The sequence below is a fragment of the Zonotrichia leucophrys genome, chromosome 1, assembly GCF_028769735.1.
Source record: "Zonotrichia leucophrys gambelii isolate GWCS_2022_RI chromosome 1, RI_Zleu_2.0, whole genome shotgun sequence".
Lineage (NCBI taxonomy): Eukaryota > Metazoa > Chordata > Aves > Passeriformes > Passerellidae > Zonotrichia > Zonotrichia leucophrys.
This window is the reverse complement of record NC_088169.1, coordinates 32245726-32365479: the sequence shown is the minus strand read 5'-3', so window position 1 is coordinate 32365479 and position 119754 is coordinate 32245726. Positions and strand designations below refer to the sequence as shown.

Sequence of the window (119754 nt, the reverse complement as noted above, 5' to 3'; positions counted from 1 at the left end):
CCTGTGATCTCAGAGGTGGCCCTCTTGTGTCCACCCTGTTGTATGTCCCAGAGGAGGAAAACACAAGATACCTCTCAGTGTAGAGTGACAACAGTGCCTGCTGAGCCCTTCAAGTTTGGAGCAACTCTTACTGTAGGTGGTAAGAACGTTTGCCAAGTGCCTTAAGGTTATTCACTGCAAGCATGAACACATCAGGACACTGCTGTGTGGTATGTACTGTGTTCACAGTCTGATGTGTTAAGCTCTATCCCTGTAACTCTTCTTACACTAATTTAGCTGTGGTTTGTAGTTGCACCCAGCTGGCAGATGTATGTGATTCATGTTGGGTTTTTTTTTAATATGGGTCTAAAAGCTGTGCAGACAGCATAACTGGATAGCAATACAAAGTTCTCTTAACTGTTGACATTGTAAATATGCTCTTTCTGTTTTCCTTTAGCATTAAGATTAAAATAATACATAATGGCATTGGCCTTCAAAAGCATAAGTTGTTTTTCAAGGAATCCTTTTCAGGTAAGATATAAGTACTTAATATTTGACTGATTTCTCATGTAAATATATACTGCCTCCCCAAATACCACTCCATTGAAACCTTATCTCCTTAGGACTGGTGTAAGTGCACGAGTTGTTCAGCAGCACCAGTTGATAAGGTTTAAAAGAAATAAATTTTGAAGTCTTATAGTTGCAGGCTGCATTCCTGTCCTGCAGAAGTTTCAGCCAGTGTTCTGTTTGAAGGGGAAAATGTCATTTTAAGTTGGGCTTGGTTTGGGGTTTTTTCTTGGGCTCCTGGCACACCTGGAATGTCTTTCACAGTGTCTAACAAAGTTTAGATCTACAAAACTTGGAGATTTAAGTTTACTTATGTGCCATGGAAATACCTCTCTTCAGTGAGATAGAAGATCCATCTTCCAAGGCAGTAGTCTGATGCCAGTGTGGTGGTGTTCTCTCCACAGGATGCCTTCAGGATATGTTGACAAGAAAATATTTCGGTCATCTCAACACTGCATCATTTGGCAAATGAAAAATACCTCTTCAAATATCTCCTTCTGCACCCTAACAGACTGCCTGAATGTTTACAACCTCAGTGCAAAGGGGCCATCAGGCTTCTGTGTATTGTACCATCACATGCTTCAAAAATGATAGTAGTGCAAGAGAAGTAATGCCCTGAAAAGAATCATCTTAATGTGGCACTGGTTCAGATTTAATTAGGAGTGAAGAAATGGTTTTGTTTAGCTCTGCAAGTATGTTAGCACATAATGCTGCATAAACAGAGCATCACCTTTTGAAAGATCAAAGCTTTTGCTTCTTGCTAGAGATTTCAGGAACAGCTGTCAGCAGTGAGATAGTTCAGTTAACTAAGGAATAGTTTTGTGAACTTCTCACTGGGCTTGTCTTCCATTTGGCAGGCAGCAGGCTGAGACAGGATGGTGGCAGCCAAGGGGACCCCCTCCAGCCCTGCATTCTGAGGAGAGCTGATGCTGAAATGGGCCCAGGGCTCCAAGGACCTCTGTGTTACAGTAGTCAGTCCATGCCTCTCATCCAACAGTGGCTTCACTGCTGAAGCAGGAGCTTCCTGTCCCATCTGACACCACACAGGTGTCATGGACCTGGTGGGCTCAGCCTCCAGGGGGTTGCACTGTGCGCTGCCCAGGTGCCTGCCTGGGCTTCTGCTCTGTGAAGCAGGGCATTGGACACAGGTTTCCATGCTGGTGTTCTGGAAGAGGACGTTCCCCATGTCATCAGCTTTAAGGTGTTTCCGTCGCACTGTCGTTGCCAGTTACCTCCAGGTAAATTTTCTCGCATGAAGATTAAGAATTTCCTGGTTGCCTCAAGAGTTTTTATGAATTAGGTGGAATGTTTGAGCTATGCTTTATTTATTATGCAGAAAAACTCCATCATTTCAGCTTGCAAGATGGAGCAGCAATACATCCCATTTCTTCCAAGTTAAGCTATTCAAAATCAAGCCTTTCCTAACAAGAGCTGAGTTTATTGTGCTTAGTCTGAGTCACAAGGGTTTGTAATAAGTTACTTATAGTTCTTGTTCATAGTTGAAAGTTTAATAAAAGTATCATAAAATTCATAAGACCATTGGGGACTTAATAAAATTAATTTTTAGAAATTCAGATTTGTACTGAATCATGGAAGGGATGCTGCTTTGGAAATAAGAGCTGATACTGGCCTTAGTCTTTAGGTCATTTCCTACCCAGATGAATTCATTTGGAAAACCATGAAATGTCAGTATTTTTCTCTAGTGCTCCATCTGAAGATGTCTTCAGCTGTTGGTTCTTATTGTTCTTCTTCATTAACCCAATTAAAAGTGTGTGGAAAGTTGGTTTTAATTACAAATATACAAGTATAGTCGTAGGATACATCAGAGTGATTCTGATAAATAGCTGAAGTTCCCTAGTGTGCTTGTGTTCTTGGATGTCTTGCTCAATATAGATCCTGTGTTGGGATTTGTGTGTGGGGAAATGTCTAAGAGACAAAGACATTGGAGATGCAAGTGGAGGGTGGGAATCATTATTCTATTTTAGGACAATGAGATTGCATTAGGAACTCCTACATTATTTTGCTGGGTGGGTCAGTGCATAGTTTTGAGACTTCAAAATTGAGACGAGAGTGTGGTGACTGTGAAAGTCAGCCAGCCAATTGCTGGAGTTCGACTTCTGCCCTTTGAAGGACAGGCAGCACAGCAACTGCACATATGGGATCCTGCTGCTCCTGCAGCCTTGGCTCACAGCTTGGACTGACCAATGTCAAGTGAAGATGAAAACTGCAGAGATTTGTGGCTCAACTGCTACATGCAAAGCTGACATGAAGCCTTTCTTAATATCACCAAAGGTTCTGGTCTATCTTCTGTACCACTGGGGTCATGTACAGAGAAATTCCTTTAGAGCTGTCTTTCCCACTGCAACCTCCTGCTTCCAGACCTGTATAGGACAGCAGAGGGAGTAACAGTGCTCAAAACTGAGTGGCCATGGAATGGCAACTAGCTGAACTTCCCTGTTGAGCTGCCACACATCCTGTGTTGCTACCTTTGATTTAATATTTCCCTTTTCAAGCATTCTGTGTTTGAGCAGCAAGGGATAAAGATCAGGTAAGCCAATATATTACTATTGAAGGGGTTTTGTTTCCTAATATAACTGATTTTAATAAAAATTGGAAATGCAGCACAAGAATGTTTTCTAGATGAAAGGGTGTTTCCAAAAGAAAAATCAGTGAGCCATGCACACAAAATTTTAATTTTTGTCATCTATGCATGAAGAATACTATGAAATTTTTAGCAAGGCACCTGAAATAAAACATGACATTTTGTTTCTCCAGTATGGGTGTTTCCTTCAAAAGCACAACACAGACCTCTTTGTCAGCATCTGATAAGGGTTGCTCTTGCACTGTTTGTTTTACACTCTCTCTGGAGAGTGTCTCATTCCCAAACTAAAATCCCCAAGAGGATATCCCTTCTAACAAAATTCTTGTCTGGCTCATGTGGTGTACGGGCTGGAGCCCTTACTGCTGCAAGCTTTCTGCCTGAGCTGTAGTAGCCAGGAGCCAGCCTGGGTGAGAGCATTGCTCCTGTGCCAGCAGTTGTTCCACACAACATCCTCAGGCCTTTCAGAAGCAATCCTGCTCCAGACTGCAGCACTTTGGACAAGAAGTTTTGTCATCCTAAACAGCTTGCGTGCTAGCCTTGATTTTGGAGGAGAGGATTTCTCAGTGTTTAAGCTTTAGGAAAAAATTCCTGGGTTTGGGACTCTCTATGGGACCTGCCCTCTGTTGCCACCTTCAGAGGATGGTTTAGTCCCTTCTTTCTCTTCTGCGCTCTTGGCTTCTCCAGAACAAGGGCTGGCCTGGAGCCAGTGCTTTTGGACACCATGTCCTGCTGCAGCCCAGCAGTGACCCTTGGGGCAGTTGGTGACAATGATTTGCCTGCTGCCTCCAAGCCACTGCTGCAGGGCTGTGGGTGGTAAAAACAGGCTCTTCCAGCAGTTTCTTCCCAGTGTCTGCAAGGTGGGGGCCTCCAGCAGCCATACTCTGCTGGTTTTTACCTTTCCTCTGGGAATCTTGGGTCCTGAGGATGATTGCAGCCTCTGGAGTCTCCTAGTGGCTGCTGGTAACATCAATTGGTCTCAGCACCTCCTGAGTTTGTTCTGAAATTTTCCCTTTGCCCTGCCTAAGTCAGAGTGAAGCTGTGTAGGACTGAAGCCTATATGGAGCAGGCAGCACTGCTATGCTGCACAGCAGGTTTACCCTCAGCAGTGGCAGTGGCTGGGGAGGGGGAACCTGCCCTTCTGGAGTCATTCCTGTCACCCACTGGTCTGGCTTGGGCCCCTTCTGGCCACCTAAGTGTAAATCAGTTTAGAAAACTCTGCAGGGGCTCCCCTGTCTGCTTTCTCTCTCTGGTTCCAGATTGCAGCATCCCTTCTGTACCAGCCTCCCTTCCCTGGTGGCAGGAAGCTGAGCAGCTTGGGGTGTCTCCCTTGTCCAGCACATCTGTCACCCTGCTCCGGGCTGTCTGCAGTTTTGGACTGCACAGCTGCCGGAGGTGCTGCATGGCTCTGCCCTTGCTCCTCTTCTTCCTCACCACACTTACCCTTCTTGGGCGGCCGGTGCTCACAGCTGGTGCTGCCAGGCTATGGCAATGAAACTGCCAGCCTTGAAGCCTTGAATTGAAAGTGTTTCTGCCTGGGACAGCTCCTTTGTCAATCTGCCTTGAGCCATGAGCCTTCCCTGTGCTGTCACTGCTCAGACTGAACCATGCATCTGTGAACCAAGCCTGGCTGTGGCTGACAGGCTAAATGAGCTGTGGAGGCAACCAATGTGTTTGGAAAGGCATGAGGTGCTTTGCTAGAAAAGCTCTGCAGCTTTGTGCTGCCAGACATAAGCTTTTTTCCTAACCTCGATGCAAGTGTGGTCAGAGGCAGCTTTTATTGCTAGGAGATGAGGCATTGGGTTTTCAGTAGTTAGAACTTAAAATTCACACCTCTGGATCATTTCCTTCACTGATAGTACCCAAAGCTGCTGCTGTAAGAGAAGGTTTCCTATGCCAAACATTGGCCCTGTAAACAAGCAGCCTAAGGACTTGCTTAAAACAGCCTAAATCTACAATAATCTGGTAACAGTGGGAATCCCACTGCAGGAAGCTGGGTTAATCATCTGCACTACTCTGCAAGTGAAATATTTGTACTTTGATGGCAATTGGCTCTCCTAAAAAGAGTAGATCTTTACAGCATGGTTGGATTGATTCATCAGACCTGGCGGCAGGCTACACAAAAAAAAAAAAAAGGTTTTGTGCTTCTCTGTCTCCTTCTCTGGAAAGGCAAGTAGTGCCCATGGGTTCTTGCCATGCTACTCACCTGAAGGGGCTGCTCCTGTGACCATGTGGAGGTGGTTCCCCTTCCAGGACAATGAGGGGCTGTTACTGTTGGCTGTAAGAACAGAATGGTGTGGGGTTTTTTACTTGTCAGAAAGCTAAAGAAATTACATATTAAAAAGCTGAGAAATTATAAGTTCTTTATCAAGCTGCCCATTGTTTTAGAATACAGCCATGATTTCCATGTTAGTGTTCTTTAGTTGCCCTCTTACACGAAGGCTGGTACCAGGCACCACAAATGCTAAGGAAAGAAAAATGGAATAGCATCCATTAGTAAATTCCTTCCATGTTTCTGCACTTCTGGTTTTAGTACTCTACCCCTGATTTACCTGTACAAATAAGAGAGGTCTCTGTTAGAGCTGGCCAGTGTCCTCAGCCTCTTGGGAAGACAGCCCATGGAAGCTGAGCCATTGGCACTGCAACCTGCACTCTCCCAGGAGGAGCCCAGGTGATCTCCCAGCTTCTGATGAAGGCAATCTGCGAGAACTGCTGCTGCTTCTGGAGTAAAGCTAATGTTTGTGTTCATCCTTAAATAACAGCTTAAAGAGTGCAAGCCTTTCCTCCTCCCTTTGCTCCTAGGGTGTGGAAGGGGGAGGATTGCCAACACAGACCAGCAGAACTGTATCTGCTGCAGTGAGGCTGCAAGAGCAGCTGGCAGCAGCAAGCCTCAGCCCTTGTGAGCTGGAAATGATTGCAAAATCTGAATTTCAGAAACAAAAGGCCTGACCATCTTCACCCTAGAGCTTGTTCCTCAGAGCTTGTGTGGTTTCCCCCCTCAGGCACCCTTCTCATGCTCTGGGCTATGAATGGGACTGGGGGAAGGAGGGGAGTCCCAGATTGATGGTTTCCCTCAGGAAAGCTGCCACAGCTGAAATCTTGTGCTTTAACTGCCTGTACAGTTGCCAGATCCATTTAGTGCATAATTCGTTTTGCTCTCAGGGAAACATGAGATGTTTTTGCAAATAATGAATTATGTAGAGAAGGGTTTGATTCATTCTGTTTGTTCCAGGTTGGAAACATTAATAGAAGAGCTGGGGGACCTTGAAGCCAAGAGCAAATGCTGTCATCTTGCAGGTCTTGAGGGTGAAGAGTAGCTCTCCTTTAGTCTGCCTGTGTCACCTCACTGGACAGCCTGGCCAGGTTTGGCCTGTGAATGTCTCATCCTTGGTGCCAGCAGTGATACAGACACAAGTGTGTCTTTCAAAGCCACCAACACACGGAGCAGCTCAGAGAAAGCACCAATGCTTTTGTGGGGGCAAGGACAACGAGCAGTTTGGTTTCTAATGTAAAGTAGAGCCCTTACTGTACATTAAAAAAGATCTGGCAGGAATGAAACTCTGAAGCCAATGCCTTGGAGAAAAGAGTTTTAAAAGCATGACTGTACTTTCCCTGAGCTGTTTTTGAAGAAAGAACTGCACTGTAAAGAAAACCCCAATCCTTGGCTGTACAAGTACATGAGGTGTTTTGCTGTTACTTCTGCTTCTGAAGTCCAGTTCATTGAATTTGCCAGGGCAGTTTTCTGCTGTAAAAACTGTAAATTAAAATAATAGGGGATGAGGGTAAAAGGATGGGGAAAGCCCTGAGAGAACTTCAGAGAGGAGCAAGGCTGAAATCATTTGCTGTCAGGGTACAGGGTCCACAGCTTCAGGCCCTTTCCCTGGAAAAGCTTGCTCCAAGCAGCAGCTGGAGCATGGTGTGCCACTCCACCACCTCTCCTCTCCTTTTGCATGTCCAGCAGATGTTCAAACCTCTCAGACTTTGCCCATCTGGTGTCTCACTCAGCACAGGCAGTTTGGAGCAGCAGTGCCACCCATGGCTACCTGCCTAGGCCCATGTGAAGTGAGTGCTGTGGCCATTAAAGCTATTTCTAGATTCAGGCCAATGTTCAAATGCTCTGTAAGCACTGCCCTGTGCCTTGCTTTCTCTTGTGGCAGGGTTAAAGAACCAGCCCAGCCCAGTCTGTGCCAGGCAGTTTTTGGTACCTGTGTGACCTGTGTGCAAGCAGCAGAAAGCTGCACACGCTTATTTCTGCTAGACAAGCCACTGTCCCTGCTGTGCCACCCTGCCTGGAGCTGGGAAGGGAAGGCAGGAGACAGGTGGCAGCAGCCTGGCAGGCTCTGTGCCCCATGGGACCTGGAACCCCTTGGGCAGTGGCATAATGGTCAGGCTCTTGTGCCTGTGTGGTACCTGCAAACACAGGGATGGTGTCAAAGCTGTGTGCCAGCTGCCCTGTAGTGAGGGGAGACACCATTCCCACACAGCTTTCTGTCACTTCAGATCTCAGTTCCAGCTAGCAATTTTCCAGGCCATGTAATGGTGATGTGATCAAAGTCTGTCTGAAACACTAAAATCTAGAGGGATATGGGTAAGAGAAAACAAAGATTTGCTTGAACATTACTCAAAATATTTTAATGTACATGCTTTAGCCACATTAAAGAAGAGGAAAAAAACATCTTACAGAGATGAAAGATGCCAAAGGATGTGATTTCATCATGCCAGAAGCTGTATGTTTCAGAGTGACTGAAGCCAATAGCATCAAAATGCTCTTTTTCTGGTGTATGAAAACCAGATCAAGAGGCACGGAAAGGGAAGAGCAAACATGTATTTAACTGATAGATGAGGCTGTTCTGATCCACCAGGTAAAGATGCAGTCCTGTGGTTTTTAGGGTTTTTAAACAGGTATAAATTTGGTATAAAGGGTACTTTGAACAGTTTTACTCATACATACCTAGTGGGCTGGAACAGCTGTGCTCTGTTGGGTATTTACAGAGAATGATGGAGAACATGTCAATATGCATGAAACCCCTACCACATACAGTGGGTTTGAGTCACACCAGTGAGTGTCAGCCAAGGCGAGTGTGGTACCCGGCTCTGTCACAAGGGGAAGTCGAGCAGCCTGTGACAGCCCTGGCTGCGCTCACAGGGGCTCCCTGCAGTGAGCCCAGCTCCATTGCCGCCCTGCCTGCCCCTGGGTGGGACCAAGGGCACTACACCCTGCCAAAACCAGCCTCTCAGAGCTCCCCCGTTTCTCTCAAGTCCTTAAAGAAGATAAGGCCAAGATTCAGCTGATGAACCAATACTCCTGAGTGCCACTGGCCACAAAGAGACACTGACTGTTTTCCAAACTACTTATTACAATCAGTGGATATATTGATAATAGAGGTTAAGCCCAATCTAGGGAAGATCCATAAGCATAGCTGGCTTCTAGGCTAACACTATCAGGAGTTTAGACAAGGGCCATGTGTGGACATTACCACCCAGTTGTCCCTTTGCCAGAGTTGCTGGCAAAGCTCCATTCTTTAATCACTGACAGATTTGTCTCCCTCACCAGGCTCAAAAGTGTCAATAGAAGGGAACAGCTGCTTGCCTGGAGACGAGGACTTACTCTAAGCAGTTGTACTCAGTTTAGCAATACTGTCACTTTTCATTCCGCTGTCACCCAGTTAAACCATCCTCTTCTCAGCGGGCTCCTCACCAATTTTCCAACCGGCCATTGATCCCAGATGCTGTCATAACTCAGGCCTGAGGACAACTAAAGTCAGAGCACTGCCCATAGTAATACCTAATGCCACTGGAGGATCCCACGCCATAAATGCTGAACAGCCTCTGCTATTCCACACTTTCCAAAAGCCAGTGAGATACAGGAGGATTAAAGTAAAATTGGGGAAGTTGCATGACAGCAAAATACTGTACAGCAAAAAATGAAAGCTAGTACCTTCTGCATTCTCCCCAACTAATAGAAACAAGGTAGTGTGACAACTACTTTGGAGAAAAGATGGCAGCAAACAGCACAGGGAGATGGAGTAGACATCCTCAGAAAAAATAAAAAGGAAAAAAACATAGGCCTAAGTGACCAGAATGACTTTGCAACACAGGGCTTGTTCTCCTTGCCTTGCAGAAAACCTGTTGTGGGAGCAAGCTGCCTGGCAGGCAAGTGACAGCCTGCCCTGCCAGTCCATGGGATTTCTCAGTAGCTCAGGCAGTCCCTCGGGACTGCCCACTTGCCAGGGAGTTCACTCAGCACCCTACACAGGGGAGCTGCAAACACCAGAGCCCTCTTTTCTCCTCCCAGGTTTGGTGAAACTGTATCACCCTTAGGGGGACTCCTTTCCAAGGAGGGTTTTAGCAGTGCTGATGGAACCGGGCTAAAAATCCACAAGGGAGCATTCCCCGCTCTCTCCCCTGGCGAAGCAGTTGCAGGGCAGCAAAGGCTGTCACAGACCCTGCCAGAAGGGACATGAATGAGCACTGCTACTCTGTCAGCATGGTCCTTTGTGCAGAGCCCAGCTCATCAGAGAGAATCACACTAAAGCATCGAGCACACGGCTGTTTCAGACACGTGCAGGGTGCACTGCAATGGCCAGGTACCTGGCACTGCTTAGCTGTTGTCCAACTGTCTGCACAGACTGTGAAAGAACAAAAATTTTGAGAAACCCAGACAACCATCCATGCATTTAATCAGCTACTAAAGTAGCAAGTTAGAGCAGGGTACCCTATGAACATTTTTTAAGCTCTTAAAAAGGAAAAATTTAATCTCTTCTACTTCAAATACAATGCCTTCTTAACGCATGATGTGCAGGAAGAGACAATGTGTCAAGACCTACAGGTACCAAACACAGCAGACATTCCGAGCATGACTTGTAAGAAGCCCACTCTCGGTACAAAAAAGTACCAAGTGCTGGACCAAATCTCCCCCCAAGAAGAAGGTGACAGTGTTCTGTTTACAAGAAAATACTGCTTCAGTTAAAAATGCTAAAAACCATTCTCTTGAGTTCATATAAAAATAATTATGTCTATGTATGCACACACATATTTACATACATTTATGGCTTTCAGTGCTTCAACCTTCTCCAATAAATGAGGAAATATAAATACTCCATTACTTTTTCTCCTCCTCAGGTTTTTCAGCCTCTGCTTCTGCAATTGATAAGCTGCCACTACCGTATTTTTTTACTCGGGTTTCTACTCTGGCAAGTCTCTGTTTCACCTTTTGTTGAGATGCAGTGTATTCTGCCATGAGCCTTGCAAACCTAGTCTGCAGCGTATCCAGAGCTACTTCAAGTCGTCCTATTTTTTCTTCCAAGTCTTTTGGGTCAGCTCCCGCTTTTGCTGCCTCCTCATCTATTAAATTGTCTTTCATCAGAATTTGACGTCCTTTCTCTTCCAGAGCCTTTTTGGCATCTGGATATTCTGTGAGGGCTTCCATTAAATCATCCTTAGACAAGCAGAACAAATCAGAATAACCAATACTCCTAATGTTGGCTGTCCTCCTGTTGCCAGATTTGCTACCTTTGATGTTTAGGATGCTGATTTCACCAAAGTAGCTGCCATCGCTTAGGACTACAAATTGGGTTATGCCATCATCCGCCACCACAGCCAATTTTCCCTCTTTAATAATGTACATTTCTCTTCCAATATCTCCTTTTTTGCAAATGTAGTCACCAGGACTGAAGACCGTAGGTTTCAGTTTCAGCACCAGCTCAATGAGAAGTCCAGCTTCACAATCCTGGAATATACGCACTTTCCTCAGCGTGTCCAAATGGACGTTGATGGCAATTTCAGCCTTCAACTTGTCAGGCAGATTTTTGAGAACTTCCTTCTCATCTACCGTTTTCTTGTTGGTCCAGAGGTAATCAAACCACTTAATAACCCTGGCTTCCAAATCCTTAGTCACCTTTCGGAACTGCATGTACTGTTTAATGGAATCCACTTTGGCCTGGAACTCTGCCCTGGAAGCATTCATGTTGGAAATCATAGAGCCGACGTTCCCGACAATGGTGGCGAAGATGAGCACGCCCACCAGGAAGTCGATGACCACGAAGAGATATTCCTCATCCTTCACCGGGGGCGGTGTCTCCCCGATGGTGGTCAGCGTCAGCGTCGACCAGTACAGACTGTAAATGTACTTCCGGGACAGGCGCGCGTACTCCGGCACGGACACGTTGGGATACACCCAGGTGTCGCTTCCGAACCCGATCACCTTCGATATCGCAAAGTAGATGCAGGCGTTCCAGTGGATGATGATGAGAATGTACAACACCAGATTGCCAATGCGGAACATGTTTGGATAATTTGTCCTGGTCTCAGTACGATCAAAAAACTCAAAGAGCCGAGCGATCCTCAGCAGGCGGTTAAACCGGAGCTCGGGGTAGTTCAAACCAAGCTTGATATATGCCAGGTCTGTTGGCACAAGAGACAGCACGTCCAGTTTGAACTGCACAGTTTTGGTATAATGTTCTCGTAACTTCTTCTCATCCTGAACTAGCAAGCCTTGTTCAAGGAAGCCTTCAGAGAATAAAAAGATTTTACATTAGAATAAAAATACCATCAACAGTAGTGAGTAACTTAACATTTCAGGCTTAAGAAAGTTAAAATTTTTACTGTTATGCCTACAGATACTGAGGTCATTTAATTGCATATTTAAATATTTCAATCAGCTTTCAAAGCTGATATATAATGACTAAGAACAATGATTCTATTATCACCACAGTGCTCCCTGATGCCTTCTACTCCTTCCTGCGACAGCTGTATCTTTTTAAGTATCTTTGCAAAAAAAAGAGGGATATTCAAGTGTCTAATTTTTCATGAATCATTGGCATGAGTCATAACTAAAGTTAAGCAAGTGTATATAAAATAGCAGTGGAATATTTTAAAATAAATACTAAGAATAAGTAGGCACAATAGATTGTTGGAAGCCTTTTTCAAACAATATAGATACCCTTGAGATAAAGAAATGCAGTCATCCCCCTCCCTAAATCATGCTTTTCTTCTTGTGTCCAGTGTTAAAGCTGACGTGATTTTCCTTGGTTTGCACTTTGTATTTCTAGTGAGAGAGCTACTAAGCAGACTTTCACACATCAAAATTTCTTCATTCCAAAGACTTTAAAAAGTATTAGATTTAAAAAAAATTACAAATAGATATAAACTGCAGTGACAGACAAGAACACAGCTCTTTTGTGCCTCTGAGGGCATTAAAAATGTTCTACAAGGAACAGCCTATATAATTAATAGATATCAAATACTTGCTGCAATTGAAGATATCCAACTGTCGGCCCACTGGGCCACTCCGGAGAAAATGTCCACTGAGGAAAAAACAAAACATTCCTGGTGTATCCTGGATTATCACATTTTACTAACCCCTTAGCAATCTACAAGGCACCTACAGCTTTCTCAGGGAAGCCTCTGCTGAGGAACACCAAGCTGCATTTCTTTGTGCCCTACACAGCACGGTATTTCTGGAATGTGTGGTTCATCTGAAAATGCCACATCTATTTGTGTGTATCTGGCTTTGGATCTGCAAACTAACAGCGATTACTAATGGAAGCAGTTCCTGTGCCATGCATGTGCTGACTCCCAGAACACTGCTGAAAAAGCAGGTCAAATATGCCCTTTGGTTGTACAACTAAACAGAAAAGCTGGCCAGACTGATCAATTTCTGATACACAGTTATGAAAAATAACTTTGAAAACACCTTCCTCCTGAAAGGAGATAAAATCTCTTGGCTTTTTGTTCTCTTATAGAACTGAAGTCTTACAGTAAAATCTTCTGAAAGCATTAGAACACAGGGTATGCTAAACACAACCAGCTGCTGAGACATGAATATTTTCTGTTTCACAATGCACAGTCACCAACCAGGTGAAATGCAGTCCAACTGGCTCTGCAGCTAGACAGAAATGCACCATGGAGAAGCTGCTGATCAGAGAAGTCGTGAGGCCACCTAGATCTCAGTTCCAAGGCAGACCCTGCCCTCAGACAGCAAAGTCTCACTCTTCCCCAAAGGCTCCCAGGACCTCCATCCCCAGGGAAGATGGGCCTTGTGGACTCACATGAAAAGGCAGCAGGCAAAGGCAGAGCCAGAAGGAACTGTTAAGAGAGCTGACAAAGATTTTGCCACCTAAAAGAAGCAACTTCTTTCTTGGAGTGCCTGGAACTACAGCTGATACCTGCACTGAAGCATTTGGTAGACAGCTCCAGTAATTCTGCAGTTGCAAGCCAGGCCTGAAAATTTGAATTCCAGTCAGGTTTTAACAGCCATATAATCATTATCAGGACAGCCCATGGAAATTTATAACTTGCTTTGCCTGGACATGCATAATTTCTGCTCTGTTCTTTCCTATTACATTAACAGACATAACTGCAGAAGGTAAATTTAGTTGGCATAGCTGACATTTTAACTGCATAAAGAAGATGAATACCCCTCCCCATCCTGCCCCAAATACAGCACTCTTGTGATTTTGGCTGGTACCTGAAACTGACTTTCCTGTTGAACAAAGTACTTGCTAAGTTTAAGAATTTGGCTTGCCATGGGTTGTGTGCTTCCCACATGAGAGCATTTTTAGCCCATCTTGTAATTATGTTTACAACTTCTCACAGGCCATAATTAACATCAAGCTGTCAGCACAACTTTAAATAAATAAATAGATAAAAATGGGTAAGATGTTAAAATGAAAGATCTAAAATAACTCTCACTTTTAAATTATCAGTTGTTTTGGACCCTTTGAAGGGACGTTTTGAAGCTGTGTCTGTACCAGTGAAGAGAATGAGACAGGAGATGTTTTCTGGCCCCAGACCAGCTACCATGACAGCTTCTATTCACATGTAAGTTTTCCCAGGCCCCTCCAAAAACACCCAACCTCTGCTGTCCTCCTCGCTGTCCCCAGACACTGGGTGCTCTCTGGCATGGACCAAAGTGCAAGCACCAAAGTGCACTGAGGACTATTCAGTAGCTTGGTGACATGGATCACTGTATGCCATTGCTTAGGCCTATATTATATTATATTATGACCTTGCTCATTTTAAAACAGATACCATTTTAAGGCTGGACTCTCAGCCTGCTGGATTACAGAAACACTACAAGAAGTTGACGAGAATCACTTCACACATAACATGGCACAGCCCTCACAAATCCTCTGGGCTCACACTTCCTCCAGGAAGGCAGGACCTAAGCACAGGTTCCTGGGTTAACCCTGTCCCATCACCAGGCAGTGGGAAACCCTGCCAGGACCTCGCAGAGCCTGCAGGAAGCACAGAGGGTGGCAGATGGTGGCAAAGGGATCACACTGCCTGTTCCAGGCATAGGAGCACAGACTGAAAGCTGGGACAGGTGCCAGGTCTTGCACTTGACCAACTCAATAACCACTTCTGAGCAGGATGCTGCACTGCTTAGTAAAGAAAACAGCATTTGTGGGGTGCAGTTGGTTTCCTGCCCCAGGTGCCCTATTGTCCCTTCCCCACACAGCTATGCACTCAGCATCTGGCATGCCTATTACTGACAGAACTGAACTCAGAGACAAGTGAAGAGCAAGTGTTGGAAAGTATGGCCTTAGAAAATCCAAGCTGATCAGACACTTCATCTTCCAAAAGCCTCCACTGTTGCACTCTGACAGGACATTACAGTGGAAACACCCCACAGGGGAATTTTGTTTCCAGCCTTTAAATACATGCAGTATTAGAAAACAAATCCCAGAAAGACTCACCTGTTCTGAACCTGACGAACATGTCAAAAACATAGATAATATCAGAGAGATAATCCAAGAACAGCCACATTTTAATATGGTCCATTTGTAGCTCATCAAAGCAGGCTCTAAAGAAACAAAAATTAAAAAAAATAATTACACCAACTGCATAAGCAGAGTACTTGCATTACATACCCTAGCAGCATGTTAGTGCACATTTCTGTTCCCAAAATATTACAGAATATCTTCCTGTGCAGACATCTGCACACTAGAGCTATGTCCAAACAGACACCAAGATCTTTCAGAATTCAAAGGTATTCTGGACAGGAATAAACTCAAACACATAAATGCCCCAGTTATGCAGGATTACACATATCCCTCCAATTAAAAGTGCACCAGATTTCATGGGATACATATCTCCATGAAGATAATTCCCAAATAAAAGATTTGTTTCTCAGTGGCAAGCCATCCTCATCTCTCCCTACCATCTTACACGGTGTAAGGAAACCCTTTCTTTCTTCAGCTCACCATCACTTTCACTGAAACTGATTTCTATATTCTACTATGGAAAACAAATACTTGAGTTACATCTTCCTGCCCTTCGAGCATCCAAAAGATGTATTATATGAATTTGAGAGGCCCCACCACTGCCCACATCCCTCCTTTCTGTTCTCTCCTGGGAGGTGGGAAGCCCTCATCCCTGGCAGTGCCCTGGGATGCAGTGGCCAGGACACAGCTCAGCCGGCAGGTGGCACACAAAGGCCACACCAGCGCTCGTGAGGACACTCACTGCAAGCTACACCCACCTGCTTTTAGACAAAAAGGAAAAAAAAACAAACACTGGCAATCTATTCCCAGTGGTAGGCATATCATACATCCCTAATGGGGTATGAACTGTAAATCTTCTAGGCAAATCACTCAAAAGATACTGCAGGGAGGTAAGAGGGTGATTTACATAGGAAAGATAATGATTGAAATGTAAAATTGTTATTAACTTCAATCCATACCTGCACACTAGCATACACCAGTTATAGAACACGGGTGCTGCAATTACAGTCAGCCAGTTGTAGTACAGATTGCTTGAAGGATCTATCACAAATACCTCCTTTTTCTGCCTGGAAAGTAAAACATGCAGATTTACTCTGGAAATTAAAGAAAGCAACCTGCTGGATTTCCCTCTTCTTGAGGCTGCTCATTTCACCATGAACTCACAGCTGCCCAAGAAGAGAATGTATCCATGCAGGCAGTGCAGATGAGATACCAGGCATCCCATCTGACAAGCTCTACTTTGTTTGACACAGCTTTGGAAAAAGTAAGAGTGGAAAGAAAACACAGACATTCATATCTCCCAGGCTGAAACCCACAGCCTTCTGTATTAAGCCCCACACTGAAAAAAACCCTTAATTGTTAAATATTTCTTATTGTCACTCAGATTAGAAGGTTACATTTCATTGCTAGAGAAAGAGCCTTCCTTTGCACGCTAATTATTGATTTTTAGCAAATTCTATTATGGAAATGACTGTGTAAGCACGCATTTGAACAAGTAAAACATGTATGTATTCAAATACACGTCTGTACAAGTAAGAAACTCTGTGTGCATATGCACATACAATGTGTGTGACTAGAGCTGAAATATGTCTGTCAAAGGCAAATTTCAAACATTCACAGTCCTGGCTCAGCCTCACAACAAGGAAGTGATGCTAAAGGAAGCATACAGGCCTGGAATGTAAAGATTTGAAGAACAGCATGGCTAATGCCACAGGATATGCTCAGAAGTGCCCACCTCCAGCATGAGAAAGGTTAATATGGAATAGAGAGCAATTAGGCTTGTAATCAGTGGATTTGAGGTCCACAGCTGCAAAATTAATTCAACTGTAAAACTGTGATATGTGGACTGTATAATAATGTGCAGAATATGTGGCAAGGCAATGCTTGAATACGTATTTGTGGGACTTTTCCTAATCTCCAAGAATGCAAATATATTAAAATATAATGGTAATTTATTTCAAATCTGTGTGTATTTCTGGCATTGCCATTGCTGTCAGCTGAATACCCAGAAATGTGAGTAAAAGAAGAAGCTTTAATCTAAAATGTATTTATTTTACTATCTTCACTACTGATTTTAAACCATTTCTTCTAGAAAACTGATCACCACCTCAAAACTGGTGACCATGAAATATGGCCATTATACATCAGAGTATACTACCTTGTACACATTAAAACATCAATTTTCTTTCAGAAAATGTATTAAAACACTCTTGGCTACTGCAAAGCTCACACTTTCACTACATAGTAATTAAAGACAAAAGAGACTGTTTAGAACAAAGGCTTTGCAATTGGAAAAAAAATTAAAAGCTTTGATTAATAAAGATCTTGGAATCCATCAGATTCCATTTGGAATACCCTCATGTCTATATAGCAGGTGCCACCACATACATACATATAAACCTAGAGTATATTCCTGTAACATACTCCTTAACTGTGAAATGTACTCAAATGCATTCTCTCTTTATCTGCCATCATTGTTACTTTTAATCACTGGTAATAGTAAATTGCACTGCATTTGGGTCAGCTTCAGGGGAACAACACGATCCATTTATGTCAAAAGCATTCAAATTACCTCATTTTGTTGCAGAAATACACCATCCCTTAACTAACAGAAACAAATTTAGTGATCACTAGCAATGAACTGCACTATATTAAGTAATTAAATAACTAGTCAGTGAAATAAGTAAACTTATTAGCAAACTTTTAATTTTCTTCATGTAAGATATTTCTACATGGTAAGATGAACCAGACTTTTGGTTCATCTGCTCTGAATCATTATGGAAATTCTGGAACAATGAAAAGTCTGCAGCTCTGCAAAGCAGGCAGCTGTCCTAAAGTGTTGTCATAATTGAAAAGTGATCGTCAGTTCAAAGTGACCAGAGGTAGCTCAATTCCCGTTTACTGACATAGGCAGCTGTTTCTCAAAGACCTAAATAGAGGTCTCTAAGATACAACTTTGCTGAGCAACTGAAACCTTCCCAAAGGGAAAAATGTATTAAAGATTTGACAGGCTAAGAATCTGCAGTGTACAGAACAATTGTAACATAATGAAATGCTATACCATGTTTTGTAGAGTAAGAGACGTGCTACAATCACACATTCATTCTTTATACTTACTCTTCCTTTTTTTTATCATCTTTTTTGTCATCTTTTTTGTCATCTTTCTTTTCCTCTTTTTTCTCCTCTTTTTTCTCCTCTTTCTTTTCCTCTTTTTTCTCCTCTTTAACCTCTTTCTTTTCTTCCTTTTTGCTGTACAACATAATGCAAGGCTTAGCAGTATTACCAATACTGAACAGTAAAGGGAGAGGGTGGAGGTTTGGGAACTATTCTAAACTCCAGACAGAATAGGACAGGGATCCAACTGGAAAAAAAGGGTTCTCAGGCTGAGACCTCTCAACCTGACACCACCACACCGTCACATCAGGTAACCAACTGGCTGATTCTCTGCATTAGTCACCCACAGCTTCTTGACCTTTTCAGACATCAGTGTACCAGGCTGATTTTAAGTAAATGCTTTCAGTTTCATTGACTCTTAAGAACCCAGGCTTCTTAAAAAGAAACCTAGCAAATGATGACAGAATGTGAAATGGTTTAACAAACTGTCAGCGTTCTTTGCACAGCTAAAACCTCAATGTGACTGTCTGAAGCTTTCATAGTAATTATAAAAAATCAGGATGAATCTCCTCTCATGGTTCTTTAAAACCAGAAAAATTTTAATTCATTAATTGCCTCTGGATCTCAATTGTCCCATTCTAAGGTTTGTCTGAACATAAGAGTCCTAAAATATGTTAACTTAGGCAGACAGGCCCACAAATACTTTTCAAACCTACAGGAAGTTAATCTTTCACAAGATTCTGACAATACCTAAAGCTAGATCTGCTACATGCCTTGGTCATCAATCATGCAATGTGTTGTGAAGATTGGTGCTCACTTGCACAAGCAGAAAATCCATGATCCGAGATCTCCTTCTTTTTTATTTGAACACTTCTAGTCCTTGAAGAAGAAAACATCCCTCCTCCGACAGAAAAGCCTAAGAGTGTTCCTCACACTACAGTGTATGTGGATCACAAAACTCTCCACACATAATGTCTGGTTTGATTGAAAGCCATGGATTCCTGCTCCCATGGGAGCCCTGTTTTCTCCTCTGAATTGCCAAGAGTGGGTCCGAGGCTCCCTTTGCACTGGTGTCAAGAAAGGATAAATTAGTTTAATAGGAGCAACACCCCACAGCAAGGACAGAGCGTGTGACAGTTCTGCTTGCAGGACATGTGCTTTCTGTGCACACCTGCTCATACTGCTCAGACAGAAAGCTCTGTGCTGTGAATGGCAGTCACATCTAGGAAAGTGCTTGATACAGGGAGAAAGAAGCGCTCCAAAGGAGATGACAGCCACCAATTTTAAGATAGCAGCGGCTTTCACCAATCAGCAATGAGCACCTGTTCCAGTCCTTGCACTTAAACATTTCCACAGTGATGCACCACCACAGTGTACTTTGGAAAAGCCAAGACTCATTTGCTAAAAAATGCCAAGATCCCACACTCTGCCACATCCAGGGAAATACCTACCAAGCTGACCAACACCACTGACACCTTCAAAATTACACAGTAAAAGGGAGCAGAACTGGAGGGGAAAAGAACCTTTGGCTTGACTGATCTTCTATTTCTACTTGCATCTCAAATCAAAGGAAGAGTTTGTCATTTACCAAAGATGATTCCTACACAGCAGTGGGAACTGCTTCTCAAGAATTTATTTCTCTGGACTGACTGTCGAGAACTTTACCTCTTCATTTTCCAATCTGCCCCCAAAACTCCTTCCTGTTTAAAAAACATGTAAGGATTTCACTTCAGATTACCATGCATGGTGTCTGATCTAAAGGGAAATGCTCAGTTGCTGTTGTTAGCATTAATGTAGATCCTCAATACTTCAAATGCCTGGCATTCTTACCAGAAAGGAAGAATTACCAATAAGTAGAATTTTCAAAGGGTAGGGCTGCCTGTACATTTCTGGATCCTGTTATGCAGGGAAAAGTAGGCTGAGATTGAGAATCAGCCAAAAAGTCTCAGTGGTGGTGAACTTTGGAGGGACAATTTCACAATTTTGACAATTCCAACTCCCTCCTATGTTTGTGTTTTATTTTTTAAAAATGAAAAAACTTTATTTCACAGAGTATCTAATTTTTCCCTATTTTTTAAAAATAGCACCTATTTATCCCTGGCCTGAGTTCTCCTACAAACTCATCTGTCAACTACAGGTACCTTTTGTAAATTAGTTTTTTCCATTCATGTTGCCTCTGTTTATTTTTCTGTTATGGTAACTCCCAATTTATCATACTCACATCTACTTGCAGTCTGACTGGAAATTGCTCAGAGGAAAAGGTTGGCCATAATCAAAGACTTGAAAGCATCATGTACAGCTCCCCAAGACATGGCACGCTTAGCTCTTTAACATAATGAAAACTCCACATTTCTTCTTCTTTACCAGTAACCCTGAGTAAACTGGAATCCAGTAACTAATAAAACAACTTGTCTGTCCTCTTTGACCACAACACAGCAGAATCCATGCTGTTTTTAAGCTGTGTGCAGCTTTAGACTTAGAAATCTACTTCATCAGCCCTTCTAAAAACACTGTCATAGTCTTTGAGTGACTCAAATATTTGCATTTCCCATCTGTCAAGTACTTTGCAAATCAAGTATGTTTCAGACTGTTGGGCAGGTAGACAGACAGGTCTTGTCTTCATTTAAAAATAATGAAACGGTGAAAGGATGAAAGTTCTGCCCAAGGTACCTGAGTCACTGTCAGAAACAGAGTAAGGCAGAAGTATTTCTGTCCTAACCAGTCCTCCGGGCTCCATCTAGCAGGCTTGGCTCCAAGCTTATAGCACTTCTTCTATATCAGTCTAAAGAAAAACCTGCATATTTCTGTCACTGTTCACTGCACACAGATTTTCCTTTTGAATAGAAGTTACGCAAACCAAACCAAAAAGTTGCTTTAGGAGAAGGAAGATCTCTTGCGCAGCTGTGTGCGAAAAGGTTTTGCAGCATCAGTTAAAATGTACAGTTTAAACTTGCCCGTGATGGAATTATTTGGAGAAAAAAAAAAACCAAGAGTTTTCTAGAAGGGTTTCTGACACAATCAAAAGATGTACTGGTTACTTTTATTTGTTTTGTTTTCATCTGGGAAGCAATGAAAAAAACCTACTATCATTATGCATGAGAACATATCTGCTGCTGGATACTAAAGAGCAGATATGTCTTCAGATTGCTGTGGTCTAAGACAAGCAAGAAAAATTGATGTTGGGTGATTTTAAATTACAGGAGCTCTACACATTGTTTAAAAAATTTCTCTTTGGTGTAACACTGTGAAATAGCTTGTCAATTATATGAAATAAACTCAAAAGGACAGCTTCTATCAGACACTCTGTGGCAATACCAGCCTTATTATGGTGTCTGTCACTCTCTCTAAGACAACAGTACCTGCTGAACTGAAACACACACTTTTAAAAGACAGACATATAAATGTGTTTTGGTGCCCTCATCAGTATCCACTTCTCATTTGACAACCTGAAACTTTTGGGACACTTGATTTGCAAAAAGGGACCAGTGTGTTAAAAGAGGGAAACCACTATTAGAAAATTTACACATGAATCTCACTTAAAAACTGAAAAATGAATGCATCAATTGGTAATGCAGTAAAATCAGCCAGCTGAACTACAGAAGGTAGGGACTAAATGCTTAGTCAAATTCACTCCTTGAGAGGAAGGGGTAGCTTCAGACAAAAAGAAGTTCACAGGGAGCACAAAGGATGCTTTTCATACTAAGAAAACTAGACCTTTCTCTATAATAAAACTATACTCTTAGGAAAGGCTTAGCAAGAAGTAAGGAGTTTATACTACAAATGTTACTAAGCTGGATAGGGAAAAAGAGAAGGTGTTGGTGGTAGAAAGGTCTTTGGAGTTAACAGTACTTACTCTTCATTAGTGTTGTTGCTGAAGTTGACATTGAACCTGGCCAAGGGCCAGTGACTGCAAGCAAGTTAAATAAAACACATTAAAGAGTGTCAGTACAGGCTGCTGGTGTTTCACACACGTGTTTGCCGACACGACAGACGGACTCACGAGCTTCTCACATAGGCACTGATAAGATTAGCAAGGTCAATTTTGACTGTTGTGATAAGCCCCTTTGCATAACTGCTTCAAGGCACCAGTTCCTTTCTGTCATGTGCCTGCCATACACATTTGTGACCACATCTGATGTCTGAAGCCTGTTCTTAGGCGTATTAGTGCATGGCAAGATGCACCTCACTATTTTTAGCCCTGTACTCATTGGGCTACTATTTCAAGCTTTCTTCAATCCTTCCAAGTCCTCTTCACAGATGCAGTGTCAAGGCTTGTGGATAAGTAATGAGCATACCTACCCATTGCTGCAGAATTAAGCCTTCATGATCCAACAACTGAGAATTCCTGTCCAACAGCATAAAACTGAGAAGGCAAGGATGGGTGCCCTCAAATTAATTTCAAATAGCCTTATGCAGAGGTTTGTTGGCCTATGATCAATGTTGTTCTCTCTAATTACTTCCCATCTGCAGATGTTACTGATCCAGACACCTGAGAAATCAGGCAACAGTCTGGCTAATTCAATAAAATGTGCTCTTGAGATGAATTTCAAAGAAGTAGATCAAGTGAAGATAATCAGGCTGTGCTGGACTACAACAAATCAAAGAAACCTGTGTAATGCACAGATATTCAAAGGTTGTTGCTTTAATCTGAATTGCTTACTGAGATTTTTGAAACTAATTATTTGCTTACCTACCAGTCTTTAATTATGCAAAAAAATATAGGAGTCTCTGTTTCAAAGCCTAACGCCAAACAGAAAGACAGCTTTTGTCTTGGGATTTCATTTTCCCATTTTAGCTGGAGTTAAATTTAAAACACTGTATTATACATTTATAGAGTAATAATAAGTCATCAAGTCAAAGAACTGTAAACACATAAAGGTTTCACTTTCATTTTACTGAAAAAAAATTAAGACTGAACCTGCCTTCCATACCAAAGACTGTGTATGTGCTAATAACTGAAGTCAGCATACAAATGATTTTGTCATTTCTGCATCAGAAGCTTTCTGTAATGTTATCAGATGGACTTCTGAGTAAATATAACAAAGCAATTACACATTTTGCACAACTGCTTCTTTGGAGTTTCCTAACACTTGCAGATAATGTACATTAAGATACTGAAAAGCCAAAAGTAGAAACATCTTAGAATCTTGAGATAGAAATTGCATTCTCCTCAGCAGAAAGCAGTTTAGCAATGTCAAGTTGCATATGGTAAAATTCCAGTTCTGAGAAATCACTCTGCATGATCAAAAATCCTTTACCTCAAGATTTTGGTCACAGCGTGTTTGAGGAAGAAAATCTGTTGAAAGTGCAATACTTTAGTTATGTGAAGATTCCTGGGCAGCATTAGATACTCTGTTCATCTTCCACGCTAAGCTCCTTACTGTCTACTTAAAATACAACTTACATCCTAATCACCAAGAAAACATGATAACCTCAGCCATTTCAAGTACAAACAAGTCCTCTTACCTGCTGGCTGCCCCGGGCCGCTCCCGGGCGCCCAGGAAGGAGCGGATGTTGCTCTGCCTGGTGGACACCTCCACGAGCTCTGGGCCCCGGATGCGCTCCAGGAAAGAGTCGGGCCTTTGGTCCTCACGGCGCGAGTGCCTCGTGGCCCAGGACCTCACGGACAGCACAAACCGGGACAGCCTGCACGGAGCACACACACAAAATGGACTGAACCAGGCAGAAACAGGAGGTACCTTAAAACATCCCCACAAACACCAGCCAGGATTCTTCTCCACATCTCTACCTGTGATGAAATTAAACTTGATGGAGTAACAGTATGAACCCAGTCACTTGCCACAGTTTTGTAGATCACCTTCTGCACTGGATCAGGAAAATACCTCACATATCAGTTCCTATTCTACTGTATCCCCACTGCAGGAGCAACAGAATATTCTTGCTGAGTGGGGGCCTTTGCATCTCAAAGTGAGATACTCAGTGAAGTCCATCAGATGCAGGTTTTTTAGATCCTTGAGAATTTCCATTCAAGAGTCATGCTGTGTTACCCTAATATTTAAATTGCTAGGCATTCATGGTTACATTACATCACAAACTTCCCTGTATATTCAGAGCATACATAACTGTAGCTACACACACATCATCCGATCTATCCTGAAAATAGGTAAAGAAATTATAAACAAAGATTAGAAAGGAAGCTCTCAGTATGAATTTATATATTCATGTGCATTATGTTTACACAAAACACACAACTATAATCTTTTCTCATCTAAACTCAAGTTCTTGAAGACTTTGTCATCTACATGTGGTGATGTCATTATCTGAAAACCAAGCAGGAAAATCCCAGTTTATTCTCCACTATCCAAAATGATGAAAATTGAACAATACTCTTTATTTTACCATAGTTTTACAGTAGTTTTTTTCTTTGCTCTTTGAAATACACTGTGCTTAAAGAAACTGTGGTCTGTGTTATGTGGAACAATGGTATCTGAAGGCAGAGCAAAGCTGTCTCAGACACAAAGCAGACACAATAAAGTTCTGAACCTCCACTTCAGGTTTTCACTTAAGTCCCAGTAATACAAACAACTTAAGACAATGTTCAGCTTCAATCTTGCTGACTAGGGCTCCAAATCCATTATAAACATAACTGGATTCTAAAAACTGAGAGAAATTCTTATGCTCAAAACACAAAGACTCCCTGTCTCCTCCCTTTCCAGAGCCATCTACCAAAAGGAGACAATCATTATGTTTTATTTGATAGGAAACAAACACTGCATCAGCTATCAGCCTGAACCAAACACTTACCCATTTATTTTACAGCCTAGCCTCACTTCATGCATTTCCCAGGCATTCAATGTATTTTCAGATACAGTTATGTAAAAATTATTTATTCTTTTATATTTGAAAAATTTCTTTGGGCTTAGTCAGCCTCTCTCAGATTCTAAGACTTCTATTAGTAAGTGATGAATCAAGGTCAAATGCAACTTCTGTTACTTCTTAGAGACATTCTTCAGCTGGACTCCATCCACTTTCTTTGGAAAGTGATGGCTCTTCTTTCTTTACTTCCAAATTGTGACCAGACTTTTCCAGCAAATTGAATTAATACTGGAAATTCTATTAGTTAGTTAACGTTCTATTAGTTATTATGTTACCTTGCCATTGCTCCCCTGCCAGTGAAGGAGCTCGCCTGGGACTCAGGTACATGTCCTCCCTCCACAGAAATGACTCCCTGCAGTTCTGAAGATGCATCCTCACGCAATGAATGGGCTCTGCAAAAACAATTTTTTTTTTTTTTTTTTAAGAATTCCATGCAGCCTTCAACAGACTTTCCCCCATCTGGTTCTCTCCACCACTGCATCAGGAAACAGTCCAGCACATTGCCCTCTCCCTAGTAATACAGCATTTGATAACCTTGTTGCTAAGCCTGGGCTCCTATTCTTCTGGGGCCATCCAATATGAACTGAAGTCAGTGGAGGCTCTGCCATACATTCCAGCAAGCTCAGAAACTAAAGACGACTTATTAGCACTTAAAAAATCAGCATTTCAGGAAAAAGAAGATTAAATTTTAGCCTCATCTTTCAGAAACAGAGTTTTGAAATTGACTTCACTGGAAGCTGGACTTTATGAGGGTTCACTCCAGATTTTTTTATAGTACTCCTTGGTTTTCTCTGTGTTTTTCAGTCTTTAGTATTCACTTTTACAAGACTTTTTTACATCCATTAAGAATCACTTTCTTCCCCCTTTGTAATGGAAACAAGAACTCTCACATGGGTCTGTTAATCTGTACTGCCAGGAAAACACTGACAAAAATGATACTTGCAGTATCTTCATAAGAGTTGGCAGCAGCATTGTGAATGTCCACAAAAGAATAATCAGCAGCTCAATTTTATGTACACTCACAGCTCAGAAACTAACAAACAAAGAATTAAAACATTATTATTTCTACCCAAAGAACAATGCAAAAATAGATCCTGACAGTCCCAGGATTCTCAACTTGTTAACTGTTTTCTACTTCTCCTCCATTAAAAAAACACCATTTAGTATTGAAAAACTTTTATACCCTAGTTTATGTTGCCAGTGCTGAGAATGTTGTGGTTGCCAAAGTTAACGTCCTTCTAAGGGACAATGAACAAACTCATGGAACAGGCATTCATCACAGATTACCAGATTCACAGAGCCCACACTCAGCCCAAGAACTCTCTTGAGCTGAATGCTGAGAGAGTAGTAGAGTTTGTCCACCTTTTTTAGTATTTCCTGGAGAAATTGCCTACAGACCTGCTGGAGAAAGGATACTGGACTAGTTAGTGTTTTAGACTGCACTACCATGGCTGGCTTTAAGTATTTTATTCCCGTCTACCGAATAATATACATTTTGTGTGATCTTAGCAATAAATTCTAATATTGTTAATGGCAGTGCCTAAGAAGTATCTAAGTTCCCATTACAACCAATGGCCATCTCAGGGCTTGATTCAGCTGCTTCAGAATAGAGTCTGGTACAATCTGTAACACCTCAGAATACTTTATTGGACATCTCCAGAGCACACAGCTCTCCCCTCACATCCACTAGTGCCAGCTAAAAGCTACAAATACTCTGTAGTATCTCAAATAGCATTAGATGCCTATTTCAGGCAACTAAATACCTCTCATAATCAAGAGAGCCAAAGGAGCCTGGAGAGTTTCTCAGTTTGAGGGTAAGCTGAGCAGCTCCCTGGGTGCTGCTGACCACCAGTACTGACTACATCTCCACTCAGGACAGCAGGAATGCAGGCACCTGCTCACATAAAGACACTGAAATCCAGATGTCTACAGAGCACAGCTGAATCCTACTTCCAACTTTAGACAGCCAACCTGTGTATATAAGCTGATGTGCTGCCTCTCCTATTTGAGCTGTTTCTATACAGAGGCTGGGTTTTAAAAATGGAGATTCATTTGTTACTTTTGGGGTTTTTTTATTTTTGTTTTAACAAAATGAACCAACTTTACAACACACTACAGAGTAAGACTATGGGAACATGAATCACTGCAGCAAAAACGAGCACAGCATTTTAAAGATCAGTAGCAGCTTTCTGTTAAGTGCTGCAGTGAATGCTTTGTCTTGGTGACACCTCATTCCACAGCAGAAAAGTGCTTAAGCACATCCTTAGCATTAAGCATAAATTTAACACCCACAGACTTTATTAAGAACTAAGTAATGTGTTTAATTGCTCTGTTGAACTACAGCAAATAGGAGCTGGAGGAAAGCAAAGGCAAAGAAGAAATGCTGCTACTCTAGCAAACGTGCTTTTCTTCCCAACATCTATAGTTGTGTATTTTGATGTAAGAGAGAGAAAACCTAAAATCATGGATGGCTTCTGTCTTTGGGTACAGACATATGCTAAAGCAAATCTGAATTTAAATTCATTTTCCAGTAATAGAGTTTAAAAAAAAAATTTTAAAAATTAAATAAAAAACCAACAACATTTTTAGTGGTATTATGAAGTTATTGTATATACTTAGCAGCACTCATTTCAAGAATCCAAAAATCTTAAATAGGAGATCTCTTTTACAGAGCAAGACTGTATCTTCTTACCCATCTATGAAGTCCTGCAATTAATGCTGGTAACATCAAATGTTCCTTTAAAAAAATTACTCTTCAAGACCATCACCATGATGATAAAGTGCAATTCATATTTCAGTCCCTCTATCTGTCAAAGTCATTGCCTCTGAAATTGCAGATGACCGTAGGGATTTAATTCTACACTTAAACCCTTATAACCCCCCCTCACATCCCAGCCAGTAATTCCCTTCTGTGAGCTGCCAATCACTGACATCCACTACAAATAGGACACTAAAAAAAGGAAAGGAAGAGGCTCATTTCAATCTGTGTTTTCACTTTTTCTAACACATCACTGTTAATGGAGGGAAAGGGACAGGGCTTTTTTAAATCTCCCTAAGGAGACCATGGAGTAGTGCAACAACAGCAAGCAAGCCTTACTGTGCAGAAAAAATCAGACCCATTTTTACTACTGTAGGTACATCTATGTGACAGAAGGTACCATGAAAGCAAAGCAAAAAGAAATAAAGGACCAATTCAAACAGAGCATCCATAGCAGCTGCTAGTGACATGCAATCCAAAAATCACCATAACAAAGGGAGTCCCATCAGCCCATCAGGATTCTGGGAGCTCTGGTCTGGGTGTGCATTTGAACAGCAAGAGACAGCCTGACAAGATCCACATAGAGGAGGTGATTGGCCATAACAAGCCAAAAGCAGAAAACTTTTTCCAGCCTTTAGAGATGCTATGGATCATCAGGCATCTTTCCACAGGCCCAGTAGGCTTTGCCCAGTCTAGAGGAATGACTCCTACTGTGCAACAGGTAAGTGCAAGCTCACTGGCATGTTTCGAACAGCCACTTTGAAACTATCAAAACTAGAGAAAGGTGAATGTAAAGAAACTATTACATTTCCTCTGTACAGTGGGACACTCCAAAAATCCAGCACAAAAATGATGATACTCTTTATACACTACAGATTTTCCCTATCACAGGAACTAGGCAATTTGCAGAGGCTGCTTTAAGAAAACCAAACGTTCCCAAGGCTTCTCACTGCATGGTGCTCAAAGGATCTTTTTCTTGCCCATATCCTACATACCTTGTTGAAAGCATAGACCCTGTGTGCTATCTGTGTGGTGACTTGAGAAATGAGTCACCACACAGATGAGTTAGTGCAACCTCCCTGTGTCTGTCTCTTCTATACTTTGGATAGATGTTGTCAAGTCTGTAAAGTGCACTGGGCCAACAATACCACAACACAATATTCCCATAATATTCCATGTCATTCCCAGAGCTACAGGAGTTCCACAAACTATGCAGCAACCTGTTCTCCTGACTGTGATGAAAGGAAAATACTACCTGATATAGCCATTTTCAATCCTTTCGATATCTTCATCAGCAGCTCTGACCGATAGGCTGTGTACACCAGGGTAGGAGTGCTGGGTGTTGATTTTTGCCATTTTGCTTTACATATCAACATCTAAATGACAGCTGAAACGGGAAAAAAAAAATGAAGTCTTCAAAAGGAATGTGCTCAGTACTCAAAAAGAGTTCTTTATTAAAACAGTGGAACAGCAAAAAGCAATTTCAACCATTTGAAGGACGGTGTGTGATATTTACACACACATATGACATGTGTTTCTCAATTTATTTGCAGTAGACAGAAGAAAAAGTGTTAGTAAAAATTCATCATGACCAAAGCAAAAGGGTTACATGACATCATATTCTTTTAGTCTCTGGGCTTTATGCACTACCTACACTGTCATAGCTATTATCCATAGTGAAATTGCATTTAAAATGTCATTAAAAGAAGGTTAGTAAGAAAGTCAACTAAAAAAAGCCAAGTAATACATGTGCTAGAACAACCTATTCCACTTTAGATTGATTTCCCTGTGCTCATTTTATCTATTTTATGATTAAGACTTTTATTCCAAAAATCCATATTAACCAAGCAGATAATTAATGACATTTACCCCTTAGTTTAATGCAGGCCATGCTATAATTCTGTATTATTAAAACTCTGCAGTAAACACACACTAGGGGGTTTTATCACAATGCTTCAAAACAGTCTCTGTTAAGATATTTAGCAGCTTATCTCCTACAAGTTTTAAAAGATTTGTCTAAATTCCTTTCCAGATTGGATCTTCAATGCCTTCCCAAATTCATATCACATCTACTACTTACAAAATGAGTTTTAAGACTCAAGACAAGTGTCTTACAAATGAAGGACTGAAAGAATTTCAGTGCAAGCTTTGAATTTTTCAACAAGAAAAAAAAAGATTTAGAAACTCCATTCAGGAACCTTTTTTGTTTGAAATATGACTAGAATGAAATTCCCTCAGAATCAATCAACTCCCTCACACTAGGTCGTGTCCATTTTTCACCTGGAATCCTCTGTGTCACTGACCACACAAGATCCACCTTCAACACCAAATGAAATACAAATCTTTCAGAAACTTTGTGACCTGAATAATTCACGTTATTACCCATGGTTAGAATATTATGCACCCACTTTCTTGAAAACAACATACCTGACTTACCCTCCACTCAATTCCCAGACAATTAAAGAAAGTAATACATAACTTCAAAAATTATTTCATATATTTTAAAGTGGGTTTTTTTTTAATCCAGAAATAATGAAATTACTCTAGAAACAGCCTTGGACATCACTTAATATTCAAAAATTTTATTAGTACCCCTCATCACTAATTTTGCCTTAATTTACATCAGTTACTGTCTGTGTCTCACCTTAAGCTGAGCCTTGTTCATGCTGATTAACTGAAGTTTAACTGGGAAAAAATGGGCATTTTTATTACACATTGATATGAAAAAATTCTACTCTTTCAACCCACTCTGATTGGAATGCTCACTCAAAAGAATTAACTTCTAAAGTGCAGATAATTTATGTTAAAAAACAAAACTCAGTTTTAAAAGCTTGATAGTGGGAAGAATTATTCATAAGTAACAAAGCATTAACCTTTTTTCTAAAGTTGTAATTTCAGAGCAAATTTAGCACTGAGTGAAGCTCTTGACTAGTTCTGACACTTAGTTCCACTTATCAGTTCTGGTGATTCACAATCAGATTGATGTCTACCTACAGCAGCTCTTAAAAACAAGGGTCACCTGGTTTATAACCTCCAACAAGGTCAGCAACTCTGGTAAAAAAGTAAAACTGTTAAAACAATAAAAGCACGAGATAATGCAACCCTTCTGAAGTCTTGGGGTGATGTAGATAATTTGCTGCTAACACCATGAATTCCCTCACTGATAAGACACATTGCTTCTGAAACTGGAGATGAGTGGACAATGCCTTTCTATGTTTCAAATGCTGTTGGTGTGGCTTTGGATTTCCAGGTGCATTTGTGCATCAGTTCCCAAAAGTTTGGTTAAAAAACATGAAGTACAGCATTTCTTTACACTTAAAACTGAAATGGCTGAAATTGGATATTACTAATCTAGAATTAAACACTTTTAACAGATATTGGAATTAGATACTCCAAACCTCCTGAAAGGCTTGAGTATGCCAGTGGAGCACTGAATACAGGAAACCTTATTCAGACTTTCAAAAGCTATGCCACGAAAAAAGAAAAAATAATGGCACATGAAGCCAAACACTATATTGAATTAAAAAAAACCAAGAAGACAGAAAGCAAGAACAGGACTAAATAGTCACCTTCACCACTGCAGATGTTTATTAACAGTATTCCTCAGGGCTCTGTTGGAAAACCTGCTGTTAGTAATGCTGATGGAAAGATGAAGTGGTGATACAGTAAGATCTCAGGACAGCAAAAAGTTGTATAGGCAAGAGAAAGAAAAGGAATGCAGGAAACCTCAGGGTGGCCAACATAACTACAGCAAATTCTCAATTTGATGGTAAGTGATGTGCAACACAGGCAAATGGAAACCCATGAATACAGGTGAAAAGCAAGTGAAACTAATGCCCTACATGCTTCCAAATGAACCATATGTACTCTGAAAGGGAACCTGAAAGGCTAGTTTTGGATTAAATATGAGGGAGAAATTCTTCACTATGATGGTGTTGAAACACTGGACCATGTTGCCCAGAGAAGCTGTGGATGTCCCACTCCTGCAAGTGTCCAAGGCCAGGTTGGATGAGGCTTTGAGCAAACTAGTTTGGTGGAAGAGGAGTTGGAATTACATGGTCCTTATGGTCCCTTCCAACTCAAACCAATTTATGAGCTCAGGACACAGGTACAGCTCAGAGAAACAGTGTGCTCACTGCAGGGCAGCCTTGCTGACACAACTGACAATGTATACATGGAACATGTTAATGACACAAAAACCACTAAAACTGCTCCATGAAACAACAGTGCGGACTCATCTGGAGCACTCCAAGTCCTTCTCTTAATCAGAAAGACAAAGCAGAATAACAGCATGGCAAGAATGGTTAAAGACCTAGAAAAGGGAGAGAAAGGAAAATGGGGCCTGCTCACCCTAAAAGGTGAAGACTATAAAGTTATAAAATAAAAATATGTAGGTAAAATTTCAGGTCATTTCAGATCCCTTACAATCATTTCAGCTGTAAAATTCATGTTTAATATACAGTGGGGTCTGAACTCTTATTCTGCCCTATACTGGAGGAAACGAGGGGGGTGGGAAATTTCACAGAAACACAACTCTACTATTAAGCAATAAAATACATTAATATATTTTTGGAAGAAGGTAGGAGGAATGGTACCAGCTGTGGTAGAGAGAGACTGAACACAGGACAGATACAAATAAACACTGAGGTAATTTGGGTACAGTGCAGGTGCTGAGACCTCCTGAGGCAATATGTTTTGGCAGTGCATAAAGCCCATAAAGCTCTGACAAATTACTAACTATCTGATGAAGAAGAAATATTTGTTCCTTACAGGCCTCTAAGAACCCTAATGACAAATGTTTTTACTAGTCTAGGGAGGAGATTGACATTTCAACATTGGATCCAAAATATGGCAAGTAATTAACTAAGGAGCAGCTTAACAGGAGTCAGCCAGCAGGAAAGTCCTGAAGAGTCAGGAGGCTCCATAAACAGCTTTTGCAAGGACACAGAGAGACAGCTCCAACCATCTGGGACCTGCAATCCCAAAACTGCCACTAAACACTGGTCCTCACAAGGCAGTGTCAAGAAGCGAGTAGAGCTCAGTTTCATATTTAAAACCAGGCAGAGTGGCAGGTTGGCCTTGGCTGGCTGCCAGATGCCCACACACCTGCTATTGCACTTCTCCTCTTCAGCAGCCCAGTGGGAGAAAGCTCACCATGGGTCAAGAGGAAAAAACAGGAAGAAAAAGGACATTGGAAAATGGGCTCAAACTGGAGAAAACTCAATTTCGTGCAAATTAAAATGGAGGTGGATGGCAGGAAACAAAGGCAAAACACTCTACCACTCATTTTCCCCAGATTCAACTTTACCCCTACATTCCCAACTCCTCCAGCTCCTCTACCCTACCCAGCAGCAGCACAGGGGCTGGGAATTGGAGGCTGCAGTCAGTCCCTGTTCCCTCCCTGCCACTCCTTCCTCCTCACACCATGCCCCTGAGCCAGGCTGGGTCCTTGCTGCAGGCTGGGTCCTTCACAACCTGCTCCACAGGCTGCAGTCCTTCACAACCTGCTCCACAGGCTGCAGTCCTGCAGGACAAACCTGCTCCACTCTGGGTCCTCCATAGACCACAGTTCTTGTCAGGACAGTCTGTTCCTGCACAGGCTCCTCTTCACTGGTGGCAGTCTGCTTCAGGAATGGCTCCACCAAAGGGTCCTCCACAGTGGATGTCTGCTCCATTATGGAGCCCTCCAAGACTTGCAAGGGAATCCTGCTCCAGTGCCCACAACACCACCTCTGCTCCTTCTTCTCTGACCTTGCTTTCTGCAGAGATGGTTTTCACCCTTTTTTTTCCCCCCTCAGTCCCCTCACACTGCCTTTGTGGCATCCTACCCTTATTTAAGTGCTTTTTCCCTGAAGTGCCACCCTCTGGGCCACAGGGGATGAGCCGGAGCTGGCTGGAGCCATTTGTGTGCAGCACAGGCAGCCCTGGCTGCTCACATCAGCCCCTCACCCCCTGCCAGCCCCTGGAACTGCACCCACCCTGGTACCTGCCTTTTATAAATAACAACTACCTGGGAACTACACTCTCTGCCCTGAATATTTAATGCTAATAATTACACTGAGGGAAAAACTTGATTACCTAAAGGCTGACAAGTCTGGTAAATCCATGTTAGGCACTTAGAACAGGTATTTAGCTTACAAGTCATTTAACAAAAAACATAGACAGACAGACAGACACATTGTCCTCTGAGCCTCAGTCAGCCTCACTCAGCAAAATAAAACTTGATTCTCTCCTAGCTCATGAAAGATTGGCATCTTTACCAATGCCTTAAGCAGAATTTTAACATGCTTTCTCACCTAGTCTTTTCTTCCTTGCTACCTATTGGGTAGGACTGAAAGAGATTAATAATCCCACACTCAAGAATATTGCTTTTCAGTGCCTAAATCACTGAGACTGAAACTACAGCTAAATGAGACAGATGTATTATCCTAAAAATGTAACAATTTACATACATGTAATTATTACATACATGATAGCACTCCCTACTTGAAATGTAAATTGTCAGGCTCTTTTATCTTCTTCTTTTTGGATTCAATAGCAACTGAGGTTTTGTGTCAAACTATTTTAAAGACACTCTCTGGTATAACAGAAGCATTTTTAACAAGACAGCCAGTTGTTTTTACAAGAAGTATGAGTTCAAGTAACATATGAAAATTTTGGATTCACTTAAGTATTTCCTAGTTTTGAATATCAAGTTCTACTTGTCTCTTTAGGGCTACCTGTAGAAGCCGAGCTACAAAGGCTGCAGTATCTAAATTTTAGGAGCTCTGCCATCCAGTGAATTTCCTGAAGCAGGAATGCAGAAATGCAGGTGAGCAGGAACATGGCACTAAGAAGGAAGCTACCTATGTGAAATGACTGAAACCAAACTGGGATATGGAGAATAACTTGGCTTCCAAATCCAGGCCCAAAGCAGTGGCACCCAATTCACAGCCACAACCCCCCTCTTTCTCAAGTCGATTCGCCTGTCTGCAGCAAATGGCATTGTGCTGAGCAGCTGCACCTCAAAAATGAGAAACCTTTTCAAGTCTGCTTCAAATTAAGCAAGAAAAAACCAATTTTCCTCCTTTTTCCAGAGCCTGCTCTCAGTAGCTTATGGGCTCCAAATAGCTTTCTTATAGGTTTTCAGCACTCTAGAACACCTATGGCAGGAGCAGTATCTGTTTTCAGCACCCACTGCAATCTGGACACAGTCAAGGCCTCTGAGCAGCTTTGTGGCCTGAGTTTCAGACAATTTTGCACCATCTCAGCAGGAAAAAAAACCCAACACACAGGTACACACTTGAATATTACAAATTATAACAAATCTAGGAAGTTGATAGCTATCCACTAAACCATCAAAGTGGCTCTGCAGATTGTCAAACATCTGTGAAGGATCTTTGAATCACTGTAGTCTCCCTCTCAAGAGCACTGAGAGTTCATGTTTTGGAGAGTTCATACTCCAGCAGTTCCCTTCTGGGGCAGAATATGCCAACCCAACCTGACTTAATCCAAAATTATTAACCAACCAAGAATTAATACATCTGATACAAAGTAAACGTAGTTGTTCATCAAGCTATTTATACCACCACTTAGTATTCTTAATGCTTATTTGTTCAGAGTAAAAGGACTACAGAAAGAAAATATGGCAGAATTCAAAAAAGAGCTTTTCAAGGTGAAATATGTATCACCACCAGAAAGCAAAAGATGACTTTACATATGATTTTATAATGCATCCAGTGTGTTTGTGTGGTTAAAACACTGTTGTTCTTGAAGCTTTCAGCATTTTATTGTTGTAGAAGCAGTGATAAGCTGCATAGGATCACTAACATCATTTTAGTTAAGACACGTTCCAAATCCTCACACAGCCTCTCAGGTTCAACCCTGATAAGCCTTTGGGATTTATTCTGGGATTTGACCTCCACCTACATGATCCTTGTTATATCACTTGTTAATAGTTGTGGCTCAGCTGTGCATTATGTATCTTGTGTGTGTTCTGTGTGACAGGCTGCAGCTCCAGTGATGCAACCCCTAATGACAACAAATGGGCATCAAACACTGCACACTGGAACTTCTAAATGATGACATGGTTTGAAGACAAGGCACAAAATCCTATTCTTCAAGGATTTGGAGGTTTGCAAATTCACCTGCACACTGGACTCTGGCACACTCATCTGGAAATCAGCTTTGTATGAAGGCCATTAGATCAAACTCAGGGAGTTGGAAAAAACAATCAGCAGTACCAACTTACCCTCATGAATTCATTACAGTTTAAATCAACAATTCTTAAATTCTAGGGCCTCTTTTAAAAGCACACTTTTCAAAATTTATCACTCTCTGCTACATCATATTGCATTTTCTACACTCTATGAGCACTGACATCTCCTGAGAATGCACATAATTTATATGCATAGCCCAGCAGCCTCAGGACCAACCAAGGATTTCAAATACTCTATCTTTCACAGGTACTTTAGATGTGCATGCACTTCATAAAGCATTGCATTATTCATGTATGTATAATTTATAGTTTTACAATGAAATGCACATGATTACCTTTGATCTATTTGATGGCTGAGTCTCTGGCACCTTTTAGTACCAAAACAATCATTCAAATAAACTGAATTATTGGGACAGAGTTTTCCTTCTGTAACTACAAACTATTGGCAATATAGTTCCATTTTCTAAGATTTACTAAAGTTTTCTGCAGACCATTTTCTGCAGATGAATTCTTTTTTAGACTGGCAGATTTTAAGGAGAAACTAGCTGTGGATATTAAATTTAATATTGTAAATTAAAACACAGAAAATTAAAAATTACAGCTGACAGCACAAGCAAGTCCCATCATGTTGTTTCTGCTGCCACTATGGTTAACACAGCACAGGTGTCCATGTTTCTATACAGCAAATAAGGTCTGTGCAAGGCTTCTGTAGCCACTGCCTAAAATTCACTGGTTCTGCCAATGTCTCCTGTCAATGCATTCGTATTTCAAGGTAACTCTTAAAAGTGAGCATAGCAGGGGCATGAATACAGCATGAACACAGCAGGTTTGCAGTCCTGAATGTATAAAATAAATCTGTATGTTTGCATACGTGTGACTGTCACCCATTTAAATTCCCTCCCTGCCCACTTTATGCAAACCATCGGAGCCACCCCATTTGCCTGGGGAAGGGAAACACGAGGGGTTGGTAAATCGTGTCACGTTTCACAGGCCCTAAGGAGGCATCCTACCGAAGAGGATTTCAGAGATGCTAATGAGAAGAGATGGCAACACTGGAGAAGGCTGCCGGACAACGTGCTGAACCGAAATGACTGAGCTTGGGTGCAAACTGGATGGCAAAGGCTGGGATACACAGAAGGCAAAGCTGACACATGCTGATATGAAGGATGAGGTATAATTTTTTAAAGCTGATGTGTTCTTCCCTCAAGTCATTCACTACTTGTTTACCATGATTACCCTTGCTGATTCAATATCCTGACAGTCCCATTTTCATTCGAAACGTGTATTTTTCTAATCTGATGGTTTTAGCATACATACTCAAGGAAAACAACATGAAAAATACCAAAGGGAAAAAACCAAAGACTGTGCTGACTGAAGACACACAGTTATGCTATTCCAAAATCTGTAACATCTGAAACTGCAGATGTAGTTTTACTCAGTAGCAAAAATGAAAATTACACATTTTAAATACAACAATCCTTTAACTATTTGCTTTGAATGCAGCAACTATGAATCTGGAAAACAAAATATAGTTAAAACAGGTAGATCAACAGGTACCAACATCATTTCTTCAGAGATCTAAAGTAATGTTCCCGTCATTTTCCCTTATCTTCCTTAGGCTTTTCCTCTTGGCAAGTGAGGGGACCTTGCACTACAGAAAGACACTGATTAGTACTGCATCTTCCACATTTTTAGGCAGACTATGGCCTGGATTACAGTACAGGATTTTTGCAAGAGATGTCATATTTCTAGAACCAAGGTCAATTTATGAGAAGCACCAGGAATCACTGGAAAATTAGTCTCTTTCACTGCTTGTAGTATTTGCTAGCATTTTTTTATACAGGGTTTGACAGCCTCATGCTTAAACCACAGGCACCAAACACTGGAGAAGTGAAGAGACACATGGATCAAGCTAGTAAAATTAAGTGTCAGTCAACAGGATTGGAATAAGCCCCCTCAGCCCCACTTCGGTTCAGATTTGTGCCCTGAACCCAATTTAATTTTAAGTACATAAATCACTGCATCAATAAATCAAATTAACACTTTTCTTTAAAATTAAACAAATAAACAAAGTTTGCGTTTCCATTTCAAGCTTTTGAGCTAAGGCTTGAAGTCTGGTGCAGGACACGATGCCACTCTCACAGGCATGACAGAAGGCTTACTGTCCTCTGCTTCACACTCACCTGCCCACGCTCTCCTCCGCAGCATTCGAATTCTGCAGCTCCGTCCGTCCGTCTGTCGGTCCGTGTGCCTGAATGCGGGCTCCGGGGCGCTCTCGCTGCGGGCAGCGCTGTCCTGGCCGGCCCGGACGCGCTGGGGCCGCGCCGGGAGCCGCGCAGGGCAGCGCAGCCCGCCCGGCCCGGCGGGGGCGGCGGCGCAGGGCAGGGCCCGCCGGGGCAGGGCAGGGCCCGCCGAGCCGCCCCTCCGCGCGGCGCGGGCGGATTACGGCCGCAGCCCGAGCGCCTAAGCCCGGCTCACCGGGAAAAGCCGCTCGAAGGGCTTTGCGATCCTGTTAAGTTCTCGGAGAGGATCAAGACGTCAAAGGGGCTCGGCGGCGCCCCGGCACATTTCGTGCCACGCCGAGGAAAGTTGGGAGCCCGGCGCGGGCAGGGCAGGGCAGGGCCGGCCCGGGGCCGCCGGCGGAGCGAGGAGCCGCAGCCCCGGGCGGCGAGACGAGGAGCGGCGGGGCCGTGAGAGGCGGCCACACGCCCCCCTGCCCGCGGCAGCCGCTGTGCCCCGGCGGGGCGGAGCCGTGCCGGGCGGGCTCTCACCCCTGCTCGCCGGGGCGGGGGGCGCGGCCCCAGCGCCCCTGGGCCGGGCAGGGTCCGGCTGCCGCCATCCGCCCCTGCAGCGCCTCAGCCGCCGCGGGCCGTGCTGCCGGGAGAGCCCGTGCGGAGCGGGAGGCAGGAGAGCTCGGGGCCGGCACGGAGAGCCGGCTCCCCGCCGCCCTCCCCTCGCACACAGCGCCCGCGGCTCCTGCATCTGTCGCCGGCGGAGGGGCCGGAGGCAGCGGGGATGCTCAGGAGGGCGGCTGGGGACGTGCCGCTGCCGCTCGAAGCGCTTCCCCGTCGGCAGCCATCGGGGAGTGCATTTCCCGGGCTCTGGCTCCGCCGTCCCTGCGGGTCCTGCCCGAGAGGAGCCGCGAGGAGACGGATGGAGCCCCACAGCCGCTCCCGGCACTGCTGCTGGGACCGGCACCCTCTCCACCGTGAGAGGCGCTTCTCCTCGCCGTACCGATGGATAGGTTTCTTCTGCAGCTCTCTGGCCCTCGCTGTCTGACCTCCTTGAGGGTGCTGACCCTCATTTTCCTGTGCTGGAGTTACCTCCAGGCTTTCACACTCCCCCGAACGCCATCTGTTTAGTTCTGATTCTGCTTTTCACAGGGTTCAGAAGAGCTGGAAACAAAGAGTGGGTATGATTCATAAAATGATTTTTCAGCTGGGAAATGTCAGCAGAAGCCATGTCATTCCTAACTGAAAGGCTGCTGCACTTTGCTGCATGTCAATTGAGCTACATTGAACACAACGGGACATTAGAAAAGCATTCTGAGTGCTCGGGTTATTATCGTGCTTGTCAAGAAAGATGAACCACATCACACAGAGAGGACTGAGGAGAGGAAAAGACCATGGCTAAAACTCTTAAAATCCCATCAGAATCTCGAGGTGTCTGTCTCCTATAGCTGTCACACCAGTCTTCAGAGTAACAGGGTTTTTAAGGATTAGAACATAAACCCTAGGCAGAAAAGCAGAAGGCAGAAAGCATTTGAAGAGCATCCTTTTTCATGTCCTGTGCTGCTGGGCTGACTCCTCAGGAGTTCTCCAGGCAGCATTTTGGAAGCACTGGGAATGCAGCTAACCAGCCAGGTGTGCACCAAGTGCCAGGCTGCTGTTGTCCCTCCGAAGGCTCCAGCACTGGTTGCACTTCCCAGGTGTTCCATGTAGATCCTTGCAGGGCCTGGCCTCCTCCTTAGACAAGGTTTTACATCTTGCTCTTATGTTCTGGTTGCAACATGAAGGAAGCCTGTGAATAGAGCACAGGAAAAGCTATGGAGACTTCCAGAAGGTCCCAGATATAGACATTAAGGGGATCAGGCTGAACCAACAAAAATGAATGTCAACATCCAGAAGGGCACCACTGTACAAAGTCTGTTGTTGAATTCAGTAGTACTGCTGCAAGGGAATTCTGGAGAAAAGATTGTGTTAAAGTTGTAATACATCTTCACAGTACCTCTAAACCAGTTGCCTAGGAATTGAAGATGACAGGAATAAAAAATTCTGTTTTCTTTTTCCATTTTCTGAGTTGTTAAGTATAAATTAAAACATGCTTATTCAGGGAGAAAATGTTGCTTCTTTCCAACATATTCATAATTTCCATGAAATTTTCTTTCCAAGTTTAGTTCTTGCTTCATTTGTACAATCATTAAGCCAGTCCCCTGAGAGCCATCAACAAGTATGTTCAGCCTGCTGACAGCTGCAAGGTATCATCCATCAAAATTATTATGTTCATCAAGGCACTACTGATGATTTATCTCAGTGGCCTAAAGCTATTGGTCTTAGATAGACACCTCTTTAAAACACAACCATGAATTACCATGTCTAATTTTAACAAAGCATTTTTCAGTTTTATATGCAAACTAAAGAATAATTTTGTACCATAATGTATGCAATTAAGCAAAGCCTCCATGATAGTTTGTGACTGGAAATTATAATTAATAAGAAAAGGAAAATCTGGAGTTCCTGCACAGTTGGACTTCAGTAATCCTTGTGGGTCCCTTCCAGCTCAGGATATTTTATGATTCTGTATAATGATAGAAAGGAGTGAAAAAGCATCCTTTCACTGCAGTAATTTGCCAGTTCTCAGTTGCTGTAAACTGATATAGGTCCCAGGTAATCAATGGAGTTGAGTTTATTTACAGTACCTGGCTTTGCCTACACAGCTCCCTTTTGAGGAGCTCTGACATTACTCTGATAGTTCTCTCAAGACCGCTGTGCTCTGCAGTGAAGCGCTGCCAGGATGCATGACAAAAGAGTAAGGTGTAATAAATAAATAAATAAATAAATAAATAGAGGAATGTGTTATAAAACCTCATTTTCTTCAAATTGAGAAACCATAATTTCCTGTTTGCATTGTAGCTTTGCCCTGTTTCTCCTGATTGTTCCACTTCAGAGGAATTAAATGAACCAAGATCTGTGAAATAATTGGACTGAATTGCCAACCTTAGAAAAGCTCATTTGGTTTTGTTCCCAAGAGAAACACTGATTAGATCTGCCTTAGAAAGCCATTCTCATTTGAACAATGTGAGTTATGATTCGGAGAGAACCTGCAGGATTGGAGCTCCAGTGAACAAAACTGTGACATCAACATGTGCAAATGCAAGACAAAAAGATTCAAAAGACAGAATAAATAGAAACAAACAATAGAAACATCCAAATGAGGCATGTGAAATCCACATCATAGGTATTTTCACAGTTTTTGAACAGCCTGATCCTGTGAGGAACTGACTATTGTAGAAAACTGAACATAGCCAAGCTTCTTTCATAGACTAGCCCCACCAGAGCCAAGGATGTCCTGATAAATAAAAGGAAATGGTCACACGTACCTGTGTAGTGTCCTACACTGGAATCTCCATGTTGTCCTAAGTATAAGTGAACAAGCTCTAGTTATTTTACCTTACTCTGCACCACTGGGGTGAGGTCCAGTAAGGAGGCAAGATAGAAGTCTGTTATTCTTTTTTAACCAAAATTAATGTGCTTTTACCTGGCTTGAGTAAAAATAAATGCTGAATGCAAGTAGCTGCTGTGTCCCTTTGAAATCAATGAAAACCATCCCCCAGGTTTTGGTGTAACAGGGTTGGGTCCTTGTTACACACACAAAAGCCTGAGCATCCGCCTAAAACCAGTCATTTTTTCAAGCAAAATCACAGTGCAAGCTCTGCAAAGAATGAATGGTAACCCTCTAACTTTGCTTGGTGTTCCTGCCACAGCAAACGGAGGCATTGCCCAAGAGCAGAGCAGGGCAGGGACAGGTGAGGATCCTTCCCCCTGCCGTCCCAGCAGCACTGCTCAGCTGGAGCAGTTTGGTCACACAGTTTTGGAGCAGTTTTTCCACAGGTGCCCCAGCCCGCTCTCTGTCACAGGAGAGCCCCGAGGGATGGGGAGCACACGGTCACCTGTCAGCAGGGACACTGGCTCCTGGCCCAGGAGAGGTGTGGAAATTCCTGCTGACTGCGAGCCGAGCTGAGAGCTCCCTCACCATCCTGTGTGAGTCACACTGCCTGAAGACACCGGCTCCTACAGAGGAGCGGGGAGCTGTGGAATTCTCCTGTGGAGTTTCGTGCTCCTTTATTTAAACAAACACCTTTGCAAATGCAGCCTTGTTAGTGTTCCCCAGGTGGCTAGCTGCAGATAATAAGTATACACAATAGCACTTCTTTTGTTATTATGGTTCTCAGGACAATCCTATCCCTTAATGAAAATAAAACTATCCTGCTGTCTCTTAGAGGAATTTCAGCAAAATGCTAGTCAGGCCCGAGGCACAGGCTGGGAGACAGCCCAGCTCCTGCAAACAGAATGAATTGACATTTCCATTTTTGTGAATTCCATTTCACATAATGGTGGTCCATTAGCAGCAAGCACAGGAAAGAGAGACACTTATGTGAAATATAAATTAGGGCTTAAAAACCTTTCCCATTGTGCTGTATGATGGCAGTCACTGCCATTGCTGGGCCTCACTAATGAGTCTGCAGAAAGCCAGCTGACAAGTCTACAGCCAAATGTTGGTAATCACAGATTAAAGACATCTCTTTCATGAACTCAGAAATATCTTTACTTGGATCTAACAGCAGCCTGCACAGGCTCTGTGATGGACTGTTCTGAGATTGAGGAGACTAATGATGAGTGGTAGATCTCTGACTGCTGTCTGTAAGCACTGTGTCAAGTTGTAAACTTAGAACTACAGAAATGAAAGAACTAAAAAATGTGTATAGGAGGGCTACTGGGAGCTAACAGCTCCAAGTGTCCTTGTTCCGACCCTCATTGTTCTGACCTTCATTTCAACAGCAGTTTGAGTAGTCAAATGCCTCTTGCTATCTTACATATATCAGTGACTATCCTATCCTATCCTATCCTATCCTATCCTATCCTATCCTATCCTATCCTATCCTATCCTATCCTATCCTATCCTATCCTATCCTATCCTATCCTATCCTATCCTATCCTATCCTATCCTATCCTATCCTAACTTCATTTTAGGGGTTGCAACTAAATGATCTGTAAGGTTCAACCCAAGCCATTCTATGATTCTATGATTTGTCTTGGAGTTTTTTAGGCAACACCCTTTATTTCCATCTGCTGTATACAAGGCTCAAGGTGTAAGATATGTCTCCGTAGTCATAAAAAGCAAGCATTTGAAAATGTGACAGAAAGTTCAATGTTGCAGTAGAGTGCTGAGTTCTGCTGAATCTTTATTTATCTGGCACTGTTAAATGTCTCTCTAAGGTTTCTGTGGACCAGAGATTAAAGCAGGGCAGGAGCAGTCCAGCTCATACAAGTTAGATAAGGCAAAGGTGAAAGGCTGAAATAAAAATCGCTTTTAAAGAGCAAATATCACTGGCTGGGACAGGTGAGAACTGTTGTCTTATGAAGTGGAAACAACCAGAGACAACAAAGGCAAAGACTCAGGAAATCTTTGCCAATGGGAATGTTCTGTATACAGGCTTTGCTTCAACAAACAAGCTGTCTGAGGGCTGGGGTCAGTGGCAGCTGTGCTGCCCTGCTGATGTACCTGATCTGAGCAGGTTACTGGCTCTCACTCTAATCCTGGCAGCAGAGACAGGTTCTTGCTGGATGACTCTTGTCTCTCTTTGGAGGAGATGCCTTCTTTTGCAGAGTGAGTGCCAGGCTATCCATGCCCTGTCCCCTTTTGGCTTACACACACACGTGGCTACAGCATGATAGCTTACCATGGCCTGGCACAGCCCATCAGAGATGACCAGAATGCAGATATTCCTCCAGACAGTGAAATCATCTTGGTTCCAAGCCAGCTTGTCCTAGTTCCATATCAACAGGAGTTTTATTTCAGCAAACTAATAACACACTTGAAAGCACTCTTACAGTGCTCAAAGACCTTCCATGCAGTAACTACCAGCAAAACCTAAGTTTCAAAGTTGATGCTGCCTGTGCATGAGGAATGAGGAGGACTTTTGAGGAGAAGCTGAGGGAGCTGGGGTTGTTCAGCCTGGAGAAGAGGAAGCTCGGGGGGCACCTTATTGGTGTCTACAGCCACTTGAGGGGATGGTGAGCCAGGTGGGGGTTGGCCTCTTCTCCCAGGCAGCCAGTGACAGAACAAGACAAAACAGCCTCAACAGCCTCAAGTTGTGCCTCTTTGCCCAGGCAGACCTGTGGAATTGCCTGGGGGGTGTTACAGCTAATTTTCTGGGGCCTCAGGGGTATCAAGATGTCTTTGCCAATATCTCTGTAGCACCTATGAACACTATTCTGTTTCTTGTCAAATAATGTCATGTTCAGAGGGACATCAAGACAGTGTAATGCAGCAGTCTGGATTACCAGCCTGCAAAGAGATTGCAACTAATCTTCTGATGTCACTTGAAAGTCAAATGAGACATGGCAGCACAGCTGCCATTGGGATCTTCCAGAATGGTGCCTTCTTTTCAGCACAGAGGAAACTCAAGGAATACTCTGAGTGGTTTTCCTGAGAGCTATAGACAGACCCAGAGAGTTTTTGGGAAAAGCTTCAGAGGCTGGCAGTAAAACAGAAGAATTTATGAGATTAACACTGCTAAAATCCTGAGTGGCTAATAAGACTTAACAATGCTTGCACTTTCCCATGCACAGAACAACAGATAGGGGCTGGGGCTGATTTGATGCTGGTAATGGTTAAAGGGGAAGGAATGATTTCACAGAATATATTCATTAAGATTTGCTTCCCATTTATTGCCTTACATATAAAGAATAGCCTGAAGGACGAGTTTCATGAGCTTAGCAAGCAGCATTCCTAAAGTTTATCCTTAAACCCTTTTCTTGCCAAGGGAGGTGGGGATTGTTAGAAAGCATGATGTGCTAGGTGTTTTATACAGAAAGAAGGAGATTAAAACTGAGCTTCAGACACTTGTGTCACGCTACTGAGAGACTGGCAAGGAGAGCTCTGCAGTTTCTTCTGCCCCTTCCATTGCCATGCAGCTGTCTTTTCTAGAGAAGAGCTAAGAGTCCTTTTGGCATTAGAACCCTTCTTTGAGTGACAAATAATATTTAATTCTGGGACTGATCAGTATAGAAACAGCTGGTGACTGACATGTGGCTGCTATTCAGAGATAGGCAAGCCAGATATCTGGTTTGCATGGCAATTCTGAGTCAGATAACTCATTCACATGGACTCTAAAGACAGAAGAGGACTGTCCTCTCCAAAATCAAAACCTTGAAATGTGAGTTATCATCATCCACAAAGAAACTCCATTCAATTTTCATAACTATGTCAAAAATACACCATAAAAATGAGAGAAGTCAACTTCAGAAACTTCTGGTTGCTAAAGTAAAGCCCCAGCATTCAACAACATCAAATTGTGATCAGGCTGTTCTTGGCACTTCAGGACTCACAGTTATTTTCAAAAATAAATCACAAATATGTGTACTACATCAAAACGATTGAAAAGGGACATTGCAGCCTGTTTCTTTTTCTGAAAGATGTAGGGAGGTCAGGTGACTAAGTCACTGCTGCACTCATTTCAAAGAATAACAAAAACTAAAATTAGGGCAGTGCTTTGGAAATTGCTGTCCCACACCAAAGTCAGTAGTCTCTTTAATTGTGGCTATGTTTTGTGTATGGATAATATGCAGGAGTGAACAGTAGAGGGTGTTAGCTTAAAGGAAAACTTGAGTTAACTCTGTGGAATATGTCCTGTTTAATACAATTCACAACAAGAAAAAATCAGGTACTACTGGGAAGTACCTTGTGTCTTGGTGTAAATGGCACTAGGGAACCTGTCCATGACCTCACCTCAAGAGCAAAGTAAAGGGGAAAAAAACCAATTGCAAACAAACCCCTCTTAAAATAATAAATTTTTAGAATTATTTAGGTTGGAAAAGACCTCTAAGATCATTGAATCCAGCTATTAATCTGGCACCACTAAACCATGTCCCCAGGTGTCCCATCTACACATCTTTTAAACACCTCTAGGGATGGTGACTTCACCATTACCTGGGCAGCCTGTTTCAGTGCTTGACAATCCTTTCAGGGAAGAAGTTTTTCCTAATATCCAATCTGAACCACTCCTGGCACAGTTTGAGGCCATTTCCTCTCATTCTGTCATTTGTTACCTGGCAGAAGAGACTGCCTCTCTGTTTTTATGTCATTCATGACTAATTAATTGACTTGAATGATTTTTCAATGTAGCTTGCAGACTGGATAATTATTCTTTTGATGACTTTCTGGACAGCAGCTCAGAAAATGTTTTCAAGTAGATTTTTTTTTCTAGCATGTCTCAGTATCACTAGATTTGCCTTTGTCTTCTGCAGTTTCCTAATGTCAAAACAATTTCTTCCTCTCTTCACATAATTAGGCAGATATAAATGGTAATGGATATAAATGGACAAACCTAAGCCTCTCCTGCAGTACTCACCAGAGGGAGTGACTTTACTGACAGGGCTCAGTGCTATTTTAGGTGCTGTGGATTATTTCCCCCGGCATCTAGCAGCCAGAAAAAAACCGAGACTTTAATAAGTATTATGTCATATATGCCAGCCTGAACCAGATGTCTTGGACACCCTTAAACATTTCAGATGGCTCTGGACTGATGCTTAGGCAGCTAGACTTCATCCTGTTTGTTTCAATTCTGTGGGTCTGAAGAGGAAGAATATATAGAGAGATTTTAAAAATTCCTTTATTTATTTATAGGTGCTCAGGAAACATATTTGTGGCTACAGCATCCGTGAGCTGCAGCTCATTCACATGCTGTTCTAACATGTGAAATCCTGAATCATAGGACTTTCCTCCCTTCCCATTCACTTAGATGCTAAATATGAGTCCTGGACACACACCAAGTGCTTGCATTTAGATTTCAACTCTTAGATGAAAATTGTCAAGTGTAGGCCTTACCACAAACTTGGGTACCTTTATTTTTGTACATTTCAATGTTCATCTTAGTTCATAAAACCCCATGAACATCACAAATGAGACACATTTTTGAAGTATTGTATTTTACTGTATATATAATCAGGTAAGTATTATGGGGAATTAACCAAAGTCACATTGTGTCCAGCGTTCCTGTAACAAGAAGCTCTCACACTTACCTGGGGCCACTGCTGGGAGGATCAAAAGGGCAGTGCCACTGAGCTCAGCATCACAAGCTTGTAAGAAGTCCAAAGCCCTTGCAGAAGTGTTCATAGTCTAATAAAGAAAAAAAAAAAAAAAAAGAAAAAAAAAGAAAAAATCCAAACAGCAATAGATGTGCATGTAGATACAAGGTATAATAAAACTTTCTCTCATATTACCTACTTTGCCAGAGCCAGTGCATAAATATTCTGAGTTCTGTCTTTGCTGGCTTCTGTGCAGGAGTGGCCTTGTCCTCTCAGCTTCCCCCTGACTTCTTTGAAGTTAAAAAGTGTTTGCCACTGCAAACCACGTACACACGAGGTCACATTTATAGAGGAACAACAGTTTTAGTCACTGGTGGGAGGTGAGGAATTTTGTGTTCAGTGCTTTGGCATGCTGAGAACTTCCAGGCTTCTGCAGCCCAGTTGAGAGGGTAATGGTCAAAACTGGTCAGACTGGTCATTTGATTGTATTGATCTCTTAAAGCAACACAACGTGGGTAGGCTTGGAAAATGGAGAAAAAAAGGACCACAAGCTATTAGTCAGCTGCCAGTTTGTCACTAGGAAAGTTCCTCTTGGTGGATCAGACACCCTGCACAAAATGTTACACATTTATGAGAGAAAGGATTCCCAAAATTGCCACCAACCATGGAAAATGTTGGGGTTTTGCTATTTTGTGCCAATTAAAAAGCACACCCCCTGAAGCTTTCCATTTTAACCCATTCCTCTGTGGAGTTAAAACCTGCAATCTCCTGCTGCTCTTACAGCCAGAATTAAGCTAAATATTCCATAATGAGAAAGAAGAGGCAGAGAAAATTAATTTTTGTCCTTAGCACACAAAGGAGGAGTGTGTAGCCTTTGTGCTCGGGCTGAAAACACAGCGACAGAGTGTGGCTGCTCTCTGACCACAAGGGCTGGCAGAACTGAAGGGATCAGCAAGTACAACATTGCTCATCCCAGCCAGAACTAATGTGGCTGAGTGCATTTAGCCATATATTTAATTAAGGCAACAAACAGGCCAACACTCAGCTGCCAGCCCTGCAGGCGTACTCACAATGTAATTGTCTGGAAACATATTGTTAAATTCACGTGCAAAAGATATTTAGGCCCTCAATGCAAAGCTGTTAGGCTGAAGTGCTGCCTCTTGTTTGTTGAGGAAGGCTCTGAGTTTCCTTCATCTGTAAAGCAGCTGCATAAAATAAAGATTGGTAGTAAATCCTAGCATGAATTTTCTTGTGAAAGAAATTTTCTCTGGTGCCATACCTCTTATAATGCATCCACAGGCAAATTACCCCATGTCGCCCATTAAGATATAAGTTTAAAAAAAATGTCAGTAAATGCCAAGATATGTTTCTGTTCAGGAAAAAAAGGACCAAGATAAATAATGAAAGGTATAACACATATAGTACACCCTGCTCTAGCTCAGAATGGTGTCTAGTCTGCCAGTTTTCTATGAGCTATCTATTAAATCCAAGAGCATCTTGCCTTTTTATGGACAATTCAGATTCAGTACCCATGACTTCCTGTAACAGTAACCCCTACAAAAACTTGCTTAGTCCTTGTATTTGTATGCTTGTATTTATACCTTTTAATACTTTGCACACCTAGCGAGGGCAAAGCTCTTTCAGTTCAAGGGGACTTTCATGTTAGATCAATGAAAACAGAAGAGAATAAACACGCAGCATCTGTGGTAAATGAATGCACTATGCATGAAAAGACTTTCAGAACAAAACCAGGCTCTGCAGACAAGCGGAGAAGGTTGAAAATATAAAGTATAGTAGAAAAAAAATAAAACCCAATTCTTCTATATTTGCCATCTGTACTCACTGCATTGCCTGAATGTACTCCCTCACACATTTCTTGGTTAAAGACTTCGGTTGCCATTTCGTCTGTGAAAAGTGAGTAGATTCACAGCATGCTGTATTAGAGCATGGGGAGATGGTGATGCTATGAATTTCTGGCATGTCAGGAGACCATCTTCCCCCTGTCATGTTGCCAGCTAGTCCCACACATCCCAGCCAGCAGGGAGAGCAGTGCTCCAAGGCCTGGAGAGCCAGAGGCTGCAGCAGGGGCAGTGGCAGCAGCTGTGCCTGCAGGCTGGGGCTAACAGGACACTCCAAGGAGGGGTGGCATGCCAGTGATCTGTCTGAGGAGAATGTTGGGCTTGAAAAGTCATCATCCCCAAATATTTATTACTTACTGCTGTCCTGGATTCTGTTTCCAAGCAGAAGCACCCAAGCTCTACGTTAACTCTGAGCCTACGAGCAACTGTGTAGCATTAGTATTGTAGAGAAGGTCTTAAACCAGTGCAGGCTGCTTCTGTCTGGGCTGATCAATGCAGCATCAGTGGTGCAACAGCCACTGTCAGGTGGCTTCTGGTTAATTCAGGGGACTGACAGAGCTGTTTGCAAAACAAATCTGCATACATACCATATAAAACAAAGGTGAGGTGTGCAGGGCTCTCCAATCTCCTCATCACTGTCTGATGCAGCAAAAGCTCAGCTTACAGTTGTTGGGGAGGATGGAACAGGAAAGCCTTATAAATATGATTGCCTGGCAAAAGATTTTGAGAATATAGAAACTATAAGTGAGATTGAAATGAAAGCAAGTTTTGAGATCCCTTAGTTACTGAACAACTGGAAAACAATGGTGTGGCCAGCCGAAGGTAATCCCCTCTTGATGAAACAATACCCTCTGCAAGCAGGCAGGTCCAAGGGTCAGAGCAGACCCTGCAGCTTGGCAGATAGGGCCCAAAGAGTAAGATTTAGAGTTTAAAATGTAACACAGTATGGTAATTCTTATAGGTTGTATGGAAATGTTATAGGATATGCATGCTGTAGTAGATTGGTTGATGAGAATCTGAATATTCAACACTGAAGATGATTTTGTATTGTAATGGGAACTTCGTGCTCTTCCACTTCTCTTTCCTCCCTCTTTCCTCTCTCTTCCACTGCTCTTCCTCCACTCTTCCTCTTCCTCTTCTCTTCTCTTTTCGCGCTCACCTTTGCACTTCTTCACCCCCTCCTTTCTACATGCTCTCCACTCTTAAACCTTTGCCTTTGACTCTCTTACACTTTAAGCCTCTCTTCTCTCGGCCCTGCTCTGAGCTGCAGCTGGCAGTTCGCAACAGGGCCCTGCACCCACGCCCTTTGTAATAAACCGATAGTTTCACGACTTGGCTGCAGAGATCTCTCGTCTCCGTCCGTCCCGACCGTGCGTGACCCCCGTCACTCCTACAGACACTCCCATGGACGCTCTTACAACAGTCACAAATCTGAGCTCTAGATCAATGCATGCAGGTCACTGTCACTACATGTCAAAGCCTGTATCACAAATTTCCCAACATCCTCTCCTCAAAACCCACAAGCAAACAAAGATCTTGTGGAAAAGAGTCAGAGAGGCAGCTGCTTGGATGCTGTGATGCTCAGCCCTGAGTTACCTGTCAGGGAAACTGTCTGGAGCAGGGATGACACTGGAGATGGACAATTACTTTTTCTAAACCTGCTAAGGACTGAGACATGGGGCAACTTTCACAGGATGGGATGACACTGCCACTGCTGAGACCCCAACCTTAATAGCTTTTGGAGTGGAAAAGCTGGGCAAAAAGAGCTGGTGTTCAGCTTAGGCCACAGATGTGTTTGTATTTGTTTGCTTCTGGCCTTTTCTTACAGCCCTGTAATTAGAAGACTGAGCTTACAATGTGTTGAAATCATCCCTCACACAGTTTTGCCCTCAGCATATTTGCTGTTAAATTGGAACCTGAGGTGTGTCTGTGCAGAAGCAGCAAGGCTGCATCACAAACCTTCTCTCACAGCTTGGGCAGGGACAGCACTTGCTTAATGCTGTTGGCCTGGCTCCAGAGCCACTGTGAGGAGGACTGGGATCAGTAACTGCTCTGTTTTCAAGGGCACTTGGCATAAACCTGCATCCTTTCCTGCTGAGCACTCCCCTTTCCCAGGAGAAACGCCTCCCAGATGGAGGAAAACCTCACCTTTGATGCCAACAGTCATTTTATCAACAGGAGAGGGTTACAGTTGGCCCTGGAGCACTCAGGGCCATGGGGATGTGTGATTAAGAGGAGCAATGTGATCTCTCACAGCGTTGCTGTATTTATGCAGCAGCCAAGCCCCAGGCAAGCAAGGAAACAGCCCTGGAAGAAATGGTCCATTGCATACCTGTGCAGATTGAGTCAAAGTTTGTTATGTGAACTTCCATGAAGCTTCCCTTGTTCTCAGAAGATAGGACAATGATCTGATTTCCCATATTCACAACAGAGTAGGAGGTTACTGATGACTTTCTAAAGGAATTCAGGCTCAAACACTTCTCAACTTCCTGCTGTTCTGACAGATGGTACCAACAGGACAGCTAGCAGGTGTTCTCTCTTATGCCTTTCATGCAGAGCTGAATGCCAGGCTGAGTCCCAACCCCTGGGACCAGGGCTTGATCCAGAATGATGAATACATATGCAGGTGAATATTCTTTTCTATTTGTTTGTTTGGGGTCTTTGGTTTAGTTGTTTTTCTGTGTAAGCTATATTTCTTTAGCAAGTAGGAGAAGTGCCATCTTAGTAACGGGGAAAGAATCAGAAATAAGTAGTCTGAGCATAGCCTTGGCAACCCAAACATCACCTCTGCCAGCTTTGTGTGAGGCAGTGTGATGAAGCAGCAACCTGGGTTTTTGATGGTCTGCTTATGCTTCCTTGACAGAATCTGAAATTTGGTTTTCCTGGTCAAGCTCAGCTATCTGGTAAATCCAAAAAAATCTGGAAAATTCATCTTGTTGATGGCCAACCATCGTAATGCTACTTCTCTTTTTAAAAGAGATGGAGGATAGACACAAGCATATGAAAGCATAACCTCCCACACATCTGTACCAGAGTGTGGAGCTCAGGACAGAGCCCCACTTTGTGCAAATGCAACAACAGGAATGTTTGAATGAAAAGAATAAATCATCCTAACAATTCCCAAGCTTACTGCAAAGCAATGCAACAAAACATTCAACCAAACTCAGGCAGGAAAAAGTCTTGTGGCCACACACAGTAGGAAAAATTAATAAATGTTATCCCATGACAGAGGCTTCTTGAGGTCAGACTGCACATCCAGAATGGAACAGTGCAATGGATCCTTAATAATAAGTGAAAAGGAAACTCATCCATCATCATCCATATTTCTATAATACATCAGATTTTAAAGGTAACTTTTTAAAATAATCAACAGTGACTGATGGCCCTCCTTTATGCAGAAGAATTCGCCATTCAGACTACCTGTGCTGACAGTTTTGGTCTTGTGCTTGGTTAACATTGATGTTTGTATTTCTCACAAGTCTGTTTGCACCCAGTGTATTACTAAGTCTCTTCAGCCATTTTTTGAAATGGGATCTGAGTCTTTGTCAAGTGAGATGGCACATAATCCATCTGCACATAGTTAACAGTATCTACATACAAAATTGGCCCCCACTCCATTTTCTTCATGTCATTGGAATTGCACCTGCTCAGCCTCAAACATACAATAATCACAAGAGACATAGGTGAGATGATCATGTCAATGATTAATTTGATTGAGACACATCTTCCTCAAAAAATGTGAGCAGGCAGATTCCAAAGTCTGTGTGGCTGAAAGCCATTCTTGGGGATAAAACAGATATCTAAACTTTTCATTTAGGTATCTTCTCTACCATCAGGTATGGGGCTTTTCTATCCATTTGTGGTGCCATTTCCTTCACAAAATGAAATGTTCATATCCACAGTAAAGTATTTCTTTCCAGATGCCTTGTCCTAAAGTTGCATGAATGCTGTGCTATAGTGATATCTCTTCCCTGTACATAAAAGAACCTCTGTGAGTACACTAACCAGGAACTCCATGTGAGTGTCAGATCCATTCTCCAAGAGAAAACTCTAGGCCATGATGAAGAAAAAGCCAAAATGTAATATGAGCTATGCAAACTGCAGCCTCCAGGATAGACCATTTCAGTTTCTCCTGGGTTTGAGTCTTCCCTAAATCAGGCCAGGAAAAATTTCCACACTCTCTCTCACATCCCCACCGAAATATCCTGGCTTCATAGTTATTTTGGCTGCACAAACTCTATATTTCTCCTTTACTAAATAAAAATATATCTCTTTTTTTTTTTTTTTCTCCACAATGAGACAAAAACAGATATCCAACCCTCATCATTTTTCCAAAATTGATCTCCAGTGAAATAGTTCTGAGTGAAATATTTTCAGAATATTACTCTGGTGAAATTCTGAAATAGAATACAGTTCTCCTGGAAAATATCTGCACAGCCACCATGCAGTATTTTCCTGGCCAAGTACACCTGAACTAGCTACCTAGAGGAGGCAATTGAAAGGTGCCTAAAGGAAGCATTCAAGAGATATGTAAATATATCCTCAAAGACTCTGCCTCCATTGACTACAGAAATATGTATTTTTAATATACTGTCTATTAAATGATTGCACAGGGCTATTCTCACTTTAGTCTCTATTACTCCTTGTTTAATCATGCAGCAATATTTAATATTTGCTAATTTGCTCAGAATGTGATATTAATCTAAGAATTTCTTCATCTGATAAAGGCATTTAAAATAGAAAAATCAAAATGTAGAGGAGGTAATAAAGGAAAATAGAAGACCTGAGATATTATTGCTACATCAAAGCAGAGCAACATCCAAATCGTCAGACCCAGTTATAAATGCATCATGCATCTGGAACACAAAAAAGATCTGTGATCAAATTGGCTCCCACAAAAGCTGGAATTCACCCAATATAAATGCACCACTGGGTTACAATGTATGCACGTGTATACTTAAATTTTCCACCTCTTTCTATTTGGTTAAATGTATCTTTTCAAAACCACTTTACTTCAGATGTAAAGACAAATACACACATCTACCTGGAAATTGCAGAGTAAAGCTTGAGAATTTTTTTAATGTCCATTCACTTCTCTTCTGATATTGAAACTCTTCAACAGCACAGCTGACTCTCTGCTGCTGCTTCCCTTTCAACCTCCAAAGTAAGTCAGCAAAGTCATAAATAATTTAATATTCATTCATAAGTCTATTTTTTCTCAGAGAACTAAAATTTCACCATTACAGGTGTTAAAACCTTTCTTATCTGCAGCTTCATCTATTCCTCCCATGCTCTTTCCTCCTGCACCCTTCCTGTGGCTTCCTTTGCTCTGTGCATGTGCCGAGGCTGTCCTGCCCATCCTCACTGCTCCATGCTGACTCCAACAACCCTGGGGATGCAGCTCTGGAGAATTTCCTACAGCTGGACTGTGCAAGCATCAGGGAGGCTTCAGTGGGGTGGAGGGTGAAGCTCTCAACAACTTAACACCTCGATGAAGACCAGGATGACGAAATGGAGAGGGAAGATGCTAGGAGAGAACCAGGACTCTTTAGTGAGAGAAAACACTGACCCACCACGATCTTGGATGCCACAGTTCAAACACTCCCTGGAATTTATCATGAAACAAATAACTCAATGACTATGTTAACAGAGCAGTAGTTCTGCCTAAAGATTTTTTGCTTTCTTCCTCACAAGTTCAAACCAGTCTGTTTTTCAGGTATTTTTAAGTATTCTCATTTTCTAAGTCTGTAGCTTGTAGTATTCACAGGCCAATCTTTAATCTCACTCTTACTCAGGGATCATCTTCCAGGAACTGCTAGGGATAGGGAATAGGCTACATGGAGCTTTGTCTGACCCTTCTTTGAAGGGTCACTAAAAAGGCACTCTTTAGTCATATCAAATGAGACCACCAACTACTGGGTACCCTCCTGGCACAAAATGATGACAATCATAATGAATGACAAAAGACCAGAAGCTGGAGGAAAAACAAAAGAGAATAAAACAGGATGAAACAAAGTAAGCAAAAGCATATACCCTATTTTGCTTCAGACTTTTGTTTTCAATGATCATATTAAAAACACTTGTGTAGTAGAAAAAAAAATGTGGAAGGAATCAAAAGAAAAAAGAAGGATAAGTATATTCGACGTACAGGTTGGGGGAGCAGCAGCCCAGACCGAATACTTACAGAATATGAGATTTGAGTATGATTCGTTTTAGGAGTGATTTTCATCCATAGCTACCACTGAAACTCTGAAGCTGCAGTTTAAAAATCAAAAGTGTGTCTTTGAAAATTGCCTAATAAATCTGCACCATCAGCACTTATATACACAAAAGAAACATTCTGATTCTTCTTCAGCAGCCAAGAGACAGAAATCTAGAGTTCACTTATGTAAGGGTCAGGAAATTTCTTGACTGTGTCCTGACTGCTTGCAGTACAAAAGCATTGTCAGACTGAAATACTGAAAGGTATTGTGGCCATACTGCTTCCCTGAGTAAAGTGAAAGCTGCACTATTAAATGAGTGTTCCCTATCAGACACAGTTCACAATCTGTTTGTTGTCTTCAGCCAGTCCACAGGCTCTCTCTGTTTCTTTCTAAGCTGCTGAAAGAACCTGTTCCACTCTTGCTCTTAGGATCTGGACTGAACTGTCCTCCAAATCTGCCCTCAGATACCCCCAATCACACCTCCTAAACCAATGGAACTGCACTTTCCCCCCTTGCCTGTTTCATTCTTTATGGGGAAAGACAAAGAGTTTAGCACACTTTCCTCTTTCCATGAGCAGACAGCCCTGAGAGAAGACAGAATGTTTCTGGCTGAGCTGTAACATGGTATGAAGAGACAAAAGCCAAATCTGGCTGCTGCTGGGGAGCCCTTAGCCACACACAGCTGCAGGAAGGAACAGATGCAGGCATTGCTGAATTGACATCAACTGCTCGTTAAACAAGCCATGACCAACAGATGGGAACACTGCTTTATTGTGATCGCCTTCTCCAAATGCTGAATGGACTAGATGGAAAATGAGACTGGAAAACGAGTGGGTGCTAAAAATGGGAAATCCTACTGCAGGAAATCCAGCCAATCCACTAGAATGCCAGGTGCCACAGCTGCTCCACTCTTGAACCCAATTCAGACAAACTACATTTGCCACAGAAAAGGATAGAAGATGTTCATTTTCAAAGGTCTCCCAACTACCCCATATTGGCAGTCACAGTAATTATCAGCATAATTGCTTCAAGTCACATCTCATTATAAATGAAAAAGGAGATTTTGGCTCTGATAGCTATTATTTGCTAATGCATCAGGCAATGCAGTGCAGTACTGTGTATCATACCTGTACTTCACACCAATTTTTTTTGGTTTTGTTTTTTTTCCTAGATATACATTTTAGGAAGTTGACAAGGAAGTTATGTCGAATGAACATTGATTTTAGGCATTACAGAACAGAGAAAACTAGAAAGACAGAAGAATTTTTCTACAGAAAGAGATACATTATTTTATTGCACCTATAAAAACAATTATTGCAATAACCAAGGACAGAGTTAAGTATCAATGGTCTTGCTACATCAAATAGTATTATTTAAGTTTCCAAGGCAAAGAATCATTAGCCAACAGTCAGCAGGAATTTGTCAGGCTTTCATTCACTCTCTTATGAGTTTCATTCACTCTCTTTATTCTTACTCTTAACACATTAAGAGTGGCAAGCATACATATTGAAATAATATTGTTTCAAATATAGTAGTTCTGGAAGAAGTAAGGCAGAATTCACTTCAACACAATAATGAAGCTAATATATGCTAAATAACTAACATGATTACTTAATCTTTATTCACTTCTGTTCATGCTGTTTCTGCAAGTAGGACCATCAGGAATGGGCTGTTGATTCCTCTTAACAATCAGAAATATTTTAGCTGAGCATGAACCAAACCACAAACAGTCCAAATTCCCTTAATTCATATAGGGCCCACAGGTCTGTGGAAATACATGGGAATACAAGGTTTCATCAACCACCTGTATAAGAGCCATGTAGCTGAATCCACATTAACTTGGGGAGCACAAAAATCCATCTTGGTAATCTGGCAATGCTCATTCAAGTTCAGGAGAACTTCCTTATGTAACAGATGAATGTACACATGAAGGCAGCAGAAACATAGGCAGAAGTGTTGATTAACACATCAAATAGTTACAAAACATAGCCCAGTCAGATTACTAAATATATATATAAATATATGTGTGTGTGTGTGTGTGTGTATGTATCTGGACAAAAAAAGTGACAAGATAAACCTTTTTAAAGGAAATGCAAGAAGCAGTGATGGCATAAATGCTTTTAATGCCTTAGACACATACATAAGTAGAGAAAACGTTTATACAAATATGAAGAAAATGCCTTTACTTCAGTCAAACAGATCAGGACTATTGAGCTTTTTCAGAAGTTAAAAGATATCCAGATTATTTAGGTATTTGATATTACAGGGAAAAGAATACATGGGAGAAATATACATCTTTCAGAAAAAAAAAAAAAACAGTTTAACAGACTGCTTTTAGAAATATAAAAAAAAAAAAAAAAACAAACCATAACCTTTACCTTACTGTAAAAGATATTTAACTATAAAAATTGTCATTATCACAGCTATTCAAAACATTTCTCTGAGATGCTGACTTGGAAAAAAAATCTGCCTTTGATATAAACAGTGCAGAAATAATGAAGTAATTAGGAAAACCTGGAAAGGGATCACTCTGATGAACACTGGTGTGTCCAGCATATGAAAGGCAATATTTGAGACTTCAGAGTGATACAGGAGTCTGAAGAGGAAAACAGGGTGTTTTACCTTACTTGTGTAGTTTAGGCTCCTGACTTGAATATCCAGCCTTATTTCAGCACTACAAAAACTCCATGAAGGCAAAGTCCATTGTCAGACACCTGATATTTTTAATACCTGGTCCACAGAGACTAACTAAATAATTAATTAGAATGGCAGGGCTTTCCAACTCCTCATCCATGTTATTTAACACCTACTCACATCAATGTAATCAAATATGACAACTTCTAAGGAAAAGTGTTAACCTGCATAGGGGAATCTCACTGGTGCTCAACACATATTGAACTGCCAAGCAGTAAGTGTAAACTAATAGTTCATACTTGATTGGAAGTTGAGCAGATGGGAAAAAAATAGCCAGGCAAATTTGTTTTCTTCATATTCTTAATCTTTAAAATTAAATCCAGTATTAGCACAGTTCAAAAAGATGTGTGTGTCAGGGGTCAGGCAGCACATTTGATATAACTTATAAAATTATATAACTTACACAGAGTGCTCTGAAACATTTGCATGGTATGAAAATGGGGCAACTATCTACACCCAAAGAAGATAAATATTCAGTCACGTAGAGAGATTGGATAAAGAGGTATCTAATTAAACCATGTGAGGATGACCATACAGTGTTACTTAACATCTTTATCAGCTCTGACTTTTCCCTTTCTGACAAAACACAGAAGGATATGTAAATGAAAATCAACTTTAGGGAAAAAAAAAAACATATTCAATATTTATGGTGTCACAAGAAGAGGACAAGGTACCTTTTTCAGCATGTTTGACCTGCATATGACATTGAAGCCTTGTTAGAATACTATGAGATTATTTGCTAAATCTAGGAAGGATTAAAATGCATAGATAACCACTGCTCTGGTGTAATCTTTCCTGCAAGCTGCAGGGAATCAGTTACAGGACTTGCTGATCACATTAAGATTATTTCACATTTCCTCAGCATCTGCATCTCAAAATATCCAAGAGGAAAGTGTCTAGGATAACTGAGAATTTCCAACGATGTAGCCCCACCTTTGGAAACCATGGTTTTTCACTGGACAAGCCCAACACCTTTGCTCTCATATAATTCTGATCAGGCCACTCTTAAAATGCCCATTATATAATGGGGACCATAATTCCCCCTATAAGCAATGTATATGGAACTTGCAGGCAATCCTTAAAGGATGAGAGAGAACACAGAAGGAACATTCAGATGAGCTAAATCAAGTTGATTGAAAACATGATGATTGAGTGAATTTATAACTCATCACTTCTGAAAGTAAATAAATAATGAGGCCATTGAAAACATATTTAAAATGATACAAGGAGGTACACCTAGCAAATATGGATAAAAATCCCGTTATCTTTCCACTGACAGTAGGATCTTGAAAATGAAGAGCTGAAATACATATAATGGCAGGCCTACACTAGTCCAGTCTCTGCTCCAGAGTGACAGGGAGTAGGTACTGCTGTCAGCTTGAGACAGCTCATACACCAAAAGCAATTTAACCTCTGAAGCACTGAGCTACAGGTGCAATCATTTAATACCCACAATATAGACATAACTTTGGTCTAACAAAGAACAAACAGTAGAGGGACTGGAATAAATGCTCTGCTTACAAGCAGGTGTTAAGGTTTGGTCTTACTGCATCCTCACTGCTACTACAACTGTTAGGGAAATTAAGGTGGGATATTCTGGAATGGGCTTTATTCATTTCTTGCTGCTGCTGTGAAAACACACACTGAGAAAGTGTCAAGAACAGTTTCTAAAGGAGGTAAAAAAATTTCATCATATAGGACACAGGAAAGCTAACTTGGCTAACACCCAGAAATGCAGAAATCTGTTCCTTGTGTTGGGAATAGCTAAAAGCCCTCACAAATGTTTAATTCCTTACACTTTTTCAGAGCTACATCTTTACATTCTTCCTTATTGCTAGATAGTGAATTTCTTTCTCTCTGTTTTACTTCACTTCTGGAGACAAAAGATTATCCAAGTTTGACATCATCTCCCTGGGATGCCTTTTGTCTACTGTTGTCCTCTTCTTTTTCTTTTTCCCCCTCTTTTCTTTCACTATACTTTTTCTTGCTTGTTCTCCTCCTTCATCTTCCACAGCTGAGTGAGGGCAGGGCTTTTTAGTCTTAGCATCCAGGCTGGAAAACCAGAAAAGGAAATCCACTAAGCTAAAAGCATATACCTCATAAAGCCTCTTTTACAGGACATATATTTCACCTTTTTCCACATCTCACAGTACTGACAAGAGAAGGACTTATCACACTCTTGACCATTTGACAGGGCTGTAAATGTCCTACAATTCAGCTTCCCTTTTACTTATAGAATAAGTAAAGGATAGCCTAAAACAGGGCTCTGGCCCTTAATCTTATCTGCCTCTTATGACTAGAGAAAGGATGTGGGCAAAAAGGATATGGACCCTTTTGCTGTGTGGGTCCAGATCACACAGTGTTGTACTTTGCATATGGAACTTGTTAGCTACATTTGCAGAGTGCTTATTCTGCCATAATTATTTCTTTCCACAGTGATGGCAGGAAAATGCCCCAAACAGATGCTAATGTCTCATAAGAGCTATATTAGTACCTCTAAAGATTATTCAATTAAGCATAATCCCCAATACATGACACAAAAACATTAAAAGACAATCTCAAAGAACTCAGAGCTGGAGATAGCCAAGCCACTGTATAACATCTATAGGCACTGAGGACTTCCTGTCAGCATGGAATCTGTGCCTTTAATTTTTTCCCTTACTACTCCAGCACTTAGCAGAAGCAGTTTGTCTCTTTTTGAGGTTCTAATATAATACTGCATTCAAACTTTTTGATTCCTTTCCAATTAAATTATGCTTTTGCATTTTTCCTATCAACAATGTCAGCACTTTCTTATTAGATCTGTGCATATCCATGATATGCAAGAGCAATATGCTGCAGTGTCCCCCTCTAAGTAGGACATAGGAGGTAGGGATTTATTTTAGAAATATAATAAACAAGTTTCATTGGAAAGCACACTTCCACGTCCTCATAAAAAGCAGGGGTTCTAATAAAAACTCCATTCATTTCAGTAAATTCTCCAAAGAATTCCTCCATTTGCCAATGCAAAATTCAATTTTCTCCTCATTTGTACATAAAAATGGCAAGTCAGCTTGATAACAAGTTCTCTTTGGAGAGTGAATGGTTGTACCAAAGCACTCATTCATGAAACAAAGCATGCAGAATGGACACCATTCTTATTGCTCATGCATTTAATCACATCTTTTCTTAATATGGTACCTCAGAATACAATCCAACTCAGTAGAAGGGAAAGACTTCTGCTGCTTTTGCTGGAACTCAGACCAGTTATATACCTCCCTCTTTTCAACTGGTTGTTTGCATTGACAAGGAAACCATGGTCTTCAGGTTTGCTTCTTGGTAAGAGGCTACTATCATATCAATTATATGGCCTGGAATGGCATTGATGTATTCCCAGATTTGGAATTTTGCTCAGCAAAGAGAAGGCATTCATTTGTTTGTGTGCTGTAGCTGCAAGCTGGTGGAAGGCTGAGTTTCAAAGTCTAGTGGGATCAGTACTAGAAAATATGTGGGAATCAAAGGACTTGAATCTCAGATGCTTTTCACTCTGTCATTCTCAGTGAATCCATAGATCAAGCCCACAACTGGTACCCTCACCCATAATTTTTAGATTAAATCTTTAGTGATGATAATCATATTAGAACATTTCAATTAAAATTAAGAACATCTCTGGGTGAGCAAGCACTGGAGCAGGTTTCCCAGGGAGAGTGTACAGTCTCCTCACTGGAAATACTCAACCATTTGGATGCAATCCTGCGCCATGTGCTCTGGGATGACCCTGCTCGAGCAGGGAGGTTGGACCAGATGACCCACTATGGCCCCTTCCAATCTGACCCATCCCATGATTCTGTGATCTAAAATTGCCTTTAATGGTGGAATTTATTTCTCTGTACCACTACCAGAAAGGAAGGTGCAGCCAGGTGGGGTTCAGTCTCTTCTCCCAGGTAACCAGTGACAGCTGCACCAGGAGAAGGTTTAGGCAGGACATTAGGAATAAGTTCTTCACAGAAAGAGTGACTGGGCATTGGAAGGCTGCTCAAGGAGAGTGTGGAGTCACTGTCCCTGGAGGTGTTTAAGAAAAGACTGCATTTGGCACTCAGGCCATGCTCTTGTTGACAAGGTGGTGTTGGGTGATAGGTTGGATTCAATCTCAAAGGTCTTTTCTAACCAAGCTAATTCTGTGATTCTGTGATTTTCCCTGTTCATGTTTCCTCTTGGAAATAAACTTCCCATGATGGAGATTATATTATTCTTTTGCAGCAGTGCTCATACTACATGTAAGAGGAAATCCTTCATTCTGTAGATGTCAAGGCAAATGGAAGACTCAAAACCAAATTATGTTTTCTCATACAAAATGTGAAACTGTGCAACTTCCCCTGGGAAGAAGCTATGGATGACAAAGTTTTACATGCTTTCAAAACAAGAAACTGCACAAATTCATGGAAGAAAATTCCATCAAGGCTGTTTAATACAGAGACTCCAATTCTGCCTCAGATAATTTTTAAATTCCAATAATTGTAGGTTGGGAATTTATTCTGGAGAAACATTCCTAGATGATTGTTCTGATCTTATTGTCCATCCTAACATTGTCTGAGGTTGTTATTGCTCTGAAGGCTGTCACAATTTCAACTGGATTAAACTAGAACTTAATATAAGATTAAAAAGTAACCATAAACACTTGGAACACTTGCATTTTCAGTGCACACTTCATATCTTGCTGCCCATTAATTCTGCAGAACCTAAGTAGGGACTCATACTCATCTTACACACTCTCTCCATCTCCAGATTTAAGTTCAGAAGGTGAACAAGTGTCTTTTAGAAAAAAAAATTGCATTTTTATGTGCAGCTTGACGTTACAATAAGTATTTTAAAAGTAAAATAGGGTCTACAACAAATAGAAACTCTTTCTCACATTTCAGCAATCCCCTTAACAACTTTCTGGGACTAAGCTTCAAATCATCAGATCCCACCAATGTTTCTAGAATGAAAATAAGGCAGTAAATTTTCACATACACTTAGTTGCATGTGTAGAGTAAGCCAGTTCACAATAGCTGTAGTTAGAGTACTACGAATGGAAACCTCACAGCATAGCTGAACTCAAAGTGCAACATTTAGGATTCAAATTTTAAAAATTTGGTATTTTTCGGTTCAAACATACTCACACCTCATAATCCACTGTCTGCATCGTTCTTATGTACTGACAGGAATAAGCATACTTGGTTTGGCTGATTTTAATGAGCTCGCTTCTTATACAGTGTTCCTGCAATAACACAAACAATATTCATCTAATTAAAACTCAAAAGCAATGAAGATACATATGCATAAAAAAATCAACTGTTTAAATGTAACTGTAATCAGCCTCTAATAAAGATAATTAATATAAAAGTTTCAAGGGCAAAGTAAATTTTATTTAATGCATGCTGTGAAAAATGCAGTAAAATTATCATGATGGCTTACAAACAAAAAACAAACCAAACAAACATAATGGAATTAATTTTAGACTATACTGACTGTGTTAAAACTCCCTATGTTTCTTATTTTAGAAGCATGGAACTTGTGAAAGCCACCAAATGTATTAAAGAAGAAAGAACAGAGTATGATTTAAGAATAAATTATCCAACAGAATTTCTTCGTTCAGGTTTATTGCATGAGCTGTTCATTGCACTCTGAAATCTGATTTACTCTGGTTAGCTGGAAACTCAGACTGGGACAGAGAGCCCATTAGCCTGGAAAATTCTATCTGCCTCTTCAAAACCAGCCAGCCTGGTATCATCCCCTAGGTTTACTTACCTCTCTATTGTTGAACAGCAGCACGGTGTAGAATTTGTCACCTGTCTCCACCCTCTGTGGTGTTGCTATGACAATGGCAGGTACATAACATTCATTTTCTGCCCGTGTCCCGGTTCTGGCAAACACGTAGTCTCCAACCTGTGCACAGGAAAGCATCAGTGCAAGAACCACTGCAAGAACCACTTGGGAGCTTTACAAGACATAACTACTAAGGTATTTTTACATGAATCATCATTCTATCATGTTCCCATGATTTAATATGGACCATTGAAAGTAAAGAAGAACTTGGTCCTTGCATGTTCTGATCATGCAATTTCCACTGAATCAGGGAGAGAACACAAAACAAAAATAAAGCACTGAGCTCTGTTAAATGTACCTGGGCTTAGCTAGCAAGCTGAACTGAATGAGGAAACTCTTACAAACTGTGCATTCCCTTGGATTCTAGGCAAATTTTAAGTCTTTCAACAAACCAACCTTGGGAATTTTAGATAATTCCAGATGTAACTGATTTATCCAAAATTGTTTTTAAAATTAACACAGAAGTCACAGTTTTATATCAAATTCTGCAGGTCTCTAGAGTTGGATACAGAACTTACAGAGTTATCAGGAGCTACTATATCAGGATTTGTCTTTATCTCAAACTGAAAAAAACAGTATGTCTCTAGTTTTATATATAGTAGTGCAATTATAAACATGTTTCTTTTATTCAAAACAGATGGATCCATCCTGTATCCTCTATGCAACCATCACCATTCTGGTGTGTAAAATAAGAATCACCAAAAAAACTCAGCTATGATTACAGATAGTCAGCTGATGAATTTTAAAGAAAATCAGAAATGAACAGGGATTATAATTTTTTATTACTGTTATTTGCCTTAGTATATGGATATTTGCTGGATTTAAAACATGCTGTGAAAACCAAATGGTTAAAACCTGCTGTAAGTAAACTGCTCACACTAAGTAAAAAAGGCTCTCTTAATTTATAATCTATGTGCCATGAAATAATAACTGTACTAATAAATAGTTCACCTTTCTTCTATGGCTGGGGAAACATTCATGTTTTATAAACAAAACAATATAGACTAATTTAGAACACATAATTTTAATAAACAAAGGAATACAATTACAATGAAAACAAGCTTCAAACAAATGAAAAACTCCATGTTGAAAATGGTATGATATTACCATAGTGAAAAACCTCTTCTTTAAAATAAAGGCATCTAAGAGACTTTTAAAAAAATCTAGAATTTATTACCTAAAAATAAAATGAATTTCATATTTTTAAATATAAAATCCATATGTGCAATCATGAAAAAAATACAGTTTTCACCTGCAGATGTGGGCAAGGCATAGCACCTCCCACAGGTATAGTGAACTTGACAAGGACATCACAGCTCTCCCCATTGCTGAAGTCAACAAGGGCACAGGTAGAACTGATATTCTTTATCACAGTTCCTAAAAAAAGCCAGAATAAAATATTAAAATTATTTTTCTTTCACCCCTTGTGGTAATTATTTTGTAAAGGAATCCTATAGGCTGTCACACATCACTGAGGTCAGCCATGTCTATACTATGCATTCTTCATTTTCATTTAGCTACTGTGAGCTGTGCTAGGGCAATGGAGACATTTGAACCTATAAAAAACCCTGCCTTACTAACCAGTCTTGATAGTGCTATAAAAAGAAAACTAAGTCTTTTTCAAGCACAGGTCTGAAATTTGTAAGCTAATCAGGTTAACATAACAAAACTGACAGTTAACATAACAAAACCACTACCACAGTTAAAAATATGTAATTAAAAAAATCCCAACCAAACAAGTAAAGATAACACAAAGATAAATGCATATACACAGAGAATATTTTAATATTCTCTGTGTGAAATAACAGAACTGAGCTTTACCTATTAACCATGTTGGCTTAAAATTCAACAAAAAAGCAGCAGCATTTAGTGATCTTTTTTGGACACATGCAAAAGTTTGGCTCATGATTTCCTTCCATACTTTTCACAGACAAACATATCATTGCTCTCCAACTTTACAAAATTAATGTCTTCTTATAAATGCATATATATGTGCACATACAAAATATATATTCATTTTAAAATAATATGCACATGTAATAGTAAATGTCTTTAAGAAAGAAGAAGTTAATTATGACTATAACTTATGCTTTATAAGTGTAAAGGAGCATTAAATAATATTGAAAATGTGGACAAAAATGCATACCTGGATAATAAAATCCTGTGATGTCTGATCTTGCAATTACCTTTTGGCTTTTGTGAGTTACAAATATTTGATGTTTTTGTCTTGTCTTAGACTTCAGCTTCCCATTTTCTTCTTCAAATCTCTGTAATTTGAGACAATTATTTCTCTACAACAGCTAATGCAGTCAGCCTTAATCGATTATTTGAAATTATTTAAAAACTGAGGAGGTGTAATGCTATAAGATCTGTACAGAATTCCCAGCAAACTGGAAATGCTTTAAACTTTAAGAATAGCTCTAAGTACAGGAGGTACTCATATAAGTGTTTTCACTATAATATCCTGTTCTGTATGGTCAGAACAATACCAATATTTTCATGTGTTCTGGCTACCATTTTTCTACAAAAAATGTCACAAAGTTGCAGAATTCATATTAAAGGATGACGTAAGGAAAAATCAGCTCTTTTTTCAGAATAAGAAAATTTGCTCTACATATTTATTTTGTCCAGACAGGAGAGTTTTCACAGTAATCTGATTTGCATTAGAAGTATCTCACTGTATGGGATGAATCATTAAAAAATAAAATATTAAAAAATGTTCAAACAAATCTTCAAATGTCTGGGGAAAAACGTTTATTTACTATAAATTCAAAATTCAATTCGCATTTTAAAACAGTTCAGTTTAGCAAAATATTGTACCACATCTTCCAGACCTGCTACTGTCCATTATTCTGCCCAACCGGTTGGGGTTCTTCATGCACTAATCATTTTTGCCATTCTGCTCACAATAATGTTCCTAAATATAAATTACAAGCAAGTGCAAAACTTGCTTATAATAAATCAGTTTCACCACTAAATGAAAATCGTGGCATTTATTTTCATGATTAAATTACTTAGTTTCACCATGAGTTTTTAAAATATTTATTAGTCTAGCTTGTGGACAATTTGCAGGCATCCATCTCTTACATGGTTTTTCTGAATCATAAAAATGTGCAACTCAAAATCTCGAGCTTTTCCATAGATCTACACATTGTTCCGAAAAATGACCATAACTCACAGACTCTTAATAAAACTCCTGCTTGCTAGGATGTGTATGACTTGCTTCTTTTTCTGATGAAATTTTTTTCTTGAAAATTGTATTTGATTTGATATTTGATTTTCCCTAATAGTCAATAATGATGGAAAATATATTAATAACTTTGACTGAATTGTTTGTTCTCAGTTTCCCTATAAGTATTAAAGTATCTTTTTTTCAAACTCCCTCTCAAAAATCACAAACAACCCTAAGAAAAAAGTCCGAAAAATAAGCAAAACATGAAAAAGAGGCAAGGAGATATTTTAAATTAGAGATACATGGGATTTTTCTAGCTTTTTCTTTACCCCTACAGAATATTAATTATATGAACAGTCTGGATTTTTAAACTCAGACTCTTCATAGTGCTTAACTGACTGCCTGAAGTATAACTCAACAAAGGCTGATATGAGAGCAGACCTACAGTTCCACAGACACAAAAAAGTATTTGGGTAAAGCATTTACTTAATTCCTCAGACTCCAAAAGGACAGCTGCTGCTGAATATTTATTATCAACTAATTTGTATTGCTTGACTAATAACTTGGGCGACTTCCAGCACTCCATGTTAATCCAAATACTAAAGACGACACAAGCATCCACAATGAGGATTCCGAGTTGTGCAGAATTCAGGTGGCTCAGAAACACTGTCGAAATTCAAATCCATCTTTCTTTGCTCTCACACAGCTTTTTGGTGTTTAGCAGACACTGTTGGAGTGGCCATTTCTGGCATTCATTATTTTTATTACAAAAGAGCCCTATCTGATTCTCAGAGATTTTTACCATGTTTCGCTCTGCTTCTGTTGAAGGCAATGCATTAATGGGTGAAGGAGACTTTGTTTACTTCTTCCATTAGCTGCTACATTTTTTAATTCCCTTTCAAAAAGAATAGTCTTTGCACTTTCCTACTACAAGTGAGAATAGACATGAAGAATACCCTCAGATCTCCATGTATCTTGGCTCAAACTTTGGGTTCTCATAATCCTGACACCTCCAGAGTGAAGCAATCACCACTCTTCTCTGGGTGCCAGTGGGAACAAGCCCACTCTGAATGGACCTAGCCCATTTTTATGAAACGGCCAAAATAGAAAGAGCTGAAAACTATGGTGTTTTATTTAAAATTAAAAAAAAATAATCATCAGGAAATTTAAAAGTCTGCTTTGTTGATTAATTGTGATTTTTCTATGATGTCACAATGACAGTTTTCATTCAGTGCCATATCAGCTATTTCCTAGCTGTATCGTATTTCAGTTGGCAGTTTATTTCTCTAGACCCATTTTGTGGGCAGACATCACAGTTGCCAAAACCTTCAACAAAATTTTTAAAAGCCTTCCCATTCTTCTTCTTTTTTTCTCCATTGTTTTTCTGCTACATAAACAGAATTCTAATTACATCTGCATTTCTGCCTCTCACTCCTGAAGCCTTTCAGTTGCAGATTAGTAATTACTGAAGATGCTGCTCTGATTAGACTCCTAAAGCAGGTTGACTCAGGATAAGTGATTGCACAATGTTAATCACATCATGTCTGAGAGCACACACTGGTTGTTCCAAGCAACAGTAAAATTACACTCAACAAATGAAACATAAACATGTTTCTGCTGTTCTTGTATTGGGACATTATACAGCATAGGTAAACCAATAATCAGAATAGCTCTAATAGCAATGTAATATTTTCAAACTAATGTGAAATGAATCAAGATCATCTGTTTTAAGAAGACATTGAAATGTTTTTAAATGTGCAGTCTTTAAAAACTCAAAAACTACAGAAAACACACATATATATATATACAAAACCACCAATTTCAACTGCAGTTTCAGAGTAGCTAGACTAATGTATTAATGCTAGACTAAAGTATTAATGAAATGGAGAGAGAAAATAAGCCTCTCTGCCTGGCTGAAAGTGGGTGTCCACTTCAAAATGAGCTCCAGATGCCACTGACTCAGTTCACAATGCTGTGATATTGCCTACCAGTTCACATATACCCACATTTTAGAGACAGTTAAATTTTAGTGTACAAAAATGAAGCTGAATCCCACCTCTTCCCTCTATATTTTTTTACAAGAAATGTACCATGGAAGATCACAGTGAATTACTCCAATATTAGAATACTTTTCAGTCCTGTTTATCAGATATTGACCCAACAACAAATCTTGTATCTAGACTGCCTTTAATATATCTGTTATTTCTCTTTCCTGCTATCATTATACCAGAGATAAAGATCTTTTGCTGAGATTTACTTCTAAGAGGCTCAATTTCTGTGGCTGTCTCTGAAGCTTCAGAACTTCTGCTTCCCCAATATTTAAACAAAGTAATTGAAAGTTTGCTCTCTTCTTAACAACCTTCTTTCCTCTATCCATTTTATTTAGCATCATGCTAAAATTCTACTTTATCACCTATGTTAATGGAAAAAAAATATTCCAGAGGTACATAGTGAAGAGGAATATCTAAGGGGAAAAATCCCTTCCCATATATTACCTTTTTATTGTTGTTTATGTATGATACTGAGCTTTTCTCAATTTCCTTTTTGACAGCTTCCTGAAGATCAGAGGCTTGTTGTATATATGTTAATGCTGTCAATATCTCATCTTCCAACAATTTTACATCTTCATAGGAAACTGGCCATCCCAAATTTTCTAAAGCCTCCAGCAAAGTTTCTTTATGCTGTATATATGGGACTGGCCCGTCTGCTTCAAATCTTAAAAATGATATATTTTTAAAGAAATTAATAATCACAAGTAGGAAAAGTTGTAAAAAAAAGTTTAAAAGCTCTACAGATAGAGTCACAAATTGTGAAGGCAGAATAAAGAACCAGATTTCCCCAATTTATCTTCTATATGCTACAAGTTCTTGCATTTCATCCAGATACTGCTGTGTTTGGTGGAACAATCATGCCTGGTCTAACTACATCTTATAGAATCACAGCTACAGAGAAATTCAAGTGGCTGAGTCATAATTTATGAAAAATAAATCAAACATTTTAATATCTATGCACAATACTATAATGATTTATATGCTCCTCTAGCAATAGACTGTGCAATTGCTATGACATTTTTTTCATTACATGCATAATTGGCCATATGTTATCAATAATTAAACATTGTGGATGACACCCTGTCAAATTCTTATATTTTGCAACTCACTGTCTATCAAGAGACAACTGTTTCCTTTTTTTTTCATTACATGCTGTTTTGTTTAACAGTCTTCATTTCCTCTCTGCACCAGAATGAGGTTTTAGTTCTCCTTATAAATTATAAAACTGTAGGTTTTTTACTCATTAGCTTATATCTTCTTAAAAGCATTCTAGTTTTCATTCCCATTTTTCTGAGAAGAACTATTTCAGGCACATTCAGTTTTCATTAATTGATCTTTGCCTTACTCTCTGGCACAAACAGATGCTAACTTCACTGATGTTTATACAGCAATTACTTTTCTAAATCAATAGAAAAAAATAGGTTAACATAGTACAAACTTCCAGAGTGATATACAGCTCCAGCACATGCTTTTAAGGTGCTTATTACACCTTAACAAACCAGCCACTAGAGAGCTCTTTACAGGATGAGAGAAGATTTACTTTGATGTCAAAAGCAATGACACACTGCCCTCTCAAGGCTCTGCATTTGACACTGATAAAGGATAGAGAAGCAAAATTCAAATGGGATGTAAGTCCTTTCTTTTAAAAATAATCAGCACCACAAAAAGGAGGTCCAGAATTTAGTATTACTCCATATCATATATACATTTTTGAAAACAAGGTATAATTGTGAAATAGTTGAAAATTAAAACTGGTTGGTTATAGAAATAGTGATAACAATCCACCAAATATTTATGACCTTCAGAGGCACATTAGAAAACCAAACGTGATAGCTTACTTGTCTCTTTCCTCCTGAGAGAGTGCTCTCCAAATAACTAGGTTCAGGCGCCTATTAAAGAAAGGAAAGCAGTTTTTGAGGAAATGCAGTTCCTTGTGCAGCTGATCATCTCAAAACTAGCAAATAAACACAGTTTCTTAAGATATCTGCACTGATTTGTATTCCAAGCACACTGTATCATCAAATTGTATCCTTATCATTCAGCTATGAAATTATCAACTGCAAAAGAAGATGGGAAAGCAGTATCTTCCATCAAATAACAGCATGACTGTTTCAGGGTCATAGAAGGTTTAATGGCAATCACTGCTGCTTCCTGCCAGGATTTTCTATGGATGGTTGTCTTCAGCACCAGCAAGTTAAATCAAATAACAAAACTGATTAAATGCCAGTTAAGATGCACAGTTCCTCCAATTAAACATTTTCAGAAAATGTAGTCTGAATGTAGTAATGCTAATTTCTCATTTTTTCCCTGCTAAGATTATCCCTCAGTTGTGCCATTCAAGTTTCTAATTCATTAAACTCTGGCTATGAAAACAAACTACTGACAGGAAAACAGAAGTGATTATCCCAAAGCAATGCAGTTCTGAGATTTTTTTAAAAGCATCACTAAACTTTCTGCTTTTGCTTTTTAAGACAGAAATTTTAAACTCTTACAAGATCATCTAGCTTAACATCCCAAACAAGCCATCACTCAATTACTGTATTTCACCTATAGAAACAAACCTTTACTGATGATCCCAATTACTGTAATTCTAGAAAAAATTTCCAAATTTCCTTTGGGTACAAGAACAAATTCATTGCTAGAAAAATTCAGATTGTAACCTCACTTAACTACAAGTAGTCTTGCCAGATTTACTGGTGCTTGTACACAAAAAAAAAAAGCACATTAACAACAGATTCTGAATACTAAATTCTTGATGATTCATTTTATCTACCAGAAACTAAATCCCAGCATTTTAAGAATACTTAGTTCATTCCCAATATACAGTCTCAGCATGCTTCAATGCCTATTTCATCCTTCTAAATCTGCACACCCATAATAGTTGGTTATAAAAGCTTCTGGCTCTACAAAATCATACACATTATGAAGCTTTCAGTGTTTTTCTCCTTTAATACCATATATTCTCTTTGTCAGACCACAAAAATTCTGCCCTTGCCACTTTTCTCCCTCTAAATCTGTTGCTAAACTCAATCTGCATCAGGGGAAAATACTGGCATGTTTGTTTCTGTGCTTGAAATCTGGATGCTCTGATGTATTGTTTCATCTACATATGTCAGAATAAATTTGTGACCAACCACTATTTACAAAGCTGAAGTGCAGCTTTTGGAAGTTCAGTTACTAGAAAAGGGCTGTGACATTTAGATTTAAAAAAAATTAACTGCCTTGCTGTTTTACAGGTAGAGAAAAACCAAAGAGGTTTTTTTTTTTTTCATTTTTTGCCAATTACAAGGATCTTCAGGTAGATTTGTCTTCTATACCTCTTTTTCATGGAAGTAGGAACTCAATCCTACTATTGTAAATACACTGATTCATTGATCTCTGTTGGTAAACAGAAGTAAACAGCAATCCTTATTATCAAAGTCTTAGGGAGACTGTGGCAATGCTATCAGAGTTTAACCAGAAAACTATTTTCTTTCCCTTAAAATCAAAGTCAGTAAATGTAAAACATTCAATGGTATGGCACAGCAATGAAAAACTTGAATTTTTTTCAGAATTCACCATCACAAATAAACCACTTGAACCTTCTATTAAAATAAGTGACATATCAATTTCTATTAATTCTTCATCAGCCTGATAACAACAGTGTTGTCTCAGTGACAGAAAAAAGAAAACAAGAGACTTTTATTCACAGAACTCCATTAATACTAGACATATGAAGAGAATTTTCAAATCAAATCTCTCGATTTTATCACAAAAGATCCTAGGATAATAGGACTGAAAAAGAAAGTGATAACATGCTTTAGAAAGAATGGTATGATCATATAGCTAACAAGGAAAACAATCTCAAACATTAAAGAGCTCCTGTGGAATTAATCAAAAACCAAGGACTAAACATTGCCATCAAGGGGGTTTTGGTCATATAAAATACTGACATTTGTAAATGTTGCTAGAATACAGCCTAAAAATATTTATTAAAATAATTCAAGTCAAAGCTCTCATATGGTTACTGAATTACACTTTAGTCAACTGCATTATTTTTAAAAAAAATGCATGAAGTTAGATCATAGAAACAAGTAGTTTGGAGATCTAAGGCCTTTTTCCTCTTTACTTCTGTTGTATTTTTGTGTTTTTACTAACACTTAATTTAAAAGTACAATACATATATATGCCTCTCAAAAAAAAATTCACCAAATTTAATTGTCAGTTTCTTACTGGTGCCTCAGTTATATTTTTGCATGCATAGCTGGGTGATAAAGAGCTGGCAGCAAAAAGCAGGTCCTTAATTTAAGTATCAGCCTGTTTATATAGGAGCCTAGTTTTAAGTTACAAGTCTGGCTAGCATTGTTTTTTTATGGCCAAATTCCTCCTGAGCAATGACTGGTTTCGGGTTTGCTCCCAAAAAGTAAAAGAATTTTGCTTTTGTTTCTGAAAAAACATAATATGAGCAATGTGTTGTTATTTATCTCCTTACCTATTATCTGTTTTTACATTCTGCTTTAATTTTTTTAAAGAAAATAAAATTTCTCCTAAATTATGTTAGTTGATTAAAGTGTGTTAACATGCAGAATTATCAATATTGAGCAAAGCATGTGTGAGGAAATACTGAGTACCTGAGAAAAAAACTGAAATATGACTGCAACCATAATAAATTTCTGGCGAGTAGACTTGCCTCTCATAGGATATAATTGCTTGTTCCAGCTTCTTTTTATAGGCATCAAGATTCACTGCCCAAGGATTAATTAGTGCAATCTCCTTCTTGTCACTGCTAACATGGGCCAATGGTAACATCTATCATACAATAAAAGACACAGATATCATTTATCATACAAATTTATGAATGACTGAGTGCCAAGGCTCAGAACAACCAGAAGGAGCACTGGAAGCTGCAGAAAGAAAAATCTAAGCACCACAAATGTCAGAATTAAGAAACAGTTTCCAGCCAGTTCTTCTAAAATTAATCTCATTAGAAGAAGTTACAAATTAAGATTCCTAACTACTAAGTAATGCTAACTAAATCAGTACTGTCAAAAAACTCACTCTAATAATGAAAGTCAGAAGGAAACAAGTATGTCTAGTGTATGACCATCTTCCAGGTTTTACTGCCTTAAAACACTCTCATGCTTTCTAGCATCTAATTGTAGCATACAGGTGTGAGAGTAGACATTTAAATGTATTTAATGCTCTTTTTCTGGAGGACTTTCTTTTGCAAGGAATTAAAGTAGTAAATCTGTAGAGAGGTATTTCTCACCATCACACTGATAACCAAAGAGCAAACAAGGTGGACATTGGTCACCAAAACTTGTCTTGACTATTTAGGAACCTAATCAGGTTCATCAGAATCAGGAACTTTAATATTTTTCAAATCTCTCAATATAACACCTACGTAACTCAACTTCATTATAAAAAAAATTATTACCACTGCAAGTAGATCTTCAAAAGGCAAAGAAAAGGTTAGAAATGGATGACTAAAGGGGAGGAAAGATGCCTTCCAAACTCTCAGTCTAAAGTCCCACCATCTTTCAGCCTCTTAAATTATTCAGTAGTTTGCAAACAAATAGCTGTTTTACATATCAATGTCTTGATGCCGAATATTTAAAAAAAAAAAAATCCAAAGAAGAAACTGCAGAGGGAAGAGAGTGTTGCTCTCCCCTTAACTGTCTTCAACGCATATGACTGAGTAGGAATCTTCCCCAACTGCCTGTCTGAGATCAGGATATAGATGAGAAAAACATGCATGAGGTTCAATTTACACTAAACTAAAACCGCTGTTGGGGGAATAAGACAAACTATCAGGAAGTAGAACAATAAGGAGAATTATTTAACTGAGAACATTTTTCAGTAATGCTATACTTGTGTTTGAATCATCTCAGCATAGCTGGATTTCAAATTGCAACAAAAATAATATTTCAAGACCAGCAGTGTGGCTTTATATGACCCTCTCTTTCCAAGGACAGCATCTCTCTGATTAATAAATCTGTGTCACATCAGTGCCAGACCACATAAAAGCTCCTAATATGAAATTAATCTTAAAATCACTTAGAAGCTAAAGACAATGGGAACATGTCAGTGAAAGCATCTTGCTGGAGACAGATGAGGTAAATCTCTGGCCATAATTCTGAGCAGTGATGTTTGGCTACTTGTCATTTCCAGATGAAGTTTGAAAGTTGACAGACAGGGAAGTGATGACACCTCTTCAAGTTCTGTAATGCCATGATTGCTGTCTATGATGTTACTCAAACCAAGTTAACAGAAGTTCAGCAGGGCCTCACCATGCAGGAGCTCACGTCTACATAGCCTGACAAATTCTGAGAGGAATTTCAAGTGCAAACAGCATAATTTGCAACATGAATATTTTATATGATTTATAAAATATTTTGTATAGGATAGAAGGACCAGACAAGCATGAACACATTATTACACTTTTGAAGACAAAAACCAGAATGGAATGTGCTCTTAGAAAATACTAAACTTGAAATGCTATGCATAATTTGAGAACAAAGAAAAGTGCTCACGAAGCCAAGTGAAATTTTACAGATTCAACTGATAGAAATCACATAGAAATTTTTTTATTACCAAAATGTTTTTCCATTTTCTAAATTAAATACTTTAACTTTTACACTAAAAGAATTCACTTGTTTAAAAATGGTTTTTATTTCAAACCTCAAATTTCAAAATCTTAAAGAGAAAACCAAAGCACAATAACCATATAAAAATGTTCTTATTTTAGACCAAAGAAAGATGGTTTTGTTGGCTCAATCTAATTCTTTTGAGCAAAGCACTGAGTCAAAACTTCATGACTTGCAAACCTCTACTTAGATGCCACAGACTGTAACATAAATTTACATGATTCTACAGGGAAGGTTTCCCCCAGAATTAATGTAGCATAATGTAGACAAGCTCCCAAGCCACTATATTTTTTTCTGAATATGAACCTGGATGTGTAGTTTAATACATTAACCTCTTTGAAATACCTCAGGTGAAACTGACAGCACAGAACTGAAAACAACAGGTCAGTCTTTTGTTAATGAACAGTTGTCATGGAAACCTTTTTCTTGCTGCATCTCCAAGATAACAAAACTGTTCATACTTATTCCATCATCACTGCCAGCAAAGGCTGAAAATAAAAATTATACTATCCCCTGAAAAGCAGACAAGGATGTTTGCATTCCACACCAAGAAATCCAGGATCTCAGAAGGAAGAATGCAAAATTATCTGTACATTTATTATCTTCAATGGAATCTTCTGAAGTACTGGAATAATCAAGATCCTGGAAGTCTCCCACTCAAGCTCACTGTCTAGTCTCACCCTATTTTCTTGATATGCTGGCTTGAAGCTTGAGGTCAAGTGGGTTCTGTAGCTCAAAAATTCTACTGCTTTCACCTTGTGTGCAACCCTCAACCTTCTTTTTCTTTTCCATACTCAGCTTCAGATCCAGAAAAACCCATTCCTTTACTCACAGAAAAACAATTCTCCATTGCCTGAGAAACTGAGTGTCTTATTACAACTAATAGAGACTAGTAGGTATGAAGAAATTACAAAAAATATTATTTTGCTTTTACATCCCTGATTCTAAAGAAAGCCCATGGATCACTGTTTGGATTCTGTACAGCACCTGTCAATTCAAATAACACTGAACTTAATTCAGTCCTGAGCTAGACTACATGGAGTTCCTATGATTTGCTATTAAAAACTACTTGTACACAGCACTTGCTGAATCATAATTTAGGCTACTTTTAAAGACACTGTTTTACAGACTGCTTTATATTTTTGCAATGGTTGTCTCTAAAGGATTCCAAGGGCTTTTCACTGAGAAACATGGAAGAAAGAGGACCTTTCAGATATATTCAGAAGAAGATGGAAAAAGAAGTGACTGCTCACAAAGGAGATGTAAGAATTTTGTGCAATTCCCAATGTCTTTTGTTTGACATTTATGGTAGATTGTTTTGCAGAGTTTTGTAACTACTGAATGTCTGAATTCTTTGAATTCTTTTGAAAAAATGGCTATTTTACATCTGAAATGTTAAAATGTACCTTTAAAAATGTTCTCATATAAAAAGACATCTTTTAGTTCTATTTTTTTTAAATCACACATAAAAAAATCCTTACAGATCCTAATTTTGACTTGGTTTTACCAAAAAGAGGAACTGGTTTTACCAAAGAGAGGAACTGTTTTTTCTTCTACAGTCTGCATGTTTTAGCAAAAAATTCCCATTCCTAAATTTAAAAGACAAGCATCAATACTTTAAAATGTAAAATTGTGTACATTTGGTATAAATCTTTTACTTAAATCAATACAAAATTCTATTGAAATTCCCTTTTTCTTTCTTTATTACTTTTAAAAAAGGCTAGCTTTTTCTTTGAGGATTGTTTAAAGAAATAGTTTGTATTAATTGAAAGGAGCTGCAGCATAGCCAAGGCAAATTCCTCTAATTTTTCTTGTGCAATGCATCCTGCATAATTTGGCAGGATGCATCACACAAGAAAAATTAGAGGAATTTGCCATGAAATGGATTTCCTGTGAGTGGAATATCAATTTAAACTTTATGATACAAAATTCCTCCACAATTTTATATAATCTTACAATTGCCTTACAGCTCTCAAAATTTAATTTTAATTCCTGAATGACAATACTTTTCAAAATATCTTAGCAGTCCCATGTAAAAGTTGAGAACGCACAAAATGTGCACCAATACCCTTTTCCAGATGATTTTATGGAATATTAGACATCCTCCAGTGAATTCAATAAATATAAGTGGAGGATGCAATGCTCAAGAAATTGCCATTCAGTGACTGCACACTGACACCAGCTGGTAACTGTGAAAGAACTTAAGGGTAAAGCATGCAAGACATACTACTAACTATCAGTTTTATCTTCTTACTGATGCATGACAAATTTAGTGTACATCAACAATCTACAATACCAGAAAATGTTATTAGGACATTCATAGAGATTAATTTTAAAAAACCTTTTGGAAACACTGTCAAATTTTGTTCTAGCTTTCAAACAGTATAGAAGTTTTACCTTATCAAATACTTTAGAAACCACATGCTTGTCCAGAACTGGGATGTATTTTGTACTGTGAAGGACAGTTGTAGGAGCTAATGCATCCATGATGGTGAGTCTCCTAGCAGCCAACCCATGGGTCTTTAACCAAAGAGCTGAAGAGACATCTAGAGAGCTAGAAAAGAGAGACTGTAAGATGTAGCTCAAGGTAGAAACACATTTGAAAGGTTTGAAATGACTGAAGAAAATATGTAAACTGTAAGTTTTGTTGTGCATTCATATATGCACACACATACCTTTCAGATGCCCCTTTCACAGTCTGCATTTTCAAATCTAAGAGAAAACATTTGCATTTTGTTATCTCAGAGGTTTTGTGCACACAAAAGTATGCCTAAATTAGTTGCCATATAATAGCATCATTTTTTATTTGAGCCTACAAGCAGCATCATGTACAACAACTGTATAACATTTCAGTTGCTAAATTAATCAGTGAAAATTAGTTTTAGTTTCCTTGCCTTCCTGGTGCATGATCAATAGTAACAGTGCTACTACATGCCTCATGAGCTCTAATCAGCCAGAGAAGAAATTTATAAAATAGAAAGGCAATTTGTTTTTTAAACTGGAATTTGTTTCAGTTTATTTATTTTTGACCAAGACCATAGATTACCCAGCTTATTTCCCAAGTCAAGATGTAACACCAAGTACTACCACTAATGAGGTGGCCAGGAGTGGCTAATTTAAGGTACACCACTACGAAAAGCTCTATAAAAGATATATAAAAAACTAAACATAAGATGCTGAAATGTAAAAAAGTCAAACATCTTCAAGTGTCATAGGTAAGGTTTTAGAATTACTTAGATGTATCATAAAGTTCAGAGTTGGACTAATTACTGAAAGAAATAAATACTATCTGGATGTATTTCTAAGTCCCATTGAAAACCCAGTTGTAAAAGGCTAGTTTGAGAACTGGCAGGAGTCTGAACACAGCTGTAAGGACTCTCTCACAATACCCCACTTCATCTCTGTTGAGTTTCAGTTCTTTGTACTGCAGATCTGCACAGCTTTGCCTCAAATGAGTCACCATTAGTTACAAATGTAATGGGAGAAACCTTACCATCTTCCCCAGTCAGACCTTCTTGTTCTGTCAACTTGCCTTTGAAAATGGTTGTACATTTCACACCCTTTTTGACAGAAAAACTCTTTTCCTCTGGAGACACTCCTTCCTCTGGGCTTTCTTCCCTAAATTTCACAGTACGGTTCAGGAATTGCAGCAGACTTGACTTTGTTTGATCTGTAGTTGTTGAAAGGGAAAGAAAGGAAGAGCTAACTTACTGCTCAGATTTTTGAGTTCCTCTTTGGTATTCAATTTTTAAGTGACTGCCTACACAATACATCAAGCAGAAAACTACTTCAATGCTAAGCTGTACTTTGTATTTTCCCCAAAGATGAGGGTTTATTTTACTTCAGCTGGGTAAATTTAGTTTCAGACTGCATACAAAGGACACTTCCAGGAGAAATGTAGTATTATGGGTGTAGTAAGGGGAAATATTAGTGTAAGTAATGCTGTAATTGGTAAAATATAGATCACCTCTTCATTCTTGCCAATTATGTACTTAGAATAAAAAGAGTTTAGGGTTTAATATCTGCTGTTAAAAAACTGTTTACAGAGCTTTCAAAACATTCTGCTAAAATAGCTACTTTTTCATGGCAGGACCTGTGACAAAGTACATATGAGCAGACATTTGTTTGTCTGTTTTCACCAAATAAGTAGGATGGCTGAAAAGTAGTGATGAAGAGAAGTTTAGATTTTCAAAATGATGATTACTTAAGTCAGCAAACTATCAATTTGTTCCCAAAACGAGGGATGATTTTTGCTATTTGCAACAGAATCTTTTCAAGTTAGTGAATGAATTCTTCTGAGAATTACAGCTCATATGAGTCTCACCTGCATATAATGCTTTCTTTCTTTGGGCTGGACTGGCAGCGGTGCTTTGCCTGGTTTGCTCATGTGATGGCACTGATGGCTCTTCTGAAGCACAGCACGGCCTACTCCTAAGAGAAGTACTCAGCTCTTTAATGTGTTTAGAAACAGGGACACAGTGTGTGTCTGCTTGTGATTACAGCTTGTCAGTGACAAAAATAAATTACTGCAAATATATAACACCAGTTTAAATAACACTAAGCTGAAGTTTTCTGGCAATTTAAACACTGATTTAAAATGCTTTGAACAGCGCAAAATATTTTCTGTTATACAAATATGCATTTCAAAGGAGAGCTCAAACCAGGTTAAAATATGCTTAGTTTTTTTAATTTTTGAAATGCAATTTCTTAGTTTACTTAAAATATGGTCATTATTTTAGGATAACACTCATGTATTTGGAATAAGAACAGAATGCTCTCTAATAGCTACTTTGAATCCCAGGGCTAAGTAACTACCATCAGCAATGAGATTATCTGCCACATACATACCTATGCACATATATGTATACACACACATATATATATGCCCCAGCATTAATAAAACATATAATATGCAAATTCTGAAATAAGCACTTAAAAACATTTTCATACTGGACATCCTACCTGCCCTTTCATACATGAAATCATAACACATCACTGTCCACTTGTAATAATTTTTACTTTATTTTCATTCTTTTACTGTTTTAAATAGATTTCTGTCTTAGAAATCTGATTTCTTTTAATGCATTTTTTAATGATTTTAGTATCACTGCATAAATAAATACACAAGTGTATTTGTCCATAATTCATGTTTCAATCAGCATATTCCAATGAACAACCATTTAGTCAGGAGGTATCAAGGCAGCTCTACTTAGATGACAATAATTTTTTATGAATTCTCTAGGTCAGAGGGACCAATTTTACCACATGTTGGAGACAAAAAAATCATTTCCCCTCTTTGCTTTAATTATTCGTAATATGTTGAGACTATTGGTATATTTGAAATAATTTTGTTTCAGGCATCACAGTATTAGTTAATTTTTCCAGATTTTTCTTTTCCATTACCCTGAGAGTAAGAAAGCAACAACATCTTTTAAAAAGGAAAAATGTAAGAGATAGTTCACACCTCTCATTAACATAATAACACAATGAGGACATACTTATTGTCTGGATAATTTTCTTCACTATAAGAATTCATCATCAGACTTTTCTCATGAAAGGTCTTCACTTTCTCTAGATCTTTCTCTCCTTGATCAATTTCTCTTTTCAAAAGATATATGTCTTTATTCTAACAAAAAGAAAATCAAATGTTTTAGTACAATTGCTCCAAAATATGTTTCATTTCTGAAATGAAATTATGCAAGTTCTGAATAATAATAATAATTCTGAATAATGATTCAGGACAGCTTCCAAATTTTGTATACTTTTTCAGGCAGGCTCTTGTGCTTGGCATTATAGCCTTTCAAATTATTCTTCCTTTCTAGGAAAATGGCAAGCATTCCCTTACTAGCCAGTTCCCCTTGAGATATGAACAGCTGTGTTTCTGAATAAGGTAATGAGGTCACTAGCTCCACTCATTTCAAGCAAGCAAGAAAATAAGCAAATAAATAAAATACAATACAAGGTACATTGCCTGTTATTCTACAGATCTCAGCTGCATCACATTGTATTCCCAGGCTCAGGGAAGCAAAAACCATACTCTTCAGATGAACACTGGAACTGACTAGGAATCATTTAGGCTAAAGGAGGAAACAGGAAGGAAATTCCAACAATGATCCCTGTACAGCTCCCACAGGACCACAGGCTCCCATCTCCAAGTCTGGAGATGTACAACAGACTCTGGCCCTCATTTTTCCAACATGAGCAGTGTCACACAGTCCACCACCAGCAGAATCACTGAAATTGCCCAGTGATTTTTCAAAAGTGACATTTTTCAAAAGCTGGATTCTTTTCACATCTTCATTCTAATTGGTGTCTGTAAAGTTCAAATTTCCCAGTACTGTCTTGTCCTCATAGTTCAACTACCACCATTTCTGAAATCTATGCAATTAGTTCACTGAGTGCTAATTTTAATTAAAAGCAAGAATATGTTTCAAATGGGTGTTTCTGTTAGTCTATTCAGAAATTTCCTCTTGTGGATTGTTGAGCTGCTCAGTCACACTTGATAAATGATTGCTATTCTAGTCATTTTAGTTCTCATAGATCTCTCCCAAGCAGCTACTGCAGAACAAACTTGTCACAAAAATCCATAGAATCATTATCATTCAAATTTAGCTCTGCATTCTCTTATTTATTAACAGGATACAAACCATGCTTTCATTTTAAGCAGTAACTTATTTCTGAAACAGCAGAGATCATGTGTTTCTTCCAGAGCTGATTTGGTCTACACGTACTTTTAGGTTTTAGTTTTCAAGAGGGGTCATCAGGAGAGTGTGTTTGCAACAACAACACTACAAATATAATTTGCATTATACTTAACCTTTTTTGTTGTTGTCTAGAAAAATTTTACCAGAAAACAATCATATTATTGCTTTCATATCATGTCAAATCTGACTAGGATTTACCCTCTCTTTCTCAGTAATCTATTGTAATATGAAATCACAATAGTGCAAGTCATGTGGCTTTCCAAAGTAGCATGAAGCAGCAAATATATTGATTTTCAGATACTCACAAAAACAAACTCTGGAGTATCAGGATCACTCAAATAAATGTTGTAATAATGAAACCGTCCCTGTGTTGTAGTAGATAGATCATACAAAAATGTATTGGCTTCTATATCATCACAGTTGAAGGATACAGTATGGATGGGAATTTTACAGTGAAGTTGGACTTCAGCCAAAATTATCTGGGGGGGCTGAAAATCAAAAAAACCTTTATGTTAAAAATGTGGCACCTAGAAACATATTCATCAAAGCATGGAGAATTTGTAACAATTTAATCAGTTGTTCTGTTCCTCAGAGACAGATATAGATCAGTTAAAAGTATGCACTTTATACAGATTGCTATTTCAATCAGAAATTAGCTAAATGAGCTAATTTAAAACTGGGTTTGAAAGACTGTTAAGTGCATTTAGGCACATGATGTAAATTATAATATAATCAGTACTCTTTGTTTCTGAAGTTTTAAAATAAATTACTAATGTTTAGGAAATTAAACTACTACATTAGTGTTTAGCATCACTGGATATATATAAAATATTTTTGGAAGTATATAAGTGTGGATCTTCTTAAGAAATTGAATTAGTTCAAAGAAAAGTTAATTCAATAGCAGGAAACAAAGCAGAGGCTGAGAAAATAGGAAAGCTAGTTTCCTCCTCCCATAAAGAAATAAAAATTAGGTGAAAAAGTAGATCTACCGTCTCCAAAAATGCTGAAGGATCTGGTGGAAAAAAAATATTGACTCAGTTCTCTAAATTCTGATAACATTTCAGTTGTTCAAAATACTCAAAAATCTTGACAAATTAAGTAATGTTTGAAATATAATACTTGTGTTGGTTGAACTTTAATACTTAAAAGCAACATCAGCCTTTTTCTTTATTTAATTGTTAAAAAGGTATAAAATACATTATTAATAAGGTAAAAAAGAAATTACTTATTCCCTAATTTTGAACTTAATAAAAATATTAAAAATAAGAATATAAGTAGTACATGAAGCCAAATTATTCTTTGGTAAAATATTAATTTATGCTCTTAGCCAGAAAAACTGTGAAACACTGCCAATAAACATCCAAGAGACTCCACAAGACTCAGCGCTGCAGGTATGACGTTCATCTCATAATTCCAACTGCCGACACCTCTTTTCTGCATTTTCTGTTTTCTCATTTAGAAATACCTGGTCAGGTCTCCCATCAGTCAAGAGATAAATAGCCTGAGTGTCAGTATCAGCAAGAGCAATCTGGAGAGCTTTGAGTGTATTTGTGGAACTTCCAACCTAAGAAACCAAAGAGAAAAAGACCAAGAAACAGCTATAAATACAAACAATTCTTTGCATCTGTTCTTAAATTCATAATGACAGTGTAGTGATTCAAGGGATAATACAGAACCAAAATGACTAATAAAATGGTGAAAACATTTATGTCACGTAGCTAACAAAAGCTAAGCAAGTGTCAATGTAAAATAAATTGATACCAGATTGTTATTCAGTGCTTATGCAAACACACAGAAGCAATCTGAGCTGTACAAGCAAAAGCAATCACTAAAAGACAATAAACAGATAGGAAGATGGAAGACAAAAGATGCATTCTCTTCGTTTTTACCACCGATGCTCCTGCTTGCCAGCTCATCACACTCCCTTGAAACACATATTTTACTCAATCAAACAGTTCAAAAGTTCCTCAGAAGAGTTGTGCAAATTTATATCCCCAAAACTGGTAAAGGACTTCTTGGTTTTCCAAACATATTTTTCCAGACTCTTAGCAACAAAGCATGCCTAGCAAACTAATGCTGTGCTCACTAAAAATTTCCACTGGAGTAATAATAGCACTTTTCCTATGTCATTCACATACTCAGTGATCATGATCTGCCTTTCTTCTTTTTACACTAAATTCAATTAAATGCATTTCATGGCTTAGGAACCTAAGCCCTAAGATACATTTTGTATCTTAGCTGTCCACCTTTCAAACATTGTGTACAAAACCTTCCAAACTAAAGGAACACGTAAGGTTTACCAGTATAAAAAACATTTCATCAAGTCTTAGTCTTTTATGGAACCAAAGCAAAACCTCTAAAAAGATAAGAGTCTGTTTTATGCTTGTATAACACCTGAGTACTGTTCTGGAGGGCAGTGAGGATTGTAGCGGTGTAAGAAGAGATTCAGCACCCATGGATATAATGTCTTACAGAAGATAAATATAAATATCTAACATTGACCCATACAGGCAAATATATGCTAAGAGACATCATTATTTCTTCAGTCCTATAAACTGTGTTAAAATTTCTTCCAGTCCTTCCCACAAGGGCAAAGGAAATCAGGTGAAATGGAATAGAAGGTACATTCTGACAGTTACTCTGTATGGCTACATAAGAGTGTATGGGCCAGGCAATGTGATAGCTCATCTACCTAATTGTCTTATCTTCTGACCCACAAGCAATTCTTATCAGTACCCACTCATAAGAAATAACCAGCCAAAGTTGTTAAATTTATCTAATACTCCTGATGTTTTAGTATTTATAAAGTTTTCGACATATCGCTCATTACCATGTTTAAATTGGCCAAACTGATTTAAAACAAATCAGCTTCCTTCATTGCTTTTTACATCATAGGAACATAGGGTGGATGCTGATGATGTGCAGAAAATAGCCCTGTACCTTATGGTAAAGGTTTAAAAGAAAATAACTCCATACCTTATGGTTCATTTTAGGTTTCTCAATTGCTACTGTTACAAACAAACACCAGTTTTATCAGTGTTTAAACAACAATGACATATTTCAACTATATGACAGTACTACCACTAAAATTTTAGATGTCATTACATTTAAAGGATTTTTAAGGAGCAGTTAGTTACTGTTTACAGCTCAGCTTCCTTATTCATAATCTTGGGACCAAAGAGCATAAAATGGGATCAAAGGATCTACTCTGAATAATATTCCAGAGCAACCCTCTGTTCATTTCACCTTCACTGCAAAGACAGCTTTTTGATCTCAGACTTATGCCTGCAAGGCTTAAAAGAGGTTAAAAGGTCAGCAGCACATGTCATCCCTGAAAGAAAGTAGCCTGCTCTTGTGCCATTTCCTATTCCATTTCAATATCTAGATCTCAACTTAGAATGAAATTTATAATCTAAAATTCATACTTTTATGAATAATGATGGAAAAGGCCATTCACTAATGGATATACAAGATGGTATCAAAATATGGTAGTTCAAAGTATTATTGAACTTTCATGATGCTGTACAATATACATGACTTAAGCAGAGACAAGTTTTCAAGCCTCAAGGAGGACAGCAAAATAAGGCTAAATGAGCTCAGTTACAAGTGTTCAGCTGCTCAGGGAGGCCACACTAATACCTCCTTTTCTCTGTGCGTTGGTCTGTTAGTGTTTTCTGAGAGTACCAATTTATTGATCTTGCTCTGTAGTCTCAGAGGTATTATGTTGCTTACCCAATTTCCTCATGCCCAGGAATCTCGTATTAAGGCTGAAGAAGAGCTTTCACAATGCTGAGAAGTTTTATTACATGAACATGGGGGTTTGTGCTAGAAAACATAATGTGGGATGTATCTATACCTTTGCATGACTGATTTTTAGTCCTGTGTTCATAACCTTGCTGTCCACACTTAATGGTCCTAAGGCTGCTGATAGTTACAATATGGCGGATTGTTGTGACTGACTACAAGCAGTTCTGCTTTGTTTTGAAAAACACTCAGAGAGAGAATACTGGGTAGATAGATGTTTGGTCTGAGTATGTTTGTTCTTATGTTTCTGTGGCACCTAAAGTTAGCTGTCTATCCATCAAAAGGGATTAGAAATGCTTCTCCAGTTTGCTGGCTTTGGTCTCCTGTACCACCTCTGAGCTGGAAGTTAGCCAGCAACACCTCTCACCCATGCAGCACCCCTGCAGCAAGAATGACAAATTTAAAAGCAGGGTCTGAGTGATTACAGGATTCCTAGGGAAGTCAAATTGGCCAATGCTCACATTTTGGCTACTAAACATAGCAGGCTGCAAGTTGAATTAATATGATTTCCTAAACAGATCCATTGTTAAAGGATTATTATACCTGGCAAACACATTGTATTCAGATCTACTTAATTTTATCCATCATCTATATTGTCAGCTTACTCAAGTCAAAGACAGTCTATGCAAAATCACCCCAGCCATACAGAAAGTGGAGAAACAATACACAACTTTGAAAAAACAAAGAAGCAAACACACTTTATTACAAACTCTTTGTAATAATTAGCTGCTGTATTACCTCAAGCCCTTTAATCCAAAGCCAAGCATCTTGCAAATTTTCCTCATTAACCTCAACAAGTTTCTCTTGCCATGCCACTGCTTGGGCACTAAATTTCACAAAGTTAAATCTCTTCTTGTGTCTCAGTTGCTCCTGCAAGAGACAGCATCTGAATTTTACCTACTATTAAAAGAAAGAATACTTGTATCCTGAAATACTGAGTAATAGCAATTAATTTAATTATTATATAATTAATGATATTATTACAATAAATTATGATAAAATATTAATATATGTTTCTATTTTATTATTATATTAAATTATGTTTAAAATATGTTTATATTTTAATATGATTATTGCAATAAAATTAAGAGAGACATAGAAAGCTAGAGACATTTATTGCTTGCAACTATTAAGATTGCTTGAAATTCCCAAAGTAAGTCTCCATACACTCATATTTCTCAAACAATTTAAACAGCAAATGTGTAGGAGGACATGAAAGAGAGAGATGAAACCAGCTATGATCAGTGGTGTAAGAAAGAGATTATCACTGCTTACCAGAGGAAATTGAAATCAGAAAGAAAGTAAGATCTCATTTAGAGGAGGAGAACAAGAATCATGTAAAGAGCACAGGCAAGGAGAACTAGGACAGCAGGAGAAAATCAAGACTTTGTTGAAGCTACTTTTGGACAGAAGTTATAAGTTAGGGAAGATTTGTGCAAGCAAGTACAAACTTTCAGAGCCTGAAGTCTTTGCTTCCCTTTCATCATAATTTTATGAGCAGCTTCCTGTGAAACCTTCTGGCACAGTATCTAAGATATTTCTAGTGCTGATCTGCTTAGAGGACCACAAAATACTATGTCCTATGACTTGAGCACTTAGCTCAAAAATCTCTCTGTCACAGTTTCAATTTTTTTAGTCCTACCAATGATTGCTGTCAATGCCAGACTGAATTTTCATCTCACTTCTCTTAGGACTAAAGAAATTTAAAATTAATCATGTCTCTGAAATATTAATGAAGCTTAGGTGACATCATTGTAGACCTCTAACCCTAGACAAGACAATCCTTTCTTAGGTGTGTCTCCCAGTACTCATAGCTTTTGAGGTACTCCTGCACTTTGCCAGTCCCTGTGCAAAGTTCTGAGTCACTGTAAAATGCAAGGAAGTCAAAAACATTCTACATCCTCTATTGTAGAAGCATGAAAGTGAATCTAGAACACTCATTACAAATCACAACAAGCCAATGGAATTGAATGACACTGCTTAAAAGTGAAAATGAAAACACTGAAAGGCGTTTCATTGCATGGCTTGTTTTTCATTTGGCTTTTCTTGTTGTTGTTGTTTTTTGTTTTTTAGTTTGCTTGTTTTTCTTTTCTTTAGAAGTGATGTGGCTTGAGGGAAAGAATGACTTAAGCAATTTTAATTTTTAATATTTTCTCTTGCTTTTTTCAAATAGTTGTATAAATGAGGGGAAAATATAAATTCTTAATTAAAAAATGAGCACAAGAAGAAAAATCTAAATATTTTTATAAAGCTGCTGTTTTCAAAACAATATTTAAAAATAAAGAAAAAGCAGAGTAACAACTATCCAGAAAAGATCAGTTTACTCTAAAATGTTCCTTAGCCTTCAGAGTCATCCCTTTATCATACCTGCATTAGCTGAAATATTTTTTCCTTCACTAGTGGCAGCTTGTTTTTCATAGACTGGGATGTATCAATAAGAATACAGATATCATCTTCAAACACATTCCCAAAAAGCCCTCTGCTTCCTTGCTGAAGCCACTTAATCCTGGGGGAGGAAAAAAAAAATCAAAACCTGCTCTGTAACATCTTTGGAGCTCTGTGTATCAGAATCTGAGAGGTAGGATCTTTTTGTCACTGCCATACTTCTTATTCTCTTTCCCAAAGGAACCTGTTAGTATGACTGTCAGAAGCCCTTGATGAATCAGTCCCCTGTCCCTACATCACAAGACATTTTTAGTTTTTAATTAGTTTTTTATTTCAATAGAAAACAACACAGCACCTTTCTAAAGTCAGGTATCAGGTAGTTTGGGCTGGGAAATCCAACGTGGAAGCAACATGCAACAAGTGGTATAACCATGGTCCTGTATCTGTTTTCCAGACTCATCTCAGTAAATAATTTAAGCCTATATTACTATGGCTCCCTTCTCAGGAAACCACTTGAGAATCTCTTCTCCAAGGAACTTAAGCACTTCAAAGAGCCTTAATATAACACAGATGCTTCAATGGTTTGTGGACCTTGAGCCTTAAATACAGAGTTTGATTTACAGTTTAAACAGGACTGGGATGTGCCAGCCAGTTAAATACATGCACACATACTGCTCTGCACAAGAACATTTCCTCGGTAATGGATGCAGCAAGTCCAAATCTGATTTCCCTTGAGAGTCATAAAATACTTATCTACACTGAAACAGAGACATTTAACATATGGAACATCATGGCCCTGGGAAAAATATACATCTCCACAGAAGATTTCAGAAAAGTTCTAACATGGAAATATAAGGATACTGCTACAGTAGCTACTGAGATATATTTTGTCATTAGTTATTTCACCCAAAGTGTTTGATGAGGTCTACCAAGACTTTTTAAACTTCAGATGAAACATTCAAAACAGCAATCTTGATTAGGATTTCAAAAATTCATGCTCACCACAGCTGCTTATCTCAAATTTTCCTTTGACAGTATGTAATTGTTATCCTAAATACAGTAATATGAAGGTAAACTAGAAGGAATAACACAACTCTGTTTGACCTTGCTAAATATAATCAGATTGTTATATTTTTGGCTGGAAAGGAGAAACAAAATTTAAAATTCACCAATAATATAAAGGTTCACATCCTTCTTTTTTCAGTGAGGCATCTTGTTGTCCTAATATACAAACCAGAGGGCAATTTTTTTTTTCTGTTCTACAATAGGTTTTCCTTAGACTACCTATTATTTTGTAGATGTCATACAAAACCTAAGTGTCCTTATGGCTGAAGAAATGTAAATTACACAGCTAGTTTGAGCCGTGAACTTGTGATCAGGTGCATTACTGACTCTGATCTAGACTGTTCAAACTTGTCCTCAACACAAAATTACAAAAGGGCAGATTACCACCATCAGTACAGGCACAAGCCAAGCTGTACTTCTTGGTGTCACAAGGGATCCTAGGTACACAAGATGAATGTTTACTAAATTTTACTGATGATTCTTGAAGCTGTCTGCCACCTTATAGCCCAAATACTTTTTGGCACTTTTAGCAGTAATTCAAAAAATGTGCAGACTGACTTTCACACCTGTGTTTCAGAAGGAGAACAAAAGTTCAAAATCTCAATCAGTTTTCTTCTATGGCTACTAAGAAACCCAACATAAAAGATTCTAATTTAAAATATACTTCTGGCTTAGTACTGCCACTGTCAGTTTACCAACCACTTCAACTTATTATGACAGTAAATGTCAAACTTTTCAACACTCATGTAAAGTGATCAAACTGATTTTATGTGAAAGAACACAAACCTTCCTTCCACTTGTCTGAGAGCTGTCCTCATTTTCTCTTTGTACTGCTTATACTTTTCTGCAGTAACATATACATGAACTACAGATCCGTCTTTCCAGAGGGTATGTACAAATTTGTCACAGTATCTTGCATGAATTATCTTTCTTTTTGTCTCCTACAGAAAAGAAAAACACATTTCATGTGGAAAACAGAACATATTATTTTGCAGTGCCTTTAATATTTGGGGAACAAACTTCAAAGACACGTTTGTTGCACATGAAAAGGAGTAGAAATAAACCATGGGATATGGTCTTCACAGAATTTGCTCCTATAAAGATTCAATAGAAAGTAGTTTTATTCTTGCAGCTAGCAAAAACCAGAAGCTTACCAAACAGTCAATAGTAAAGCTTGAGGGAAACAAATAGTAGACAAATTGATCCAAATTTTCTTAACGAACTAGAGGACACTGCAGCATCTGAGACTAACACATCCTCTAAAGATAACATGAAATCTTTGCCCTAGCCCACAGAAATACAAAGAAAACCAAGGCATTGATTAAGCCAGTCCCGATTCTTCCTTTTAGAATGTATGTGAACCAGCAAGAAGTCCTTAAAGCAGTCATTCTCAAAAAGCTCTTTGAGACATTGTTATTCTGTCTCAATAATTAATAATCTGATTTTAACAAAAAATACAAAACAACCATGCCATACACTATATTATCAATTTATCCATCAACCAAGTTTTCAAGCTTTAAAAGAAAAAAATAAACAACTCATAGGACATGAGGGAAAATAACAATACTCACAGCATCAGTTTGTGAACATTCATCCTCTGGTTTAGTGTTTATGCCAACAGGCCCATCTACATGGTGGAAAACACTATCAGCAAGTGCATCATACAGTGTGAGCTTCTGAGCTTTCAAGCCATACGTCTGCAACCACTTCTCAGAAGTCAAATATTCATCAGTTACATGTTTTGATAATGGAAGATCACCTTTGTCTGCTAATAAAGAAAAAAACAAAATCTCCTATATAACAGGGTTCATTTTGGATAAGCTATTTTCAAAACCAGACTGATACTGGAATCAAAATTTTCAAACTTGTTCTACTTATTCTGACAGCATTGGAGCGAACAGATATTTCTGAGTGATTTTTAATAGTCTGTACTTTGGCTCTGGGTTTTTTTCTTATCAGAAAACTCACTGCAACACATTTCTTAGTAATTGGGAAAAAAAAACCACCAGAAGACAGGGAGCAAAGACAATAAATAGTGAGAGGATCAACATAAAAACCAAATTTTCTTAGTAGCTGAATTACAAAATGCCAGAAAGTAATCCTGAATAAGATGTCTAACTTCAAGGAGATTCATTTGAGAAATGAAACAACAGAAGATATAATTGAAAATACAGTGAAGACCATAACATTAATTTGTTTAGAGATGGCTATTTAAAGTAAAAGGCAAACTACAGTGTCATATTGTTTCACAAATTTTCTAAGGACTATTTTAAGGTAGAGCACTGCACAACTCTGGACACCAGTATAGTATACAGATAACACACATAAAATAATAGGATACAGGATTCTCCACTGACTCATCACTATCCCAATAAACCACATCTATACCAAACGACAAGGCAGTGGGTCCCATAGCAGGGTGAATTTATTTTGTTACACTTTAATTTTGGTAGACCAAGGTGGTATAAATGTCTACTCAGTTTAGATGCAGCTACAGTGACCACACTAGTGAGATCCTGAGCCTGTAAATAAACCTATGGAGGCATCTACTGCCCTTACACACACAGAGATCAGCCAACATCAGGGCAGATGCAGAATCAGAGCCTGTTCATGTGGAAAACTTTGCTTTATGATTGCCTGTGGTCCTTAGAACAAGTGTCACAAATGTGCTCACACGGTTTTGAAAAGAAAACTGTTGTTTTCTTTCTTCCACATGCTTTACATAGAGCATCTCCATTTTTGCAGGACTGAGTAGCTTCTCACTGTCCCTTGTTAAAGCCTTCCAGAGCAGAACTTCAGAAACCAGCTACACTTCTGTCTCCAACAGGGCTCAATCCAATCAGTATGCACAGAACAACAAATGACTCATGTTCATGTCTCAGGTCAGACACAATGGCAGAAACTATGGGTTGGAAGAAAAAATGTAGGTGTGCCTCTATGTTTCTTAAGACAGGAGTTGTCAGAGTGCTTATTCTGAATCGTTTTCAGATCTCTGCCCTGGACAAAAATGCAACCCCTCTGCTTCTTCCCTTTATGTGGAATGAACTAGCGACCAAGTTGGAGGCTATCCCAAGAATACTGTGATAGGAGAGGGATAAGGTATTTCACCAGCACTGTGTAGAAAAAACAGAAGATTTACTGGTTCAGGCAGACAGGAAGAGATCACAAAAAAATCCCGAAATAATTTCCATATCCTAAAATCCAGGTAACTTCTAAACCTAGCCACTGGTAAACTAAAACTGTGTTTCAGCCTGAGCTGCTAAACCTTAGCAAGCTTAAACCATAGTAAACAGAGATTTGTACTGGAAAGTTTTAAGCAATCCTAAGTTTAGATAACTATTACAGTGCTATATAGACACATAGGTACTATACGTAGTACACAGGCATTTTGGAGAAAATCATCCCCAAACTGATGTGCAATCAAAACTGTTCACAAAAAGATGTTGATCATTAATACAATGATAGCTGTATTTCTTATGAAAGAAACATAAATTATACCATCTTGAGAAGCAGATTGGTCAGATTCTGATAAGATTTCCTGAACTTGTGTCACTGTACTCTTGGCTTCCTCCAGCTCTTTCCAGATCAAAAACACATCTTCACAGACACCAGCCACTGCAACAGAAATAATAAATAGAACTTCACATTTTTATACAATTTCAGCTTTTTGTAACTCCTCAATCCCAACAAAGTCATTGGTATACCCAGAACTTGCCATATAACCTTGTTTTCTTGAGGTCCCGTTGCAATGACAAACGCTGTTCCAGGACAGACTTCAAAAAAAAGACTCAAACCTGGCTCCAGGATATGAGAGGTGTTTAGCATGTTGGAGCTAACCTCCAAAGTTGGCCACAGATTGTTCCCACAGCGGAAGCAAATACATTTTAACATTCTTAGAAAATAATAAGGAAAATCCACAATGAAATTCACTTGTTGCCCCCTGGACTTTATTGCAAAACTTGGCTCGAAAGAGTAAACCCAGTTTTGACATTTTAAAGAGAAGACAGTTTTGACTCTTTCCACATCCTAAAGTACATAATTAATTTTATTTAAACCTTCTTTCCCTGATGAGGATCTAATTAAATTTTGCTAAAGATAAATTTAATTTCCTCCCAACAATCTTCAACAGTCATAAACAAATGTTACCAAAAAAAATTACTATCTAGCTATATTTTCAAAAATAATTAGAAAGATCCAAAACTGGAATTGAGACAAGGTTTTCTCAATTTCAACAGATATGTCTTTCTTGATGAAAATAATAAAAGGCTTATTTATTTCATAAAATAATTTACTAAAATTGAGACACCTTGTATACCTAAGCAGTAGGATTGCTATTAAAAATGTGTTAAATTAAGTTACTCTCAATGTTTAAACTGCAATATTGGACAATGCAGAGAAAGTGTGTGCAGTGTTAGAGTAAAAATCTAAAAGAAGCTGAATCATCAGCTATCCTAACCACAAATACAGGTTACAAACTATTGCAGATCACAGCCTATTAATGAATTGCACATAAAAATGCTGAACAAGGCAAACTATATCTTACCATCCAGTGGTTCAGCTAATATTCAGTGATGGTTCACTGCATGAAAGATAACATATGAAAATTTATCTACTAAAGCAGGTTGCCAGTTTTTTGATAAACTTTCTGAAAAAAATAATACCAATACTAGTACTAAGAACAATAAAATTATACAAATATTAACTTGATTTTAATTGTGAAATGCTTTCAGATTCCAACAAATATTTTGAATTGTGCTATTGTACACTGCCATCTCCTGGGACCTTCCGGCATTTCTGTTGCAGCCATTTGAACAAAGATCAACATTTCCTAAATCACAAAAAGCTTCAGTAAGACAGATCATTCCACAACATAAAACACAAAAGGGAATTAAAAATCCCCCTCAGTCTGTAATTATTACCTGTTAAATTTAAGAAAAATATTCCCATCAAATATTTCAGAAAGAATTCTACTTTTATTTTATAAGCACTCTCTCCCCAGAAATGAAAACACATGGATTCACACCACACATGAACATAGTTCTAACTTTAGGGCTGTTAAGAATGCAATTCCAGTGGTGCTGTCTCCAAATAAATCTGGATATCCTCCACAAGCTGACAATTACTGTCATCCAGATTTAATTTTATGAATATGTTAACATTTTAAAATATTTTTAATAATTTGAAAATATTTAAAGAAATATTTAAAGAAACTTAACTACCTCTAAATCAATAACAATTATATCATTGTGTTGCTTTATTTCCTCTTAAGTTAATGATATGGACTCACCAGTTTTACAGGATTATTGTTACTGTCCCCATTAAGATAGGTGAATTGAATTGGTATTACATAAGAAGATATTTTTTCCTCATTTATGCTTGTAGCACAGCATGCCTTCCCAAAGCAAGTGTGCTCAATGTCACTTGCTACATAGGACAAATGCAAGCACCAAGAACTGCACATTGTAAAATTCCAGCTGCTTAAAACCTTTTTTCCAACAACATTTTTCCTGGATTCAACTGGGACAGAAGCTTGCAAGCAGTGATATCCATAGCAGCTTTCTCTCTCTACACAGGAAGCTCAACTGCACCTCTGCCTCAGCCTCTTTTCCCCTGCAGCTAAGGAGTGGCCTGTGTCTTTCAAAATGGCACCCCCAAAATCAAAACCTGGATGCAAAGCATAGCATCTTCTGGATGTGGCTCTCAGCTGTGGCCCATCCCTCAAAGCACATCTCTGGTAAATGACCAAGAAAGCATGAACCTCATTTTGTTTAAATTCCCTCTGCTCAACCTCAGATGTGCCATTTTTTGGGGACCACCAACCAAAGAAAGTCACCCCTCTGGAGGGTGCAGTTTACAACCACTCCAAGCCACTGTCTCTTGTACACATCCAGGCACCCATGTCCCAGACATCATCTTATCTTATAAAATTACTTTATCCAGGGAGAGAAAGGGCACTCCTGGCTCCCCCTGCTATGAAGCACTTTCCCAGCTGCTCTGGGGGGCAGTGAAGAGCCAGACCTCTGGAGACCACCCAGTTCTGATTCAAAACCCACCCCACTGCAATGGCAGCAGGGTGGCCACCAGTCACACACAAGGGGACTGGCCTGAACACCCTGCTGCACATGTGCAGCCTGGGCCTAGTGCAGTCAGCTTCCCTTGGTTCTCCCCAAAGCCATCCTGGCCCTGCAGAGAACCTCACCCTGAGTAACGTTCCAGGAGTGCCCTGCCCGCAGGTAAAGGCGTTTCTGCTCTGCAGAAGGGAGGGCCTAGGAAAGAGGAAGAGGATGAGGAAGGTTGTGGGGAGAGCCTGTGGCAAGGGGCAGAAGCATTTTGCTGACTCCCACGAACTGAGAAGCAAGAGGTTAGACCTAAGCAAAAACACAACCACACTTGCACGTGTACACCGAAACTCATAACTGCCCTTATTTCCATTTCCCAGTTATTTAACTGGCAGACAATCTCAAAAGAAGCAGCTTTTCCACATGTACCTCCCCACAAACAAACTCACCCGGTTTTACAAGTCACTGTAACCAATCTGATTTCCATACTGCTAATGAAATAATCCTGCTTTGGAAAAAAAAAAAAAAAAAAAAAAAAAAACAAAACAAAAAAACCACAACCAAACAACCTACAAAATATCCAAAATACCTACAATATCTTTGAAACAGGAAGCAAATAGCAATACAAAAGCAAATCATGGAAAACAGAAGCATTTCTTAATTGTCTGAATATCTGACTTAAATCATGGAAGCAAGTAAATGCAAATATAATGAAATAAGATCTGTCTGAAAATAAATTTGCTGGCAAGGGAAGATGGGGAAATTGATTTTCTTCACTGCCAGTCCCTTTCTCAGCCTCCACGTGGCAGCAGAACACAGCAATATACCCTTAAGCATTGATTTTTAAAATCTCCACTTAGAGGGGGATGAATAAAGGCACAAAGAGGTGTAAGAGGGTAGTCCACAGCTTTTACCTGCATACCTGCCAGGTCAAACAGCACTGAAACTCACTGCAGCCCAATCCTGCCCCTTTTCCACTGGGCAAATGGACAAAGCAAATGAACTTTGTATCCCATGTGGAATCACAAAACAACTATCTGCATCATTCTCTACACATTAGCAAAGAGATTTGCCAGGCCAAGGTTAGGCTGCTAAAACTAGACAAAGCACATGCAAGAAAAAAGCAGAGGCAATGATCTTTGCTACAGCTTCTAGGAAAAGTAGCCACTCTTCAGTCATTATTCTGGCTCTCGAAAGGGAGAGTTCAATCTTTCCCATGTCAGTGTACATAAACAGCGCAGAGTTCATTGACTTCAATGTCATACAGGAGAATGACGCTCTCACGCTTTCCTTTTTTACACACAATAACCTGAAATATTCCCTGTCATGTTTCCCCACATGTGAAAAATCAAGCATGTCTAAGAACAGAGCCTTATATTGCTCACAAGAAGGTCAGACACTTTGGATTTCTCACATCAGTAAAATCCTGATTTCAGTCCATTTGCATTTTCTCTACACTTGCCAGCTCATCTATTCCACCACACAGAAACCACTACACGGAAATTTACTGTTTCTGTGTCAGCCATCAAGGACCCTTATTCATTTTAGGATCTAGTTCAAAGCACTGCTGCTTTTCAAGCACTATGTAGCACTTATCACCCTGTTACTCCAAGTAGATGACACGAATGTGCCCTTTTTCAGAAAGACATCTTTTCTTCACAGCTTCCACCATTCCTTGCCTTCCTTGTCTTCGACTTCCAACTTAAATGTCACCTCCTTTCCACTTATAAATTTAACTACATAACAAGATTGCTTTATTCTACAGCTTTTTACAGATGAATAAACTGCACAAAGAATGTAGGCAGAAGTGATAACAGGAAAATTAGTGCTGGATAAGAAGATATAATCACATTGGTGAAATAAGGCTTTATGTAAAAGCATTTCTCTGCCAGAAGTAAATCTGAGACTGCCAGCAAAAGGACCCTAATTCTTTAATGAGTTACACCTGTTTTGATCTTGAGCACCCACTCAAAATGAGTGTCAAAAAATTGTTAGTTTATCACACTTGCTTTCTAAATGTCTACTCAAGATGCAAAAGAGGGGATAATTGAGCTCTTATCTAAAATTTTAAATAGTTCTGACTTGTTTTGTTAAGCAGATGAAAAGGAATCAACATAAAGATATCCACTATTTGCAAAATGCTGATATTCAGTGGATGCCCAGAAACTATCAGATGTCACTAAAACAGCTTTTCCAGTCCATATAACATGGTTATGAGTTTCACCCTCCAGCTGTTGCATTTGTGGTGCAAAAAGGGGCATAATCAAAATATTCCTGTGCCTCCTTTTAGTTTTTAGAAACACCACATTTGGAGGATTAAATCTCTGGTTCATTCTCTATTTATTTCCTTGCGTAGTTTATGCCACATATCCAAGAACCAGTTTCAGAGCCCATTAGTGAGTAACCAACACTTTTATTTTTATTGCCTTATTACTACGCCCTTGAAGGAGTCTCTGAAACAAGAGAAATCAGACACAGACCAGAATAATGTCTTCAATGTGTTTTCTTTTCTGAAAGGACTTAAGATTCTGCATATGACTGAAACACTCCAATTGGCTGTCAGTGATGTCACGGCTGTGCTTGTAATACCCAGTAAATGCAGAAAGCTAATTGTGTTCCTTTTTAATGTGTAAATTCTACTCCATAATAGCAATAAGACACAAGTGACAATGCACTTCAAGGGGATTACTGCCCTTTTGAGTGATTAAAGCTATTCAACCTTCAGCTTTAGAAACAGTGGTGAGGAAGTAATTTCAGTCATACAGGAGCTCTAGGCTCATCTATTGAAACAGGCTGACTGCCCCAGGGGAAGAGGGAGGCAGCTCCCCCCATGCACACCCCCAAATGTGGTACAGCAAGAAAGCACTCACAGCAGACTGAAGGCAATCATTATACTGCTCTGCATTAGTATGAAACGACAGCGTTTTGAAGCAGACTCTGCTGTTGGTTTCTAAACTCTGCATGGGTGAGCCATGAGTGTCCTTTCATGACTCAAAAAAGCAGGTGATACCTCACTTCTTTAGTTCTGGCCCTCACAATGGTTCTTTCTCTTGTGCTATTATAATCAAGACCCTAGCGAAGGATAGATTAGTATGCAAGAAACTTGATTACAACCCAAATATGGGCCACTCAGTCCAAGACTGACAAACAGCCTTACATGAGACACCAAATCCACCTTATGCCACACATTCCCTAACAGTGAGAAGAGGATAACATTGTTCTGCCTTTGGGGCAACACTAATACTCCCAGCACAAAGGGAGAGAAGGGGGTAGGTGTGTTGAGCCACTAGACTAAAGATGTCTTATGATTCCTGATGCCTAAAAGAAATATTTTTTTTAACTCTCCTGCTGAGAAAGACGTCAGATTTGACACACAAAGCCTCACTTCATATCACAAGCCCCTCTCCTCCCACCCTGGCTGAAACCACAGTCCAGTCCCCCACTGAACACTTACCCAGAGGAAGTAGCACTGTGACTAATATGAAACACATTGAGCTTTCTGCCCAGCTCCACCCACCAGTGAAACTGTTTATTTTGGTTGTTTCCTCCTGGTATTTTTTCTATCAATCCTCCCACCACCACTTTGCATTGCCTTCTCTATGGTCACTTCACTGTGCTTTTTGCCTTTGTGACAAATTCTTGGGACAAGCAAGTAAGCCTCATGTTGATTTAATCCCCTTATATTACCAATGAAATTGGCCTATATTGATATTGGCTGTTGTAGTCTGCCACACTATTCCTCTTCCTTTTAACCACTTCTCCATACATTTCCACAAGGTCACTGGCATAAGCACACAAGTACCATTCTTCATATTCCTAAATAAAATATCTTCTCCCTTTTTTTCATTTTTCTTTCATTCTCACATGCACATCCTCTACTCTCTTCATTTCTCTCTTTTCCTTGCCCTCTCCTTCCCACACAGAGAATTTCCATTTCCAGAGCAGTCCTGTCCTCACCCCACCCACACCTACAGGTTTCCTCTGATTTTACATTCATCAAGTTCCTAAACTACACTTCTATTCTGACATGTTGCTGATAATATCAGCGTAGTCTTGGGATTTATATTGTCTACCTAGTGGCCTTCTCCCTTTCACTTTTCCAGAGTTCAGGGCAATTAATCCTTTTCCATCCTCTTCATATTTTAGTGCAGGTCCAGTAGCATCTCTACAGTTATTCTTCTCAGCAAAAGCATGGAATCTGAAATACAAAATGAGTTTCAACCAGTACACAAAATGCATAAATATTTCTCTAATGTTAGAGGTGTTTTTCACACACACAACTACAGAATCATATCTAAAGCTTCGACTACAATAAGATTATATTAATTAAGATTAATATTTTCAAGCTTTTTATATACATTTATGTACTTTCTGAAGTCTTCTCATGTAGAATATTCTTTCTTTTTGATATTACTAACTGCAAAGCACCTTACTCTTCAATTTCCTGGAAATCTATTTTTAATTAATGCTTTTAAGAGGCTGAGCAGGCATGTAATTTGAGATGTCTGAGATGACACTAACACCTTTTTATCAGATTATCCTCCCAGTTGAAAGCCTAGCAGGAACATTTATTTCATTATGGACATACAAATCAGGATGATAAGCAGACTTTATTTATCCTCATTGTCAAAACAGAGAAGCTCTCAGAGCAGGAAAAAGATGCATTTCTAAAACAGAAGTACACTAGAAACAGGTTCAAGGCATGAAAAGCCCATGAACTTGGCTGTTCCTGTGGGAAAGCTGACTTAAACTTATATGCAGTTGTTGGGCAATCATTCACCAGCAAGTTACTAACAGGCCCTGTAAGTCTCTGCACAAAAGCTAGACTCATGCAAAAAGATGACAGTAAGAATAGTATCAAACAGAAAAAATTCCTCTTAGCTCCCTGCCACAACCCTTTTTGCCTCTGTCTATACCATACAAGAAACACTCACTTTCCTTTAATAAAGAAGGTATAAACACTGCTAAAAGAAAATCAGGAATAGTGACTGGCAATGTGTCTGGTACCATAAAGGTACCATGCTTCCAAATGACCACAATCATTTTAAACACATATCAGACCAGAGCAAACATAACACTTTCCCAGTCTTGTTTTTGGCAGACACTCCCATCTCCTAAAAGCTATTTCTAAACACAGATGGCTATAAAAGAGCTAAGCAGCTGCCATCTTACCAATTGCTCTGCTGTCATTTGGGAGATTTCTACTGTTGGAGGGCTTCCCACTCTTGCACAAACAACAGTGAAACAGAAAAAGCTAGCAGCAATTACACAAGTCTGAAACTGTATGGTGACTTCTGTTAAGCAGAGAAACACCTACTGACTCCTACTGCCTTCTTGCTGTTGAGCATGAGTTTGGTCTTGTGGGTTTTGTATGTGTTCATTTGTTTTCCTTATTTTGATAACAGAATCAAGATTTAAGTTGTCTTATCCATTTATACTAAAGGCTGATTCTTACCACATGGCTGATTCCCAGGACAAAGCAGACAAAAAGCCATGTGGAATATATTAATTTCCACCAACCATCCCAAAAGGATGCTGGAGAGGATGTTACAGAACTGCTTTTCCACACAACCAGGCTTGAAGAATAACACCCCATCATTTTTCTGTTATTCCATGAGCTCTTCATTTCAGACAGACATCTCCTTTTCAGTACTTGTCTCTATGGCACTTGACCCAACAAAACTCTAGTTCTTTTTCTGGTGCTTGTGGATAGGAATGTAATGCTTTGTACTAATGTACAAAGCAACACAACAAAAACTTATTTCACTTTACGTTGTGACGATTTCCCCTGAACAGTTTTTTTCAGACTTCAAGAGAGAGGCAGATGGCAAGTGATTTTGGGCATAAAAAGGGAATAGCCTTTCTGCAAGCCAAAAGGGAATAGCCTTTCTGCAAGCCAGTGAGAACATATGCAGAAAAAAAATGGACTGTTTAAGTAGGGCCTGAATACTAGTCATATATCTTAAGACTATTCCCATATCCCCAGATCACTTACTGAATGGCTTTTCCTCATTTTCCTCATGAATTATACTCAGGTATGTCCCAATATCACTTCTAACAGCAAAGAACTTCATGAATACTGTCATCTTTACTGTCCTTTTTTGTCATACCTGCCAGAGGCCAAGTGGCTCAACTCCTTCAGAAAAATAATAGTTTCATCTTCCCTAGCATTGAAAGACACCATGTTGATTGGACAGGAGACATCTGAAATTTTCTCAAGGAGTAGCTGCTTTGTGTTCACTGGAACATCCCCGACAGCAAAGTAATAAACAGCTTCAACCTGTCATTAAACAGAAAAAAAGGTAATTGGAAGACACAGTTTTACATAAATGACTGATACTTACTCAAGCACTGTCTTGTCCTCAGGAGGAAAATTTGGTAAAACTGATGCATTACTTGGTCTATAAGATTTTCAGATCTTTGGTTCTTCCTCTCATTTATGCTAGTAATTCAAAGGAAGGGTACACAAAATTTCCTCAAGTGAGACAGGAACCTATCCCACAGTCCCTGGCTCTGATTCTGCCCAGTGCAAACCTCTTTCCACAGACATTAACTGAAGCCAAAGAGAGGAGTAAGGAAGGACAACTGCATCCCTAGTCAGAAAAAGACTCTGTGCCATATGTCACTTTTATCAAGAGACGTGCTGTGTTGGTGCCTTGCCAGCGCTGAAAAGCAGGAACTTTATATCAGACATAGTTTTACTGGCAGCAGGTATTCTGGGGTTAGGAAAGATGGCAATCAAGGGAGGTGATTTTCCTGTTGTGCTCTGCACTAGTTCAACCTCACTTTGAATATTGTGTGCGGTTATGGTCACAATATAAGAAAGACACTAAACTATTGGAGAGCATCCAAGAGAGAGCAACAAAGATGGGTCTTGACAGAAGCTGTATGAGGAGTGTCTGAGGTCACCTGGTCCGTTCAGCCTGGAGAAAAGGAGACTGAGGGGAGACCTCATGGCAGTCTACAACTTCCTCATGAGGGGAAGAGGAGGGGTAGGCATTGATTTCTTCTCTGTGATGACCAGTGAGGGAATGGCATGAAGCTGTGTGAGGGAAAGTTTAGGTTGGATATTAGAAAAATTTTTACACAGATGGTGGTTGGGCATTGGAACAGTGGTCACAGCACCAAGCCTGTCAGAGTTTAAGAAGTGTTTGGACAACACTTTCACCACATGGCATGATTCTTGGGGATGGTCCTGTGCAGGGCCAGAAGCTGGGTTCAGTGATCCTGTGGGTGCTTTCCAACCTAGCATATTCTTTGATTCTGTGATTATTTGAATTCTATTGCTGGTATTTACAGATGATTTGTAATTTTTATACTTCCCAAGGCAGAGGGAGCTTGGCAGTTTTACTATAACCACACACACTTATATTCTGAAAATGGTATTACAAGAAGTGAGAGAACCTGGAAAAATATCCTTTAGTTATTGCTTGAATATTACATTATGAGAAATTTTATGTTACCTGCGCTTATCCATGTAATGATCCTCATGGTGAGTATGTTCCTTGAATTTTCACCATCATTAAAAATAAATGTAATAAACAGCTATCCCATGATGACTTTCAAGACAATATGTGCAGTATATCAGCTCTATATCATGGTACATATCGGCTGATAAATACCTGATAAATCATTGTTTAACTGAAAAAATACATTTGAATATACTCACCCCTGAGCCCAGTATGGAGTGGATCATCCTCAAAACTATGCTAAAGCACAGGGAAAATAAGAAGCCAACATGGCTTCACTAAGGGCAAAGCATGCCTGACAATTTGGTAACCTTCTACACTGGAGCTACTGACCCTAACTACCTGGACTTCTATCAAGAATTTTACACTGCTCTGCACAACACCCTTGTCTCTAAATTGAAGAAACATGGATTTGGTGGATGGACCACTCTGTGGATGAGGAACTGGCAGGATGTTGCACTCCAAGAGTTGGGGCAGACAGTTTGATGTCCAAGTGGAATGTCCACGGTGCTCCTGAGGGGTCAGCATGGGGATTGGCGCTTTTTAACATCTCTGTTGGTGACAAGGGCAGTGAGACTTGACTGTACCTTCAGCAAGTTTGCTAACACCACCAAGCTGTGTGGTATCTGATGTCTTGGGAGGAAGGGATGCCATCCAGAGGGACCTGGACAGCCCTGAGACATGGAAGCAATTGAATCTCATGAAGTACAAGGGCAAGTGAAAGGTCCTGCTTCTGGTAAGGGTAATCCCAAGTTCAAGCACAGGCTGGGTGGAGAATGGATTGAGAGCAGCTCTACAGAGAAAGACTTGAGGGTATTGGTTGATGAGAAGTTCAATATGACCCAGCAACGTGTGCTTGCATCCCAGAAATCCAACTGTACCCAAGGCTGCATCAAAATCAGCATGGCCAGCAAGGTAAGGTAGGTGTGTCTGCTGCTCTACTCTACACCCATGAAACCTTTCCTGGAGCACTGTGTCCAGCTCTGGGACTCCCAACATCAGAAGACATGGATTTGCTGGGGGTGTCCAGAGGAGAGCCACAAAGATGATCACAAGGCTGGAGTACCTTTCATATGAAGACAGACTGAGATAGTTGGGGCTGTTCAGCCAGAGAAGAGAAGGCTCTGGGGAGACGTCATAGCACCTTCCAGGACCTAAAGGGGCCTGCATGAAAGCTTTTCAAAAGGACAAGGAAGAACGGCCTTAAACTGAAGGATGGTAGATTTAGATTAGATGCAAGGAAGAAATTCTTCACTATGAGGGTGTAAGGCACCAGGAACAACTGTCCAGAGAAGTCAGGAATGCCCCATCTCAGGAAGTGTTCAAGGCCAGGTTAAAGGGGGCTTTGAGCTACCTGGTCTAGTGAAAGGTGTCCATGCCCATGGCAGAGGTGTGGGAACTAAACAGTGTTTAAGGTCCCTTCTAACTCAAACCATTCTGTGACTCTATGATCCTATGAATATGAATATTCTATATTTATGAATATGAATCCCAGGATATGCACCACAAAAGACAACTGTTTGAGTCTGGGATGGCACTGAGGAAATGTCTCTGCACTCACATAATTGTATGTAGTAAAGCAATGTAGTATGCAAATTCAATATCACCTACAAGCGTGCTCATACATTTCCACTATTGCCCTGGATACTGATTTGTATGCCAGCTCCCTGAATAATTTCTGCATTTCAAATGTCCTCCCTCATGGACCTTTTGGCACCTTCCTCAACACTGGAAGATGTCTCTCCCAAGTAGCCCAACCAATTTCAGGCTGGATCAGGCAAACCAACAAAGCAGCACCTTGCCATCTTGAATTTCTCTTGGGTCTTGCAGAGGAGCCAGACACTCCATGCGGAAGGCAGGAGCCATAGTTCCAGATTCCACTTATTTGGGAGCAAGCAGGACCAGGTGTCCTAGCATCACTGATAATTCTAGATAAATACTAAAGGTAAAGAGATAATGAATGTATTTTATTAAAGTACAAGATTAACAAAATACTTACTACCTTTAGAAAAATGTGGCCAGAAACAACAAGAATGAACTCTTGCACCTATCTGTCTTTTAGTTCAGTTTTACAAAGTTCCCTGTCTGCCTCCTCCAGCTAAAAAGCTACCTGAACCTGCACAAAGGTCTCCCAGATGAGACCCAGTCCTTGGACAACACCATGTTCCTACTGCTTTTGCTGAAGAGGCTCCTGGCCCAGAGGTGTGCTGCACATTTGCACAACCATTTTTCCGTGTTCCTGCAGATTCACATCTTCTCTCCCTCCCCTCTATGACTGTCATTAATTCATAAACTTGATATTCAACAAGAATAGAAATTTTCACACTTTCTCCAAGGGATTCTCTGCCTGCCTCTGTAACTTTCAAAATGCTGGCATTTATTGGGAATAGCTGAAAAAAAAACCAACCCCCACTCGAAAATTTTTAAAAATTATGAACCACAGATTATAAACCACTCTACTTAACCACAAACCCAGCAATGACATACCACAAAGGAAATGTTCCTCATAGGCTAATGGGGAAAGGTTAAAACCTTTCAAGTGAGTCCTTCATATTTTGAAAATTGTAATTTGTACATTTAAACAAGCAAACAAACTTCATGTAAGAACAGAAAGGAGAACAACATGAACAGATCTTCAGAGTGGGGAGGTGTTTTGGATAAGTGATCCACACTTCATGGAGTGGCACCTGTACAGAACTGGGGGCAGTTGTGGCAGGTAGAGCTCAAAGGATTGCAACATTACAGCAGACTGATCTTGAGCTTGGGATTTACAGGTCATAAGGAAAGGAAATCTACGGAATCACCACATATAGAAAGAAAAGACCAGCTGAAGAAATGACAAGAAGAGCCATGTCCAGGAAAAAAAAAAAGAACTGTTGTTTTGGAACAACTTCTGTGGATGAAGCCAGTTCTTAGGAATGAGTTATTCATGACTGCTCAGGAAGTAGACAAAGTTTTCTCTAGGACTGGATGGGGTATCCCCTATCTGCACTACAGTGAACATTGCTCTTAAGTGAACTGTCAGTTATAAATGATAATGACTCTGTTTAGGAGCAATTGAAATTTGTTTTTTGTTGAGCACCTGCCACAACTGACTCCCCCAGATTGCCTATTGGCCCACCAATATCTGGAAAAATAATAATACATGTTTCGTTGTCTGACAGATTTTAATTTCTGTTTATTCAATCAGAGACCCACCAGGTCCAACAAGACTTTTTTCATCCAGACAATGCTGAAATCTAAGTACAATATTTTAGTTACTCATCAGGAAATCAGTATTAATACTGCAAATTGAAAATGCTAATAAAATTTATGAAGGCAGCATAAAAAAGCATTCATAAAAAAATTTCACTGGTGAACAATTTGTTCTTTACTCAGTTCCTTTTTAATATTAATAAAGCAGGACCTTTCAAGGCTCATCTGGATGAGAATCTAGCAGCATAAGGAAGCAGAACGTAACTCAAGCAAAATTTACCTTCCCCCTCAAACAATGTTCTAGAAAGAGATTTACATGAGTTAGGATTGGATCTGTGCACAGGGATGGATGTTAACAGCAGTGAAAACCAATGACTCTACTCCATAGACAGTAGGCCAAATTTTCCATTAAATTCAGGTGTTAGAGGACTGAAAGAATATATATTTTAAGGAAATGTCATAAAATATCTCTTTAAAAACACAAGTTTCAAGTGACTAGCTGATATGATGGCATACATGTTTCATTTCTTGTAACTCTATTTTAGTGAATAAAGTAATAGGGCACTTTTAAAAATGAACAGCATTTAATTGCAGGAATAACTGTGCATGCTTTGTTTCTGTCTTGGAAGAAAGTCTAGCTATCACCTGGCTGATGAAAAAGGATGTGTGTAGCCCTATCATAAGCTAATGCTTCCATAAATCTCTGTACTCACTTTTTTGAATTTTAAATATAACTTTTCATGAGCAAGTTGGATGCTAAACAAAATAAAAATGGTTTCTCTGCCTTCAGTAATGTTGATACTAGAAATTTTCTCATAAACCTGAAGCCCTGAAAAACTTATATGGCAAAGAAAGTGGAAAGGAAGATGCTTTCTGTTTCCCTTAATGACTGAATGTTATTTATTCTGGGTACTCTAGAAAAGAAAATAAACAAGTTTCTGCATTCAAAATACAGTACATTTACATAAAAAGACAATCATTAAGCATAGTATAGAGCTACACTTGAGGGGAATAAAAGTCCTTTCCAAATGCTGACATGAATATTTATCTTTGCAGCATTGATCAGGGCAAATCACAGCAGCCAGCCTACCACTGAACACTCTTGGATTTACTTGGGCTTCTGAAAAGATGCATGAGCTTACCGCTTCATCAGCCATGGCTTCCAGCAGAGCTTCAGCAGAGCTGCTGTGGCTGACAGCTGTCATACGCTCCAGCCTCCAGAGCCATCGAACTGCAGACTTTACAGCACGCTCAGACACAGGAGTGCATTTCTGCTGCCACTTCGTGAGATCCTGAGCAGCCCTGAAAATGAGATTAACTATAAATCAGAAAGAGTGAGAATCATGCTGGCAGAACAAGAGAGTGGAGCTCTGCTATTGTTACAATTCTTTTATATTCTTAAATAAGAATTACAGTATACTACAGATACTAAATCTAGACTTGCAATAAAGGAAGCAGAGAAAAAATGAAACCATAAGAAAAATACTGTAATTTTACAAGGTGGTTTTTTGACACAACTGTTTCCAAAGTAGGATGAGAGGAGATAAAATCTTTTTAAAAGAGTTCCTGATTCATAATTCTTCTTATCATAAAATCTCAATCAGCTTTTTAAAGTATGGGCATGAAAAAGAAAAGTTTATTCCACAGGGCATGAAAAAGAAAAGTGTATTCCACGGGTCTTGTTCCACAACTTGCTCCACGATCTTGGTGTCTGAGCACTTTTTTTGGTAGTACAGCTGATCTTTACCTAGCCACCAAAAATAAAATTTATGATGCCAGGCTTTTTGGTATTTTAATTGACAAAAAACTGTAGTCTTAATGGATGAACAGAAGTACAAAGACAAGCAGCACTTTTGCCTGTGCACTTGTACATAAAAAGGCAGAAAGGAACCATAAAACCAACTAGTCCCAGTATCTGTGATATTCCAACAAGAACTTTTTTGAAGAGTTTCCTGCAAATCTAAAAGGCAAATATATTATCCAAGATTCTTTTAAAATAGTAATTTATATACTATATTGTCTTTTGTTTCCATCTTGCAAAAACAAACAAATTGATGAACATAATTATTGTTTCAATTTTGACTTGGCTTTGCAGTTCATTTTTAAAGAAAAAGTTTTCTGTTCTCAAAAACTATGGAACCTATCTGCTTTGGAAAATATCTTCTTATCTACTTTTCCAACAGGTTGCCCTGAGAAGCTGTGAATTCCCCATCCCTGGAAGTGTTCAAAGCCAGGCTGGACTGGGCTTTGAGGAACTGGTTCTAGTGGAAGATGTCCCTACTCATGGCAGGGGGCTTGGAACTAGATGGTCTATAATGTCCCTTCCAACCCAAACCTTTCTGGGATTTTATTATTCTCCTTTTCAAATCTCAGTAGTATCACAATCTAGAGAATTAAGATAGGGCACCTGAATCAAACCTGTGCCCGGGTAAAATAACATTAAGAATCACCATGTAACTGCAAGTTAACATTGTGGAGCCAATTTTAAAATTATATTACCTAATTTGTGCATCATTTTTTTCCACTCATCTATCCAAACCAAACATTCAACCTCTCATGCATGCATGAGAATTTTTGCAGATAGGTAAAATACGAATAGCTACTTCTATTCTTCTAACTAAATGCAAATTAATTTATTCCTCTTAGGGAACAAGCGCTTGGAAATCTTCTTTTGTTATGGAAATCTACTATTGTTTCCTAGTGCTGCTACTGATTTCTGTGACCATGGAAATCTACAGAAACACAAACGGCTATGCCTGTGCCTATGGCTCTTGGAGGAGTGCACATTTAGCTGCAAGGCAGAAACCTGTAATGTCTAAAGACACAAGAATGCAATAGGTGGTCAGATAGCACCTCACAGTTTCACTAATACTGCAACATCTGAAGGGCATTACTGCTTTTGCAAATCCTTCTGATTTTGCAGATGTGCCAACATGTGTGTTGTTACCCTTTATCTGTTCTTCAGGGTAACAGCAGCCTTCTGTTACACTGAAGTGGCAAGTTCAACATGGCTATGGGCGAAAATTGGTGGGAAATCTACAGATATTAGCATGACATGAACCATGACAATTTCCAGTATAGAAAGTCCCTTATCCAAACATGTATAACACACAACTCCTTTTTATTCTACAGCAATGGGCTGACTTGGACTTCTTTGTCCACCCTGAGGAGACCTGATTGTGGCCTTTCAGTACTTGAAGGGACTTAAAAGAAAAATGGGGAGTCTATTAATAGGGCCTGTAGCAATATGACAAGAGATGATAGTTTTAAACTAAAAGAATCTATATTCAGACTAGACAAAATGAAGAAAATGAATTTTTACAATGAGGGTACTCAAACACATGAGCAGGTTGCCCAGAGAGGTGGGAGATGCTTCATCCTTGGAAACATTCAAGGTGCAGTTGAATGTGGCTGTGAGCAACTTGGTGTAGTGGAAGGTGTCCCTGCCCATTTGCAGGGGTGTTGGATGAGATCACCTTTGAAAGTGCCTTCCAACCCAAACCATTCTTGATTCGGATTCTTTCTGCTTACCGAATGAGGTTGAATCTGGAAATTTGTATCACCTGTTCCACAAGCACCATAGAAAGTGCATCCCGACATAGATCAAATTCAGTTGGAGCTGCAGTGCCAAAATCCATCACAATGACAATGCACTGTTCTTGAATCACTCCAAATATCTGCCGGCTCTCACTGGTTAACCATTCCATTCGCTGCTCATACAGCTCAATAGCTCCAATTAGACAATCCACAAAATGAAGAATCAGTTCTTTTTTGGCTGTCAGCTTTATTCAAATAAGGGAGAGAAGGAAATTGAACATCAAAACAAATAATACAAATGCAGCCCCAAGCTTAGCACAGCTGCATAGCTAGTTTGTAAGTGTCAGATATGCCAGCTAAGGTGGCAGTAAAAAAAAACCATTTTCCCTCCACTGTTTCAAGAGCAAATACTTGACAAATGCATCTAAGCTATAAAGAAAAGGCATTGCATTTTGTCCTAATTGCTTTTCATAATCTTTTTATGTGAGCATGGGACAGTGCCAGTGGGTTGTCTGACTTGTCTGTCTCAAAACTGGAGCAATTAGAATGAGCTGAACACAGGCTAGGATGTAGAAAGGGCTGCAGAGCAGATGGGGGAACAAACAAGGACACAGAAACTTTGTACCTTCTCAGACTAGAACTTTGACTGGCTTTTAAAAAAATTTTTGCAGCAATACAAGGCAGCATACGGTTTGGTTCTAGGGCACTTCAATCTCCACTTTGTCTTTAGCATTTGAAAGGAAAATGTAAAAAGTTTCTTATTTGTACTATTATTCAACTAACAATGCCCAGCATTACAGATTAACTATTTGTGGGTAGGTGCTTAGGCAAATTTAGTTCAACTAACTGCAATCAACAACTAAAACTTCCCATATCTTTTCAGTAAAGCCAAGTCTAGATTCAGTATTAAAATTAAAACCAGCACATCCTCCCTATGAATAAGTGTATACACATTCACCATAGCCTGTGAGTCTAAAAATGCGCCACAGATTTCCCCAATATCTCTGGCCCATGTGAGCTGATTTACTTGTCGCCTTCTACCTCTAACTTTCTTTCCAGGACTAAGTACAAAACCTTGGAAATACAAATGTTTTTAAACAAGAACATTTCTCAGAGAGAAGACATTTTGTGTATCAGTCTGCACATTTCTTCCTCTCATTTGTATTTTTCTGTGTTCTTTAATATCAACTCAGGCCCTGTAATGTGCCTCCCAGATACAGACTCTCAGGCACTCTGCCAAAGGAATGTCGGCCTGGGAAGGAGCACTTAGAAATCCAGTTTCCTCCTATGACAGTCAGATTCATACAAAGTTTATTGCACTACACCAACCAAACTCCATCTTAAATAAAGCGGTTTTCTTAGAATATTCCCTCATGTGTAGTAAGCAAGTGCAGATTTCCATTTCTCTGAGGGCCAGCAAACTTCTGACTGTCCTGCCTAATTTTATTCATTCAGTTTGTATCCATTTATTTTTGGACTAGCATGCCTAGCAGAGAAAAGTACAGCTTCTCCCTATCCCTGTAACTTGCCTTTCTGTAGCATTCAAGGGCAATAATACTACTCTTCTTCTGTCTTCTTTCAGGCTTACATTTCAGCATCAACCAAGCCTTCTTGTAAGATCATCACTCTACTGCAGTTCATCCTACCAGCTCTTCTCAGAAGCTACTCTGTTTCAAATGGCTTCCTCTAAGCCTGTACTAACTGTATACAATATGTGCTCAACATCCTAAAGGAGATCTGACCAGATTTTATATAGTAGCAAAAATGTCTTTCCTGCTGCTCACATGTCCTAAGATTAAAAGACATTATGTAGATATTTCATACTGAATTAATGGAACTAAAATGAGGGGAAAAGGCTCCCTGAAATGGTTCTTTACCCATTTTTAAGCATTGTGACATCAGAAGTGACTCTAGTCATCAGAAAAACGACAAACCAATTGCTTTTGTAAAATTTTTTATAAATTAACTCTCTCCCTTCCACACTCACAGGCACATCTCTTCAATCAGAATCCATTCTCTTAACAATGGGGTTGCCAGCAGCTGTTGCTAAGACATTCCTTAGAACATGAGCCTGGGCAGAGATCCAGCTAGCTGTCTCTGTAGAATAGACTGAGCCTTTTGTGACCTGCTGGCACTAAGCAAAGCACTGCTTTGCATTGGCAATGACAGTGCACTATGTCTTCTTATTTCAGTGTCCCCATTTGTTTTATTGATTACAATTTTATTTTTTTAACTGGTTCTGAGCATCTTCTCTTTAAGGGTTCCCTTTTTCAAGACAGGGTAGATGTTGCTTAGAAACTGCAATCATGTCTGGAGAAGATTTACTGCAGTGCTGCACCAAGGCAAGAGACTAAGACTTAGAAAGGAAAAAAGATATCTAATTTTTCTACCACTGATAGTCATCACAAACAGATTGAGAAATCAGAAGAAAAAATTATCAGAAGATAAAGTTCTCACAAAGAACAAAAGCATTTTTTGTCATAGGAAAGCATTTTAGTCTCATCCTTCTGCTACAGTGATAACTTCTAAGGGCATAGGGAAGGTACCACAAGCCAGCCACACTTACATTATACACGCTGCCATCTTGTGCTCTCTTGTACTGAGGAAACAGACCATCTGCATATCGAGAAGCCACAGGTTTCCCCAAGGTGGTCACATAATCTACAGTAAAATTTACAAAATATCAAGTTGCTAATCTTCAGAACTACTTCAAAAAGGCATTTTCCAGGCTGATGTGTACGTCATCCATGTGTGAGGCACTTGCATCAGTATTGAGCTCTTGACATTAAGAAACTTGAGAGAAATTCTAATTCTGCTTTTGTTTTATTTTCTGATTATATCTATGATGGGGCCCTGAGGCTTTCAACCTCTGGCTGCATCTCCTGCTGTCCTTGGCTGCATTCCCTGGCTGGACCCTAGGCTTGGTTAATTACCTCGCCCTGCTGCAGGACTGTATCCTGTTCAGTGAGGGCACTACCTGGGCTGCAGTCCCTTTTGGCTCCTGGTTCATTTTCCTCCCATACAGCAGCCCTGCTTTTGCTGCTTCCTCCCAGTTTAGTCAGAAGTGAGGAAAAAACTCACATCTAATTACTTACAGGCCAAAAAGCTACGCAGGACTTTAATTATTGTGAGGTTTGGGCAATCCACAACAGGACTGCAAATATTTGTCTGTCAAACCAAATACAAAATCTGGTACAGATAATGCTGTTCTCTTACACAACTTAATGGGTGCAGAAGTGAGTGCATCTAAGGAAAAGGGTGCACTCTGCACTTTCACTAGCTAGAAATCTTCTCCAGGATCTCCACTGATAGGAAAACATTAGGGGTGGGAATAGTTAACGTCATAAAGCAACTATCTGTACACCATGCTGCCCTGCCAAGCTAGTACATTCTGCTCCTAACACTGTAACAACTTTAACCCTGCTTAACAGCTTCTTCTTCATCTGCAGCATACAAGATATCAGGAATTGCACTGGTGATCTTTGAATGCCCCATGGACACAAGCCAGCCAAAACCTTAAATTATGCAACCTAGAACTATGGCAATACATTACAATTCCTACTTCTCAGGCAGCAAGCTGTTCAAAGAAAAGAATATATTACCATGCTCTGCAAAGCACCATTATGGCAGTGGTTAATAATTATTAGCAAACTCTTCCCCTCCAGCTGTCAGATAACTGCAAAGGAACATTTCTCTATAGTCTGACTTTGCATGAAAAGCAGACTGAATTCTAATTAAATTTCACTTTTTCCTTAAAGCTGGATACCCAGAAATAATATCCTATTCCCAAGCACGTTTACTAACCCTGATGATCAATAATAGATCACAGATTATGGCATGGCATACATTATGTTTGCCATCTGAAAGGAGACAGAGATCTTATCGCATGTTATTTGCAAGAAAAAGATTAACAGTCTCAGCAGCACTAGCTATTTCTGAGCGACAGCTATATTGGTGAGGATGTGAACTGCAGCCTAGGGTAAAGAAAGAACTTACAGTTGGGTAAGGAAAGCCATTCTCAGATCCTAAGTCCTTCTCACATTAAAAGGAGAAGGAGTTTCTCAGTTCTTTGAACTGGCAATGTCAGCAACTGCAGATACAGCTTCCATTTCTGCCATTATCATAAGAGAGAATGTGAAAATCTCCACTGCATACATTGGGGTGCAGAATCAGTGTGACTCTCTAGACTATTCAAAGTTGGGGGATTTATTATCCTGTTATTGATATGTCTTTTACCTTTCCTGTGCTGGAATCCAATCTGGGATAAAATCTGGGACAGGGACAATTTGTTTCTTTTGAGACCATAACGCTGAAGCCATTCAGAAGAAGAAACAAGGGACTGTACATCTGCTCTCCACTGACCAACTTCCAGACTCTTTTTCTTCTCTTTTGATTTCTTCTTGTGGACCTTGTGGAAATCTTCAGGGTCTTGCCTGTGCTTTGAATCAAAGGCAACTGCTGTAAAGAGAAATGAGGGAAACACTACATTTATATTGTAACCAAACTATTTCAAAACCAAATGAGATTAATTTCTCCTTTCTTTACCTGTATTCCATGGTACTGTATATATGTATAGCTTACCTCTTGTTTTCTTTTTTTAATACTGAATAATGTCCTTAATCTGGAAAGCTGCTCTCAGTCCTACACATCCAGTTGCTGTTACATCTTTCTATTCATCCATATACATTCACTTTCAATTTATTAAAGTAAATGTCTCTTCTATGTTGAAATTCAAGCCCTGAAATATAAGTCCAGTTTGCCAAATGGCACTTCTTCCAACTCCTAAGACATCTCTCCTAAGTCTTGGAAATCAGAACACATAATAGGCATTCAAAGATTCAGACCATTACTACATACACAGTAGAAGCATTATGCAATAAACAAGTATTTCCTAAAAATTTTACATTTAACTCCTCCTATAAGCAATAGCATTGTCCCCAGAAGAACCTGACTTTATTGCAAGGCTGGTGAGATTCCCTCTGGTCAAATCACTTGCCTCAAGTTCAAAAGATGGTTCTGTCAGTTTCTGCTCTGGGCTGTGATGGATCATGTGCATGCACAGAAATCATGGACATGAAGGTCCAGGTTCCTTTTAACTTCTACAGGACATGGGACACACCTGAGCATGGCAGTATGGTTTGCTAGGCTAGCTCTACTTGCATTTGGTAGCAGCAGCAGCTCAGACCCCAGAGTGCTGAGGCAGAAATGGAAGCAATGACAAACAATAATGCCTCTGTTCTTCAGCACAGAGGCTCTAGGAGGACTTTGTATTTCCTGTTCATTCCCAAAATACTCTGCATGAGCTAAGCTGTCTCTAGTTGATTAAATGTCCTTGTGTATCTAAGTTTATTTTCTGTGGTCTTTGGAAATTTCTGTACATTTTCTCCAGTACCAGCATAATCTGGTGTGTCCCAGTCCTCCATTGCCCATATACCATAAACTGCCTGTAAATGTACTGCATACATTGAACTGACCCAAAATACAAAGCAAGGTACCTCTGTCTCTAATGCCTAGAAAATAATCTTCAGTCTTGTATGGAATATTATTAGAACTCCCTGCTAAATTCAAGTATTATAACAACCAACCTGGTTCGAAAGGTTCATTAGATAGACAGTTCCACATTTAACACTACATAAAGGAAATAAGACTCTTATCTTCAGAAATCATCCTTCAGAGAAAGAGGGCTTCCATGAAGTGTAGACTGACATGAGTTCTTTCACAGCCATCAGTCCTACAAGCAGGATGCTGGGCTGGCATGCCTGTAGAGGCTGGCATTTTACCATCCCTCCTTTGCTCTGTGCAGAAGCAGCAGTGACAGATGTTAACTCTAGAGAGAGGCAGGTGTAGGTTTGCAGCTGCTCGAGCTTTGAATACAGTCAGGCATTGTTTATAGTCACTTCAACAGTCATTCCCAGTTTCCTTCCCCAAAAATACATAAAAGTCAGCACAGCACCCCACACACAGCCCAGGTGAGTGTGGCACAGCTTCAGAATGGCTTGTCTACAGCCAGCATGCACACCACAGTGCTCCAAAGGAAAACTGGAAGTTATCTAGGAGAACATGGAATCTATGCAAAAATAGTGATGAAATACTCACAGTCGCTCCAGGCAAGTCTCTTAGATGGATTAGCAGTCATGACAGAACTCTTGACTGGCAGCTCCTCTTTGCTTTATTCTGAAACCTTGGGGAATCACTGTTTTAAAAAATTAAAATATTGCCATGCACAGGTCAACATGAACTAGAGACCAGTTCCACATGCCCAGCTAATAATAAACCACAGAAGGATGAGATCAGGGTTTTCAACAAGCAAAAAAATAATGTAAAAATGATGTAAAAATGATAGCTACTCCCCTTCTCAAGAAAGGCTGATGTCAGATCTGACAGGGATCCACAAGCTCAAAAGCAGGAAATCAGGAAACTGGTAATATTTTTTCCCTTCCTTCACTCCAAATCATCATTAAAAAGAGCCAATATGCGAGAAAAATGAGTGTGGTGCTTTGGCATGCTGTCAGCCAGTGTATAATATTCTATTATTGCTTTGCAGTATGCCTTACCTTTGCTATAATCCAATTGATGACTAAACCTGGAAGTATCTGAGATCCAGTTTTGTTTAGAGATTCATAACTTTACATATAAGACTACAAGCTGAGTCACAAAGAAAAGGAATTATGTGTGTGAATTCGGTATAAGGCCCAAGTGTGAATAAGACACAGCAGAGGAACAGAAGACAAAATGCTAGACAAAGCAAGGTAGCATACAGTGGCTGAGTGTATTGCTTTGAGACACTAGTGCTTTGGTTTTTCTTTAAGTAAGTAAGATGAATGAATAAGAGATATTTATGAATCACTAGCAGGCCAGCTGTCAGCCATTGTCATCAAGCAGTTTTTCCCACAGTTAAGCAAAACCAGGATAAATATTTAACCCAAAGTCTTAGTCTTCTCCCTCTTTCTTCATTGCAGAATGGAACATGCTATTTATTCCTCTTATATGGGTTTAAATACTCATGTGGAAACATATAACCCATTTCATTTCAGTACTCTCATGGTAATAGCTAAGACATATTCTAGCATGCATCAGAGAATGAATCCCAGGTGCTGACTCATTTTCCAGATGCCCAGAGATATGGCAACAGATTTTCCCCTGCCTCAGCCTCCAGCACCACCTCTAGTTGCTTGTGAACAACACCTGGATGTGAAATGTTAGCTCTGTATGAAAAGGAGCATTTGAAAACAGATGAAGCAACTTCCAATGGAAACACTGAGTTTTACCTCAAATCTTGGAAACAGAGAGCTCAAAACCAATGGTAGCTGGGATGACCTTCAGCCCAAGATCTGAATCCAAACAGGTTATTTTCAAAAGGTGAACCAGAGTTCATCTGAGCACCTCTACCCTTTCTGCTCTGGCCAGTGCAAACAAACTGCTAAAGCCGTAACCCAGCACTGGCTTGGGGTGTGTAGCATGTGTGGGTGGCAATGTTTGCTGAGGCCATTCCGCTGGGCTGTCCCTGACAGGCAGGAATGTCTTGGGAAAGCCCACATGCCTTACAGCCCAAGAAGCTGCCCTACACCACCTGAAGCACCAAAACCCAGAAAAAGGCAGTGCAGGGGGCTGAGCCTGGTGGCTGCCCACTGAGGAAATGGAATCATGAAATCACGAATGGGTCAGGTCAGAAGAGACCACAGTGGGTGATCTGGTCCAGTTTCTGCTCAAGCAGGCAGAGCTTTCTGCCAGAGCACATGGTGCAGGATTGTGTCCAGGATGTTCTTGAACATCTCCAGGGAGGGAGACTCCACAACCTTTCTGGACAATTTGTTCCAGTGCTCAGTCACCCCCACAGCAAAGTTCTTCCTCTTATTCAGGTGGAACTTCTCGTGCATCAGTTTCTGCCCTTTGCCTCCTGTCCTAGTGATTAGCACCACTAAGAAGAACGTGGCTCCCTCCTCTTGGCACACACCCCCGTCCGCCCCCCTCCCTTTAGATGTTTATACACTGATGGGGTCCCTTTTCAAACAGGGCACAGGTGTCACAGCCGAACCACAGCGGGGCCTTGGAAGAGGGGAAGAGCGGGACAAGGGCCAAGATGAGCACCGGCTACGTCGCCCACCGGCGCTGCGGCCTCTCAGAGGCCACCTGAGGCAACCGGCCGCGTCCCTGTATCACCGCATGGCAACGGGGAAGAGAAGCCGGGGCCTCCGGGGTGAAGGACCACGGCTCGGCGCCAGCCCTGCGCTAGCGCCGGGACCCGGCTGCCGCTGCCCTGCGGCGGGACCGGGGCGGCCGCCTGAGCCGCCTCCTCTCCTCCCCCAGCGCGGTGGCGCCCGCCCGGCCTCCCTCCGCCCTCACCTGCCTCCAGCCGCGGCCTCTCCGCACCGCCGCCTGCCCGGCCGCGCTCGGAGCCGCTGAGAGCCTGGAGACAGCGCGGTTGCTACGGCACGGCCCGGCCTCACCCCGCGCCGCAACCACCGAGCGGCGGGAGGGACGGCGCGAGGGCTGAGCTGCCTGAGGGCCGGCGGGACGGGCACGGGCATGATGGGCACGGGCATTGGCATGGACACGGGCATGATGGCCACGGGCACGGGGATTGGCATGATGGCGGCTCCGGGGCCACTGTCCCTGACCGTGCCACTGTCCCTGCCGTTGTCCTTGCCCCTGCTCCTGCCAGCGCCCCCACCCTGCCCCTTCCCCTGCCACTGCTGCCGCGGCGACACCGATGCGGAATAAATTCATCCTCAACAGGCGCCTGTACAACGCCGTGCATTCATTCCTTGGGGAGCCAGAAATACGCGGGCCAACTTGGAGAGTTACAGAAATCTATATATAGAGCATTCGAGCCTTCTGGTCTCGTTAATTCTTAATTTAGGCTAAGCCGTTGACAATATTTATAACAAGAGCAGCCACGCATGTCCTTTCTTTAAGTCAGAGGAGCTGGCTGGGGAGTTGCTGTGCTCACACAATCACAGAATCAGTCAAGTTGGAAGGGACTACAGTGGGTCATCTTGTCCAACCTCCTCAAGCAGGGTCAGCACATTGCAGAGGATTGTGTCCAGATGGTTCTGAGTATCTCCAGTGAGGGAGACTCCACAACCTTTCGGGACAATCTGTTCCAGTGCTCGGTCACCCCTGCAGTAAAGATCTTCCTCATATTCAGGTGGAACTTCCTGTGCATCAGTTTCTACCCCTTGCCTCTGTCCTGGCGACTGGCACCACTGAGAAGAGCCTGGCTCCTTCCTTTTGGCATCCCCCCTTTAGATAATTGCATGCACTAAGGAGGTCCCCTTTCAGTCATGTCTTTTCAAGGCTGAACAGGCCCAGCTCCTTCACCCTTCTGGAGAAAGCAAAATAAAAACTATTCTAAAATATGTGCACCATAAACCTGAACTTGGTATTAAAAAGCTCCTGTTGACCTAAGATAACCAGAACCCCAGGTGTTTAATTGCAGTATTTGGTCTGTAATTGTTTGTGAGATCAGTTTCCAGCTGAGAGACAGGCTGAGATTTGTGCTTTACCTGTTTTGCTCTGATTTACTATGCAATCAAAGAGTAATAAAAGTTCTGTCACTTTATAGGATCAATGGATCAGCCTTACCCGCATATTGATGTTCAGATGGAAACACACACCCACAGGCCATCCAAAGCATTGGCTTCAACTCTCCAGGATTGGTAAACAGAGACAGGCAAGAGAAGTTCCTTATAAGGCATGTGGTTGGGATGGGAACATGACTTTCTGGAGCTCCAGTTTCTCATACTAGGAGTTAAAAGACTAGCCTAGGCATGGCAAATGATTTGGGCTTGCACAACTCTTCCCCTGAGGTATAGAAAAGGCATTTATTTCTCAGGCATGAAACAGTTTCCCATCATATCATTAAAAATAGTAGAACTGAATGTTCTCAGGATCCTTTCAGACACCATGACTGCCACAGCACAAGCTTCTGTAGAAACTCATATTTTTGGGGGAAGGCTTAAAAAATTTCTCTTGAAAGTGTAAGTGGAATGAATTTG

At 39.8% G+C, this 119754-nt stretch overlaps 2 protein-coding genes across 4 annotated transcripts; both read right to left on the bottom strand.

Annotated features, from left to right (window-relative positions):
- Positions 1–7750: 7750 nt before the first annotated feature.
- CNGA3 (cyclic nucleotide gated channel subunit alpha 3) lies at positions 7751–38163 on the bottom strand. 3 transcript variants are annotated; one of them, XM_064711267.1, is made up of 9 exons: positions 37961–38163; positions 28836–28967; positions 25098–25214; positions 23452–23631; positions 21839–21892; positions 17989–18120; positions 15831–15938; positions 14845–14951; positions 7751–11653 (listed from the first exon to the last, which is right to left on the bottom strand). In XM_064711267.1, exons 2-9 carry the CDS (start codon positions 28934–28936, stop codon positions 10248–10250), a joined length of 2205 nt encoding a protein of 734 aa, XP_064567337.1. In that variant the 5' UTR covers positions 28937–28967; positions 37961–38163; the 3' UTR covers positions 7751–10247. The 3 variants fall into 3 exon arrangements, with proteins under 3 accessions (XP_064567337.1, XP_064567348.1, XP_064567357.1); XM_064711278.1 differs by lacking the exon at positions 21839–21892 and having other exon boundaries at positions 37961–38162; XM_064711287.1 differs by lacking the exons at positions 17989–18120; positions 21839–21892 and having other exon boundaries at positions 37961–38161.
- Positions 38164–57602: 19439 nt separating this feature from the next.
- Positions 57603–118175, bottom strand: VWA3B (von Willebrand factor A domain containing 3B). Its single transcript, XM_064714777.1, is given in 29 exon segments — positions 57603–59725; positions 59728–59894; positions 62984–63081; positions 63612–63749; positions 64942–65066; positions 65836–65956; positions 69357–69576; positions 70751–70801; positions 73582–73700; positions 77936–78092; positions 78214–78250; positions 79032–79208; positions 79863–79969; positions 81037–81164; positions 82548–82730; positions 83708–83806; positions 86785–86916; positions 88414–88552; positions 90283–90437; positions 91068–91261; positions 92995–93111; positions 99629–99753; positions 101666–101835; positions 107362–107521; positions 109751–110001; positions 112323–112417; positions 113993–114214; positions 115853–115949; positions 118100–118175. Coding segments are annotated over 28 exon segments (3846 nt in total). The 5' UTR covers positions 115893–115949; positions 118100–118175; the 3' UTR covers positions 57603–59606.
- Between the last annotated feature and the right edge of the window lie 1579 nt (positions 118176–119754).

Excerpts from the sequence above, each read along its gene's own strand:
- CNGA3 (XM_064711267.1), bottom strand. The coding sequence starts at position 28,936 with ATGGCAAAAATCAACACCCAGCACTCCTACCCTGGTGTACACAGCCTA. Across the intron at positions 25,215-28,835 it reads ATTGAAAATGGCTATATCAG|AGCCCATTCATTGCGTGAGG; the intron begins GTAGTATTTTCC and ends TTGTTTTTGCAG. Across the intron at positions 14,952-15,830 it reads TGGTGTATGCTAGTGTGCAG|AGCCTGCTTTGATGAGCTAC; the intron begins GTATGGATTGAA and ends TTGTTTCTTTAG.